This window comes from Crinia signifera, chromosome 6 (assembly GCF_055691185.1).
Source record: "Crinia signifera chromosome 6, ASM5569118v1, whole genome shotgun sequence".
NCBI classification, from domain to species: Eukaryota; Metazoa; Chordata; class Amphibia; order Anura; family Myobatrachidae; genus Crinia; species Crinia signifera.
The window spans coordinates 39,565,267-39,686,386 of NC_139222.1; the positions used below are offsets into that span (position 1 = coordinate 39,565,267).

General features: G+C 46.9%; 4 protein-coding genes across 6 annotated transcripts; all 4 read right to left on the reverse strand.

The window, feature by feature from the left end:
• Positions 1-14,781: 14,781 nt before the first annotated feature.
• Positions 14,782-40,774, reverse strand: CNPY3 (canopy FGF signaling regulator 3). Its single transcript, XM_083146047.1, has 7 exons — positions 40,662-40,774; positions 36,439-36,538; positions 29,064-29,193; positions 26,854-26,950; positions 18,943-19,065; positions 18,629-18,746; positions 14,782-16,686 (listed from the first exon to the last, which is right to left on the reverse strand). The coding sequence occupies exons 2-7, from the start codon at positions 36,527-36,529 to the stop codon at positions 16,481-16,483; spliced, it is 765 nt and encodes a 254-aa protein (XP_083002173.1). The 5' UTR covers positions 36,530-36,538; positions 40,662-40,774; the 3' UTR covers positions 14,782-16,480.
• Positions 40,775-45,097: 4,323 nt separating this feature from the next.
• LOC146006927 (uncharacterized) lies at positions 45,098-56,561 on the reverse strand. Of its 3 annotated transcripts, none has more exons than XM_083145363.1 (4): positions 56,488-56,561; positions 49,369-50,049; positions 47,387-47,437; positions 45,098-45,308 (listed from the first exon to the last, which is right to left on the reverse strand). In XM_083145363.1, the coding sequence occupies exons 2-4, from the start codon at positions 50,012-50,014 to the stop codon at positions 45,160-45,162; spliced, it is 846 nt and encodes a 281-aa protein (XP_083001489.1). In that variant the 5' UTR covers positions 50,015-50,049; positions 56,488-56,561; the 3' UTR covers positions 45,098-45,159. The 3 variants fall into 3 exon arrangements, with proteins under 3 accessions (XP_083001489.1, XP_083001488.1, XP_083001490.1); XM_083145362.1 differs by lacking the exon at positions 56,488-56,561 and adding an exon at positions 54,074-54,275; XM_083145364.1 differs by lacking the exon at positions 56,488-56,561 and adding an exon at positions 54,074-54,275 and having other exon boundaries at positions 45,098-45,390.
• Positions 56,562-62,267: 5,706 nt separating this feature from the next.
• RPL7L1 (ribosomal protein L7 like 1) lies at positions 62,268-71,140 on the reverse strand. Its single transcript, XM_083146048.1, has 7 exons — positions 70,997-71,140; positions 69,400-69,505; positions 67,876-68,036; positions 66,969-67,106; positions 64,360-64,469; positions 64,072-64,282; positions 62,268-62,723 (listed from the first exon to the last, which is right to left on the reverse strand). The coding sequence occupies exons 1-6, from the start codon at positions 71,137-71,139 to the stop codon at positions 64,074-64,076; spliced, it is 867 nt and encodes a 288-aa protein (XP_083002174.1). The 5' UTR covers position 71,140; the 3' UTR covers positions 62,268-62,723; positions 64,072-64,073.
• A 32,434-nt stretch (positions 71,141-103,574) lies between these two features.
• Positions 103,575-110,337, reverse strand: LOC146007584 (uncharacterized). The gene is made up of 2 exons (XM_083146049.1): positions 106,047-110,337; positions 103,575-106,004 (listed from the first exon to the last, which is right to left on the reverse strand). The coding sequence occupies exon 1, from the start codon at positions 109,151-109,153 to the stop codon at positions 106,406-106,408; it is 2,748 nt and encodes a 915-aa protein (XP_083002175.1). The 5' UTR covers positions 109,154-110,337; the 3' UTR covers positions 103,575-106,004; positions 106,047-106,405.
• Between the last annotated feature and the right edge of the window lie 10,783 nt (positions 110,338-121,120).

Genomic DNA, 121,120 nt, shown 5'->3' on the forward strand with positions numbered 1-121,120 from the left:
CTAGCAATCTCCCTCATGTCACCTAGCTCACATTACATTTTTTGGCTAAAAAAAGAAATGAGAGATAGGTACATTTACATTGAATTGACAGAACCATTTCCCAGTACTTTAGCAAGTATAAGTAATTTTAAAAGATTCCTCTCAGATGTAGCAGTAAACACCCACGATTCTAGGTGCCATGTTTATAATCTCTTTTCCCGGTCTCTCCATATATGGAATTAGACACGCCCTTTGGGTGGAGCATGACATGCCCCCTCAGTGGGGCGCTGTGCAAAATTATATTACCAACTACAATCTCCGTGAAACTAGTTTTCAAAAGTAGCATACCCTCCAACTGTACCGATTTAGCCGGTACAGTACCGTTTTTTAACGGTCTGTACCGGCTAAAAATGGATGTACCGATTGTACCGGTTTTCTGCCGGAGGCAATGGAGTCGCAACTTCTCCATTGTCTCCGGAGTCCGGCTTCATGTGTTTGGGGTCAAAGGAGGAGCGGGGTAACAGAGTGTGCTGTTACACCGCTCTGCGGCTCTTACTATAGGTGCCGGTGCTGTAGTTTGTGGTCGTCACGGGCGTGATGTGTCATATGTCCGCGACCACAGAGGGGCTGGGTGGCAGTGACGCTACCTAACCTGTGTGAGTGTGAGGTCTCTAGTTTCTGGTCGCGGACGTGACATGTTATCCGTCCGCGACCACAGAGGGGCCGGCTGGCTTCCGTGGTGGGAGCCTTCTTCCAGAAGGAGCCCATATTCGGGGAATGGGACCTGGTCACGGGTCTTCAGTGCCAAAGCACTTTCCTCCTCAGACATCCACTGGTAATAAGCAGTGGAGGCGGGTGGGGAGTGCCGAGAGGCATCTTGCAAAAAAAAGTACACATAATTGGAAAGGGGGTGTGACCACGCCCACTTCATGTGGCCACACCCACGACCACTCCCCCGTCCCCGAATATGTACCGATTTATGCCCAATAAATGTTGGAGGGTATGAAGTAGGCAAATATGGTATAACTATATGTGTACCCAGCGATAGGGCAGGTGGTACTATAGCCTCAGGCTTTGTCCTACAAATAGGCCCATCTTCATGTCAGCACCCAACTGGCCACATGGTTGTCCTTACATAATAAGTATTAATAAAGTTTTGTTTCACTCATAAAATAATAATAACGTATCTACTTTTTTTTACATTTAGGGCCAGATGCACTAAGCTTCAAAAAGGGATAAAATGGAGAGTGATAACCAACCAATCAGCTCCGACCTGTCATTCTTCAAGCCCAGCCTGTAACATGGCAGTAAGGAGCTGATTGGCTGGCTGTTTGTCACCATTATCTCCATTTTGTAACTTGTTGAAGCTCGATACATCTGTCCCTCAGGGAGACATTGGGGCTGATGGTCTAGTGAGTGTAAACTCCTCCATGTCTTACAATGGGCTCTTGATAAATATTACACCAGGCCCATGTAACCCTTCATCCAGTCCTGGTAACCAAACAAAGGTTATGGGATTAGTCTGGTGACTGCTCCAATGTGGAGGAGATTTGGAAGTTCCACCTATGGTGCTGAGAAGCTTTACACCGGCCCTGCCTAGCAGTAACCTCATAATGGCTGCTCCTCCTGTAATTCCAGCAATGGGTATGACTAAAGGTGCCCATACACAGATCCGATTTGACCTGTGTTGCCATCCAATCCGATGCACGGCCCAGATGGAGCCGGAGATCATACGTGCTGCACTTAGCCCCCTCCCTGCAATGGGGGATTGTATGCAATACATCACATGCAGAAGGACCGCATGTGATCCTGCTGCCCGGGAAGGACATAGTCGGCTCGGAGGCCAATACAGGGCTCCGAGAAGACGGAGCAGTGTATGGCCACCTTAACTCTAACCCCTAACCCTAGTGCCTAACCCTAAATAGACTGTCTATGCAAAATGTTAACATTTCACATTGCAGACATACATGTCAACATTCTGCAGATGGCGACATATTAATGTCAACATTATGAGGGCTGTGCAATAGATTTCTGTATAAACAAAAAGTATTAAAGTGACAAAATGAACATTACAAGTATTTGCCACAGGAGTCTATATGCGGAGGAATCCCACACATCTTACGCTTGATCTGTGAGCCAGGTCTGCACTGTCCTGCGGAGGACCATGTTCCTGTATACATTCATAGTCCAGGAAATTCACCGCTTTGTCATGATAGAGAAGGTTCCAAAGACATCAGTTCTAGGGATATGTGGAATGACTGGGGAGGTGAGGGGATCTGGGAGCGTCACTGTGACGTCTCATATCTATAGCGCCTGTAAATGGCTTCCAGCATTGGCGGCAGGCATTGGTTAGTGTACCAGCCCCCCGTGCTGCACGAGTGGTACAGTAGCTACAATACCAGTCTTGGTGAAAAAAACCGCCACCATCTGCTTGGTCGCACCCTCGTATGATATCAACATCAAAATTACGACTACATCCTTTTCCAGATATTTTTTCTAGGGTACAGACGAAAGACAAGAGAACCCTTAATGCAGGCATGTCCAAACTATGGCTCTCCAGCTGTCCCATCATGCCTTGTCACAGTTTTGCCATTAGGGAATGCTAAAACTATGGCAAGACATGCTGGGATGTGTAGTTTCACAACAGCTGGAGGGCCCAGTGGCGTAACTATGAATTGGGCGCCCCCCCCCCCCCCCCCCCGCCATTAATGGGGGGCACCCCCCGCCGCACCTCCCGCCCGCAGCCTTACCTGTCTTGCTGGTCCCGTCCCGTCTCCCTTGCTGGCTTCATTCTTCTGCTAGTGAGACGGACCAACACAAAATGTCCGCCCCCATACAGCAGACAGTTTCAGAGAACTGTCTGCTTTATGGGGCGGACATTTTATTGTGGTCCGTCTCACTAGCAGAAGAATAAAGCCAGCAAGGGAGCCGGGACGGGACCAGTGAAGTCAGGTAAGGCTGCGGGCGGCGGATTGGCGGGCGGCAGATGGGCGGACGGGAGGGGGCTAACTATAGCACCACAGCCCCCCGGCGCCCACACATACACAGCGCCCCCCCCCCCCCCCCCCCCCGCGGGGGCTGCGGTGCTATAGTTACGCCTCTGGGAGGGCCACAGCTTGGACATGCCTGGCTTAATTAATAGTGCAGTGGTTCCCAAACTGTGTGCCTCAGGACACTTGCAGGGGTGCCTTGGGTTGGTGAACCAAGATCAATTCATATTATCTATGGTCAATGTACCAGGCAAAACCAGTGCTGGTGGCTGCCAATCATAATATATGTGGACAAACAGAAGCAAATCCTGTCCCTCACCAGATAACTGTGACATATAAACACAATGCACTTAATTTAATATTTTCTTCTGACTTTCTCGATAAGAAGCATTTGGCTTAGGGGGTGCCTTGAAAATATTTTGATGCTCTAGGGTGCCGTGATTCAAAAAAGTTTGGGAACCACTGCCATAGTGTATATCATGGAACAATTGAAAAAGGGGGTTATGCTACCCCCCTTAGCTTAATCGCTCATCGTCTGGTGGCATCGGCCAGTGTACTGGCACCCCCCTGGGTCCTCGTGGATGCCGATATCGCCATATTTGACGCAAAGGGAAGATCTATATATTTTTCTTAACCATTTTTTTTCTCGTCCACAAACAGCTGTAATAAAAGAGGTAAAATAAATAAGCAAAAAAATAGGTAAATCGTATCCGCACCATCCTAGCTCTCACCTATAATTCATGGTAAGATGCAGCTAGATGTGTTGAGCAAACGTCGGGAACACAGAATTTATGGCACTATTTTGGGAAGACAGATCACCGGGCCCTGCTTTTGTTGGGGAGGCCAAATAGTAAAGACGCATAAATTCTTCATTTCTCGATGACAAGAAAATAACAAAGCTGCCCAAGAATATTTTCTTTAATCCCTGGCATAGCCGGCAGGCGCAGCCAGGACGCTCCAGTCTTTGGCAGGCAGTGGAATATCTCTTTTCCTGCTTATTACGTGTTTACAGGTAAAACCAGTTGGCTGCACCCGCAGAGCTAGAGGTTATGAACTGGGACGGAAAAGTTCATTTCTGCACCCAACATTCCCTGGTTCTGGTTTACAGAGCTACAGTGGACACATCCAATAAATCTTCAGGGTCACAAGGCTGACAGGGTCAAACGTCGACATGAAAAAGGTAGTTTTTCATGATTTTTATATTGGCTTGTTCTTTGGAATGCGGTCGTTAGGTCAACAATAAAAAAGGTTGACAGTCAAAAGATCGACCAATATTGGTTGACAGGCCATAGGTGGACACATAAAAATGTCGACATACCTTATGTCGACATGGTCGAATTGTCGACACATGCAACAAGTCAACATGAAAATGGTTGAGATAAGGTTTGATTTTTTTTTTAAATCCCCCAAAAAGTGGTTTCCATACTTTACTATCCAAGTAGGCATACAGTGAGATTATAATAGTGCCCAAAGCATGGTGAGCGAAGCGACGGTGTCCATGTCGGCATATGTAGACAAAAAAACGTGAAAAACTCATGTTGACATTTTTGCATTTCCACCTTTTCCATGTCGACATATTGCTTTTGTTGACCTTTCGACCCTGTCGACCAACAGTGGTTGACCTATTGACTGTCACCATTCCTACTGTCGACCCTATAACCCTATAACCCATACCCCTTACTTCGGCATAGAGAGGAATAGTGTGGCAATTGCAGCGAGGTACCGAGCCCGAAGCGCGCGACGGTAGACGTTACACTCATTGGGAGTCCATGACGACAGGTGCCGACATCAACACCAATTGTTTTAAACTCATGTCGACCTTTTAATGTGTCTACCTTTTTCATGTTGACCTTTGTCAACCTTTTGGGGTCCATCTAGACACTGTCTATATAATAACCCACACATTAAATGGGTATGGATAATGGGGAAGACAACAATTAGGTTAACCCCAAAAGGTCGACATGCACAAGGTTGACACTGGAAAAGGTCAACAGTTTTTCAATTTATTTGGCTGTAATTTTCGACACCTGAGCAATGCGGCTGGACTGACTGACAGGAATCCGGCGTTGGCGGGTGGTAACCGGCCATTTCCTAGTAGTGTCATGAAAAACTCATTTGTGCCCAGGCATTTTCGGTGAGAGTCGGTGACATCAGCGCCGGCCTTGATCCCCCTGATTCTGTCTCAAAGTTGTGGATATGCCAGCATTACACACACTTCTACAGACTGGGAAATCATTGGATGGTGAGTGGCGTATGAATATGCAGATATTAGCCAATAGCGATCCATTCACAAGCCACTGGCAGATTTGGGCGGGGTTTATTTCTGTCTGGGCGGCGGCTGTCTGCTCACAGCCATCTGTAACTATGCAAGTCGGCGATCAGATCTAAACCAGGCCTCCAATCCCTGTCCATGTCTATGGTAAAATATGAAATAATACAAGAGAATAATAAAAGCCGCAGGTTGAACAAAGCCATGTCGACATTTTGTTTCTGTCAATGCTTTTTCTATGTCGACCATATGGTGTTGACATTTTGACTGTTGACCTTTCATCTGGATCTCCTCCTAAATGCCCCCCAAAATGTCATACTTTACATTGTTGTCCAACTGGAGAGACGGGGTTCAAGCAGCAAACAACCGTGTCTGGTGGCTTCGCAAGTTACAGTAAATGGAGGATAAGTCGTGGACAGTTTGAACCCAATAATGGGAAAGTAGAATTTCCATGTGACGTATGGGTGCTGGGTGCCCAGTCAGTGTGCAATAGGTATGGCTGCCATAGATCAGGGGTGGCCAAACCGGTCCTCGAGATCTACCAACGGTCCACGTTTTCCAGGTTACCTAGCTGGTGCACAGCTGTAGTCATTACTAACTGTCACATTTTCAAACCTGCTGCATTCATTCCTACTATAGATCCACAGGTTGCCTGGAAAACATGCACCGTTGGTAGATTTTGAGGACAGGTTTGGCCACCCCTGCCATAGATGGATATTTTTAGCAACAACCATCAATGGTTATACAGCATTCTACCATCGATACTTCCGGCTATCGAATAGCCATGCATGCGCAGAAGAACCTTTGAGGGATAAAGGCAATGTGTTTCCACTAGGATAGTTTATCTCACTTTGAAAAACAGACTATCCTAGTCGAAACTGGGAGCAGCAATGTGGGAATGTCCTTCATTTTACCTGTGACCCATTGCTAAGCCATTTGGTAGGACTTTCCGGGTTTTAATTTTTTCCCATTGTTTTTGGTGATGTCGGATGTGGACATTTTAAACCCATTTCAGTATTAGGATCCAGTCCATATTTTATGCTGTTCGGATGACCTATTATATATATAGATGTTTAGGGCCTCTGACAGGGGTGTGCTGTGGGTACAGCTGCCCCGGGCCCCAGCCTCTGGAGGGGCCCATGCAGCTGCCCACAGCGACAGCAGCACGGTGATACCCCCCCGCACCCCCGCGGCCTCACACCGCCTCCCGCACCCAGCAGCCCCCCAGCCAGGCATGCACAATACACAGTGCAACCTGCAGAGCGCCGAGCCTAGGACACAGAGGGGCTCGGCACCCTGCAGGCTGCACTGTGCAGTGTGCGCTCCCGAGGAGAGGCATGCAGGAACAAGGGCGATGCTGCGCCGCCGCAGCTGGGTAAATAATGGTATTCGGGGAGGGGGGGGGGCGAGGGGGGTCCTGTGGATCTTATACATCTGTGAACTTTGGTCCTAAGGACTGACTTTATTAAAAATACTACTCACTTCGTACTCATACAAATTCTAATTGCCAACCTGTTGGTGATTTTGGGTCTGGTTCAGAGGCAGACGCAGTTGGCTATGCAGTAGATCCCGTTGCCATGGGAATTCGTGTAGAGGCGCCCACTGACAGCATGCCTGATCTACCATTTGCATTCAAAGGTGCACCATCGGTCACACCACAGGACTTCTGGGCAATCCTATGGTTACTTAGAATGTCTGACGCAAGTAATCCACCTTTACAACTGCGTAAAGTTACAGACTCTGGCATGTGCCTAAAATGGTTGCGATGACTGCGTGGCATGTTACAATCAAAAATAACCTACTCAATCCGGCAAATGTCGGCATTACGGACACAATTTGTTTCTCTGGATCACCTCTACTCTGCTTCCTCTGTAAGTTGGACTGCCCCAAGGTTATTCCTCCGGTGCCTCCCACACCCATTATGTGGACCTGGAGACTTGGGCTGGATACTCTGTATTTCACCTACAGCCGTTTCCCAAATAAACTCTTTTTCATAAGGAATGTATGAAGGCTTCGCTTCTGCTACATTTTAAATGAAGGATTTTCATTGGCATCGCCTCATGCAGGGGGTGGATTTAAGATTGCAAAAATATTAGCATTACCAATTAGTTTGTGCATTCACTGATTATATACAGTTACATCGTTACATAGTCAGTAAAGCCACAGGTCAACTGGGTTTATCATTTCATAACTTCTAAAGGTGTTGGCATAGCGGATGGCAAAATAAACACCCCAAAGTAACCGCGGCCAATTTGGTCTTCCCACCTCATAAACAGCAATGTGATCAATTCCCTGAATACATCACATCTATAACGTTTTTCTGATAATTACTGCTAGCTAAGGGGCACATTTATCAATGAGTTTTTGCTATTTATAACTCATTGCGTATGATAAATGGTTCTCAGCCAATCAGCTCCTGTCAAGTGTTTGAAAAATGATAACTGAGAGCTGATTGGCTAGTGTACTATTTATCATACACAATGAGTTTTAAAGTAGCTACAGCTCGTTGATACAGTAAATGGCCCCCTTTAATATGCAATTTTATCAAATAAAGGCATCCAGTACACTATACAATACTGTCTACCACCGGTTAATGACTTTTACAGAAAGAACCCTTCCTGGATAACCAGTATTCAGTCCATTTAAACCATTTTATCAGGGGGTTTGAGGCTGATGAAGACTAGGAGATCCCTGCTATCTCAAACTCGCCATGCAGCTGCACATTCGATTCAACCACATCCAAAGTTGGTACATACGAGGTGCGCCAATGTCGTGCCAAGAGGAGTTTTGTGGCCACCAAAATGTGGCACATCATGTAGCGATCATTGGCGGGCATTATACCATGATAGACATGGAGTATAGCTAATAATGGGTTTGGGGTAATTGGGGATTCCGCTATTTTAGATATGGTATTGAATACAGCCGGCCACAAGTTCGACAGAGCAGAGCAGGACCAATATATAGGATCAATATATATGAAGGAGTGTTCCCGTATGGCCGCAATTGTGCCAGCATAGATTAGAGGTAGAGGCTAATGATATGTAGCAGTACCGGGGTTAAATATAGTCGCTGGAGAAGTTTCTAGAAGTGTTCTGAGTGGTACATGCACCTGGACAAGCTAAAACATGACGAAAGACCATGTTCCACTCAGGTGTGGTATAGGGGTCCGACAGTCGGGATCCCGACAGTCATTATCCCAACTGTCCGGATCCAGACAGCATGCTGAGCACAACTAAGCCCCTTGCGGTTGCGCCCCCCCTCCCCCCAGGTAACGGTTATCCTATGTTACTTCGTCATTTTGGGGGTACAGGCTTATTTACCTATTTCCACCTGCGCTTTTTACTAGTTAACACATCGGAGGTTACCCGTGTTTACCATTTTCTAATAACATAGGTCGACAACTGGCAACGTGCATACCCACTTTAACATTTTTTTTTTTCAGTCAGTAACTTTACCCATGATTGTGGATAAACAGCGAGCCAATCGGCTCCTACATGCCACGCTGGGTTTGAATAATGACAGGTGGGAGCTGATTGGCTGGTTGCTTAAGTTATCACTCTCCATTAATACCCCTTTCACATCACAGCTGTAAGCCGGTATATTGTCGTTTTTTTAAGCATTTTAAAATGGTACCGGCTGCAGTGTGCCCAGTTAATTTACTGGTAAGAGAATACCGGTATTACGAAACATTTCAAAAGCAGGATCCAACACGGTTCTGAGCCGTTTTTCCTGCAGTCTGAACGGCCCAGAACCGGTTTGAACGACACATGATAATCTGCACAAGGGTCATTGGTTGTCTCCCTGCATGTGGTCACCACCCACAAGCAAGAATTGCACAATGGAGTTTTATTGCAAAGAAGCAGTTTTTTTATGGGTGAAACGGGTTGAATGTGAAAGGTACAAAAACAGTATTGAAACAGTAATATACTGGTTACAACATGCAATGTGAAAGGGGTTTAACTGGCTTTTGAAAAGTTGACAAAAACGTGTTGAAAGCAGGGTTGCAATGTGAAAGCAGCAGAAAAATCAATAATAATCTGACAGAAGTACTTTGTAAATATGTGAATTTGGTCCTATAAGGATAGCTACATCAACCACCCCCAGCCACTTCTGATTTCCCAATTAGTTCCTCACTTCCCGTTTACTACTGTTACTACACTTTAACATTACAGATTTGTCCTGTCCCGTACTATTGGGAAAATGGTAGCAAAGGTGAAATGGGCGATACTGGGAAAACATCTCTATAGAGTTATGAATTGTGCAGGAAGGACACAGCGACGATAATGGGCTTAATGAGCTTTACATTGTAGGATACTGAAAGTCATGGCGATAGCAATGCATGAGGCGGGATCCCACAGGTCATGGAATTCCAAGCTGAAAGCTCATATATTTCTATTTTACAGCAGGAGGGAGGCGATTCCCATAATCTCCACAACATCCTTCCCACACATGTCACTGCAGTAGTAGGGGGTACATTATTCCTGAGCATTACCATAGTGACAGCCATGAATGAAGGAGAGAGTTATGATGACCTGTTCCAAGGGCAGAACAGCAGTTTCCTATAGGCTGGGTGATGTGCGATTGTTCGGGCAGTTATACAAGAACATAATATGGTTTTCCCTCACCACTAACAGCAGGTATCAGGGACGGAGGGCAGGGAAGTGCAGATGTCATATCCTTATATACAGACATCTGACATCAGTGTGCACCATGTTTGCTGATTGTATTTCACATTATAGCCTCACTGCTATAGGGGAATGTGCATGTGAATTTCTAATACACACATGCTCACCATGTCTCACATATAGGTGTAAAACAAAGTGCATGTTGGGTTACTTTACATATACCCTTGCACTGATCTATGAAAACACCAAGAGCCAGATGTACTAAGCTTGAAAAATGATAACATGGAGAGTGATAAACCACCAGCCAATCAGCTCCTACCTGCCATGTCACAGACTGGGTTTGAAAAATGAAAGGTAGGAGATGATTGGTTGCTGGTTTATCACTCTCCATTGTATCACTTTTGAAGGCTTAGTACATCTCACCCTAAGGGGGATGTTAACCAAAGCCTGAAGAGATAAGGGGGAAGATTTATTAAGCTTGGTGAAGTGATAAAGGGGAATTTACTAAAGGAAATTTGTAAAAAATAGGTGTATTTGTATCCAGAAATACACTTATCTTTTACATTTACTATCCCGAAAATACGGCAATTCGTATTCGTATTGATAGCACATCAATACGACTACGAATTGCCGTATTTTCGGGATAGTAAATGTCAAAAATAAGTGTATTTCTGGATACAAATACACCTATTTTTTTACAAATTTCCTTTAGTAAATTTCCCCCAAAGTGTCTGTTTTTTATCACCGACCAATCAGCTCCTACCTGTCATTTTTTCAATCCAAGCCTGTAACTTCACAGTTAGGAGCTGATTGGCCAGTGATAAAAACCAGACACTTTATCACTTCTCCGAGCTTAATAAATCTGCCCCAAAGTACCAACAACCAAATCAGCTCCAAACTTCCTTGTTGCAGGCTGGGTTGAAAAAATGACGGAAGCGGATTGGTTGGTACTTAGGAGCAGATGTATCAAGCTTCAAAAAGTGATCAAATAAAGAGTGATAAACAAGCAGCCAATCAGCTCCTACCTGTCATGTTACAGACTGGGTTTGAAAATGACAGGTAGGAGCTGATTGGCTGGTTGTTTATCACTCTCCATTTTATCACTGTGATGCTTGATACATCCGGCCTTTAATCGCTCTCCAATTCATATTACCTACTTTTTATTCCTCTACTTCGGGAGAAGTCTGGAAAGGAGACAATTCATATCGCAGCGTGGGGCAGGACAGGATGGTCATGTCCACAGGCCCCAGCCCTCAAGATGAGAAAATGGCCGCAATTCACAGGCCTGTGGACAATTGCATTGCTTTTTACCTCATCCTGCCTGCTTCACTTACTCAACACTGACCTCCCAACATTGAGAAGAAAGGTATATACCGTAGGTGTTCATTTTGTGTATGCTTTATTAGATAGACAGTGCCTAGCTACACTCTGTATTCCAATTCCTTTGAAAGGCTTTGTCCGCTGAGTCACATCCAGTGTGACAGAGCGCCACCTAGTGGACAAATCAGGGCAATGGCGAAACTGTTGCAGAATTCCTGCTCATTACTGTGTAGCAAGAAATAAGACATTGTTATCAGTGTCATCCCAGCATAATGATATGTTTATCTTCTTACTGTTTTTATTATGCATTTGAGGAGGTTAAACTGGTTTGTAAACTGCAGATAGCAACTTCCTGTCAGCCTTTAGAAATGGCTAGTAATTAGTGGGAGTAGTGGCAAGGGTGAACGCGCAGACTGGAGGTTAGCACTGGGGTCCTGGTTCTCAGCTTCAAGAGAGAGATTGTACAGTACATCACTGTGCAGCAGTTGTATCTTGGCAGATTGACTTGTGAAAGTAATGTGTATTATGTCATATAGGACATTCTTCTTTTGAACCGTAAAGGCTAACGTGCCAGTGCGTGATATTTTTAGCTCTTCCCATGATGATTAAAGGTTTACAAATAAAAGGGGAGAGGAAACATCAATCACTCACTAGTGCGGTCTACAGAATAATAAATATAGAGTATGGCCAGAGACAACCTGTTAAGCAGCTTAAAAATCCCCCTCATACATTATTATTATTTTACCTACACGCTCGTTGCCAGGGGTTTTATGCTTGTAGGCGCACAAGCGTTCCCAGAATCTGGCACTTCTGGGTAACGCCGCGCTCACATTAACAGATGCTAGAGGTCCAGTAGTACCTCTAGCATCTGTCTCCTACAAAGCAGCGGACATTTTGGAAGGGCCGTTTCCAGTAGATAGAATCTCCTGGATTGTTTCTGAGGTGGGCAGGATGGCTGGGATTGCATGCAAAAGGACAGTACATTTATTTTATTTATTAACAGTTTCTTATGTAGCGCACACATATTCTAACACTTCAACGTATTTAACTGTTAATATATTGGCTTATCTTTGGCATAATTATATGCTGTAGTGCAGCCCAATCATGTTCCCAGCATAGGGGATGCGACACACAAGTGATAAGTAAAATGATACATTAGACAGTTTACACTGTTACAGACTGCAACAGTTATTTCTTATTTATATACACAGGATTGTCTATCTTTGTATATGCAGTGCAAAGAGAGCAGCATAAATCCAATTTCACGTATTTCAGTGACACTGTGTGTAATGTACACACTGCATAATGGCCCTTAATCAGACCTGATCGCCGTACAAATTTGTTCTCAAAATGGGCAAAAAAATGCTGGACTGCAGGTGGGGCAGATGTAACTTGTGCAGAGAGAGTTAAGGTGGCCATACATCTACAGATTTATTGTCCAATCTGTCTGGTTGGAACAAAATCCTGGTAAAAGAAGAGAGCAAATGACAGTTGACCATTTGCTTTGAAATGCTGAAAAACTGTCATTCAGATATTACCAGGTGTTTGTTCCAACCGGCCCAATCTGACAATCGATCTGTAGATGTATGGCCACCTTTAGATTTGTGTGAGTTATTTTGTTTCTGTGCAAGGTAAATACCGGCTGCATTATTTTTACACTGCAATTTAGATTTCAGTTTCAACACACCCCACCCAAATTTAACTCTCTCAGCACGTTACATCTGCCCCGCCTGCAATGCAGCATTTTTTTCGGCCATTTTGTGAACAAATTTGTACTGGGATCAGGTCTGATTAAGGGCCATTATGCAGTGTTATATTTCACACAGTGTCACTGAAATTCCATTTAGAGTATTTGTGCTTCTTCTATTATAAACACATTCAGGAGAAAACACACAATATGCACAATTGAAACCATGAAAATGGGTCATTTATCAGGGATTTTTTCTCCAGCCAAAGTCAGTCACTTTGCACTAGGACAAGCTCGTACTCTCTTTTACTAAGCTAAAGTATATTAATGAACCACTCTAAGACATCCTGACATAATTATAACTAGATCGGAGCTCCCTCATAGGTTTCATTATTTTCACCTAAAAAGTGAAACTTCAGGCCTCTTGCCGGAACAGAAGAAGCTGACTCAGATCAAAAAGCTTTTGCACGTTTCTTCTTGAGGTCAAGTCACAACTTTCCTACACTAGCCGATTTTGAATTTCTCAATTTCAGTTTTTTCACTCCGCCCTAATATATATATATATATATATATATATATATATATATATATATATATATATATATATATATATATATATATATATATATTTCTCTGTTCATATACAATGATGAAGGTGCCGCTCTCCAGACTTGACAAAAAAGAGCAGAAAATGACACAGCAAAGTCGCCAGCAACATTTCAATCTATAAATACCACATGAAAGTGTTTAATGATTGAAATGTTGCTGCGTTGTCATTGTATGACCGCTTTACTGTGGGGACTGCGGACGCAGTACTTCCTTTATTTCAGAGTGCCAGACTAGTCGCAATATAAATATCAGATGTTGTCTCTTAATACCTGGACTAAACAGTGCATTCAGGACAGAGTTAGGCATATACCAACTGGTATCTGGACTATTTGTCTACAACAAGTAGATAGACAGCCATTAGGTCGACACCATTAGTTCGACAACTCAATAGGTCGACATGCTTTTAGGTCGACATACCATTAGGTCGACATACCATTAGGTCGACATGCCATTAGGTCGACATGCCATTAGGTCGACATGCCATTAGGTCGACAGTGTCTAGGTCAACAGTCAAAAGGTCGACATGGTTTTTTTCACTGTTTTTTGAGCCGACATGTGCCGACAGGCGGTATTTCATGCCCTACCATCCACTAGGGCGTGGAGTTAGATTATAATAGTGTGCCGAGCGCAGCGAGGCACCGCGCCCGAAGCATGGCTGTGTCCATGTCGACTGTGTCGACATTTGGGTAAAAAAACAGTGCAAAAACCATGTCGACCTTTTGACTGTCGACCTAGACACTGTCGACCTAATGGCATGTCGACCTAATGGTATGTCGACCTAATGGCTGTCTATCGTCTTGTTGTAGACAAATGGTCCCGCATCCATACCAACTTGTACTATGGAGGCATTAAGATGGGCAAGTCCCTTATTACAGACATAAATACTGCTGGGGGGGGGGGGGGGCCACACCGCTGCCTAAATTTAGATTTACCATATGTATGTGTTCATGTATGTATGTATCAATGTGGTCTTAGTGTTCAAAGCATTAACCTGCATCTTGGTCCTCTGTCCAACAATCTTCAGCCTTCTTCCCCCCAAGGGACATGGATGTTTGTGAAGGGTCTGCCCGAACCGTAACCCTTTCAGGTACAACCTCTAGCACTAGTAGCACATCCAATGGGGAGCCACTTTAAAATAAGAACATTAACAACGTTCAACATTTAAAAAAAAAAAATACAATTAATTTAATCCAGACTGTTTGAATTGCAAAAAAAAAAAAAATTTGGACTGCAAAAGGTTAATAATGGTCATGCAGTGTTGTAAAAAGGTGGATACGGAAGACGCTACACAGGTGCCACACCTTAAGTGTAAAACATATTTATTTCCATGTTCTTTACAATACCGGCATAATCACATGTAGGTAGTAGTAGCACAGGCTCACAGATACACCAGGGTCCCTCCACATGCATTTCTGTTTCCTTCAAACATATTCTGGGGCAGATGTATTAATCTTGGAGAAGTGATATAGGTGATAATGCAGCAGCCAATCAGCTTCTAACTGTCAAAGTTACAGGGTGGGTTTAAAAAAAATGACAGGAGCTGATTGGATGCTGGGTTATCACCTCCCCAGGATTAATACAGCTGCCCCTCTGTGCTCTAAGCCTCACTGCTCAGGGCTTTATATCAACACAGCTCTATTGTGGATGCGTTTTGGTTTCTCAGGCTAGAAACGTAACTCCCAGAGTCAGAATTGTTTCTAATCTGTTTACTGTATTTCATCAAAAAAAAAAAAAAAAAAAAAAAGAATATATCTAATATATCTATATCCGTGGCAGTTGTCTTAATTATCTCCAAATCCATCAATTTAGTCACATTAAAGGGTAATGAATATGATCGCTATTGTGTTTGTGTATTGTTACCCAAAATGATACAATAATTAAAACGCTAGTAAAAATAGAGATATAATACCTCAATGTTTGACAAACCAAATAATATTCGCAACAATAAATCGGGTAATAAAAGGACTAAGGACGTCAAAAATAAAACCTCCCTGATGAAGTACTGAGAGGGTATGAAACGCGTTGGGTAGAGCTACAAGGAGTGATGATCCCCACAGTGTGCACAGCCACCAGTGCATTCAGCGCACCAGCCACCAACATCTTCCGGCCACGGTGCTGCCTAGTATACATAAGCCCACATTAGTAACAGTCCACAAGTTAGGAAACAACAGCTATAAACTGCGGTGATTGGAGCAGCCTAAGGAGCAAGCCGGCGCACAGCCGCCAGCATCTCCCGGTCCCAGCCCTTGGACTGAGAAACCGTTGGTGCAGTGATCGAAACCGTAACGAGCGCTCACAGCTGCCATCATCACCTGGTTCCAGAGCTGCCTAGGACTGAGAAGCCGGCACTAGCAGCAGGGAGTAACGCTCTACAACAGAGATATGCTGCAGATACCAGAGAGACAAAGACTAACGCTACGCAAATTCCCAACAAGGACGTAAACAATAAAATAGTATTTTTATTAAACTATGGTCGAGTGCCATTTTAGTTGACAAAGAATACCCAAACACAACAGCGAGCGCCTGAATTTTTCCCTTTTGAAGTATCCAGAACAGAGACCGGCAGAAATGGGATCTGGAAGGTGAAACATGAGCAATGCAATTTGTCACAGAGAAAAAACCAAGACAGTAATACTGGCAGGGACCAGGCAGATGGTAATGACAGACACAACGTGAATTAAACAGGCACACCATTGGCTTTACCATGATCAGCTTGGTCCATCTCACACAGACGGGACATCAGAAACGAAATATAAAAATGAAACATTCAGACCGACAAATGTATTCTTGGTTCCATCCTCATGTCCCAGGACAAGAGAAGCCCATTGCCAATATAATGTTTTCCCCTTATCCGTCCTGAAAATCACTGGAGTTGTAGAGTAAGGATAGAGCGTGAATGTATCAGTTAAATCGAACATATAGGGAATAGGATCCAGAAGTATCACATCTGGGGTGAAAACAGAAACTCAGCCAGTCCAAGTGTGTATGAGAGGAGTCCGTGTCAGAGCTCGTCACTGGGTCTATTTTGGGGAATCTCTGTCTCAGGCACTTCCAGCTTCCCTGGGGCCGGTCTGTCAGCTCCCTTATCATTTGGGTCTTTTGTTACCTTCTTGCCTTTCTTTTTATCTCCTTTCTTGGAGGTTTTCTTTTTCCCAGTGGACGGTGCGTTGTCTCCTTTCTTACTGCTCCAATTCTCTGCCAGGCAGCCTGCATACAGGTAATATTACAGCCAATCAGAACAAAGCAACAAGGGTCAAAGCTGCAGAGCCACAAGAAAAATCAGGAAGAGGATCTCACTCTGTGGTCTCCATCTCCTAGTGCCGATGGCTAGACCCGTAGTTTCACAGCAGCTGGAGAGCCACAGGTTGGCCAGGCTTGGTCTAGGGGTAATAATGAATGGGCTGCCACTAGGGAAACCACTCCTAGGCTGTTTTTTTTAACCCGTAACTGGCGGTAATTTTACAAATAGGGTGAGGGAGTGGACAGCCAGGCGACTCTAGATGACCTGGTCCTGGTGATTTCCCTTCTCTGTTCCCCGTTCACCTTGTGGTGTAGGGCATTGGGTGAGATGAGGAGATGGCAGTTCCAGTGGGAGTAATGAGTCCCTCTTGTCAGAGGCTTGGTGATATAGCAGCAGCCCCAGAATGGGTAAAGAGACAGCCAATGCCACATACAATGAGGTAGGGTCCCGTTTTGCAAATACGCACCTTAATCCGAAGCGCTGTACTATGTACAAATACACTGCATCCGGAAAGTATTCACAGCGCTTTACTTTTTCCACATTTTGGTATGTTACAGCCTCATTACAAAATAGAATACATTTATTTTTCCCTTAAAATTCTACACACAATACCCAATAATGACAACATGAAAAGAAAAAGTTTTTTAGAGATTTTTTGCCAATTTCTTAAAAATAAGCATTTACTCAATAATATGGTGATGCACCTTTGGCAGCAATTACAGCCTCAAGTCTTTTTGAATATGATGCCGCAAGCTTGTCACACCTATCTTTGGCCAGTTTCACCCATTCCCCTTTGCAGCACCTCTCAAGCTCCACCAGGTTGCATGGGAAGCACCCGTGCACTCTAGGAAGAGTCCTGGTGCTTCCTAACTCCTTCCATTTATGGATGATGGAGGCCACTGTGCTCACTCGGAAACAAAATTCTCTGGTCTGATGAGACAGAGATTGTACTCTTTGGCATGAATGCCAGGCGACATCTTTGAAAGGAAACCAGGCACCGCTCACCAGTCCAATACCAACGCATGATGCTGGCAGCATCATGCTGTGGGGATGTTTTTAAGCGGCAGGAACTAGGAGACTAGTCAGGATACAGGGAAAGATCAATGCAGCAATGCACAAAGATATTCTGGATGAAAACCTGCTCCAGAGCGCTCTTGATCTCAAACTGGGCCACAGTTTATCTTTCAGCAGGATGATGACCCTAAGAACACAGACAAGGTACCAAAAGAGTGGCTTCAGGACAACTCTGTCAATGTCGTTGAGTGGCCCAGCCACAGCCCAGACTTGAATCCGATTGAACATCTCTGGAGATGAAAATGGCTGCGCACCGATGCGTCCCATGCAACCTGATGGCGCTTGTTGCTGCAAACAGGAGTTGGCGCAACTGCCCAAAGATAGGTGTGACAAGCTTGTGGCATCATATAAAAAGACTTGAGGCTGTAATTGCTGCCAAAGGTGCCTCAACAAAGTATTGAGCAAAGGCTGTGAATACTTATGTACATGTGATTTCTTATTATTATTTTTTTTATTTAAGAAATTAGCAAAAATCTCCTCAAAAACTTTTTTTCACATTGTCATTATAAGGTATTGTGTGTAGAATTTGGAGGGGAGAAATTAATCCATTTTTAAATAAGGCTGTATCGTAAAAAAAATGTGTAAAAAGTGAAGCGCTGTGAATACTTTGCACTGTGTAACTTATTGAATAGTATCAGCAGAAATAAAGTGTGAAGAAAAATACTGGGATCCCTCGCCCAGCTTATGGCGTGCTACATATGATACTGTATATCCAGCCGACTAGTGTCACCAGTGGTTATGTCTGTAGGGTAAGTGTAAGGATAGGGGAGCACACTCATGGAATGTTTGTGATATAGAGACTGCACATACACCTTACTGAACGGGAACACTCACTTTGGTCCTGCCCCTTCAGAACTTGTTTCACACACAGGAAATCGGTAAGGTCTTCTTGTTGGTGGTTCCGATACCAATCTTCAATGACATCTTCGTACTCCTCCATCAGGACATCACACTAGGACAAGTGGGGTAGAGGAAGCATTTGGAACCAGAGCAGTGATGTCACACACAGAGGAAATACAAGGAGAGCGCAGACATGATATTCTCTCATAACAACAGTAATAAAGGTATTGATGGCTTACCCATAATGCCATACTGTAATAGGTGTAATAATATTGTCCTATTACAGAACCCGCATCCCTGCAAATTACCTGCTTCTTCATATCAGCAACCTCAGCGGATGTTTCGTTCCAGAGCTCGTATGGGATATCCATCACAACCTTCACCCCTTTGTGGACAAGGTGATGCAAAGTCTGGAACGTTTCAGACATCCCCTGAGTGATGCAAAGTCACAGATTAAACATAACACACCTTCACCTATTGCAAAGCCCAACACTGAACACAGGGGTGAATGTAGGAAGCTTGGAGAGGTGGCATCTATCCCCATAAAGACCGATATGTGCAAGGTGATAATGCTCCAGCCAATAAGCTCCAGTATGTAAATTGGCAGTCAGGAGCTGATTGGCTGGAGCATCATCACAGACTATAATCTTCTTTATGGGGATAGATACCACTTCTCCAAGCTTCAGACATTTACCCCTCAATTAGGTAACGAAGCCAGAATACAGGATTTCCTGAAGCAGTGTAAGTGGAGTCCGTGACAGAAGAGACACAGGTCATAAGGATGCTGGATGGGACAAAATGCAAGCCCAGGCAGGCAGGGAGCTGGAATGGAGAAGCCCCCCAGGCAGGCAGAGAGCTGGAATGGAGAAGCCCCCCAGGCAGGCAGAGAGCTGGAATGGAGAAGCCCAGGCAGGCAGAGAGCTGGAGGGGAGAAGCCCAGGCAGGCAGAGAGCTGGAATGGAGAAGCCCAGGCAGGCAGAGAGCTGGAGGGGAGAAGCCCGGGCAGGCAGAGAGCTGGAGGGGAGAAGCTCGGGCAGGCAGAGAGCTGGAGGGGAGAAGCCCGGGCAGGCAGAGAGCTGGAGGGGAGAAGCCCGGGCAGGCAGAGAGCTGGAGGGGAGAAGCCCGGGCAGGCAGAGAGCTGGAGGGGAGAAGCCCGGGCAGGCAGAGAGCTGGAGGGGAGAAGCCCGGGCAGGCAGAGAGCTGTAGGGGAGAAGCCCAGGCAGGCAGAGAGCTGGAGGGGAGAAGCCCAGGCAGGCAGAGAGCTGGAGGGGAGAAGCCCAGGCAGGCAGAGAGCTGGAGGGGAGAAGCCCAGGCAGAGAGCTGGAGGGGAGAAGCCCAGGCAGGCAGAGAGCTGGAGGGGAGAAGCCCAGGCAGGCAGAGAGCTGGAAGGGAGAAGCCGAGGCAGGCAGAGAGCTGGAGGGGAGAAGCCCAGGCAGGCAGAGAAGCCCAGGCAGGCAGAGAGCTGGAGGGGAGAAGCCCAGGCAGGCAGAGAAGCCCAGGCAGGCAGAGAGCTGGAGGGGAGAAGCCCAGGCAGGCAGAGAAGCCCAGGCAGGCAGAGAATTGGAAGGGAGAAGCCCAGGCAGGCAGAGAGCTGGAGGGGAGAAGCCCAGGCAGGCAGAGAGCTGGAGGGGAGAAGCCCAGGCAGGCAGAGAGCTTGAGGGGAGAAGCCCAGGCAGAGAGCTGGAGGGGAGAAGCCCAGGCAGGCAGAGAGCTGGAGGGGAGAAGCCCAGGCAGGCAGAGAGCTGGAGGGGAGAAGCCCAGGCAGGCAGAGAGCTGGAGGGGAGAAGCCCAGGCAGGCAGATAACTGGAAGGGAGAAGCCCAGGCAGGCAGAGAGCTGGAGGGGAGAAGCCCAGGCAGGCAGAGCTGGAAGGGAGAAGCCCAGGCAGGCAGAGAGCTAGAGGGGAGAAGCCCAGGCAGGCAGAGAGCTGGAGGGGAGAAGCCCAGGCAGGCAGAGAGCTGGAAGGGAGAAGCCCAGGCAGGCAGAGAGCTGGAGGGGAGAAGCCCAGGCAGGCAGAGAAGCCCAGGCAGGCAGAGAGCTGGAGGGGAGAAGCCCAGGCAGGCAGAGAATTGGAAGGGAGAAGCCCAGGCAGGCAGAGAGCTGGAGGGGAGAAGCCCAGGCAGGCAGAGAACTGGAGGGGAGAAGCCCAGGCAGAGAGCTGGAGGGGAGAAGCCCAGGCAGGCAGAGAGCTGGAGGGGAGAAGCCCAGGCAGGCAGAGAGCTGGAGGGGAGAAGCCCAGGCAGGCAGATAACTGGAGGGGAGAAGCCCAGGCAGGCAGATAACTGGAAGGGAGAAGCCCAGGCAGGCAGAGAGCTGGAGGGGAGAAGCCCAGGCAGGCAGAGAGCTGGAAGGGAGAAGCCCAGGCAGGCAGAGAGCTGGAAGGGAGAAGCCCAGGCAGGCAGAGAGCTGGAAGGGAGAAGCCCAGGCAGGCAGAGAGCTGGAGGGGAGAAGCCCAGGCAGGCAGAGAGCTGGAGGGGAGAAGCCCATGCAGGCAGAGAGCTGGAGGGAAGAAGCCCAGGCAGGCAGAGAGCTGGAGGGGAGAAGCCCAGGCAGGCAGAGAGCTGGAGGGGAGAAGCCCAGGCAGGCAGAGAGCTGGAGGGGAGAAGCCCAGGCAGGCAGAGAGCTGGAGGGGAGAAGCCCAGGCAGGCAGAGAGCTGGAGGGGAGAAGCCCAGGCAGGCAGAGAGCTGGAGGGGAGAAGCCCAGGCAGGCAGAGAGCTGGAGGGGAGAAGCCCAGGCAGGCAGAGAGCTGGAGGGGAGAAGCCCAGGCAGGCAGAGAGCTGGAGGGGAGAAGCCCAGGCAGGCAGAGAGCTGGAGGGGAGAAGCCCAGGCAGGCAGAGAGCTGGAGGGGAGAAGCCCAGGCAGGCAGAGAGCTGGAGGGGAGAAGCCCAGGCAGGCAGAGAGCTGGAGGGGAGAAGCCCAGGCAGGCAGAGAGCTGGAGGGGAGAAGCCCGGGCAGGCAGAGAGCTGGAGGGGAGAAGCCCAGGCAGGCAGAGAGCTGGAGGGGAGAAGCCCAGGCAGGCAGAGAGCTGGAGGGGAGAAGCCCAGGCAGGCAGAGAGCTGGAGGGGAGAAGCCCAGGCAGAGAGCTGGAGGGGAGAAGCCCAGGCAGGCAGAGAGCTGGAGGGGAGAAGCCCAGGCAGGCAGAGAGCTGGAAGGGAGAAGCCGAGGCAGGCAGAGAGCTGGAGGGGAGAAGCCCAGGCAGGCAGAGAAGCCCAGGCAGGCAGAGAGCTGGAGGGGAGAAGCCCAGGCAGGCAGAGAAGCCCAGGCAGGCAGAGAATTGGAAGGGAGAAGCCCAGGCAGGCAGAGAGCTGGAGGGGAGAAGCCCAGGCAGGCAGAGAGCTGGAGGGGAGAAGCCCAGGCAGGCAGAGAGCTGGAGGGGAGAAGCCCAGGCAGAGAGCTGGAGGGGAGAAGCCCAGGCAGGCAGAGAGCTGGAGGGGAGAAGCCCAGGCAGGCAGAGAGCTGGAGGGGAGAAGCCCAGGCAGGCAGATAACTGGAAGGGAGAAGCCCAGGCAGGCAGAGAGCTGGAGGGGAGAAGCCCAGGCAGGCAGAGCTGGAAGGGAGAAGCCCAGGCAGGCAGAGAGCTGGAGGGGAGAAGCCCAGGCAGGCAGAGAGCTGGAGGGGAGAAGCCCAGGCAGGCAGAGAGCTGGAAGGGAGAAGCCCAGGCAGGCAGAGAGCTGGAGGGGAGAAGCCCAGGCAGGCAGAGAAGCCCAGGCAGGCAGAGAGCTGGAGGGGAGAAGCCCAGGCAGGCAGAGAATTGGAAGGGAGAAGCCCAGGCAGGCAGAGAGCTGGAGGGGAGAAGCCCAGGCAGGCAGAGAACTGGAGGGGAGAAGCCCAGGCAGAGAGCTGGAGGGGAGAAGCCCAGGCAGGCAGAGAGCTGGAGGGGAGAAGCCCAGGCAGGCAGAGAGCTGGAGGGGAGAAGCCCAGGCAGGCAGATAACTGGAGGGGAGAAGCCCAGGCAGGCAGATAACTGGAAGGGAGAAGCCCAGGCAGGCAGAGAGCTGGAGGGGAGAAGCCCAGACAGGCAGAGAGCTGGAAGGGAGAAGCCCAGGCAGGCAGAGAGCTGGAAGGGAGAAGCCCAGGCAGGCAGAGAGCTGGAAGGGAGAAGCCCAGGCAGGCAGAGAGCTGGAGGGGAGAAGCCCAGGCAGGCAGAGAGCTGGAGGGGAGAAGCCCATGCAGGCAGAGAGCTGGAGGGAAGAAGCCCAGGCAGGCAGAGAGCTGGAGGGGAGAAGCCCAGGCAGGCAGAGAGCTGGAGGGGAGAAGCCCAGGCAGGCAGAGAGCTGGAGGGGAGAAGCCCAGGCAGGCAGAGAGCTGGAGGGGAGAAGCCCAGGCAGGCAGAGAGCTGGAGGGGAGAAGCCCAGGCAGGCAGAGAGCTGGAGGGGAGAAGCCCAGGCAGGCAGAGAGCTGGAGGGGAGAAGCCCAGGCAGGCAGAGAGCTGGAGGGGAGAAGCCCAGGCAGGCAGAGAGCTGGAGGGGAGAAGCCCAGGCAGGCAGAGAGCTGGAGGGGAGAAGCCCAGGCAGGCAGAGAGCTGGAGGGGAGAAGCCCAGGCAGGCAGAGAGCTGGAGGGGAGAAGCCCAGGCAGGCAGAGAGCTGGAGGGGAGAAGCCCAGGCAGGCAGAGAGCTGGAGGGGAGAAGCCCAGGCAGGCAGTGAGCTGGAGGGGAGAAGCCCAGGCAGGCAGAGAGCTGGAGGGGAGAAGCCCAGGCAGGCAGAGAGCTGGAGGGGAGAAGCCCAGGCAGGCAGAGAGCTGGAGGGGAGAAGCCCAGGCAGGCAGAGAGCTGGAGGGGAGAAGCCCAGGCAGGCAGAGAGCTGGAGGGGAGAAGCCTAGGCAGGCAGAGAGCTGGAGGGGAGAAGCCTAGGCAGGCCGAGAGCTGGAGGGGAGAAGCCCAGGCAGGCCGAGAGCTGGAGGGGAGAAGCCCAGGCAGGCCGAGAGCTGGAAGGGAGAAGGCCCAGACAGGGCAGAGAGTTGGAGGGTAAAAGCCCAGGCAGGCAGAGAGCTGGAGGGGAGAAGCCCAGGCAGGCAGAGAGCTGGAAGGTAGAAGCCCAGGCAGGCAGAGAGTTGGAAGGGAGAAGGCCCAGGCAGGCAGAGAGTTGGAAGGGAGAAGGCCCAGGCAGGCAGAGAGTTGGAAGGGAGAAGGCCCAGGCAGGCAAAGAGTTGGAAGGGAGAAGGCCCAGGCAGGCAGAGAGTTGGAAGGGAGAAGACCCAGACAGGCAGAGAGCTGGAAGGGAGAAGCCCATGCAGAGATTTGAAGAGAAGAACCCCAGACAGGCAGAGAGTTCAATGAGTGAAGCTATGGGCAAGCAAGAAAAACATTAGTCCATAAGTGGGATTAGAACCTCACAGTCTGTAACCAGAGAAGTGAATATTTGACATGAATAATGATAGTTTTGTTTAGTGTACAGTGACCTTACAAACCCTCAATGCAAATCTCAACTGGTCAACCGATTTTGCCTTGACCCTTATACTTAAACCTATATGGTGGCACAATGGTTGGCATTGCTGCCTCACAGCACTGTATTCATGTGGTTTATTCTGAATTGGGCCATTGAATGTACTGCCCCTGTATATGTGGGTTTCCTTCAGGTGCGCTGGAGTCCCAGCCACAGTTCAAAAACACTGTTTATTTATTTGGCTATTGGCAAAAATGGATGTGTGTGTACAAAAAGATTGGAAACACTCTATTCTAACATTAAAGTGGTCTTCAGAGACATTGGTCAGATCCTTTCACTTCTGAGCATATGTACAGTCCTTTACATCTGGGTAAACGTAGTCCTTTATAGCTGGGCACATGCACAGTCCTTTATATCTGGGTATGCAGTAGGTACAGTCCTTTATATCTGGGTATGCAGTACTTACAGTCCTTTATATCTGGGTATGCAGTACGTACAGTCCTTTATATCTGGGTATGCAGTACGCACAGTCCTTTATAACTGGGCACACGCACAGTCCTTTATATCTGGATAAACGTACAGTCCTTTATAGCTGGGTAAACGTACAGTCCTTTATAGATGGGCACACGCACAGTCCTTTATAGCTGGGCACACGTACAGTCCTTTATAGCTGGGTAAACGTACAGTCCTTTATAGATGGGCACACGCACAGTCCTTTATAGCTGGGCACACGCACAGTCCTTTATATCTGGGTATGCAGTACGTACAGTCCTTTATATCTTACATATGCAGTATGTACAGTCCTTTATATCTGGGTATGCAGTACGTACAGTCCTTTATATCTGGGTAGGCAGTATGTACAGTCCTTTATATCTGGGTAGGCAGTACCATCCTTTATATCAGAGTATACGTACAGTCCTTTATATCAGAGTATACATACAGTCCTTTATATCTGGGTATGCAGTACGTACAGTCCTTTATATCTGGGTATGCAGTACGTACAGTCCTTTATATCTGGGAATGCAGTATGTACAGTCCTTTATATCTGGGTAGGCAGTACGTACAGTCCTTTATATCTGGGTAGGCAGTATGTACAGTCCTTTATATCTGGGTAGGCAGTACCATCCTTTATATCAGAGTATACGTACAGTCCTTTATATCAGAGTATACATACAGTCCTTTATATCTGGGTATGCAGTACGTACAGTCCTTTATATCTGGGTATGCAGTACGCACAGTCCTTTATAACTGGGCACACGCACAGTCCTTTATATCTGGATAAACGTACAGTCCTTTATAGCTGGGTAAACGTACAGTCCTTTATAGATGGGCACACGCACAGTCCTTTATAGCTGGGCACACGTACAGTCCTTTATAGCTGGGTAAACGTACAGTCCTTTATAGATGGGCACACGCACAGTCCTTTATAGCTGGGCACACGTACAGTCCTTTATAGCTGGGTAAACGTACAGTCCTTTATAGATGGGCACACGCACAGTCCTTTATAGCTGGGCACACGTACAGTCCTTTATAGCTGGGTAAACGTACAGTCCTTTATAGATGGGCACACGCACAGTCCTTTATAGCTGGGCACACGTACAGTCCTTTATAGCTGGGTAAACGTACAGTCCTTTATAGATGGGCACACGCACAGTCCTTTATAGCTGGGCACACGTACAGTCCTTTATAGCTGGGTAAACGTACAGTCCTTTATAGATGGGCACACGCACAGTCCTTTATATCTGGGTATGCAGTACGTACAGTCCTTTATATCTTACATATGCAGTATGTACAGTCCTTTATATCTGGGTATGCAGTACGTACAGTCCTTTATATCTGGGTATGCAGTACGTACAGTCCTTTATATCTGGGAATGCAGTATGTACAGTCCTTTATATCTGGGTAGGCAGTACGTACAGTCCTTTATATCTGGGTAGGCAGTATGTACAGTCCTTTATATCTGGGTAGGCAGTACCATCCTTTATATCAGAGTATACGTACAGTCCTTTATATCAGAGTATACATACAGTCCTTTATATCTGGGTATGCAGTACAGTCCTTTATATCTGGGTATGCAGTACAGTCCTTTATATCTGGGTGGGTATACGTACAGTCCTTTATATCTGGTCATATGTACAGTCCATTATATCTGGGCATACGTACAGTCCATTATATCTGGGCATACGTACAGTCCTTTATATCTGGGCATACGTACAGTCCTTTATATCTGGGCATACGTACAGTCCTTTATATCTGGGCATACGTACAGTCCTTTATATCTGGGCATACGTACAGTCCTTTATATCTGGGCATACGTACAGTCCTTTATATCTGGGCATACGTACAGTCCTTTATATCTGGGCATACGTACAGTCCTTTATATCTGGGCATACGTACAGTCCTTTATATCTGGGCATACGTACAGTCCTTTATATCTGGGCATACGTACAGTCCTTTATATCTGGGCATACGTACAGTCCTTTATATCTGGGCATACGTACAGTCCTTTATATGTGGGTCTCTAGAACAGTCCTTTATAGATGGGCATACTTACCACCCTTTATATCTGGGCATACGTACAGTCCTTTATATCTGGGCATACGTACAGTCCATTATATCTGGGCATACGTACAGTCCATTATATCTGGGCATACGTACAGTCCTTTATATGTGGGTCTCTAGAACAGTCCTTTATAGATGGGCATACTTACCACCCTTTATATCTGGGTATATGTACAGTCCTTTATATCAGAGTATACCTATAGTCCTTTATATCCAACCATATGTACAGTACTTATACTCTATACGAGTACAGGCCTTTTTATATGGACAATACCTTAGCAAAGCGATTGCTTCCAGTGCGTTCCTTATGAAGGTTGTAGTCCAACAGTCTCTGACAGAGGCCTTCCGTGACATCAATCAGGCGGATATCCCTGGGGGATAATGACAGGCGGCTGATGAATCATGCAAGTGCAGGGAAACCTACTATACAAGCTGCTGCCTCAGCTTTGTAGATGTAAAACTTATCTTGCGGGAAGATTTGTGACTATGCAGAGTCGGCTGCCTGTCTGAGAATACAACGGTTTGCTAGAACAGGCTAATTAGTCTGTAATTAGTACAGTTATGTAATACAATAATAATCACAGCTTTATTTGAAGACTAGAATGCTGGTTTAGGACTTAGATGAAATGAAATACAAAGGGGATCTGGTCAGCATACTGGCATAATGGCTGTCAGCAGTCAGGAAACAGATGCCGGAATCCCGATACTGGAGTGAAGACCGTCAACACAACTCTGACACAGATCACAATGCATGTCGCCATGTAAGCATGCAGGGGCTGGTTAAGGTAGGCTGTGGGGGTAGTAGGGGGGTACCCTTTACTTAGAAGGGCGCCCACGATTTTGATCGTGGGCATCGTTAGTAAAAAATCTCGGGCATCTCGGGCATTGAATGCACTAAAAAATCGGGTGCGATCAACCGACGAGATGCCCGAGATTTCCCATAGGGAACAATGTTAAATGTCTCAATTGACCCAATTTTCCTGTTCAATGCCTCAATTGACCCGATTTTTCCATAGGAAACAATGTTAAATGGGCCACAGAGGCCAAATAGGCACCCTGAAGTGTATAATGGCCACCCGAATTGTTAACGCCACCCCGCGATCAACGTCAACCCGAAGCGTGGCGAGCGCAGCGAGCCCGCGAGGGGCGGCGGTACGCGTCCTACGACCTTTTCATACCCCCACTATCCACGTCGGCGTGGAGTAGAGAATAGAAAGTGTGGCGAGCGCAGCGAGCCACCGAGCCCGAAGCGTGGCGAGCGCACGCGGACAGCTGTGAAGCCCGCGAGGGGACGCGGATACCTGTGAAGGTATCCGCGTCCGCTCGCCACGCTTCGGGCTCGGTGGCTCGCTGCGCTCGCCACACTTTCTATTCTCAACTCCACGCCGACGTGGATAGTGGGGGTATGAAAAGGTCGTAGGACGCGTACCGCTGCGCTCGCCACGCTTCGGGTTGACGTTGATCGTGGGGTGGCGTTAACAATTGTGGGGGCCATTTCACACTTCAGGGTGCCTATTTGGCCTCTGTGGCCCATTTAACATTGTTTCCTATGGAAAAATTGGGTCAATTGAGGCATTGAACAGGAAAATCGGGTCAATTGAGACATTTAACATTGTTCCCTATGGGAAATCTCGGGCATCTCGTCTGTCGCATCGCACCTGATTTTTTAGTGCATTCAATGCCCGAGATGGCCGAGATGGGCGCCCTTCTAAGCAAAGAGTACCAGTAGGGGAAATAGGTTTAGGTAGAATAGAATTGAATGGGTTAGGCACTAAGTGGGTATGGTTAGGGATAGGCTGCATGGGGGAGGGGGTGCTAAGGATTAAACACTAGAGGAGGGTCTGGAATACATACCACCTGGTCATAGGGATTCTGGCCATTAAGGATGTCAGTCTTCTGACTTCCAGCATTGCAAGTGCAGGCGTACCGATACCATCCCGCCAGACAGTGAACAACACTCACTCTATACAAACTGGGTAAGGAGTACAATACTGATATAAATGACCAACAGAGTCTAAAGGAGGAGGTGGGGAGAATGATATATTTCTTCCTCTCCTCCCATCTAAGTTCCCAAGGCTGTACCCCCAAACCCAGTTGCCCCTGGGAATTACTGTGATGTAAATTTGGCTCATATCACACGATTAAGAAGTAGTGAGTACTAAGGTGGCTTCCTCAGACAAGAAAACAGCGTAAAAAGACGAGGATGCTGCGTAAGAGAGTAATATCACATGACAAAGGAGCAGAACACTCAGCAGCAGCAGACCGCAGAAGCCAGTAGGGGGCGCCCATGTACAACAGACGCCTCCTGCAGCATTAGCTGAGTACAACTCTGAATCTGCACCATAGGGTATTATTGGCAGGCCTGTGCTACAAGACCAAGGTGGGGTGACTGTTAGACAGGTACATTATACAGAGGATGTGCAAGCTCTACATTTGTATTATTTGGAAAGAATACAGGGGGAAATGTAGGTGCTGCTAACTCACGAATTTGTATACTTGAGCTTTTGTTTTTTCTTATTATCATCCAGAAAGCCATAGCGAGTATCTATGACTTCATGTGTCCGAGAGGTCTCGTCGAAGGAAGATTTCAGCTCCACAGCAACGTACTTACAGACTGCAAAAGAGACAATCCAGCAATGACTTCTAAAGATATGACATATTACTCTGTACATTAAGAGGATCATGATAGACATAGATAAGAGTGACCTGAAGCAAGAGGTAAAGATGAACAATCCTGGGTACTCTTTACCTAGCACGGCGCCCATCGCGACCATCTAATGCACTAAAAAACGGGTGCGATGCGATGCCCGCGATTTCCCATAGGGACCAATGTTAAAAGTCAGATTGGTCGCGATTTTAGTGTTAAATGCCTCAATGCCCGCGATTTTTACATAGGAAACAATGTTAAATGGGCCACAGAGCCCTAATAGTCCCCCTGAAGTGTGAAATGGCCCCCACAATTTTTAACGCCACCCCACGATCAACGTGAACCCGAAGCGTGGCGAGCGCAGCGAGCCCGCGAGGGGCGGCGGTACGCGTCCTCCGACCTTTTCATACCCCCACTATCCACGTCGGCGTGGAGTTGAGAATAGAATAGTGTGGCGAGCGCAGCGAGCCACCGAGCCCGAAGCGTGGCGAGCGCAGCGAGCCCCGCGAGGGGACGCGGATACCTTCACAGGTAAACGCGTCCCCTCGCGGGCTTCACAGGTGTCCGCGTCGCCACGGACACCTGTGAAGCCCGCGAGGGGACGCGTATAACTGTGAAGGTATCCGCGTCCGCTCGCCACACTTCGGGCTCGGTGGCTCGCTGCGCTCGCCACACTATTCCATTCTCAACTCCACGCCGACGTGGATAGTGGGGGTATGAAAAGTTCGGAGGACGCGTACCGCTGCGCTCGCCACGCTTCGGGTTCACGTTGATCGTGGGGTGGCGTTAAAAATTGTGGGGGCCATTTAAGACTTCAGGGGGACTATTAGGACTCTGTGGCCCATTTAACATTGTTTCCTATGTAAAAATCGCGGGCATTGAGGCATTTAACGCAAAAATCGCGACCAATCTGACTTTTAACATTGATCCCTATGGGAAAATCGCGGGCATCGCGTCGCACCCGTTTTTTATGTACCCGCGATGCCCGCGATTTTTTACCCCCGACGCCCGCGATTGTAATCGCGGGCGCCGTTCTAGGTAAAGAGTACCCAATCCTGTACAGCAGAGATGTTTAGAGCCAATCAGAGGCTGCAGGTGGCAGAGAGCAGTCTGCCAAGAGCCAATCACAATGCAGATCTAAAAGCCCATGGAATCTCACACAATTACTGTGGCGGCCTTTATCAACAGCCCGCAGAGATTGGCAAATCACTGCACTTTCTTATCGGGAAACACAAAAGGTCTGTATTCATTACTGGTCTGTATTCATACAGCTTGGTTCTGACCTGGCAGCACCAACACGAGATCTGGTATAGAGACTCAGGAAGGGTCTGCAACACAATTACAGGCTTCCTGTCAAACTGCTATTCAGTTGTGAATTCCGTATGCAAGTGCAAACGCGGCACAAGCGCAGTCATTTAAATAATCGCCCGATTTGCAAATTCTCTACTTAGCGACCTATGTTGAATTAGGCCCAATGTATGGAATATTTGGTTTATAATTTTCTGGAAACATGTGGGGTACTTGCATGAAAGTGGCAGAACCTGTATAAAGCTGGTATAATAGTACAATAATATAATATTGAAAATATAATGTGGGGGACACAGTTAGCATAATACCTTGGAGCCTCTACATCAGGGATGGGGAACCTTTGGCCCTCCAGCAGTTGTTGAACTACAGATCCAAGCATGCCCTGCTACAGTTTTGATATGTGTCCATGCTAAAACGGTTTTGCAGGGCATGCTGGGATGTGTAGTTCAACAACAGCTGGAGGGCCAAAGGTTCCCCATCCCTGCTCTACATGTATACGATGCCTGGAGCACTGCTGGTCACACTATAATGGTATAGTAATGTATTTGTGCTGTCATTTAATGCACAGAAACAAAATAACTCACCTAATCTAACGCTCTCTGCACAAGTTACATCTGCCCCCCTGCAGTGCACATGGTTTTGTCCATTTGAGAAGGAATTTACCTTTGCAAGTGAACCAGAATAATGGCCACTGTACCTAACCAAAACAGGCAGTGGTGTGAGCACTGCCCAGACAGTACAACTACATGGCCGAATCAGGCCCACCTTAGGAGTGCAGTGCTGCACTGTTAGTCCTCAGAGCAGCTCGCTGGATTATACCACCAATACTATAGCTCCGCAGCCCCCGCGGTGGCGGGGAGGCGCAGAGCAAGTTTGGGCGCCGGGGGTCTGCGGGGCTATAGTTACCCGCTGCTGTCTGCGGTACCTGCCTGCCGTGCCGTGACTGCCGTCACAGTCCCGTCTCTCCTAGCGCTGGCTCCTGCTTCTATACTGAAAACAGACACTTAGAAAATGGCTGCCCCCATACTGCAGACAGTTTTCTGTCTGCAGTATGGGGGCAGCCATTTTCTAAGAGTCACGTTTCATTATTAGCAGCAGGAGCCGGCGCTACGGGACCGTGACGGCACGGCAGGCAGGTACCACAGACGGCAGCGGGTGGGCAGGTATGGGCATGGGGGGGAGGGGGAGCGAATTTTTTTTAGCAGCGGGGGGGGGGGGGGGAGGGGGCGCATAATAAGTAGCTACGCCACTGCACCAATAGAAAGACAACTGTGTACTTTGTATTTAACTGAACTACACCCAAAACCGAAAGTGAAGTATTGAGCGGAACTATGCTTTAATGCACATTTCAGCTGTACAGCATCCTGCGCCTGTACACCGCTACATGCACAGTAGGAGCTATAGTTACTTTGCAGCTACAATAGATTAAAAAAAAAACACAGAATTTTTACCAAAAAAAAACTAAAACTATTCCAACAAATATGTAGCAAACACTGGCGTCTAATCAGCTTCCACTGATCTAGCATGTATTAGACCAGTTTCCCAAACTCTGCTATTGGAAACCAGTTTTAAAGCTATCCATGATTGAGCACAGGTGACTTTCTTGAGTAATTTGATTTAATCAAGGGTGCACAGCCTTAAAACTTGGATAATAAGGTTAATTAATGCACAGATTTAACAATTTATATCAAGAGATCTCTTACCTATGTTATTAATATATTATATTTATATGGCGTCAAAGGGGTTCTGCAGCACCGAACATAGAATAGATCATACAACCAAGTTACACAACATAGTGTTCAGCCTTGCACCCTGCCACTTTGAGAACTTTGCAGTTCCTCTACCCTGCCTGGGGTGTCGCTCTCTGCCAGGTGTGCCTTTGTTGCCAGCCATGTGCCCCCTATGGATATCTGCATATAGATGCAGGATACAGTAGTGCAGGCTGCTTGTGGCAGTGGGACAGGAGAGGCAGGGCGGCTTGATGACTCCTCAGATCTCTAAGCCAGTGATGGGAGGAATCTGAAGTAACAGGCAATTCAATGGATTTTTCACACTGCCCGGGTCATTGGCTGAGAGATAAGAGGAGACATCAGGAGACGGTCACCAACATGGAGTCCTGACACCAGGCTGAGATGCTTAAGTCCAAAGATGGCTGCAGCACTGACCAAGTAGTGCAAGGAAGAATCACACAGCACATATATATATAATGGAGTAAACCCCAAATATTTGCATGTTATATACGATCTGGATCGATGCCAACGCTGCCAGAGAGTAAGCATAAACTATGGAAGTGTTAAGCCGCCAATAGGAGTCTGGGGGCGGGCTTAACACTACAATGGTTTATGCTGATTCCTACTACCACATTTCTGGATCAATGAACATGAGTTAGAAGCCATGTCACTGTGACTAGAAACCCAATTCCCACCACAAGCTGGACCAGGGTTATTGCAGGGGCTTCTCTTCTACTGGCGCTATGAGGTGACATCTCCAAGTGTCGGTGAGCCAGATCTCCATAAGGTCTTAATAGAGTCTGGGTCATCTGACTCAGTTTACTCATTTACATTGTCAAATAACCCGGATCCTTCCCGTATCCAACCCTGCAAGCTACCTACAGTAATGCCCCTTTCAGACCGCACTTTTAAAACGGTAAATTGCCGTTTTTTTACCGTTTTAAAGCGGTAATGTGTGCGGTCTGAAAGGTCCAGTCCCACTTAACCGGTTAGAAAATGCCGTTTTTTCTAACCGGTTAAAATGCAGGGTCCTACCCGTTTCTGAACCGGTATTTTAGCGCAAAAATCGGCTCAGAAACGGTATTTAGGACCCAGCCAATGAGCTGGGTCCTAAATTCAGCACAGTGAATACTTAATGAGCGCTCATTAAGTATTCACAGCACTGGAGCCCCCCCCGCGCGTGTCGACACCCCCCGCGCGCGTGTCGACGCCCCCCCGCGCGTGTCGACGGCCCCCCCGCGTGTCGACCCCCCCGCGCGTGTCGGCGCCCCCCCCCCCCCCCCCCCGTGTCGACTTACCCCGTGCCGGTATCTCCGTTGTGGTTCCCGGCACTGCAGCTCAGTATGCTCGGAAAGCACTTATGAAAAAAGTGTCTTTCAGAAAATGGCTGCCCCCCATACGGAAGACAGTTTTTTTAAACAGGGTTTCCTATGGGGCAGCCATTTTCTGGAAGACACTTTTTTCATAAGTGCTTTCCGAGCATACTGAGCTGCAGTCCACAACGGAGGTACCGGCACGGGGTAAGTCGACAGGGGGGGGGCGCCGACACGCGGGGTGGGGTGGGGGGGGGTCGACACGCGCGGGGGGCGTCGACACGCGCGGGGGGCGTCGACATGCGCGGGGGGCGTCGACATGCTCTCGGTCGACACGCGAGGGGGGGGGGGAGCTGCACGGAGGGGAGGGCTGAAGGCTGCACTGGCTTTGACCCTGTATTTGGAAAGTTTCCAAAAACGGGTCTGCCAGTGTCAAAAAATCGGCACTTAAACGGTAATATACCGTTTAAGTGCTGCGGTGTGAAAGGGGTTTTATCTGGCAGACCCGTTTTTGGAAACGTTTCCAAATACAGGGTCAAAGCCAGTTATGCGGTCTGAAAGCAGCATTAGTTGCCTTCCCGGGTCACTGGACCCTGGTTATTTTTCGTGGGACACTTTCACACCAAACACTGATGCGAATTAAGCCAGCAATAACCAGAGAGTTGGACGAGTGAAAAGGTTATGATCTACAGATAGATCTATTATGTCATACATAAACACTGAGAGCCATATGTAGCAAGTTGCAAAAAGTGATAAAATGGAGTGATAAACAGCCAGCCAATCAGCTGCTAGCTGTTTTGTTACAGGTTGGGTTTGAAAAATGACAGGTAGGATCAGATTGGCTGGTTGTTTATCACTCAGAACTTTAGCAGTTCTGAGGAAGCTTGAATGTGAAACACGTGTGAACTACTGACCTCTGTTACTATGTATCTAACTAATGTGAATTTACAAAAGAATCAATGTTAAATGCTGTATAGTGTGTGATACCAGGGCACAAACGGAGGGGATTGCAGGAGCCAGCTCAGTTATAGTGAGACTTAGCCTGCACTAATGAATGAGTGCAGAGGCTAGATATAATCCACCCAAGTATTGAAGCCTAACCACCAATTATAACAGGGCAACACAACCCTATTATAATCATTAGTTAAAGTGAGACCAATTTTGCATGGATCAATAAATGCAAATATTGGGAAAACCACTTAAACACTGCAAATAGATCACTAACCCTAAAAACTGCACTAAATCCCCTCACTGGAACCGATATCCATTAAAGGATTGGATAGGACAATAAACAATATAAAATATAAAAAATAAAAAATACACAAAAAAATATATATAAAAATACAAAACCCCTCCAAAACAAAGGAGAAAGTTATTGATGTATGGTGACCTTGAATAAAGATATATGTAGAGAGAGTGGTGGAATATAGCTAAAATTAAAGCAGGATACAACCTGCAATTTATGCATTTATGCTATTAATTGCTCACAGGGTAACACAACCCAGGAGAGTCACACTCATAAGAACCAGAGTGACCAGCTGTATATAACATGATGTAATAATGACCTATACAAGAAAATTATTCAAAGGAATTTCCTGACCACCAGATGGCAGAGGATTTTTGAAAAAAAGTCACCAACACGTTATATCACCAAATATAACTGTATCCGACCACCCGCCCTCTACACAAGGCCATACATAAGAGAAAGGTGTCGAAGTGCATACTGCACCAATAAAGGGTATAATTAAGATACCAAGTGACACCATCGAGACATAAGTGTGAAAAAGAGAGACAAGCTAGAGTGTAAAACTAAACATAGGTATATCAGATGCCAACACTCTAACAACAACAACTAACTGTCCTATACCCCAATTCCAGTACCCGATAGACAAGAGCATAACAACTGCCAATCAATAATAGAAGGTATCACCCCTACAGCAACCATTAGAACATAGTAACAAGTCTAGCGAACACTTTTAATCTTTAACCACACACTATTTCATTTCAATAGTGCGCAAGCACTTCACCCTATATGTATGTGTGACTTGTATGTCCAATTTTAACTTCTAACCAATTTCGCATATAAGCGGAGTGGACCCCGACCCGCAGTTCCGTATATAAGAACACGGATATCTGGCCTCCCTCTAAACATTTTTTAGAATACCCAAAAATAAAGGTTAAGTTTTAAATGATTTCATAAATCATCTCTTTTGGTGTGCATCCACCGCGCAATTATCATTTCTCTTTCTTTCAAACCAGTGGGTTTGAAAAATGACAGGTAGGAGCTGATTGGCTGGTTGTTTATCACGTTTTGAAGCTTGATGCATCTGGCGCTGAATGACCTAGGCGCCTACTAACTGTACCTGGCTTTTTACAATATGTCCCAGAGGAGATACAACCTGATTTTATACATCTTTTCTTGCACAAATTGATTCTCGTTATTGCTAAACTTTTCCACAGTATGGTTATACCGCTAATTTTACCAGCTACCATCAGTCTCCTATATTGAAGAGCCACCACAAAATGAGACCATATCATAGTGTTCATTCTAGCACCCACCATCTTTGAAAACCCATGCAGTTCCTCTTCCCTGCCTGGGGTGTCGCTGTCTGCTGTGGTGTTTCTAGCACAGGTCTGGTTTGCAGATCAGTGCTGATATACAGACCACACTGTGCTAGAAGCACTCCAGCAGACAGCGACACCCCAGGCAGGGAAGAGGAACCGCATGGGTTTTCAAAGATGCTAGAATGAACACTAATATCATACTCCAATATCTGGGCTGCTAAATATAACTCGACAGCTACACATGCAGCGGCGCGTCCTGCAAACAGTCCAGATGTCAGTATGCGCGTTGGTCTTACCTTCACATTTATTGGGAAGATGGACCCACTCGCTTTCCACGGTTCTGGCCAGTCTGACATTGAGCGGAATGAGAAGCAGCAGGAACCACATGATCGATCACTGTAGGAACACATCACAGTGCTCAGCAGCAGCCCTCATATGTTCATCCAGTAACTGATACAATCATTTCTGTGTGCTTTATAGGTGTCACACATGATGAAAACAAATAAATACAGCTTTATATCTAGAGAGCAGTGATGTCACTTGTGTCACATGACTCCTTTTGTTTCCATGCATGATTGTCAGTGAAGGGAACACACACAACTGAGTTTAGGATCACCTCTTGCTCTGTTATATAATGAAAACTTATATATTATAAGGAATAATTTTCATCATTACTGTAAAAAAAAAAGCATATTAGTAGTCACTTTTTGCAGCTATTTATTTTTAGCCTACAAGCAGATCCTAGAGATGGCTGCTGATTACACTTGCGGACACGGAGACATTAATTCTGTTATAAAGGGATGTTGTGATGTCATCATCTACCATATGTGTGTGTTCTGCAAGCTACAGACAGATAGGATGCGGTAATTTGGTCTACAGCATGTAGACATGGGTCTAGATAAACATGGTTCCAGGTCGAAAGGTCATTATTTCGACAGTGTCTAGGTCGACAGTGAAAAGGTCGACATGGGGTTTTCACTGTTTTTAAACCGACATGTGCCGACAGGCGGTACTTCATGCCCTACCATCCACTACAGCATGGTTGGTGAATAAAATAGTGTGCCCGATGCATAGCGAGCGATGCGAGGGGATGCGTTGCACTTTAAACTGTGTCCATGTCGACTGTGTTGACATTCAGGTAAAAAAATAGTGAAAAACCTCATGTCGACTTTTTGACTGTCGACCTAGACATTGTCGAACTAATGACCTGTCGAACTAATGAGCTTTCTACCTAGAACCATGTCGACCTTTTCCAATATCGACCTAGACCCATGTCGACCTAATGCCTGTCGACCATCATGCTGTAGACCAAATGACCCCAACCCAGACAGATGTCACCGGCAGGTGACTGAAATGCTGGCTGCTCTGGAATGTAAAGGACATTAGCTGTGGCTGAAAACAGGAGAGTACTGGAAACAGACCTGTTCTACAATTGGGGGAAATGTACTGAGATGGGAGTACTATTTTACATGGGCTGTTGCTATGGGCAACCAATCAGCTACTATCTATTATCTTCTAGAAGGTGCTAAATAAATAAGTAGATTCTGATTGGTTGCCCATAGCATAGAACTCCCATTTAGTACATTTCCCCCACTGAGAGAAGAACACTCAGATCCGGCCAATGCAAGAAATCTCTGCACAAATATCGCTCAACATACGGACCTGAAAGATGACAGCTTTCGTTCTAGCACCCTGCATCTTCCAAAACCTGCGCAGTGCCTCTTCCCTTCCTGGCGTGTCACCCCTAGCACAGTGCGGTCTGTATTTCAGCACTGATATGCAGATCAGACCTGAGCTGAAATCACCACAGCAGAGAACTCCTCCCCAGAAAAGGGAAGAGGAACTGCACAGGTTTTGCAGAATGTAGGGAACGAGAATGATCACTAGATTACTGTTCAAAATTAAAAACAGCAGGATAGCGGTCAGGGATCTCTAGATTTGTTCATCAAACCTGTTGGATCAACCCGATTGTCATATGATTCCATGCAGCGAACTGTGCATCGTGTCCACGGATCATTCAGTGTATAGCGGCACGGTTATTATCGGACCATCGCTCAGCCCCTATGAGGTTTGATCAGTTGAGCCTGAAAATGTTGTAGCCAACCAGGCAACGTAAGCTCGGTACTTGTTTAGTTTCGCGGCGGCAGCGCGAGACGCTCTAGCTTGAATATTGGCAGCTTGCCAGCTGCTTAGTTGTTTCGTTTCAGGGCGGCAGCGCGAGTCCTGTGAAGCCTAGTGAGCGCCTCTCACACAGCGCTTGTGCCCGCATGATATCCTCTCTCCTGTGGAGAGGGGATCATGAGGGCGCCGGCGGAGAGGCGCTCCATCTTTGTGATACGTAGCTGCAGCAGCAATGCAATGATACACTGTCATCTGTGTGCTGACAGGTCATTGTCGCACCACAATGACCTGTCAACGTAGTGACTCGCCGGTACCTTAGTGCTGACAGTGCGTCTCAATTTTGCGTCTGCTGTTTAGACGCTATTGCGTCTAAGTAGAACATGCAAAATTGGCTACTGCTTGGACGCTGGGACTAGGACTAGGACTATTTAGTTGGGACTAGGGGTACATCTAAATTTAGACGCTAAAGCATCTAAATTTAGTTGGGTCTAGGGGTACACTACCAAAACCTGTCCACAGTGGCACTAGTCGACGCAACAGCTGTCGACCTTGTAAATCCCACTATCCACCCGCGAGCCCCGCGAGGGGCGGCGGTACGCGTCCTACGACCTTTTCATACCCCCACTATCCACGTCGGCGTGGAGTTGAGAATAAAAAGTTTGGAAAGCGCAGCGAGCCCGAAGTGCGGCGAGCGTAGCGAGCCCCGCGAGGGGACGCGGATACCTGTGAAGGTATCCGCGTCCGCTCGCCACGCTTCGGGCTCGGTGGCTCGCTGCGCTCGCCACACTTTCTATTCTCAACTCCGCCCGACGTGGATAGTGGGGGTATGAAAAGGTCGTAGGACGCGTACCGCCGCCGCTCGCCACGCTTCGGGTTGGCGTGGATAGTGGGGGTGTTTCAGGAACACATTCACACCTGCAAAATCATACACCTGAGACAGTAATGACAACATGTGTAAATTGTTAACTGTTGGTGCCGGCGAATCACAACGCTGACAGGTCATTGTGGCGCGACAATGACCTGTCAGCGCACAGATGAGAGTGTATCATTGCATTGCTGCTGCAGTGTCTGAGACGCTCCTACGTATCACAAAGATGGAGCGCCTCCACAGGAGAGAGGAGATCATGCGGGCACAAGCGCTGTGTGAGAGGCGCTCACTAGGCTTCACAGGACTCGCGCTGCCGCCCTGAAACGAAACAACTAAGCAGCTGGCAAGATGCCAGAATTCAAACAGTCGCTACGCTGATAGCGCAGCTGAAGGCAGTTTGGCAAGCTGCCAATATTCAAGCTAGAGCGTCTCGCGCTGCCGCCGCGAAACTAAACAAGTACCGTAAGCTCAAATACTAAACCGATCCTTAGAGAAAAGTAAATAAGTCATGAGATGAAATAAACGACTGTTTCCAACCAGCGTATGAAATACAAAACAACAATACCATAATAGGGATACACATTATTATCAGTTACAATCAGGGCCGGTGCACGGCACCGGAGCGCCCCAGGCGAGTCGGGGTGGGGGCGCCCCGGTGCCGGGGGGGTGGGGTGGTACCTGTGTAAAAAACTTGCGTCCCCGGCGTCCCTGCTGAGTGCTGGTGCATGCAGGGGTGTCCGTGCCGCCGGGGGAACCTGCGGCGCTGTTATTGTGTATAAGCTGGCCGCGGCCGGCAGGGTCCCTACAGTGAATAGAAAATAACTAGCGCTTCCCGCGCCGCCGCGCGCATAGAGCTAGTTATTTTCTATTCACTGTAGGTACCCCACCGGCCGCGGCCAGCTTATACACAATAACAGCGCCGCAGGTTCCCCCGGCGGCACGGACACCCCTGCACGCACCAGCACTGCAGGGACGCAAGTTTTTTACACAGGTACCACAGTTCGCTAACCCTCCATGCTGGGGGTGAGGGGCGAACTGCCGCCCTCCAGGTGCCGGCGCCCTAGGCAAATGCCTAGAGCTGCCTAGTGGTGGCGCCAGCCCTGGTTACAATAAAAATAATAAATAAAAACGTATACATATATATTTATTTATAGAGCACCAAAATATTGTTCAGTGCAATAGAACTTACCATACCACCCATCTGTGCCCCTGTTAGGTCCCAAATGTCAGTCCTTCTACCCCTTTGGTGTGTGTGGTGGCAGGGACCTGTATAGATAAACTCTCCTCCCCCCATCAGTGTGACAATGAATGTATAGTAAGTGGATATGGCTTTATACTACATGGTAACGAGCCCCTTCAGCACCTTCCTATGATGATGGTGGGTATAACATCACGCACGGACTAGCTACACCTCATATACATACGCAAGGAGCCTATGGATAATACAATGCAATACAAGTGAGTGTCACATAACACGACAGGATACATAGTAACAGTATAATAATACAGATGACACGTCCATCCTCTCACCCTGCTGCCTTCCCTGCTCCTCTCTCCGGTAACAACTTCTGCTTTTGGCATCACGTGGCCCTGCAGCCAATCACAATGCAGGTTCCTCACTCATTTACTAGAGCTGTACACTTGAATGAAACCGATACATGTAAACGTGTCTCCGGCTTCACAGCTCCAGGAATAGCACGGCGGCCATTTTGTCGTAGATTCAGAGAGCTCTGACATGTGAGAGCAGCAGGGTGCGAGCAGAGCTGCGAGGTGTATAATATGTGAATTACGCTATAATATACTTCCTCAGATTGTAACCAAGCATATTAAAAAAAATAGGCTTCCAGAAATAAATAATTGGACATGTTTATTTTTGTATTTTTACCTGCAGTGTATATATATATATATATATATATTTTTTTTTTTTTTACAGGAAGACCCGGATCCCCCCTCTCACCTTATATATACTAGCAATAAATAACACTGCGCTACTTCGAGAAGGAATAAATCTGATTACCACCATGGGATAATAAACATATGATTTAATCGCAAAACTCAATTAAAATACAAAACAAGGTACTTGTGTTGATAGAAAAAATATATATGAAAACATTAAAAAAATAATTAAAAATAGCAGCATGTGTGGATGCTTTCTTTCCCTGGAAGTTTTTTCTGGAAGTAGGTGATCTAGTAACAATCCAAGTCCCATTCCTATATTGACCTCCAATTGCTATAATGACCTCCAATTGCTAAGGATGGATCCCAAGGCTGACTTATTACACTCACTATTGTAGATCCTCACTCGCTGAGCATATAAATTGGCAAGGAGTATCCTGGAGTAGAATGGCATCACAGCACAGGGAAAAGCTTTTGGCCCATAATTTGAGGTTTTGACGTCCTGAATCAATTGTACCGGTCTGGTTCGGGATTGGAGTACCGCTGCAGATAGATCCAATTGGAATTTTGTCCAAGGGAGGCTGGTTGGTAGCAAATGCTGGTAGAATCTCTGATGCGTTTCGCCAGTTTAACTGGCTTTATCAAAGGTGATCTCACCTTATATATACTGTATATATAACCTTGTGAAATAAAGCGGCACTCAGAGACCTGATAAGATTATCTTCCTGACAACGGGGCCACCGAGCCCCGAAACATTGAACTACCAGCACATGGATTAAAATGAATCCCACTATTTCCATGCTTATCCGGGCTCCGATTGCCACTTTATTTCACATGGTTGTACATTGGAGGCATCACACCCTCAGCACTGAGGGCTCCGGAGCAAGCTAGATTTTCACAAGGTGTAAGTCTGAATTCAGTTATGACGGAAGGAGGTTGTGGAATGCAAAAAGTCCAACTTTAAAACCATTCATTGGTATAACCAACAATGTTTTTACCATGTGTCGGCCTAATCTTCGGTGGTCGACGCAGTGCATGTTGACCTAATATGGGGCGACCCATGCCTGTGCCGCCAGCATTCGGGGAGGGAAGAGACCAGGATCTCTGTTGGAGGACAGAGATTTTCTGGCCTCTGTGTTGCACATGTGCAAGCCCATGGGTCAGGCCGATGGTGTCTGAGGTGATCCGATACTGTATCCAAGGACACAGGTCAGACACAGTATTGCTTGCCGAAGGTGTGACATTACATTACCATTTTAGAGCCATGCGATAACAACTCAATCACACCTGAATGAAGGCCAATATGTTTCCGATGTTCATCCCCACATATAGCGGCGCATACAGCGTAATAAAATGGTACTCTCCCATAATTATCCTCTCTGGAGGGAAATGTAATAGGATCTGGGTTTCAGTATGGACTCCTTGCAAGTATGATATGAGTTTGGGCCTGATTGGGACCTGTTCCCTAGGCTGCGTATACTCGCGGCCTAGCACACAGGTCAGCGCTGCCCGCTACCCCGCGATAACACATGCCCTCGCATAAAGCCGAAGGGGAGAGAATTCATTCGATGGTAGCCGACCATCAAATTACTTTGGTAATAAAAGTCAGTCAGAACTATCTTTACAGTGAGATTCATTACAAGATGCAAGGTTGACAGAAGCCTGCAGAGCAGTGAGAGCCATGCAGGCTTCTGTGTTATTAGTTAATGAAATGTAACCTCCAGAAAAAAAAAAACACATAACCAGCCTGGTTGTAAAAAAAAAAGGGGGGGGGCATAAAGAGTAGGGGTCCCACCCGTATTATCCAGGCACTTTATCTCCATTTCATCACTCTCCAAGGCTTAGAACGCCTTCCCTCACATTTTTTATGTGTGGCGAGCGCAGCTGATTACTTTACATGTATTCCGCGTGGGCTCGCCACGCTTCGGGCTCGGTGGCTCGCTGCGCACGCCACACTCTGTAAAATCAACTCCACGCCGACATGGATAGTGGGGGTATGAAAAGGTCGGAGGACGCGTTCCGCCGCTGCTCACCACGCTTCGGGGTGGCGTGGATAGTGGGGGAGGGGGGGGGTGTCTAAAACCACTTTGTATGTCATACAATCATATTATTGTATACCTAATGTCATGGCATCACACACCCTATAAAATTTTGCGGGAGGTGCGATGCGATGAGATCCCCTGGGGCATACAGAGCAGTGAATAAATGACATTAAAAAATCGCGTCGCACGGCACCAAAATTGCCCATGCAATGCCATTTTCCTATGCAGAATAGCCCACTAAGCAATTTGCTTAGTGGGCGCCGTGCTAGGAAACAAGTACCCAAACTCAATATTTCCAAAACGGAATTACTTATATTCCCACCAACCAAGAATAGTTACCATCCTGATATCTCCATAACTGTTGACAACTCGACAATCTACAATGTGTTCACTCAACATCCAAATTTTCTAGCAAAGATCAACCCCTGTGTTAGAAGGTTGCAAATTTTCCCCTTTAGATATGTGTCACTGAGTAGAAAGACTTCTATAAAACTATGTAATGTGTGCTCCAAAAGGCCCCAATACACATCTGATTGGGGAAGTTGCATGCAATTCCCTTGTGAGCCGCTCGCCAGCTCCGCGTGAGGCTCACATGCTATTTTGGCACTTAATGTGCCATTTTTTGCATGCTATTAATCGCATGTGATTTATCACATGTACAGACTCCCAAGGAGCTGCAGCAGCGCTGGGGGGCAGGAGAATGTTTATAAAAACCTAAATGAATGGGCGGCTGCTGATTGGCTGAGAGAGCTCCTTCAGCCAATCAGCGGGCTCACATTCTTTTTGAGTGTTTTTTTTTATTCTTCTGCCTGTTGCCCGCTGCTCAGACCTGCGGCACCTTTGGACGGAATCAGATGCAATACATGGTGGGTGATAAAAAGCATCCGCGATGTGCCGCTGATGAAACCTGCTTAAGAGGACACATTGAGGCATTACCCATGTCAGCCAATCAGATTGTGGCTATACTCTAGTATAGTATATAACATTATAGCTAGAGTCTGGTTGCTGTTGGAAACACTTCCAACTTTTGCAAAAACTCCCAAATGAGCCATGTGCTCTGGGAGGAAACTTTGAAATAAGTAACAATGGGGCAGATGTATGAAGCCTTAAAAAAAGATCAACACAAGAGTGATAAAGAGTGATAAACATAAAGCCAATCAGCCCCAAACTGCCACATAACAGGTAATGTTTGGAAGATGACAGTTATGAGCTCATTGCCTTATCATTTATCACTCTTTCTTTATCCCCCTTGCATCTAGCTCTTTTAAGGGCTTAATACATCTGCATTTGGATATTACTTTTGTTGGATCTGTTGACCACTATGAAATTCCCACAGTGAAATGTGCCATTCTGGAAACCCAATCCATTGCCCAGGTCCTCCCCACCCATGGTGACCTGGAAGAGCCCCAGCACATTGACCTTTATAAATGTGTCGACCATTTCCCATTTGACCTTTTGTCTATGTCAACAATTTGGGGTCAACCTAGACCAGGCATAGCCAAACTATGGCCCTCCCGTTGTAGTAAAACTACACATCCCAGCATGCCTTGCCATAGTTGTAGAATTACCTAATAGCTAAACTGTGGCAAGCCATGATGGGACTTGTAGTTTTACAACAGCTGGAGAGCCATAGTTTGGCCATGCCTGACCTAGACCATAACTGCTCAGCAAAGCTCTAGAATATACATGGTGGTGTTATTCTAATGATCCTACATATGTCCTGTGATGGTTTGCTCCAGGGCACCAAACAGTCAATAGGCGGACATGTTATATACTCCCGAATTCTAGAATCTGTGCTGTGCCACCAGTCCGTCTTCATCTTTGGTTAGCAATGATTGGACAGGGCTGCAGATTCGTCCTTTCTATTTTATCTTATTATTCTGTACTGATCTATTGCAGGATTCCGGCATTCTTCGTGTTGATACATTTCTGTGGCCAATACTGGGTCCATGTAATCTAGGACTGGAGCAGTAGCAGCAAATCACCCCTAAAGGTCTTTAAACAGATTTTATTACCTATACCCAGTACATTATGGGTCCATGGTGTAGACACAGATGAGGAAATGCGCTATGGCTGGAGAATAACACTGTCTATTGGCCCAAGCATTTCGGTGCCTGGGTGACGTTCCGGCATGTTTGCCGAATGGCTGTGCCGGTCATCAGCAGGTCAAAGATTAGCAGCTTAAAGATGATTATCCTGATGGTGAAGAGATGCAGCAAGTCCTGTCTCATACGCAGAGCTAAGGGAGAGATATAATACAGGTTATATGCTGGCAGCTGCTGTACTTCCAGGAGGGCGATGGTCGCTACAGTAGGACGGCCCTACGAAGGTCGAAATACAAAGGTTAGGATCGTATAGTCCACCATAACTAGGTCGACAAGCATTGTGTCGACACCACTAGGTTGACATGCTGCAATGTCGACATGGGCTAAGGTCGACATGGGTCTAGGTCGACATGACATTAGGTCGCCACTAGCATTAGGTCGACATGGGCTAGGTCGACATGGGGTTTTTCCCCTTTTTTTACCCGAATGTCGACACAGTCGACATGGACACAGTTTAAAGTGCAACGCATCCCCTCGCTTCGCTCCTATGCTTAGGGCACAGTGCCTCGCTACTCTCGGCACACTATTTTATTCTTCCACCACGCCCTAGTGGATGGTGGGGCATGAAATACTGCGTGTCGGCACATGTCGGCTCAAAAAACAGTGAAAAACCCCATGTCGACCTTTTGACTGTTGACCCCATGTCGACCTAACGCTAGGGTCAACCTAATGTCATGTCGACCTAGACCCATGTCAACCTTAACCCATGTCGACCTTGCTGCATGTCGACCTAATGGTGTCGACCTAGTTACTGTAGACCTAATGACCATATCCCAAATACAATTAGGTTGACCACTGAAGGTTGATAGGGCTTTGGTCAACACCTAAAATAGGTCGACAGGGTCTGAAGGTCGACGCAAGCATTGTCGCCAATGGGAAGGTGGACAGTCAATAGGTCGACATTAGGTTTTTATTTTTATTTGCAGCATAGCAGGAGAATATAATATTGTGCTGAGTGCAGCAAGGCATCATGCCCAAAGCACGTGAGGGGATGCGGTACACTTAGACGGTGTCCATATTGACTATGCTGACATTCGGGACGCTGTCGACATTCCCGTCGACCTAATGCTTGTGTCGACCTCATTATAGATTCATTATATAGCCAAATATTTTAATAAAACCAAATGTCTGATGAAACGAAGAGCAACTTTACACAGAAGGAACCATCTTTGTGGAATACTGCGTGAGCTACACTATATCAGTGTTCATTCTAGCACCTGACACCTGTCACAACCCAGGCAGTTCTTCTTTTGCTGCCTGGGGTGCTGCTCTCTTTGCTTTGGTGATTCTAGCACACTCTGATGACTGAGATACAGACCAGGGTGTGCCTTCTAGCACATGCACAGAGCATACCTCCCAACTTTTGAAGTTAGGAGGTCAGGACGTTCGGCCTCGAGAAAAGGGGGCGTGGCCTCACTGGGTGACGCGAACTCCGGCCACGCCCCCGTTTTCGCCGCTCGTCGGCGCTGAATAGACGCTGTGCGCATGCGCAAAGCGTCTATTCTCGGCAAGCTGGGGGGGCTCCCAACTGTCCCCCCCACCGCGGGTCAAAGGCGGCACTGGGCGGGACGCGGGAACGTCCACGAATATCGGGACGTTCCCGCGGTAAGTGTGACAGTTGGGAGGTATGCACAGAGAGTGACACCCCAGGTGGGGAAAAAAGCACTCCCTGGCTTTTGGCCATTTTACCATTTAAGTCTAAAAATACACAATTTATTTTGAATAACTTCATAGACTAAGGGCCTAATTCAGGTTGGTTTGCAAAAAAAAAAACCTCCTTAAATGGACAAAACCATGTGCACTGCAGGTGGGGCAGATGTAACATGTGCAGAGAGAGTTAGATTTGGGTGGGGTGTGTTCAAACTGATGTCTATATTGCAGTGTAAAAATAAAGCAGCCAGTATTTACTCGGCACAGAAACAAAATAACTCTCACATGTTACATCTGCCTATTATATTAATAATAATAATATTGCATATGCTCCCTGATTGGACATCAGCTGGATTTTCAGTAAACCCCTCATAAATAGAGATGTGCAGGTTCGGATTTACCCGGATTTTCTTATTGGCTATTGACTGTCACATGTTTTGACTCCAAATCATGTGACAGCCGATAGCCAATAAGATCCCGTTTTGACTTCTGGGTAAATCCGAGTAAATCCGAACCTGCACATCTCTAATTATAAATACTTAGGGACAAAGGCATGTATTACCTAATTCCTCTGGAAACTGCTCTTTCTCGCAGATAAATCGTCCATCTTCACCTGCACGAAAGTCCAACAAAATAAATGAATAAAAGCATTAGTTTTGTGAAACTTAAAGAACACAATGCATAATACAGAGATGCACACAAACCTGATGGTTACTGTACAACTTCAATGGGGACCCATTTATTATTAAATATATGTGTCTAATTCCCCGGGGGTTTGTCACAAATATTTTTATTGATATAGCACTCCTTCTCCAATAGGACTCAAGGCGCTTAACAGACAGAATACAGTACAGGAACAATGAAGTACGCAAAGGCTTTTCAGAAACAATACTTGAGGGAATTTCATAAATGCTTCAGTAAACAGGAAAGTCTTGCCTATGTTTTTGAAGGATTTAAGAGTGGAGGTTTCTTGAACTGTGCGGGGAAGTGAGTTCCGTAGAGTCGGAGCCACATGGCTAAAAGTTGACCCCCCAGAGGAATTACAGGAGATTCTAGGTACTGCTAAAATCCTTCATCTACAGATCGCAGTAAGTGGGTGGGACAGTATGGAATCAAAAACTGCTTCAGGTGCCTTGGGCCTTAGTCATGTAGGGCTTTTTTTACTCAGCAAGTTAATCTTGAAAATTATTTGCCATCTTATAGGCAGCCAGTTAAGGGAGTAGAGAATGGGAGTTATGTGGCTAGAACGGGGCTGCATACCTCCCAACAGTCCCGATTTTATCGGGACAGTCCCGATTATCAGGGCCTGTCCTGCTGTCCCTCCCGCGGCCGGCAGTGTCCTGCGGTGAGGGGGGGCTGTTGGGAGTCCCCCCTGTCGGCTGCTAAGCAGCGGGGAATAAACACTGTGCGCATGCGCACAGCGTCTATTCCCGCAGCCAGGGGGCTGGGGGCATGGCTAGAGGCTCACAGAGCCTCTGAGTCATGCCCCCATAGCATCAAAATGGGGGCGTGGCCTCGCTGAAGAGCTGCGGTATAGGCCACGCCCCGAAATTATCTCCCCCTGAAAAATTTATATCGGCTGTGTCCCGCCTCCGGGAGCATCAAAGTTGGGAGGTATGGGGCTGGTTGGATAACAGCCTGGTAGCTATGTTTTGTACCAGCTCATATCGGTTCAAGACTATTACTGTGATCACCATGCTGTCCTGATGATGGGCCTATTTTTATGTGGAGCCCTGGAGCTGCATTGTTAATCTGGTCCTGAACACGCAGCCATTTGTGGCAGCGACATGCATCAGTACAGTAAATGTGGGTGGTGTCAGCCCGGTTTTCTAAGCGCGCTGAAGCCAGTAGCTGCGTCTTTGGACACAACGCCACTGCCTTCAGCAGCGTGGTTTTCCCTGGGCATCTTGATTAACCTGAGGGTAATTCAGATCGGCAGTGTTCATGCAGATGATCTGCTGCTGCGTTCTCGGGTGCAGCAGCAGATCAGAGAGTCTGTGTGGCTTTAGCATATTATCACAGAGCCAATGAGCCAGCAGCTGTGTGATAAGCGGACATCTCTATACCCAGTGTAGGACTCGGACGTGAAGGGCACACCGGGGGAATACAGCAGTAGGGACCCACGATCTCATGGGTGTGGCCAGTCTCCAAAGGTGGGTGTGGCTAACCTTTAGAGAGCGCATGGTCTGGACCCCTCGATAAATGATAGTAAATACTGCTATGCTGCATGCATGATAATGTACCAGATTAATACCAGCAATGTACTGTAGGGAATACACCACAGTCCTGTGCAGTACAATGTAACATTTCCATAATGTATAATTGAAATGCACTGTCTGAAACCTAATCCCTATAGGAAGAGGTGGGTCCCAAGCAGTGGGGACAATCTCCTGTACCACTTTGGGCCTGTCTGACCCTGTCTATACCACGGACAGCTCATGTGCATGGATTCAGCAACCATTTGTACAGTCACACACATTCACGCACACACTGACCCACAAACCCCCAGTGTGGCGCAGGATCACATGTGTCTGTATGGTTTACCTGGTAGGATAATCTCCTGGCTGTCCAAAACGTGATCACTTCCAGTGTCCGGTACAGAGCAGGCCACGGACTCAGAAGACCTAAAGTGGCCAATAGGCAGAGACAATACGGCAAAGGAACGGAGGTTCTCAGTTGCTACAAGGTGCCTGATTTGGTGGAGGAAATCTTGCTTAGATGGTGAATATTCATCTTTATGGAATACTGGAGGAATGAGGAGACTACCAAGGTCCACGTCCACACTCACCGGTGGTGAGTGAATAATGAGAGCACCGACATCCTCGCTAGGTGCTATGTGATAACGGACATACAAAGTAGGTATGGTGATAGCCGGGAGACTCTCACCAGATGGATTCAAGGAACGTTGTGTTTCTAAGCCCCGAGCGGAAAGAGGTGAACTGAGACCTTTCTCAGATAGAGGTACAAGGATGTGCGTTATGGTGCTTCCATACTGAAGGAGGAAAAGCCGGGTACCGGATGGCCTCAGTATGGCTGTAGAGATGCTATTAAATCTGTATTCGAGTGGAGATCCAACATTGGTTTCATTATCATTTGTACTCCACACAGTGATTCCAACATTAGACATGCCCTGCACCAAGCACAGGAGGCCGGCCTGGTCCTGGATGTTATCCTGCACAGTCCATGCCATGGTGGTGGAAGATGGGAGAGGGAAGGCGCAGCACCCTGTAAAGGCAAGTCAAAGTGATTAATGGTTGCTAAGCAACAGAGCCGCCACCACCATCATAAGCTGAGGCTTTCTTGGCGCTGCGATGGCTGTGGGGAGATGAGGACCGCTGATGACATGTGTCCCTCCACCTCCCAACGGACAGGAGCTGCCTGGGTACTTATGTAGTATCTGGGCGCCTGATTTTTTGATTGTATGCCTTAAGTTAAGGCATACAATCAGATGCGATGCGATGCGATATCGCATCGCATACGACCATATCGCATGCGATGCGATGACCCGATTTTTCCATAGGATTCAATGTTAAAATGGACTGAGTCCATTTTAACATGGAATTCAATGGGAAAAAGGGGTCCTTTTCCTTTCCCCACTATCCAAGTGGGCATGGAGTTGGATATAAACCTGTGGCGAGCGTAGCGAGCCACCGAGCCCGAAGCGTGGCGAGGGGACACAGAATACCGTCCCCTCGCGGGGCTCGCTACGCTCGCCACAGGTTTATATCCAACTCCATGCCCACTTGGATAGTAGGGGTATGAAAAGGACCCCTTTTTCCCATTGAATTCTATGTTAAAATGGACTCAGACCATTTTAACATTGAATCCTCTGGAAAAATCGGGTCCATCGCATCGCATCGCATCCGATTTGGTCGCGATGTGCCCGATCCGACCCGATTTCTAAATCGGGCGCCCAGATACTACATAAGTACCGCTGCCTGCTTTTTCTGAGGCACTCCCAGTTAACGCAGGTGTGCCACCCACAAATGGCCGCCGGCTGACCATCAGCCAGGGTACGACAAGGCTGTGATCACACCAAGAACTTGTGCTTGCAGATCTACAGATCCTGGAAAAAAAGGGGGGGGGGTTTGAGACCGCGCTCGCTAAGAAGCATGCAACAGGTGTAGTTAAAAAATGTATTATGAATAATACATATAAAAAAAGTATGATAAAATAAATTAAAGCTTATTGCGAAACGCGTTGGTGAAGGGGAGCAGGGACACCCCCACTCTACAGATGCCCCACGTTTTTATCACCCTGAAACCGGACTAGTCTCCAGAATTAATCCTCTCCCAGGAACCAAGCGGCACCACCGTCAAGCCCACCAGGTAGAGCACCTCGCTCCATCAGGAGCTCCCTGGTCAGGAGAGTTACATCTCTCCCACAAAGGAATCAAGTGGCAATAACATCAAGCCCACCAGGTAGAGCACCTCGCTCCATCAGGAGCTCCCGGGTTTGGAGACCTACATCTCTCCCAGTACAAACACCTTTGGCATCCCTACATAGGACGATTATCTGGAGACATTATAGGAACGGATAAAGGACACTACTACGGCTGGACTGTGGGTGAATATCCCTGCTCTCTGCATTTACTTGTGGTACCCCCAATCTTTTTAATTGATTTATTTTATCATACTTTTTTTTTATATGTATTATTCATAATAAATGTTTTAACTACACCTGTTGCATGCTTCTTAGCGAGCGCGGTCTCAAACCCCCCCCTTTTTTCCATTGTACCATTCCTTGGGTCAGACTTCCCAAGTCCCGAGACCGCAGCTCCAGCAAAACAACTCCGCTCAGGCGCCCCTCAGGCCACTCATTGTGACCTACCTTTTCTCTACAGATCTACAGATCCAGCTGCTGTGCAAATACATGCGAATGCAATAGGAGACCTCTTCATCAGCCTCCTGCCATCTTTTCTGACCCGCTGCTGCAACAAGGAAGCAACATCGGCCCATCGGTATGAACATCGGACAGCTCAGTAACCTCCGGGCTACTCAGGATCTCGGTGTAATCAAGCAGCAGAGGCCAAAGAAACTGTGTCAGAGAACACTGGCCTCAGAACATCTACAATACGGGGCAGAGGCCCGCCATCGCTGCCCGTCATACCCCAAACAGTCACAGCGTGGCAATCATACTGCAGATTATAGAGCACTGCTACATAGCAAGCATCCATAGATTTATCCATGAGCAGCGCTGATCCAGTGCAGATCAATAGCCATCGGAGATGTACATAAACCACTGGGTATACGCTCATCTCTGAATCAGGCCCAATGTTATTAGGTTTTGTCTTATCAGTACAGACATGACGGGGGAAATGTACTACGATGGGAGTTGGGGCGAGGCAGACGTCACTAAGCCCCGCCCCCATGACTGGCAGCTGCAACAATTTGCAGGTCCGTGGATGGTGGGAGGGGCTAAAATGACGTGAATTGTGTAATTTTAGCCCCCTCCCCGCGGACCCGCAAAATTCGGGGGTTTATACCGCGGGGAAGGGGGAGCTGGGGCGAAAATGTGGGAGACTTGCCCACCTTCCCAGGGGGCCGGGAGGGGGACCCGATTTGCGGGACCCTCCCAGCCATTCCGGGAGGGTAGGAAAGTATGTCTGTACATGCACAGACAACAGAGGGGGTCAGAACAAATCTCAGCTGACTATACAGTAGGTACAATTGCTGGGTGCGATGAGATGCGCGCTCCCGTCACACATCTCATCGCACAGCTCAAAAAGTATGTGCTGCACATACTTTTTGTACTAGATATCATCTCTCATCTCATCTCATTTCATTGCATTGCATTGCAAAACCTATGCAATGCAATGAGATGCGATATTGTATACAATAATTGTACTGTGTATGGGCACCTTATGGGCTAGATGCACTAAGCCTAAAAAGTGATAAAATGGAGAGTGATAAACAGCCAGCCAATCAGCTCCTACCTGCTATGTCACAGACCATGTTTGAAAAATGTCACGCAGGAGCTGATTGGCTGCATCTGGCCCTATGAGTGCCCATAACCATTGGCGCAGGGAGGTGTCACAGCAAAAAAAGAAAAAGAAAAAATGGTACTTGTGTATTATCACGGCGCCCCGATATTAAGTCGCACGACTTTTAATCGCATTGCATGCCATACACCCGATGCACACCGATGCGATTTTAAATTGTATAAGCACCTTGTTAAATGCACCCCCATGCCACCCCCAGTATGAACGCTAACCCGAAGCACGTCGGCGTGGAGTTGATTTTATATAGTGTGGCGAGCGCAGCAAGCCCGAAGCATGGCGAGCGCAGCGAGCCCCGTGAGGGGACGCGTATTACTTTACATATATTCCGCGTCCGCTCGCCATGCTTTGGGCTCGCTGCGCTCGCCACACTATATAGAATCAACTCCACCCCGACGTGGATAGTGGGGGTATGAAAAGGTCAGAGGACGTATACCGCCGCCGCTCGCCACGCTTCGGGTTCACGTTCATAGTGGGGGTGGCGTGGGGGTGCATTTAACATTGTAAGCCCCTATTAGGGTGCTTATACAATTTAAAATCGCATCGTATGCCATATATAATGCTATACAATTTTAACATTGTATGACTATGGGGGAAATCTCGTCGCATCGCATACCATCACATGCCTTATGGTCTGCGATGCGCTGGGCGCCGTGATAATACACAAGTACCGAAAAAATATGGGCCCCTAGTTACTGTGGGCCCCTAAGCTTCAGCCCAATTAATCATTTGGTCCTGAAACAACGGGCTGGCTGTAATGAAACCTGTTTACCATATAACAGGTCATATAGTAGAATATTACATCAGTCTATTACTACTACAAAAGTTAGAAAAATAGATACAAATAGTACTTATAATAATTAAAACATAACAGATGCCAAATAAATTCAGTACATATTTAATAGTACTGTGACAGCATATCGGTAGTACATAGGGATTTATTTACCAAGATGTGAGTCATATTTCAGATGGGATGTTGCTACTGGCAACCAATCAGATACTAGCTATTCTCTACAAGAAGGTGTTAAGACAATAATAAGTAGATTCTGATAGGTTGGCCGTAGCAACATTCCATCTTAAATAGAACTCATATTTACTGCGTTACAGCCAATGGTAACAGCCTAATTATATTCCCTCCTGCATGCACAGGGTGATTCACCAGTCATACCAAATTCTCACAGAACATTCCAGATGGATTCCCTGGACTAGAGACAGAAGACAAAACATGGATGAATAATATTCAGTACTTACCACCTACTAAGATAAGGACAGGATAGAAACAGGACATTATCTGTCCTACAGGACCTGCTGCATGTGATGTGAGGGGACGGCTGCCACTATGTCTTCCAAGCGTGTTTGCCGTTTACCCACACTAACATCTGGGGGGGACATCTGTCATGTAAACCACAGCTTCCATCAACAGTCTTCCTCAGCCTTCAGTTAAAACAGAGGGCCAGATGTACTAAGCTTCATAAAGTGATAAAGTAGGGAGTGAAAAAGTACCCGCTGATCCACAGCCCTGCTGTATTTTAAAGTGACAGTTAGGGGCCAATAGGCAGATAGTTTATCACTCTCCATTTTATCACTTTTTAAAGCTTGATACAACTGGCCCAGAGAGAGAGAAGTAGCAGTATACCGCGGCAAAGTCTTTAGGCCCATACACACTGGGCGATTTCGAGCTGAAAGCCGCTCAAAACCCCAAGCTCAAAGCCGCCCAGTGTGCACTGCTGCTGCTGCGCGCTCCAGCATCATCGCAGGGAAAGCCGCTCATCTGCTGGTATTAAAAGGGTTCTGAACTTGCTCAATAGGCACAAACAGGGCATGTAGGCAGAACTATGCAGCATTGTGGACATTACCAGGTCCGGTGACACCTAGGGCCTTATTCTGCTCCACGCGCAATGCTGCGAAATTCGCAAGTGTGGATGAAACCCCGCCCGGACAGCAGCCTACCTCCCCCCACCTCGCTGAGTTCCCCGCACGGCTGCGGATAGATGTTTCGCATAAACATCCATTCACAGGCTTGGGTGCAGGGGCCAAAATTTGGAAGGTGCACACAAAACTAAGACACGCTCTGGTACCTGTACGGGAAGAGGGCAGGCAGCTGCCATCCGGAGAGATCAGCTGCCTGCCCCGGCACGAGAAGAGGGGGGTTGCAGCCGATATCCATGACTTCAGCTGTCCGCCCCCAGCACCCGTGTCATGGCGCCATTTGCATGGAAACGCCCATGAAATGTGCGGCGGCAGCAAGTCGCCCCACACCCGCACTGGTAGGCAAACACCAGGTCTCCGTGCCCACTTGCACCCAGCGTCTGCACATGCATTGCTCCCCATGTGAATGTGTGGGGGGGGAGTGAATCAAAATAAGGCCCTAGTGCGCACTGCACTCCCCCCCCCCCTCCATAGAGGCTGTTCAAAAAGAGGGCGTCAGTTACGGCTTGTGGGAAATCCCTATTGTACCACACCAATGGTGTGCCCAGGATACTCTGAGATGATGGGCTGTCCCCAGAGACTTGTGGCTGCAATGTTGGTTTCTCTGTGAACAGGAGCGGAGTGCTAAAGAAGGTCACAGTACAAACACCCTGTTCCTGCACTGCAAAGGAGCCCACCATTTTGGAATCATCTCTGAGGGGTGGCAGTGCAGCCTACACCTCCATAGTAACACCACTGGGCAGAGGCAATTTAAGAGAGGAGAGGGCCTATGTGCAGGCTCTGATTTGGCCCTCTCCATCACTTTGCTGGTGCAGCAAACTCTGGCATTGTGCAAGCGTTTACTGCACATACATAGGTCTTCGGGAATATGGTGTATTACTGCAGACACCTCTACTGCGCAAGCCATGGCGGCAAATTTCCCAGTGTTTGTTGCAGTTGCTCACTAAGTATGTCTTGTGTTTACCAGACAATACGACTGATTATTGATTATACAGAAGAGATCCGTATATGATATCCTAGAAGTAGGGATGCCTACTGATCTCTCCCCCATCTGCCTCTCTGCACAAGGTTGGGATTATTGGGTCTACAGGAATTTGGTCAACAAGAGTTAGGTCAACATGGGGATAGGTCAACATGGTTCTAGGTCGACAGGGGTCAAGGTTGAAATGGGTTTAGGTAAACAGGTCAATAGGTCGACACAAGCAATAGGCCAACAGGGTCTAGGTCAACATGTTGTTTTTTTCAGTTCTTTGACCTGAATGTCGACACAGTCGACATGGACACAGTTTCCACTGCACCGTATCCACTCTCATCGTTCGCTTCACTCGCGCTATGCTTCAGGCACACTATTTATTCTCCTACCACGCCCTAGTGGATGATAGGGCTTGCACATGTTGGCTCAGAAAACAACCTTTTGGCTGTCAACCTAGACCCTGCCGACTTAATGCTTGTGTCGACCTATCCCCATGACAACCCAACAGGCTGAATACCCAATGCACATGGTTTTGCCCATTTGGAGAACAAATTTGTACTTCGATCAGATCTGAATAAGGGCCATTGCGTAGTGTGTATCCAGCATTAGACAAACCAAAAGGATTGGAGGCTTCTGTTTCACGCCCAATACAGGCAGGGGCGGATTGGGCCACCGGGATACCGGGAGAAATCCCGGTGGGCCGGCCCAATCCGCCCTCTGTCGGACCGGCTGGTCATGTCTGCCGGCCGGCCTGGTTACTCACAGGTCGATCCGGCAGTGCCGGATTGGCCGGCCGCTCCGAGTCCTCACTTCAATAGCTGCTGCACCGGAAGCCCATGTGCCCGGCTGGCAGCCCATGTGTCCAGCCACCAGCCCGTCAGCTACGACTGCCCCAGCCTTCCCCTGTCTGTCCTTCCCCTGCACACAGAGAGACAGACGCTAGAAGTCATAGTTCACCTCTAGCGTCTGACAGGAAGCACAGCTCTGCACTTCCTGGTAACGCTGCCGGGCTGTGCTCCCTGTCAGAGATGCTGGAAGTGAAAAATGACTTCTAGCGTCTGTCTCTCTGTGCGCAGGGGAAGGCAGGGGCAGCAGCAGATGATGGGCGGGTGGCCGGGCACATATTAACCCCTTGGCAACGAGCTAGAACCCCTGGCTACAGAAAAAAAAACCTTGGCAACGAGCATTAACCCCTGGTAAAAAATATTAACCCCTTGGCAACATCTCAACATCCAGTAACCCCTTGGCAACACATATTAACCCCTTGGCAATGAGCAAGAACCCCTGGCAATGGACATTAACCCCCCCTTGGCAACGAGCAAGAAACCCTGGCAACGGACATTAACCCCCCTTGGCAATGAGCATTAACCCCTGGGAACAAATATAAACTGGTTGGCAAAAAGCAATAACCCCTGGCAATGCATATTTACCCCTTGGCAACGAGTAAGAACCCCTGGCAAAGGACATTAACCCCCCCCCCTTGGCAACGAGCAAGAACCCCTGGCAACGGACATTAACCACCTTGGCAACGGACATTAACACCCTTGGCAACGGACATTAACCCCCTTGGCAACAAGCAGGTAATTTATAATTTATTAGAAGCCTCGGTACTTGTTTCCTAGCACGGCGCCCATCCATAACAGTTAATACGGTATACGATGCTATGCGATGCGACGCAATATTGTACAATAAAATATTGCATCATATGCCATACAATAGCATACGATGCAATGGTATACGATTTTTTATTGTACAAGCACCCTGATGGGTCCTTACAATGTTAAATGGCCTCCCATTGTTAACACCACCCCCAGGATCAATGGCAACCCGAAGCATGGCGAGCGGCGGCGGTACGCGTCCTCCGACCTTTTCATACCCCCACTATCCACGTCGGCGTGGAGTTCATGTTAGATAGTGTGGCGAGCACAGCGAGCCACTGAGCCCGAAGCGTGCCGGAATACATGTAAAGTAATACGCGTCCCCTCACGGGGCTCGCCACGCTTCTGGCTCGCCACACTATCTAACATCGACTCCATGCCGACGTGGATAGTGGGGGTATGAAAAGGTCACAGGACGCGTACTGCCGCCCCTCGTGGGCTCGGGGCGCTCGCCACGCTTCGGGTTTGCGTTGCTAGTGGGGGTTCATTTAACATTGTAAGCACCCATCAAATATGCAAATATGTACTGAACTGCCTCTCCATGCATGCAATATATGCCATCACATGCCCCTGCCACCTCCTCTATGTAGGCAAGACCACCTGCACTATGTGCGAAAGAATGGCCCAACACTGGTCGGCCATAAACGGCAAAGCCTCGGACCAACCCGTGGCGAGGCACTTCAGTGAAAAGGGACACAAACTTTCCGACCTCAGACACATGGTAATCGACCATGAACCCATCAACAAGCGGGGAGGTGACAGAGCTGGAGCTCTTTTGCGGAGAGAGACTAGATGGATATTTAATTTGGGGTGCAGCAAACCCCATGGTCTCAATGACAGACTCCCACTGAACCTGTTTATCTAGATCCCAGCATTTAGTTTGATTCATGGACGAGTGACGTTTTATGTCATATTAGTTTCCCCTCAGCAGTGCCCCCCCCAGATACAGCTTGTACACTGGACTGTCCCTCATCATCAGATAGCCCACTTACGACTAGATCATCCTCTTACGTGCATGAGCACTTCATGTAATCTGTAGTCACTACAGCACATAGCTATGTCCCTTATTTTCATCTTTATATCACCCATTGCACTGTGTTCACTTTATTTAGCTGTTACGTGCACAACACTGTATAATTATCACTTCTTTTTGTTTCCACAGCCTCGAGCCCGTGCACGGAACAGCTGAGCACTGACAAACATTGGCCAATCTCCTATGTAACTCTGAGCGTGTCCTCAGCCTATTCAACCTACAGCAGCGTCCTGTTCCCATGACAACCCGCCTCCTCGCACACCGCAGCGCTGGACATGACGTCAGATGCCCAGGCTGGCTCCCTGCACGGACGGATAGGCACATACATTCCTCCGGAATTTAAGGTAGGATCTTACTTTACTGCACTTTTTATACACCTTGAAGCAGGGGTTCCGTTTATGGCCCCGAAACGTCGGTTTTATTAAACACATTGTTGATTTGGGATCTGGCACTCCATACAGCTTTATTATACTCCTTTCGTCAGGAACCTGTAGTATAACAAAGCTCCAGAAACGTTGACTGAATGACCGCCTGAGGTCTTTTTCTTTTGCTGTATGGAGTGCCAGATCAGGGAGCCTAGGCTCTGCCACCCCACATCCTATGCCACTCTGCATCTCCCCTCTGTCACCCTACATCCTACGCCACCCTGCGTCCCTCCTCCCTGTATCCTCTGCCACCATGCAACCAACGCCACTCTGCGTCTCCCCTTCCAGCATCCTCCACCACTTTGCAACTCCGCTCCCTGCATCCTCTGTCACTCTGCGTTCCCCCCTCACAATCTGCGTCCTATGCCACCCTGCATACATCCTCCCTCCCTTCGTCCTCAGCCACCCTGCATCTCCCCTTCCAGCATTCTACGCCACCCTGCGTCCCCCCTCCCATGCGCCTATTCTGCATCCTGGGGGGCTGGGGACATAGCCAGCAGCTCAGAGAGCCACTAGCCATGCCTCCCACAGTGGCAAAAATAGGGAGTGGCCTTGTTGAAATAGGCCACACCCCATAAAGTTAGGCCACACCCCAAAAAGTTAGGTCCCCCCGCCCCTGCATTAGGGCTGCTTCAAGATATTTCCCGGGCTGGTTTTAATTCCCAATCCGCCCCTGAATACAGGACAGGCTGCATCGCAATGTTGCACGAGGGTAATTATGCTAATTATTCCCATGCACCCATCTCTGCTGCACGGTATAATCATTCCACATCCACCACAGCCTGAGGTCATTCGTCTTCAGTCACTCGGTAACACATTTATAGAATTTCCATTCGCTTATGAATATTTATATGCACATATCATCGAGCACATTTACACAGAAATGCTTACACGTTACTATAGCTTATCTAAAGAAAAAAAGCTTTTCGACTTGCTAATTTTTTTGAGTGTCAAAATGACATTGTACAAAGGTTGGAAAAAAAATAAAACTGCTTTTTTTTCCCGCTGTTTTTTATAGAATGATCATGGATTTGTAACCTTCAACAACCATGTTTTAGGCCGGTATCCGGTCCCTGGGTCAAACATGCCTAGGTTGACAAACCCTAGGTCGACCTTGACAGGTCAACATGTACAGTACATGGTTGGCACTCAAACGGTAGACACAAGTTTGTTTGTTTAGACAGACTTGGTTCATATCTTACTATCCATGCGGACACAGAGTGAGAACATAACAGGGTGCCTGCATGGCAAGCCACACGGTAAACTTAAACTGTGTCCATGTCGACATATGTCAACATGTGAATAGTAATACAAAACAGAAAACGCAAACACATCTGAGACACACAAGAACCCATATGCGAATAATAATAAAAAAAAGCTGTTAAGCATTAACACTTGGCATGCCATGGGCAGTACGGATGGTGTAATGGTTAGCATGACTGCCTCACAGCACTGATGTCATGGGCTTGATTCCCACCATGGTTCTAACTGTGCAGAATTTGTATATTCTCCCCGTACTTGCGTGGGTTTCCTCCCACAATCCCAAAATATACTGGTAGGCTAATTGGCTTCTACATTAACCCTAGAATGTCTGTGTGTGCGTGTACATGTGGTAGGGTATATAGATTGTAAGCTCCACTGGGGCAGGGACTGATGTGAATGTTCAAATATTCTCTGTACAGCGCTGCAGAATATGTGTGCGCTATATCCATAACTGGTAATAAATAATAAATTAACCTTTTTTTTTTTTTAAGAAGTCACCGTGCCATGCCAGTAGTCACAGCATAATAGTGTTATAAGTGGCCAACCTGCATTGTACAGATTAAAATGAATTCATTTTCAATCTTCTTTGGCAGCCACTACTCCAACTATTCTCCACGGAAACATCAACTTAACAAATGGACCCCACCTACTCTTAGATGTGTAAAGGACTTTTTTTTTTTCTCTTCAGTTTTGACTACACTGTATCAAGCTTAATGTTTTACCTTTTCACCTCAACATGCGAGACAAGCAGGAGCTCTGTATGCATGTGAGGCAGAGAGTCTGATAAGAACTGGCATCTTTAGCTCATTTTGAAGGATGAGAGTTAATTGTTCACTCATTGGGGGAATTGAATTCTCTTCCACGCCCCCTGCTGGGCACCTATAGTAATAGGCATCTATTAGAGCATTTCAAATGTTGCACTGATCAGACCTCTATAAGCATTTGACGACGCAGCTGAAAGCACCAGGCTTAGCCATGCAGATTGGCTAAACCCATCTAATTTTGCCGTGAAGGCATCTAAAGTCCAGGTTTGGGTACTATGGGCGCCCAAACCACGTACTTCACGCATATTTTTTCTCACATGTCTGGCGGTTGCAAGGAAAACCTGTGACTGCTGCCAGTAATGGGCATCTAGCGGATAAACCATTTGCATTGCTGTGATAGATGCCCGTTGGTTATGAGAATGAATGCTTGTTGTTTTATTCCACCTATAACCAATGTATAACATACATCCTCTGCAGTACAACCACAGTATGTCCAGAGTAGGCTTCTATGCACCTAACAAAGCTCAGTGTAACTATTATGGCTTCCCTGCACAATATAGTTTTATACATTAATGTCACAAAGCTACACACAATGATACAGTATATGACCTTACAACCAATATTGCCAGTGATTTCATGTGCTGTGGGAGATAAATTGCTAGAAGCGCGCTCCCGCTGTCAGCCCTTCATGGTCGCAGGAGCCTGCTCCTCCGATTATGGCTAGAAATTGCAGGTCGCTGGTGCACAATGCACTGTGCACCAGCAATTTCTAGTCAAAATGAGGTAGAGACAGAATAGCTTGCAATTTTCAGCCAGAGATGGTCGCTGATGAAAGGGAACCTCTGCCGTGGGAGCCGCAGAGGGAATCAGCTGTAGCAGAAGCAAGCGACCATAAGGGGGCTAAAAAAACAGGAGCGCGCATCCGGCGATTTATCAGCGGTGCACGCTCAGCGACCATATTGCCAGCGATTATAGCCCGTGTGTACGCACCTTTAGTCTGGATACACACTTTTCTACATATCGTTCGGTCAAACGGTGAACAATACATCAATAGTGTGCAGGTAGGTGTGAACACAACATAAATTGGCACAAGGGCAATGGTGAAATATCATGCAGATATATAGGTACAGCCGCCACTGAATTTGAGGTCACAAATGTGCAAACGTATTGAAATGGCTCTGCTGCCAGCGGATTGGTGTCTACGTACAAGATAATTTCAGTATACACCTAACCAATAAACCAATTGGCTGATCTGGTAGCTAAGCCAAGACTACCGCCTCCTGATCTGTTATCAGCATAGGCTGTACCTTACTCTTCTACACTAAGCTCTCATGTGGTAATCCGCACACTAGAAACCCGTGCAACCCTTTGTAATGGGAATTAAAACGTGCACCTGAATATTCATTTTAAAGAACATTTTTATTCCCATTAAAAAAACAACAAAAAAAAAAACAATATAGAATAGGGTTTTTTTCTTTTCTTTTTTACAAATATAAACTTTTAAGTATTACATTCCTCTCTCATTTAACTTTAAAGTATGAAAAACAGACACAAGCCAATCAAATGTTTTGGGTTACTCTCCAAACCTAACCTTTATAGAGCAACTTTATTTACACAAATTCCCTATCAGTGAGACGGGCTCCAGAAGTCTGTCCATGGGTTGGTTATGCCTCTTGGCACTTGGGTGTAAATGTTACACTGCAGCGTCCATTCCCTGTGACGTGGTGCCATGCACCAGCTCAAATAATGGTGCCCAAAGTTCCATCCAATCAGGGAACAGATCGAAGAAACATTATCCACCGGAAATCTTCCAGACAATAAAAATTGAGCGTCTCCTTCAGAGGAACCAATCACGCCTGGAATATAAAAAAAATAGTCTGTTACAGCTGCTTCATGAGTAAGGCTTGTCGAACCTGATTTCCTGGCAGCTCCCCGAGAGGGGGACCCACGATTAGGCACTTGATGTGCCAAGTTTTGCATATAATACATCGCATGCGATGTATTATATGCATCTCCCGGGGAGCTGCAAGGTAGGGGGAGCAGGGGGTGGCAGACATCGAGGTTGCGGGCGGGCGATACTGCAAGGCGGCTGATGGGGGACACTGCTACTAGGGCAAAGGCAGCGGACGCTGCGGGGGACAGTAACACAGAGGCAGCAGTAACGTAGAGCCGTGCAGGGGGAGCGGTCAGTACTGAAAAAAAAAAAGCCCATACAATGAATGGGCAGCCTGTGATTGGCTGAGCACACTCTCAGCCAATTACAGGCTTCCCATTTATTGTATGGGCTTTTTTTTCCAGCGGTGTCAGCTCCCGGCTCCCCCTGCCCGGCTCTCTGTGACTGCCACCTCTGTGTCCCCCGCCCTACTAGCAGCGTCCCCCGCCAGCCGCCTCGCAGCGCCCCCCTGCTTCCTCCACCTGTCCGGAGCACTGGCAGCTCCCTGCTCCGGCTCCCTCGCCGGCATCCGCCGCTTCTGTATCCCCCACCAGCCCCCTCACAGAGTCCCCTGCCTGGCTGCACATAAGATTTAGCAAATCTAAACATGCGATTTGGCCCGATTTCACTGCCAGATCCATCTGAATCGGGTGAAATCTGGACCAAATAACAGTGTAAGGGGGCCTTAAGCATCGATCAAGTGAAAACAATCATTCTATAGGGATGGCCATCGACTACATATGTTCCAAAAACATTGATGGTTAGAACATAGTGCTCGATATATTGGAAAAATCGATGGGGGAAGTTGGAATAGTTTCAGCCATCAATGGAAGGCATCCGATAATAAAAAAAACTCCTGCCTGTCCCCCCTGCCTATTACTGCATCTGTCAGTCTCTCTCTTCAGCCTAATTCATATATACCTCAAAAGGTTCTTCTACACATGCGCGGCTATGCAAGTGGGAACTATAGATGGCAGATGACCAAATGTTTTATAGCCACTTATAGTTCTTGCTTTAAAAGACATGTCGATGGGGATGTTGATGGCCATCCCTACCGTGATATACCCTTTATTAGTAATGGTGGCTTTACATCTTTCTGTCCCAGTGTGTGCTGAGCTATCTGAATGATCTAGCATTGCTCAGCAAATCTCCCTGTGTGTAGGCCCCATTCGTGTCTCACTTACTCATCTACCTTTTGAACCCCGGATAATCAACTGTTGCTGCTACTTAAACCTAGAAAACACGCTTCTGACAATGAACCTGTTCCTCACCTTTAATTGAGTTTTCGGATAAGCTGATTAATGCCGGTGCCTCTGTTTCCAGGATCTCCGACCTCGGTGAGATAGCCCTTCCTGTTAATACCGGCATGACGTGATATAGACAGCTGGAAGGGGCATAAGAACTTGTTGACGCGGGGAAAATGGCTTCCGGCTGAATACAACTCATGGATCACATCTTCCAGGCAGATAATCCCAAGCGGTCCTGAAGAGAGGAAGAGGAAAGTTGAGAGGCGGAACATGACAAAATGGCCGTGTTCTAGCAAAGTATTAGGAAATTACCTAGCTGCTCTTCTATCATGTTATTGTCTGTGAGGGGCACTATTTTGCCGTTCACCACTGTTTGCCCCCGCTTTAAGATCAACTCGCGCACAGACTTCAGGTTTGGAAAACTGTAAAAAAAAAAAAATGACACAGAATAAAAACATTAGTACTCCAGCCTCTAAAATACCACTGCAAACATGACAGGGCCGAATATACCAGAGACCTTCAACAATATTGAGCGTAGCTAGGACATGCACTCTTCAACCATCCAGCTTTTGGGTACCTCCATAAAAGCTGTAGCACATTCTGCCAACATAGTAATCAAGGTTGAAAACAAGTCCATCGGGTTCAACCTATCTGACTTGTAGCTACTGACTTAAGCAAAGGTGCCCATACAATTATCTGATTTGGGCCAATTTTGCCCAGTTCCGACGGATGAAGCTGAGAAATCGGGCCAAAATCACATTTGTTTGACATTTCCCTCCGATCCGATGCGCGGTCCCGTGCACATCGGATCGGAGTGGGGAGGTTGGATAGGCTGTACATTAAATTTATCGGATCCGACCCACCAGTGGTACACTGCGGATGCTTTTTAGAACCCGCGATGTGTTGGGTCTGATCCTAGGCGTGTGCCAGCAGTTAAGTACCGCTGGCACACACCTATGTGCAGCTGTGGATGGCTGGCAGCGGAGTCAGTATGGCAGCAGTATTTGCCAGGTGGGAAGCGGCTGCTGAATGTGCAAATTATTTTTGAAAATGCTGGCCGGGCACTGATTGGCTGAGAGATTTCTCTCAGCCAATCAACGACCGGCAAGTCTTGGCAAAATATTTTTTTGCACATTCAGCAGCCGCTTCCCACCCAGCAAATACCGCTACTAGTTTCCAGCCGTCGCACGGACCACCACTGCCCACTTCCCGGAGAATATTACATGCAATAAATCACATTCAATTTATTGCATGTAAAAATGGCCCATCAGGTGCCAAATCGTAAGAGAGCCTCCCGGGGAGCTGCTGGGGGGGGCTCTCAAGAGCAAACTGGTCCGACATCTCCCAGTTCCATATGATTCCCAATCCTGTATTTGAACATACTAATCATATCACCTCTCAACCTCCATTTCTCCAGTGAAAACATATTCAGCCTGGTGAACCTATCTTTGTATTCTAGTGATTCCAGACCTTTTACTATCTTAGTCGCCCTTCTCTGTACCTGTTCTAATTCCTCCATAAACCAAACAATAGACGGTCATTCTCAACACAATCTTTCATTATCAACACCCCTGGCCTGACAAATTTTGGGGTGCAACATGGTTTGTAAAAACATTGTTTAAACAGAGGGGCTGTGTACTCACTATTTGAACTAGCCATAATAAACAGTGGAGATGCAGTTCATGCATTGATTAATACATTTAAGCCTGCAGCCCCCTCCACTGGACCCCACTTTTCCGCAGGTTCCTACTGTATTACTCAATATCACATTAGTGTAATACTCCAGGCATGCGATCTGGTCTAAAGCTCACTGCAACTGATTTTAAAGGGTGAGGCAGTTACCGACACACCTGCTGTAATGCACCTAGAAGAACAGCTGACAAGCTATAAGGAATACCGGGTCATAAGATGTGGTCACAAAAATACTTAAAAAATTAATCTAAAACAAAAAGCACTAATCTACGGCACTCGGCATTGGAATATATACATATAAGTTATCGGAGAGTGCCCTTCTATTGATTGGCACCTACAGTCTTGGTGTGAAGGCCCGGCTGCATCGGCCAAGACAGAATAAGAGGACACATGCTCTCCTGGAATGCCTGCCTACCCCCCAATTCCACTTCCATTAGATCCAGCTCAGAGGTAGCCATTGGGATAAAGAAGGGCGGTATCATACCCCCTAAAAAAAATGTAAACTTAAGTTCTACAGAGTAATGACATAATATTACATATTATCTGCGCTTTAGCCAGAGAAAGGGAGATCAGTATTACGTAACCTGTGATAGAACGTACCATACACCGCAATACCTGGTGCACTGGTCATCATCATAGATAGACAGTGTACTGCGTGTGTGATCCCAGGCTGATATATTGTTTAATACCAATAATCGCACAGGGTTAGAAAACACACTGTAGTGAAGAGAAATGGACACACATACAACGCAGCATGTCAAAGAAATACGTACCAAAAGATGTGCTATACCCCTTTCACACGGCACAAATAACCCGGGTCGATCCTGGGTTGGCATGCAGTGTGAAAGGGCCATTTCGAATATGCCGAGTCTAGCAACTTGGCAATCCGACCTGGGATAAAAGAAATGTTATTCCCAGGTCGGACCAGAGTCCCTTTCACTTCTATGGAGGAGGCAGCAGCGTCACCTCAGTGCCGCCGCGCCCCCTAGAAGATGTCAGCGACTCGGCAGTAAGCCAGGTTGCTGTGAGCGCCTAAACACTGCCAATGCGGGTTGCTCCTGGGGGCGGACCTGTGCCCAAATCCCAGGTGCGAACCCGGCATTTGTGATACGAAAGGGGTATTACAGAGGCAATCGATGACCAACGCCTAAATCTGTACCACAGTAACAAACACCACATCACAGGCTTCAGACAGCCTCAATATAAAGCACAATGCTCTTGGTACTCACCCCCAAGCAACGTACGGTTCAACAACTTGCAACATCTTCACCGATTCTGGAGTCAACTTCACAAAGGTTCCAGAGAAAATGTCCTTTAGCCGCAGGGTCTTGAGCGCACGTAATACAGCTGGGCTGACCCCCTGAATACTGAGAGAGAAGCAAAAGCTGTAGGTGGAAATATAGAAAGGTGTATTTTTTTTTTTTTTTTTTTTAATGTAATACAAATTGTAGGGAATGCTAAAACTATGGCAAGGCATGCTGGGATGTGTAGTTCTACAACAGCTGACATTGTTATGACGTTATTTAAGTTATATTAGGCTATATTCAGTTTTTCATGCTGGTAGGAAAGCTCCACGTTATCCCATATTAGCTTAGCAACCAATTAAATAACTGGTAAAAAATGAACACTTTCATAACGTTTTCAGATGTTTCTCTGTTGGAACTTAAATGTTTCAGTGTGAAATCTGTTTGTGATACCATTTAGGCCCTTGACTGCTAACCTTGACACTCCAGCTGTTGTTTAACTACACATCCCAGCATGCTCTGCTTCAGAGCATGCTGGGATGTGTAGTTGAAAAACAGCTGGAGTGTCAAGGTTAGCCATCAAGGACCTAGGCCAATCAGTGTCTCTCCAGCTGTTTTAAAACTACACACCCCAGCCTGCACTGCCACAATTTCCTAATAGCAAAACTGTGCCAGGGCATGCTGGAAGTTGTAGTTTTAGAACATCTGGAGACCCACAGGTTGGGCGGCTCATCTAGTAAACTGTCATTTCAATGGAAAAAGTATTTTTTTTTTTTTAAATGATACTTCTTCCTGGAGTCACGCAGAGCTACAATATGTACCAACTTAATATCGGTATTGTGACCCTCTTATAACTGAACAAATATGGCAAATAGTAATTCCAATGACGTACTCCATAATTCTCACTACAAATGCTAGCTTCTGATTGGCCAGCTTGGGCACTCTGTTGTAAATTTCCATCCTCCGCAATCTGGAATCATCTCTCAATTTTCTCCGGGAGTTCCGGACGAGGGTCTCTAAACGCTTAAATTTGATTGGCTTCCCGGGCTGACCCTGTAGTGAGGAGCAAAATAAGTTTTAGATAAATACGACAAGTAAAGTTTCCCTCTTAAAAAACATCTGTAGCACTAACAAGTAGAATACAACCAAATGCATACAATAGAAGGTTGTATGCATAATGTGAGGATTCTCTTGAAAAAATAAAAACCAGCGCTGTAAAACGGTAAAAACACATGAGAAAGGTACCAACATTTTAATAATGAATACCCCTTTTCCACTGACAAGAAAATCTGGGGTTATTGTATCTGAACTTGGATTTCTGTCACTGAACATTGCTCAACTAGAAATCATCGATGGTTTATGGTCGATGTCAAATACTTTTGCCATTGATGTGGGAGAACCAGATGGTTTCCCTACATCGACGGCAAAGGAGAACCAATGTTTCCTTTTTTTTACCCCCTAAGGGGACGTGATACGGTGCATAGCTCCGCCCCCACAGTCCCATCCCCGACTTCTGATTGGCCCATGGGCTATTCAGTCAAATATAATGGATGACCATCAAATAGTTTACCACTGTTGATGGCTGGGTGCAGAATCACCATTGATGGCCATCCCTAGGCTCAACCAGGTTCAGTGTCCTGGGAAACCAACACAGCTGTAGAGCAGTGTTTTTCCCATGAAGGACTTGGGTAAGGCTCAAAATAAGCAGGTAATCCAGGGCCAGTTGAAAACTAATACCCCTTTCTGACAATTCAGCAAATTACCGGGATGACATTTTTAACCTGGTAATAAAAGCGGGTCAGGCTGCTCCTCCTGACCCCCTTTCAGACTGAACAGCAAATTACCAGGTTAAAAATGTCAACCTGGTAATTTGCTGAATAACAGGTATTTCTTCCATGTGAAAGAATCACCCCGGGTCATAAACCCCGAGTCCTCGCCCATGGTAAATTCCAGGGTCCGAGACCTGGGATTTAGGACCCGGGTTGATCCTTTCACAAAGAAAAAGGACCCACGTTGAACGACAAATTACCAGGTAGAACTGCTTCACCTAGTAATTTGGTTTCCTGTGTGAAAGGTGTAATAGAAGGAGCAGCCCTTGGAGATGATCTCATCTTCTCAACCGGGCTGCATCTGGATTGGAGCTGCCTGTAAGATCCAGAGTGTAACCTGGTATTTTAATCTGCAAGGGATAATGTACTGAACAGGTTTGGGATGTCTTTGTAACGCCATTGCTCATTAGTACCCACTAGTGATGAGAAGGGCAGAACGACAATTCAGATGAATAGATCTAAGGGACTATAGGACCATATATTAGCGGGAACATTTCCTGTAAGGAGTTATGTTACGTGGATGGTGCAACACAATAGGAATTATCTGCATACGTGGGATGGTACAATTCATATAAAGAGCCGCTCACCTTTCTTTTTTCTTCTAAGGCTCTCTTAGCTTCTGCCGCTTTTACCCCCTGGTATTTCCTCCGTTTCTTCAGGAGATTTTCTGGGACCCGTGGAAGCTTTCGTGGTCTGAAAGATAAGGATCTGGTAAGGGATCCAGTTTTATTGAACTTTACCTTCATACAGAATAAAAATAATTGCCTTGTCTAGTTTCATTTTCTCAGTAAATTATTAGCAACACGCACAGATTCCAATGTACTGATCTTTAACGGCTGGTGTTTTATACACAGACAGCCCAACACAGGCCAGATCCAATGCTGTATCAGCACAGGTGTAGTTCTCAGGACCAGCTTTCTCCAATGGGCAGCTTTGCAAAGCTTTCTCAGGAGTTAAGCTTGGTACACATCGGAAGATCTATCTGCAGATGAATCTGGCAGAGTGTTCTGCATACACACTGTCAGATCAGTTGAGATTGACGTCAAAACTAGGCATCCATTTATGTGCGACCGCCCAGTTGTATTGTCAATCACCGCCGGCTTGTGCTGCACGTGAACGGGAAGCGGATATCTCATACAGGGGCAGATTTATTAAGCTCGGTGAAGTGATAAACTGTCTGGTTTTTATCACCGGCCAATCAGCTCATACGTGTGAAGTTACAGGCTTGGTTTGAAAAATGACAGGTAAGAGCTGATTGGCCGGTGATAAAAAAAACAGACAGTTTATCACTTCACCAAGCTTAATAAATCTACCCCACAGTGTGTACGATTTGGTGCACAGTGGCAGACAGACCAATGACATATCAACTGTGCTATTAAATGCCAGATATATTGGACAGTGTGTACCCAGCATTAGTATGGTGTTAATCCCTGAATGAAAAACTGCAACTATTGCTTACAAAGACATTTTGTGATCAATGTATACAACATAAAATACACATTCCTGGATTGGCAATAAACTGTAATACTTGGGATAATAGTTGAGCAGGCTTCCCTAAGCCCAGTTCTTTTAGACGCGATAATTAACGGACACCCAAAACAATTGAATGCAGATGCTTATTGGTGAGCTAAAAATAATTACATTCCCCCCATAGTATGTCCCAAAATATATAGAATATATATTTTTGTTTGTTTGTTTTTTCATCCATTTATAGATATAAGATGCTTAATATTTATAGAGCAGCGTTATCAGCATTCCTAATATCATCATTCAGATCGCAGGTACGTTATTCCAAATCCCATAAACACAGCAGATTTACTAACATACCAGGAGCAAGGAGAGAGACTGTGCAGCGCAAACCCATCAGAGGAAGCAATGGGATGGAAGAATTTGTAACTGGAGTTTAAAAGACCAGGACGTATGACTCTAAAATAAATATATATATATATATATATATATATATATATATATATATATATATATATATTCCTGCATCTGAACTTTAACACACAACAATCACTCGCCATACATATGTCAGTGACTCCTTGATACGTCATCTCCCCACCACCCACCCCTGTGCCATCCGTCTGCCCTAGCCCATGGCTTTCGTAGACCATAGCTCTCTCCGTGCCAGCTTGGTCACCCAGTAACGATGCCAGCGGATTGCACTCCCCGTCCACTTACTCTGCTCCATCCATGATCTCTCTCTCGCTCTGCTCAGCAGCTGTACATACAGGAAGTGACAAACCTACACTTCCGCCCGTAACCACGTGGAAACCACCATTTTGAGTTTGGAACAGCCAGGGTTCCCAGGCGTCAAAGCGCATGCGCGCCGTGTGTCTTATTATTTTCTTATCCCATCGCTGTCTCGGAGAAATTAATGAATAGTCTACTACTGAATTATACACATCATGGCATGCAGCGCTGCAGCTGAAGCACACACAAGCTTATTAACGAGTGTAGACGTTGCCCGTAGCAACCGAACAGCTTCTAACCAGCAATTTTACCTATTCTATAAAATGATAGGTAGAAGCTGATTGGATGCTATGGGCAATTCCACCACAAGGCTTGATACACCCTCCCTCATAGGGCAACCATACTTTTAGTACAAATGTATTCCAGACAGGGATTTATGGGCTGTGGTGAACTATTGTAACTAAAATATTAGCAGTGAATTGTCAATACTTCAGTATTATAGCAAAGCAATATACAGTATATATATACTAGGTCAGAGGTTCCCAATCTTTTTTGATTCACGGCACCCTAGAGAATCAGAATTTTTTTCACGGCACCCCTAGGTCCAAAAAAATTTATCAGATTGGGTTTATATGCGATTCTTAGCGGCAGTTATGTGGTAAAGGGCAGGATTTGCTTCAGTTTGTACACATTCTATGATTGGCATCCACCAGCACTGGTTTTGCTCCTAAATAATTAACCATTAATAATTTGAGTTGGTCCTGGACCACCAAGCCGCGGCACCCCTGCATGTGTCCCGAGGCACCCCAGGGAGCCACGGCACACAGTTTGAGAACCACTGTACTAGGTGATTCATCGCGCCCTACGGGCGCTCTTCACACCGTCGTAAGGGGCTGCGCCCCCTTAATTTGTGAACGTTTGTATATGAGAAATATGGTTAGAATTGTATGAAAGATGCCCTGTATTGCAACTTAGGTGTCCGCGAATCGCGGGAGGGGGGGTTGCGGAGGGTGCAGCGAATTGCAGGAGGGGGGGTTGCGGGGGGTGCCGCGAATTGCAGGAGGGGGGGGTTGTGGGGGGGTGGATGCTGCGAATCGCGGGAGGGGAGGGATTGCAGAGAATCGCGGGAGGGGGGTCGCAGGGTGGGTTGCCGCAAATCGCGGGAGGGGGGTTACGGGGGCGGGGGTTGCGGCGAATCATGGTAGGGGGGGTCGCGGGGGGTGTGCCGTGAATCACGGGAGGGGGGGTCACGGGGTGGGGTGCCGAGAATCGCGGGGGGGTGTGTGTGTGCCGTGAATCGCGGGAGTGGGGGTTGCGGGGGGGGGGTGGGGGGGTGTGACGCGAATCGCCACAAGAAAAAATCAACACAGAAAGGTCAACACATGTAAATGTTGACATAAGTGTGGCACTTCATTGGTGTCCATGTCGACACATGAGAATGAATATGAAAACATTCAAAAAATGAAAAAAAAAAACTTCAAAAACTCATGTCAACCTTTTTCATTGTCGACCATAGCCATGTCAGTGTTTTCCATGTGCAATATAATTCTGGAGCTGCCGCGAATCGCGGGGGGGGGGTGCCGCGAATTGCGGGAGGGGGGGTCGCGGGGGTGGGTGCCGCGAATCGCGGGAGGGGGGGTTACGGGGCGGGGGTTGCGGCGAATCATGGGAGGGGGGGTCGCGGGGTGTGCCGTGAATCACGGGAGGGGGGGTCACGGGGTGGGGTGCCGAGAATCACGGGGGAGGTGTGTGTGTGTGTGCCGTGAATCGCGGGAGTGGGGGTTGTGGGGGGTGGGGGGGGTGTGACGCAAATCGCCACAAGAAAAAAATCAACACAGAAAGGTCAACACATGTAAATGTTGACATAAGTGTGGCACTTCATTGGTGTCCATGTCGACACATGAGAATGAATATGAAAATATTCAAAAAATGACAAAAAAACTTCAAAAACTCATGTCAACCTTTTTCATTGTCGACCATAGCCATGTCAGTGTTTTCCATGTGCAATTTAATTCTGGAGCTGCCGCGAATCACGGGGGGGTGCCGCGAATTGCGGGAGGGGGGGTCGCGGGGGTAGGTGCCGCGAATCGCGGGAGGGCGGGGTTCACAGGGGTTCCGGTGGGGGGTTGCCGCGAATTGCGGGAGGTGGGGGGTCACGGGGGGGTGCCGCGAATCGCGGGAGGGGGGGTTGCGGGGGGGTGTGATGCGAATCGCCACAAGAAAAAATCAACACAGAAAGGTCAACACATATAAATGTTGACGTAAGTGTGCCACTTCATTGGTGTCCATGTCGACACATGACAATGAATATGAAAAAATTAAAAAAATTAAAAATAAAACTTCAAAAACTCATGTCAACCTTTTTCATTGTCGACCATAGCCATGTCAGTGTTTTGCATGTGCCATTTAATCCTGGGGCTGCTGCAAATTGCGGGGGGGGGTGCCGCGAATCGCGGGAGGGGGGTCGCAGGGGGGGTGCCGCCAATCGTGCAAGGGGGGGTCGCAGGGGGTCCTTTTTGCCGCGAATCGCGGGAGGGAGGTCGCGGGGGGGGGGTGTTTTTTCCGCGAATCGGGGGGGGGGGTCAGGGGGGAGGGTTTACAGCGATTCGCGGGAGGGGGGGGGTCGCGGGGTGGTGGTTATGCCGCGAATTGCGGGAGGGGTCGTGGGGGGTTTCTTTTTGCAGCTAATCGCGGGAGGGGGGGTCGCGGGGGTGTTTTTGCTGCGAATCGCGGTAGGGGGGGTCGCGGGGGAGCGGGTATTTTTGCCGCAAATCGCGGGAGGGGGGGGGCGCGCGGGGGGGGGGGGGGGAGGTTTTGCCGCAAATCGCGGGAGGGGGGCGCTCACCTGGTGGCTGTGGAGTAGCAGTGCTGGGCAACATGGGAAGGCAGTGGGTGTCTGGCACTGTCTGTGGGCTCACTGGGCTGGTTCTCTGTCACATACCTCCCAACATGACCCTCTCCAGGAGGGACACAATGCTCTGTTTCTAGACTTCCCCTTAATGTATGATTGCCATCACCTGTTTTAAACAGGTTAATTTCTCAGAAAGGTGTTCAGCACAGATGAAGGCAATCACACATTAAGAGGAAAGTCCAGGAACAGAGCGTTATAGACACAGACACCCACTTTGAGTGACAGATGTAGCCAAATATATAGGAGATTTGGGGGGGCGGGTCATTTTTTGTTTTTTTTTATTAGGGAGGCCAATCCCGGGATTCCCGGGATTGAGCATTTTTCAATCCCGAGTCCCGGGATTGAAAAAATGCCCCGGGATTGGCCTCCCTAGTGCTAGGGATGGCCATCGTTGCCATTGCCATCGATGGTTGCCATCAATGGCAATTCGGCAACTGGCCATCGATAGTGCTTAACTATGCAATGGATGACCATCGATATTTTTACATATCGATGGTCATCCATTGTGTTTGATTGATATGCCTGTGGGCCAATCAAAACATGGGGGCGGGGCTTCGCGGGTGTCAGGGGGTTGGAGCTATGCTCCGTGTCCCAGCACTTTGGGAAAAACAAAACAAAAAAAAACATCGTTTTTATATTCCATCGATGGAGGGAAACCATCTTGTACTCCCCCATTGATGGCAAAAGTATTCGACATCGGCCATGAACCATCGATGATTTTGAATCATCGATGGTCGATGGCATCCCTACTCAGTGCCAGGGGTTACATGCTCAGTGCCAAGGGTTACATGTTTAGTGCCAGGGGTTTCTTGCTCAGTGCCAGGTAGTTTCATGATCAGTGCCAGGGGTTACATGCACAGTGCCAGGGGTTACATGCACAGTGCCAGGGGTTACATGATCGATGCCAGGGGTTTCATGCTCAGTGCCAGGCAGGGCCGGCGCTACCCACTCAGCAGCTCCTGCAAAGCAGGGAGGCGCCATGCTGAAAAGGCGCTGTCTCCATCCCTGCTCTGCTAAAGCTGCCTGAGCCCTCACTGTCACTGCCTCCTGCACGCCGCCCGCAGCGCCTATCTGACAGCGGGCCGGCTGCAGTATAAAGAGCTGCTCCCTGCACCGCGCACATACTGTCCTCCTCCTGCGACCTGCCCCCTCTTCCTCACGGACACTTGCGCTGACTCATGTAGCGCTGTCTGTGAATGCCTGGATGACATGTCATGTCCGGATCTTCCCCCTACCCATTGCTTCCTGCACCTGTCAGCTGTCAATCAAATGACGAAGAGGCAGCAGCGCCGCCTCTCCTTCCTTCCCTCTTCTCAGTGTGCTGTGCCAGTGCCGCTGCCAGTCCTTAACACTCCGCCCCCTCTATCTCCTCCTTCTCTCCCCTCCTTTCCCCCTCAGTCACGAGTGCTGCACATACTTTTTGTACTGCTTTCGGATCGCATCGCACACACATTGCATGCATGCCGTGTGATGCGATCTAGCCCATAACATATGCGATTCTCGCAGCGTGTATGGGCACCTTTAGTGCCTGCAACATTTTGCGGACACAGCACTGAGATTGTGTATGCATACAGATGGGGCTGGCTTCATCTTTGCAGGGCTGGCGTTTCTAACGTCAGCCCCACCATCACGCCAGCCCCGCCAGGGGGCGCACGCACACGAGACGCTTGCATGCCCCCTGGGCAACGGAGCCTGCCTCCGGTCCCCGCCGCCTACCCCCCTGTCGCCCTCTCCGCCCCGAGCACCCCCTAACCCTGCCCGTCTCCCTGAAGCGGAGATGGGCAGGGACACGCAGCGTCCCCGCCGAGAGACTGGGACGCGCGTGCATGTGAGACGCACGCGCGTACCAGTTCAGTGTAGCCCCTGCCGCCGGCGCTCGCCGGCAAGGATGGCAGGGGCTGCATCTGTACATGTACATGCACCAGAGATCCTCCATAGGATCGCATGTTGCATACACTCCCACAATCGGGCTGCAGCTTGTTGCAATGGCAATGTGAAAGGGCCCAAAATGTATGGTTTGCAGGAAGAAATTCTCCGTTGTTGAGTTCTCCTTATCCCTATGGGATAAATTAAATAAAGATTACAAATTAGCAGCTGTCCCTGCCACATTGATCCCATTGCGGGATAACTCCCAATTTCCTCTTAGTAATGAGAAAAACTTTTAAAAGATCTGGGTAAAAACAGATATTTTATTTATTAATGATCTAGAAGTAGCGGGCAAACTTCCACCTCTCGCTGATTTACTATTAAAATATGAGGCACCTGGATTGGGATTTTATCAATATTTGCAGTTTCAAAGCTATTACTCCCGCACTCAGCAAGGACAAAGAATACAGTCAAAAACAAAAATTGAAGGCCTATGTCAGAAGAGGGCAACCTCCAAAGGTCTGATTTCAATTATTTACCAACTTTTGCTATATCATGGGAAACAATGTCGAGAACCACATGAACTATCTTGGGAGTCCGGGCTGGGGAAACAATTAGACCCAGAGGTCTGGGGCAAAATAAAAAAAATTTGATATCCACCTCACAATCTATTAGATTTACTTTTAAAATCTACTCCCGGTGGTATTTAACTCCTAATAGACTAAAATGCATATACCCCGGGGCAACAGATTGCTGTTGGCGAGAATGCGGGTATAGGGGTAACTTAATACACATTTTCTGGGAATGCCCTCGAATCCGAAGACCTGGAAGTTTGCTTTGGACTTGATTTATTAGGTAGTTTGAATTAGACTTCCAAAGTCACCCCAGTTTGCGATATTTCCCTTAAATATCTCAGGGATAAGACATTCCGTACAAAAGTTTATCTGGTTTGTGTTAAGTGCGGTAAAAATAAAAATAGTGGTGAATTGGAAAATGGATAGAGCACCATCTAATATGGCCATAAAAGAAATGATATGGCATCTTTACCATATGGAATATCTTTCTAGTATCGTTGAGGAGAAATTAGATCTCTTCAAAGAAATCTGGTCCCCATGGTTAACATTCCATAACCTCCCGCTCGATTAAAATATACAAGTGTGAATATACCCCTGAGACAGAGTGATAACGAAGTAGTAAGGTGGCCCCTGATAATTGAGATGTGGTTTTTAAAGCCTTAAAAACACTCCTTTCTTTTTTACAAGCTTGTGTACGAACCCTAAAACACCCCCCACCCCTCTTCCCCTCCCTTCCTTAGTGTGGACATAGAATGGATATATACCAATTTTGTACTTACACATCGAATGTCTTTTTTCTTGTCTTTCTTTGTCTTGTTTTCTTTTTTCTTTTCTTTTCTTTGTATACTGGTATGTTATAAGGCAATCTTGATATCAATGATATCTCGAATTATTGTCTGTATTTTGAATATTATGCAATATAAATTAATTATATTAAAAAAAAAATCTATAGTGTTAATAAATATTAGTGATAAGAAGCCGAAGCTATATATAGCGAGATAGAGTAAAAAAAAAAGAGATGTAAATAAAATATTAAAGAAATAGGGGCCCATTTATCATGATCGCATTTACAATGCGATCTGGGCGGAATATTACCGCCCAGGATCGCATTGTAAAATGCGATCATATCGGGGCAATGTATCAATATTAAGGGCGCAGGGACAGGGCTCCGAAAGGAGCCCGTCCCTGCGAAGCCCTAACCCAGAAGCCGGGGAGTCAGCGCAATGCGCGGTTGTGCACTGACCCCCGCCGACCCCTCTTACCGCACTGCCCTGCTCGGGCAGTGCGAAGTGTAGCCATAGGCTACAATGGGCTATCGACACATTACAATGGCGATAGCCCAGGGGTGTGATGCCGGGCTGCCCGATGTTGATACATCGGGCAGCTTCGCATCCCCCATAGAAACCTATGGGGGATGCGGCCGGCGGCACTGCAGGGATGATCGCAGCAGGGACCGGAGATCCCTGCTGCGGTTCCCCTTTAATACATTTGGGGGATACTAAATATTTGAGGTGAACCCCCAAAAATGGATGTTTTCGGGGATTTAACCGCAAATATTGCTTGATAAATGGGCCCATAGTGTTAGTGAGGAAAATAAAAAAAGTGTTAATAGAATGTAAGGGTGTGCGGCACTAAAGCCACCCAGCCAAACCAGTCCAGGGGCACCGCACCCCACACCACCATTACCCTAAATTGGGTCTAGGATTAACCAGCAAGGAGCCACATGATAATGGCTCCTTACTTGATATATCCAAACTAAGAGCTACCTACCTTGGAGCAACCCCTGACTACTCCATGTGGCATATCAGGACCCACATCTCCTCCTAATGCAAGCTCCTCTCTGCCTCTAACAACATACATACAGATAGTGGTAGATGCTCAATTAGTTCAGTAATACCACTCAGGTGCATGCAAGGAAGGGGTTAATACTGAGTAAGTAAAAAAATACATTGTTTCCCCCAACTCACTGAATGTTATTAGTAACCAATCTTGAACACTACATGATAATAGAATTCAGAGATATTGGTTACATATACCTGCGCAGGTGTATGATATGCCCCCAAGCCACGTCAAGGCTTCTCTGTATATTGGGGGTCCCTAGCGCTATATCTAGGTGCAGGGTGCAGCACCCCAAGGGAGCCCAGTAAGATACTATAGTGTTAATAAATTTTAGTGATAAGAAGCCGAAGCTATGTATAGCGAGATAGAGAGAAAAAAATGAGATGTAATTAAAATATTAAAGAAATATTAATATTAAAGAAATAATATCCCGATTCCCGAACACTTGATTTTTAGTAATATTGACTACCTGGCACTAATACGAAGATAGACGGCTCTTGTTGACTACTTGATGATCTTATATAACAAGATAAGGTACTTGTGTAGCTTCACGGCTCCAGTATGCTGCGGGCTCGGTGGCTCGCTGCGCTCGCCACGCTATTTAAAATCAACTCCATGCCAACATGGATAGTGGGGGTATAAACTATCCATGTTGGCATGGAGTTAAGTTACTTTTTTAACATAGTTTGTAGCGAGCGTAGAACCCGGAAGTAGCATGGCGCCATGCTGGCACCGTGAAACTACACAAGTACCCAAGATAATTAGGGGGAAAGTTACTAAGATGTGTATTCTACTTCACATGTGATATTGCTATGGGCAACCAATCAGAATCTAATTCTTATTTATTGAGCACCCTCTAGAAGATAGTAGACAGGATCTGATTGGTTCCCATAGCAACATCACATGTGAAGTAGAATACACATCTTAGTAAATTTCCCCCTTAATCTCAAACTCCGTTTCAACCTTCCCCTAATTTCCTTACCTCATGTGTCTACCCCCACACCCCTTTTTTATTTTTCTTTCAATAATTACTCCAGTCTGACAATAAGTTGTAATAGATGAATAATCATATCAAATCAAACTGTTTTATATAATCAGATTTTGACGTGTCTTCAGTGGTGCAAGTAGGAAAAATGACTTAGTGGTACTGTGCCGCGCGCCGATGGGCGTGGTCAGGGGTGTGGTCAGGGGCATGGTCATATGACACTAGGGGGAGTGGCTGGAATATTGCACGCCGAAGGCATACGGCCAAAATTTACACAGTAATGCCTGTTACGCGTCACACACCCAATACATATGACCCATGCCATAATGCCCGTTACAAATTATGCCCCACACCATAATGCTCATTGCACCGCACAACTGATGCCCATTACTAATATGCCCCCACAGTGCCAGATATGCCCCCATTGCCAGATATCATATGCCCCCACAGTGCCACACATATGCCCCCAGTGCCTGATATCATATGCCGTCACAGTGCCACACATATGCCCCCAGTGCCACACATATGCGCCCACTGCCACACATATGCCCCCACAGTGCCACACATATGCCCATGGTGCCAGATATCATATGCCCCCACAGTGCCACACATATGCCCCCATTGCCAGATATCATATGCCCCACAGTGCCACACATGCCCCCAGTGCCAGATATCATATGCCCCCAGTGCCAGATATCATATGCCCCCCCAGTGCCACACATATGCCCCCAGTGCCACACATATGCCCCCAGTGCCACACATATGCCACAGTGCCCCACATATGCCCACAGTGCCACACATATGCCCCCAGTGCCAGATATGTGTATGCCCCCAGTGCCACACATAAACAGTTGAAGTACAGTGAGCAACTCACTGTGTCAGGTCCTGTGTCCTGTCCGGCCCGGTCCTCCTCTAGTCCTCCTGCCGCCGCTGCCTGCTTCTGGGGAGGGGAACGCATCTCACGTCTCTCCTGCCCCACGTCTATCTCACGGGCTGGCTTCTGATTGGCTGCCAGCCCGCGAGCTCTGATTGGCTGACAGCCGACTGTGTCACAGTGACACAGGGAGGGGAAGGAGAGACGCGCAATGCGCTCCCCTCCCATCCGAAGGCAATCAGCTGTGGCGGGGCAGCGGAGGCCATGCCCCCGGCCACTTCCATATGCGTTCATGCGCATTGCAGATATATTTGGGTATTTGTTATGGCGGTACGGGATACCGGCAATATATCTTTTACCGGTACGCCGTACCACCCCGTACCGCCATACATGCACCCCTGCGTGTCTTTCTATTTACATTGTGCTGAACCGCACTATATTTATACCGAAATTAACATGTCAACAAACTGTACACTGGAGTATTCTTGTATGTTACTTTCTGGAAAAATTGTAACTCTTTCAAAAATTTAATAAATAAAGAATTAAAAAAATAAAGAAAATATTTTAAAAATAGTGTTATTGAGGAAAATGAAAAAAATGTTAATAGAATGTAAGGGTGTGCTGCACTAGAGCCACCCAGCCCAACCAGTCCAGGGGCACCACACCCCACACCACCGTTACCCTAAATTTGGGTCTACGATTAACCAACAAGGAGCCACATGATAATGGATCCTTACTTGTTATATCCAAACTAAGAGCTACCTACCTTGGAGCAACCCCAGACTACGCCATGTGGCATTTAACCCCTTCCTGACAGAGCCAGTTTTTGCGTTCCTGACAGAGCCCTTTTTTTCAAATCTGACATGTCTCACTTAAGTGGGGATAACTTTTTTTTGCTTTTACTTATCCCAGTGATTTTGAGATTGTTTTTTCGTGACACATTGTACTTCAAATTAGTGGTAAATTTGGGTCAATACAGTCTGTGTTTTTTTGTGAAAAATACCAAAATGTCGTAAAAAAATGGAAAATTTAGCAATTTGCAAAATGTTAAATTTTCTGCTTGTGAGACAAATAATCATACCACTCAAAATAGTTAATAACTAACATAGACCATATGTCTACTTTATGTTGACATCATTATTTCAACTTCCTTTTAATTTTTTTGGACACTAGGAGGCTTACAATATGAATAGCAAATTCTCAAATTTTCAAGAAAATTTCAAACACTGATTTTTTTAGGGACCAGTTCAGTTCTGATGTGACTTTGAGGGACTTGTATGTGAGACACCCCCATAAATGATACCATTTCAAAAACTGCACCCCTCACAGTATTCAAAACAGCATTTTGGAAGTTTGTTAACCCTTTAGGTGTTTCACAGGAATTAAAACAAAGTGTAGGTGAAATTTCAAAATTTCATTTTTTTTGCAGATTTGCAATTTGAATAAATTTTTCTAAGGAACACAGTACATTTTACTAGAGAAATGTGACTAAAAATTGATTCCCCCAATTCTTTTGTTTTCATAAATATCCTATATGTGGCCCTAGTGTGCACGTTGACCAAACCACAGGCTTCATAATAGAAGGAGCACCTACTTGATTTTGGAGCCTCCTTTTTATGAGATTATTTTTTAGGCACCATGTAGGTTTCTAGGCACCATAAGATGCTAAAAGTTAGGAACCCCCCCACAAGTGACCCCATTTTGCAAACTACACCCCTCAGGGAATTCATCTAGGGGTATAGTGTACATTTCAAACCCCCAGGGGTTTCACCAATTTTGATACAAGTGGGCAGTGAAAATGAAAAATTACATTTTTTTACACAAAAATGCAGTTCTGGCTCAAAATTTTTCATTTTCAGAAGGTATGAAGGAGAAAAAGCACCCCAAAATATGTGCCCCAATTTCTCCCGAGTACGGCAATGCCTCACATGTGACCAAAAAATACCAGTTGGGTGCATGGCAGGACTCAGAAGGGAAGGAGTGATTTTTGGATTTTGCAGCTCAGATTCTGGTGGAATTTTGGTGGGTGCTATGTCGCATTAGCAAGACCCCCCAAGCACCAATACAGTGGAACCCCCCCACAAGTGACCCCATTTTGCAAACTACACCCCTCAGGGAATTCATCTAGGGGTATAGTGTACATTTCAAACCCCCAGGGGTTTCACCAATTTTGATACAACTGGGCAGTAAAAATGAAAAATTACATTTTTTTACACAAAAATGCAGTTCTGGCTCAAAATTTTTCATTTTCAGAAGGTATGAAGGAGAAAAAGCACCCCAAAATCTGTGCCCCAATTTCTCCCGAGTACGGCAATGCCTCACATGTGACCAAAAAATACCAGTTGGGTGCATGGCAGGACTCAGAAGGGAAGGAGTGATTTTTGGATTTTGCAGCACAGATTTTGGTGGAATGAATGGTGGGTGCTATGTTGCACCAATACAGTGGAACCCCCCCACAAGTCACCCCATTTTGCAAAGTACACCCCTCAGGGAATTCATCTAGGGGTATAGTGTACATTTCAAACCCCCAGGGGTTTCACCAATTTTGATACAAGTGGGCAGTGAAAATGAAAAATTACATTTTTTTACACAAAAATGCAGTTCTGGCTCAAAATTTTTCATTTTCAGAAGGTATGAAGGAGAAAAAGCACCCCAAAATATGTGCCCCAATTTCTCCTGAGTACGGCAATGCCTCACATGTGACCAAAAAATACCAGTTGGGTGCATGGCAGGACTCAGAAGGGAAGGAGTGATTTTTGGATTTTGCAGCTCAGATTCTGGTGGAATTTTGGTGGGTGCTATGTCGCATTAGCAAGACCCCCCAAGCACCAATACAGTGGAACCCCCCCACAAGTGACCCCATTTTGCAAACTACACCCCTCAGGGAATTCATCTAGGGGTATAGTGTACATTTCAAACCCCCAGGGGTTTCACCAATTTTGATACAAGTGGGCAGTGAAAATGAAAAATTACATTTTTTTACACAAAAATGCAGTTCTGGCTCAAAATTTTTCATTTTCAGAAGGTATGAAGGAGAAAAAGCACCCCAAAATATGTGCCCCAATTTCTCCCGAGTACGGCAATGCCTCACATGTGACCAAAAAATTCCAGTTGGGTGCATGGCAGGACTCAGAAGGGAAGGAGTGATTTTTGGATTTTGCAGCTCAGATTCTGGTGGAATTTTGGTGGGTGCTATGTCGCATTAGCAAGACCCCCCAAGCACCAATACAGTGGAACCCCCCCACAAGTGACCCCATTTTGCAAACTACACCCCTCAGGGAATTCATCTAGGGGTATAGTGTACATTTCAAACCCCCAGGGGTTTCACCAATTTTGATACAACTGGGCAGTGAAAATGAAAAATTACATTTTTTTACACAAAAATGCAGTTCTAGCTCAAAATTTTTCATTTTCAGAAGGTATGAAGGAGAAAAAGCACCCCAAAATCTGTGCCCCAATTTCTCCCGAGTACGGCAATGCCTCACATGTGACCAAAAAATACCAGTTGGGTGCATGGCAGGACTCAGAAGGGAAGGAGTGATTTTTGGATTTTGCAGCTCAGATTCTGGTGGAATTTTGGTGGGTGCTATGTCGCATTAGCAAGACCCCCCAAGCACCAATACAGTGGAACCCCCCCCACAAGTGACCCCATTTTGCAAACTACACCCCTCAGGGAATTCATCTAGGGGTATAGTGTACATTTCAAACCCCCAGGGGTTTCACCAATTTTGATACAACTGGGCAGTGAAAATGAAAAATTACATTTTTTTACACAAAAATGCAGTTCTAGCTCAAAATTTTTCATTTTCAGAAGGTATGAAGGAGAAAAAGCACCCCAAAATCTGTGCCCCAATTTCTCCCGAGTACGGCAATGCCTCACATGTGACCAAAAAATACCAGTTGGGTGCATGGCAGGACTCAGAAGGGAAGGAGTGATTTTTTGATTTTGCAGCTCAGATTCTGGTGGAATTTTGGTGGGTGCTATGTCGCATTAGCAAGACCCCCCAAGCACCAATACAGTGGAACCCCCCCACAAGTGACCCCATTTTGCAAACTACACCCCTCAGGGAATTCATCTAGGGGTATAGTGTACATTTCAAACCCCCAGGGGTTTCACCAATTTTGATACAAGTGGGCAGTGAAAATGAAAAATTAAATTTTTTACACAAAAATGCAGTTCTGGCTCAAAATTTTTCATTTTCAGAAGGTATGAAGGAGAAAAAGCACCCCAAAATCTGTGCCCCAATTTCTCCCGAGTACGGCAATGCCTCACATGTGACCAAAAAATACCAGTTGGGTGCATGGCAGGACTCAGAAGGGAAGGAGTGATTTTTGGATTTTGCAGCACAGATTTTGGTGGAATGAATGGTGGGTGCTATGTTGCACCAATACAGTGGAACCCCCCCACAAGTGACCCCATTTTGCAAACTACACCCCTCAGGGAATTCATCTAGGGGTATAGTGTACATTTCAAACCCCCAGGGGTTTCACCAATTTTGATACAAGTGGGCAGTGAAAATGAAAAATTACATTTTTTTACACAAAAATGCAGTTCTGGCTCAAAATTTTTCATTTTCAGAAGGTATGAAGGAGAAAAAGCACCCCAAAATCTGTGCCCCAATTTCTCCCGAGTACGGCAATGCCTCACATGTGACCAAAAAATACCAGTTGGGTGCATGGCAGGACTTAGAAGGGAAGGAGTGATTTTTGGATTTTGCAGCACAGATTTTGGTGGAATGAATGGTGGGTGCTATGTTGCACCAATACAGTGGAACCCCCCCACAAGTCACCCCATTTTGCAAACTACACCCCTCAGGGAATTGATCTAGGGGTATAGTGTACATTTCAAACCCCCAGGGGTTTCACCATTTTTGATACAAGTGGGCAGTGAAAATGAAAAATTACATTTTTTTACACAAAAATGCAGTTCTGGCTCAAAATTTTTCATTTTCAGAAGGAATGAAGGAGACAAAGCACCCCAAAATGTGCCCCAATTTCTCCCGAGTACGGCAATGCCTCATGTGTGACCAAAAAGTGGCAGGACTCAGAAGGGAAGGAGTGATATTTGGATTTTGCAGCACAAATTCTGGTGGAATGATGGTGGGTGCTATGTCGCATTAGCAAGACCCCCAAAGCACCAATACAGTGGAACCCCCCCACAAGTGACCCCATTTTGCAAACTACACCCCTCAGGGAATTCATCTAGGGGTATAGTGTACATTTCAAACCCCCAGGGGTTTCACCAATTTTGATACAAGTGGGCAGTGAAAATGAAAAATTACATTTTTTTACACAAAAATGCAGTTCTGGCTCAACATTTTTCATTTTCAGAAGGTATGAAGGAGAAAAAGCACCCCAAAATCTGTGCCCCAATTTCTCCCGAGTATGGCAATGCCTCATATGTGACCAAAAAATACCAGTTGGGTGCATGGCAGGACTCAGAAGGGAAGGAGTGATTTTTGGATTTTGCAGCTCAGATTCTGGTGGAATGTTGGTGGGTGCTATGTGGCATTAGCAAGACCCCCGAAGCACGGTGAAATGATGAACCTAATAATCCATAGATGTGTGGTATATTTTAAAACACTCCTTTATACATAGGCCGGGTTTGTCGGGGCAAGTTTCACAGTGGAAAATAGTTTCCTTTCTTATTCCCTTTTTATAGCAAACTTTGCACCTTTTTTGTGTCCTGCCCTTTCTTGCAGTGGAGGGGATTTCGTTCGGAAAATGCTGCCCTGGTACAATACGGGGGCCAGTACTAGAAGTACTGGGGCCCTCTGCCTGCTGGTTCCCAAATACTAGGCCCTTTATGACTTCCTCTTGAAAGTGCATAAATGTCCCCCTCTGGCCGGTAGAACGGAATAGCACGTAAGCGTTATACAGTGCCATCTGGATGATATACACGGCCAGCTTCTTGTACCAGATTTTTGTTTTCCGCAGGGCACTGTACGGCTTCAGTACCTGATCTGAAAGATCCACTCCGCCCATGTACCTATTGTAATCCAGGATACAATTAGGTTTTGAGGTGTGGGTACTGGTACCTCGTACAGGGACGGAGGTGGTACTGTCTCCGTGAATTGTTGTCAGTATAAGGACATCCCTCTTGTCCTTATATTTGACCAACAACATATTTTCGGTGCATATTCCCCTGCTTTCACCCCTTCTCATTACTTGGGCAATGTGCGTTTTTGGGAGGCCTCTTTGGTTCTTGCGCACAGTACCGCAAGCTGCTGTACCTCTTGAACCAAGGGCCTTAAACAGGGGGATGCTAGTGTAAAAGTTATCCACATAGAGGTGATAACCTTTATCCAGGAAGGGGTGCACTAAATCCCAGACAATTTTTCCACTAACACCTACGAGGGAGGGGGGGCATTCTGGCGGTTCAATTCTTGAATCCTTCCCTTCATATACCCTAAACCTGTGAGTGTACCCTGAGGTGCTTTCACACAGCTTATACATTTTTATGCCATACCTTGCCCTCTTACTGGGAAGGTACTGGCGGAATTTAACCCTTCCTTTAAAATGTATAAGGGACTCGTCTATGCAAACGAATTTATCTGGGATGTACATCTCTTCAAATTTGGCACTGAAATGATCAATGACCGGCCTGACTTTGAATAGCCGGTCAAAGGTGGGATCATCTCTGGGTGGGCACTGTGCATTATCGTTGTAATGCAAAAATTTAAGGATCGTCTCAAATCGAGCCCGGGGCATGGCCATACGGTAAAATGGGGTGCTGTACAGAACATCTGTACTCCAATATTGCCTAATTTCTGGCTTTTTTACTATGCCCATATGAAACACCAGACCCCAAAACGTCATCATCTCTACTGCATCTACAGGGGTCCACCTAGCAAATGATGACGTGGGGTTTTGAGCAATAAACTGCTGGGCATATAAATTAGTTTGGTCCACCATTAAATTTATAAAATCATCAGAGAAAAATAATTTGAAAAAGTCAATTTCTCTGAGACCTGTGGAATCAAATTGGATTCCTGGCATGGCCAAAAACTCAGGAACCTGGGGCTCAAAATTGTCTGGTGGTGGGGTCCATACGAGATCAATTATTGGGGGGGGGTCTCAGCTGCTCTACGGGGGCGTCTTTGAGGGGGTCCCTCATCACCAGAGGAGGAAGAGGAGCTTAAGGCGAATCCTTCAAATTCCCCGCTTGCATCACTGGCTGTGTCAGAGTCAGAAGCAAGCATGGCATATGCCTCCTCCACTGAATACATTCTTCTGGATGACTGGGATGACATTTGGGATGCCATTTTTATTTTTGTGTTACTGGTAGTGAAATGTTTCAACACGTGTATAGTGTAGGGGGGGGTACAAACTTTATTTCAACCAGGGGGGTATGTAGTGTGTAGTGTGTATGTAGTGCAGAAAAAAAAAAATACTTTATACAAAAAAAAAAAAAATGAAGGGGTTAAAAAAAAAAAAAGGTCCTGCGCCAAAAATTGAGCACAGATGTTGGTCAGTAACGTCCGTCACTGAACAGCGCTCAAAGGCAACAGGAATTTGATCAAAAAAAAAAAAAAATAGATCAACCCTGTGCCAAAAAAGATGATCAGTGATGTACGTCACTGATCAGCGCACAGCGGCCACAGGACACCCCCAAAATCACAGTGTGTGTAAAAAAATAATTAAAAAAAGACCCCACAGCACACACAAAAAAAAAAAAGGTGATCAGTGATGCGACACTGATTACCAGTGAGGGGCAGCAGGTGCACAACCTTTGGTGCAACTGACAGTGCAACTGGCAGGTATATATATAAAAAAAACAACCTCTGCACCCCTAAAAAGTTGCTGATCACCTCAGATATAGTGATCAGCACAAAAGGCGGGGGCAGCAGACACAAAATTTAGCACTCTCTATCACTCTCTGTCACTATCTCTCTCTATCTCTCTCTATCTCACTATCTATCACTCTATGACACTGCAGCAGCAGCACTGACAGTTATATATATGAAAAATAACCCCTGCACCCCCAAAAAGTTGCTGGGGGTGCACAAAAGGGGGGCAGCAGACAAAATATAGCAGTCTCTATCACTCTCTGTCACTATCTCTCTCTATCTCTCTATCTCTCACTATCTATCACTCTATGACACTGCAGCAGGTATATATATATAAAAAATACCCTGCGCCCCCAAAAAGTTGCTGATCAGTTAATTTATACTGATCAGCACAAAAGGGGGGGCAGCAGTCAGTTATATAAAAAAATATATAGCACGATCTGTCACTATCTCTCTATCTCTCTCTATCTCTCTCTCTCTCTATCTCTCTATCTATAACTCTATTACACTGCAGCAGCACAAAATATAGCACTCTCTGTCACTAGGCCTCTCTATCTCTCTCTCTCTCTATCTCTCTCTCTCTCTAACTCGATGACACTGCAGCAGCACAACACAGCACAACACAGCACAGGATGTCACAAGATGAAGCAAGATCCCAAGCAGTGATCAGGTAAGTATTGAGCAAGGTTCTGGTCAGTAAATGGCGACAGCTGGGCACGGTGACCGCACTGCACGCTATTCCAGAAAGGAATGGCGTCTGCAGTGTAGTCCCCGTTAGTTTAAACCCCCCTCCATGGCTGTGATTGGTCCGTCGGTCCGACGGACCAATCACGGCCTTTGGTGGCGGGCGGGGTGAGGTGGGGTGACACCAGTGTCACCCTTACACCCCGCGGTGATTGGTGCTGTACTTTACAGCACCAATCACCTCCGATCCCGTGTCACCGGCGAACGTTATTCGCCGGTGACACAGAAAACGCTGTAATTGGCTGTTCACACTGAACAGCCAATCACAGCGATCGCCGACGGGGGGCTGCATCGCAGCCCCCCCTGGGCATGCAGGGACATGTCTGCTGTCAGGGACAGCAGACATCGTCCCTCTGTCACTGCGTCTCTAGACGCAGTGACAGTTAGAAGCCATGACGTATATATACGTCATGTGTCGGGAAGTACTTCCCGGCCATGACGTATATATACGTCAAATGTCGGGAAGGGGTTAAGGACTTGCATCTCCTCCTAATACAGGCTCCTTTCTGCCTCTCACAACATACATATGGATAGTTGTAGATGCTCAATTAGTTCAGTAATACCACTCAGGTGCAGGCAAGGAAGGGGTTAATACTGAGTAAGTAAAAAAAGACATTGCTTCCCCCAGCACACTGAATGGTATTAGTAACCAATTGTCACGCTAGCAGTAGCACCAGCTAGAGTGTAACGGAGGCTAGGTGCCTTGATGTAAGGTTTTTGCATAGACGACAGAAGGGAGGGATGCAATTGGATAAAAGAAAACCAGTTTTAATAAAGATACTGCAATACAGAAGATGAACTATGGCACAAAGGTAATACTGAAGATATGAAATAACCAGAGTCAATGATATATAAAACTCATTGTAAAGTTCGTAGTGGATGGATAACGAGGTTGAAAAATGAAGATGACTTGAAGTGTAGATTTGAAGAATAAACGTAAACTTGAATAGTTGATTTGAAGGATTTACTTGAAGAGATGATTGAATTGAAGATTGAATGAAAGATTGGATGATTGAATGGTTGAACGATTGGATGATTGGACGGTTGGATGGTTGGATGGTTGGATGGATGGATGGTTGGATGATTGGAAGATTGGATGGTTGATAGGATGAATCCGGGAAGTATTGCAGCAGGCCTGAGTAGCTGTGACCAGGGAGAGTTGCAGTGGAAGTAACCGTCAGGTGAGGAAAGGGTGATCCCCTTTGGGGGGCTAACCTTGTCCGGACCGTAGAGGCGGCAGCAGGGTTCTGCAAGTGGATGGTCTTCACAGCAGGCGAGCAGGAGTGGATTCAGTCTGGAGATAGCTGACAGGCAGCAGCACTTTTAGCAGGAGTGGGAGTCAGATGCCTAGGGAAAGGACATCATTGTACTGACTGCTTGTTTGGCCCAGCTGGTCAGTATTTAAAAGGAGAGCTGCACTGTAATTGGCTGAAGGTAATTGGTAGTGCAGCCTGGTTGGAGAAACCAACAAGATGGCCACCGCCAGGGAAGGGGACAGGTTTCAGAACCAAGAAGTGTGTGCAGTACACTCCAGGCAGCGTGTCCAGCAAGGCCCAGGCAGAGTTCACAGCATCATGGCGCCTCAGTGTGAGAGGCATGGGTGGCAGACATGGTGGTCGTGACAGCACCTCCTCCTTTACGAGTGGCCCCAGGACACTCCTTAGGCTTAGCTGGACATTTCCTGTGAAAATCTTTGATTAGTTTGGGTGCGTGTACCTCTGTGGCATTGGTCCAAGATCTCTCTTCTGGGCCATATCCTTTCCAGTCGATCAGGTACTGGCAGGGGCAAACGCAGGATTTTCAGAAGGAGGTTTCCAGAGGGGCGGAGCAAAGTACGGAGATGGACACTTAGGTGACCCAGTATATGTTTTGATGTCCCGCGGGTGGTAAGGGGTATTATATAAACCGCTCAGCATGTAGGGCCTGGATCAGTAATTTCCACTAATTACCCCTTTACTGCACAGATGGTGGGAGAAGGGGGCATTGGGCTGAATGAAGGGGCCCTGATACATAACTTCCAGGGTGGTAGGGGATGTTTAATATTCAGAGGAGGGGTGTATAGTGGAGTGGGCTTATTATTCATAATTTTCTGGTGGGAGGACAGCTTGCTTGACTGCAGATATCTCCAGTTCCCATAAATAGATTTCTTAGATTTTAATGGAATCAGAGTTCAGGAGGCAGAGCAATCTGCCAAGGAGTATATAAAACTACATACCAGGTGTGTGGAGCTGGAGCAGTAACCAGCTGCTTGAAGGCTGATATCTCTGGTTCTGGGAACAGTAGAGACAAGCTTCTAGTGTCCATCAAAGGGGGAGAGTCACAGATTTTGGAATATATCCTCAGAAAAACTCTATGTCATGACAGAACCTGAAATATCTGACTGGGAACAGCAATTAACCCCTTCACGACATATGACGTATATATACGTCATATGTCGGTTGCGGGGAAATCAAGCCAGCTCACGGAGTGAGCTGGCTTGAAAGAGAGCAGGTAATGGCTGTATATTACAGCCAGGTCCATGCTCTCACGGCCACGAGCGGCGAGTTCGCCGATCGTGGCCGTTTAACCCTTTAAGCACCGCGGGCAAAGCGCCCGCAGTGCTTAAATAGCTGATCGGAGGGGGGGCGCCCCCCTCCGGCGCCGATCGGGGCCCCCCGCAGCGAGATCGGAGGGTGCCGATCGGTTGCCATGGTAGCCAGGGGTCTAATGTAGACCCCTGTGCTGGCCGTTTCAGCATTCCTATTACATCCTGCCTTAGGCAGGATGTAATAGGAAGTGCATAAAATCACTACGTTCAGCCATAGAGCTCTATGGCTGAACCTAGTACAGGCGACCGCGCCCCCTAGTGGTCAAGTACACTAGGGGGCTTTGTAGTAAAAGTAAAAAAAATAAAAAAAAAAAGTTTAAAAAAAAAAAAAAAAAAAAAAAATATTAAAAGTTCAAATCACCCCCCTTTCCCCATTTCCCAAAAAAAAAAAAAAAAAAAAATAAACATATTTGGTATCGCCGCGTTCCTAAAAGTCCGAGCTATTAAAATATAACATTAGTTATCCCGCACGGTTAAAGGCGTAAACGGAAAATAATCCCCAACGCCAAAACTACGTTTTTTGGTCGCATCGCCTACCCAAAAAAAAATAGCTAAAAGAGATCAGAAAGTCGCCCATATCCCATAATGGTATTAATTAAAAAGTACACTTCAGCCCGCAAAAAATGAGCCCTCACCCAGGTCCGTAGGTGGAAAAATAAAAAAGTTATAAGCCGCAGAACATGGCGACGCGACGCAAATTCGAAAAACCGTAACATTCTATTTTTTTTTTAGTCGTAAAACGTAACGAAAACTATATAAGTTTGGTATCACCGGAATCGTAACGACCCATAGAATAAAGATAACCCATCATTTTAAACGAACTATGAACTCCAAAAAAACCGTAACCAGCGCAAAATTGTGGAATTGCGTTTTTTTTTCTTTTTACCCCACATTGAATTATTTCCTGATTCCCCAGAATATTATACGGTATAGTAAATGGTACCATTAAAAAGTACAACTTGTCCCGCAAAAAAAAAGCCCTCATGTGTCTATATAGCCGGAAAATTAAAAAAGTTACGCTTATTTGAACGCAAGGAGGAAAAAAAAAAAAAATTACCTTAAAAGGCAATGTCGTGAAGGGGTTAACAGGCTTGGATGGGGACCACTGCTTTGAAGTCAGATATCTCCGGTTCCTAAGGTCCGATTTTAAAAATTATTGTACTCTTGGAAAGAGGGGACCCTCAGCTTTCAGACAATGGCCCTTAGACTCCTGGGGGGTTTATGGGTACTCGGAAACCCCCCCTGCGTGCGCTACTGACTGGAGTCTCTTGTACCTTATACGAGAGTCCAGGATGCGAGTCACTTCATATTCCACGCCCCTGTGAGTAAAGACTTTAGGAGATTTGGGGAGACTTGCATGATATTTGTTTAGAATCAATGGTTTGAGTAAGGAGACATGAAAAGAGTTGGGAACCCTTAAATAATGAGGTCATTTTAATTTGTAGGCAATCGGGTTGATGATCTGCATGATTGGAAAAGGACCGATGAACCGCGGTGCAAACTTCATCGAGGGGACCCGAAGGCGAAGATTCCGTGTGGACAGCCATACCTTATCACCTACTTTTAAATTTTGAACTGCTCTTCTTCTTCTATCGGCACATTTTTTTGTACCTTTGAGAGGCGCTGACCAAGGATTTCCTGACCTTTCTCCAATGGTGACGCAGTTGCTGGAGAGTCAAGGTTACCGCTGGCACAGATGTCGAAGGAAGCCGCTGGAAATCAGGAACCTTGGGATGGAAGCCATAGTTAATAAAGAGAAGAGTAGAAGAAGCAGACGAGTGATACTGATTATTATGGCCAAACTCGGCCCATGGTAATACCTCAACCCGGATTCAGTATTGAATCCCGGCGGTCGGGGTCCCGGCGTTCGGAATCCCGACGCCGGAATCCCGACAGCCGAAATGCCGACAAGGGGGGGACGTGGATCGCCCCCCCTTGCGGGCTCGCTGCGCTCGCCACGCAGCGGGCCCGGTGCCTCGCTAGGCACACTAATTTATTCTCCCTCCCGGGGTGTCGTGGACACCCCAGGAGGGAGAATGTGTCGGCATTTTGGCGGTCGGGATTCCGGCGTCGGGATTCTGAACGCCGGAATCCCGAACGCCGGGATTTTAGCTGCATCCCCACAATCCAATCATCTTGAGAAGAGGACACATGTAAACGTAAAAATGTTTCTACATCCTGATTGACTCTTTCCGTTTGGACATCAGATTGTGGATGATAGGCTGTACTAAAGTTGAGTTGAATCTTGAGGACTTTACACAATGCTCTCCAGAATTTGGCCACAAACTGAACCCCTCGATCAGACACAATCTCTTTGGGTAGTCCATGGACTCTGAAGATCTCTTTTATAAACAAATCAGCAAGCTTGGGAGCTGAAAGTAACCCCTTCAGAGGTATGAAATGCGCCATTTTCGAGAATCGATCGATAACCACCCATATGGTACTATAACCATTTGAGGATGGTAGATCTGTGATGAAGTCCATCGACAAATGAGTCCACGGTCCCCATGGGATCGAGAGTGGCCTCAATGGTCCTATTGGCGCTAGATTAGATGACTTATGTTGGGCACAATGAGGACAGGATGCAATATACTCTTGCACATCCTTTTTTAAAAGGCCACCAACGTAGAGGTGGCAGCAGGGTTCTGCAAGTGGATGGTCTTCACAGCAGGCGAGCAGGAGTGGATTCAGTCTGGAGATAGCTGACAGGCAGCAGCGCTTTCAGCAGGAGTGGGAGTCAGATGCCTAGTGTCACAACATTCAGTTATTGTATTGTTTCTTACCTGGTTTGTGGCTTCTCCTGTCTGTTCAGCCTGCTCCATGCTGCAAGGAAGTTCTGTGTGGCCTGAGCTTTGCTAATTACAGCACCTGGAGGAGTCCTTGCTGCTGACTAGCTCTGTATAGTTGAACTGTGCTGTGAGATCTGAGCTCAGCTAATTAGTTACACCTGGGTAACTCTCTCCTGCAGGAGAGTTCAGTGTAAACTGAGCATGCTCAGCCCATTGATTAGTTCACCTGTGGGTTCCCTGTGCTTCCTATAAAGGGCAGCCTCTGGGAGACAGAAGCTGCCAGAGTATAGGTTCACACCAGCTCCAACGTCCTTGTGCTTAGTATATTACCAGTTTCCGGATTACCATATTTGACCCCGGCTTGTTTCCTGACTATTCTCCTGCCTGATCCTTCGGTACCGTGTCCAGTGACTCTGTGTTTGACCCAGCTTGCCGTTTGACTATTCTTCAGCCTTATCCCAGTGTACCGCGAACTGTGCTTCCAGTGTATGACCCGGCCTGTCCTTGGATACTCCTTTGCCTTTCCCTTGTGTTCCTACTTGCCCGCACTGATACCAACTCGGCTAGATGACCACGCTTCCATATTTCACAAGCTACCGCCACTCATACGGGGAACCTGACCAGGGGGCCGCGACCGACGTGTCCGGTGCCGCAGAAGCCCATATCCCGCTTGGAGGGGTCACTGGCAGAAAACCCCCGGCACGGTTAGACTCCGCGCCCCTGTGTCAGGTCTAGCCAATCCCCGAGTGGTAGTGCACCCCAAGTTTGTGACACCTAGGGAAAGGACATCATTGTACTTACTGACTGTTTGGCCCAGCTGGTCAGTATTTAAAAGGAGAGCTGCACTGTAATTGGCTGAAGGTAATTAGTAGTGCAGCCTGGTTGGAGAAACCAACAAGATGGCCGCCGCCAGGGAAGGCAACAGGTTTCAGAACCAGGAAGTGTGTGCAGTACACTCCAGGCAGCGTGTCCAGCAAGGCCCAGGCAGAGTTCACAGCATCATGGCGCCTCAATGTGGTCGTGACACCAATCTTGAACACTACATGATAATAGAATTCAGAGATATTGGTTACATATACCTGTGCAGGTGTATGACATGCCCCCAAGCCATGTCAAGGCTTCTCTGTATATTGGGGTCACTAGCGCTATATCAAGGTGCAGGGAACAGCATCCCCCCCAAAAAAGCAGCCGCCAAGATGGGAGGCCACTGATTCAGCCAATCAAAGGCCGACCAGTCTTTGTCAGGTTTTCTTTTTAAATTCTACTAACCCCCGCCACTGTCTCTGCTGTGCTGCCTGCACTCTCGCTAAACAAAGCGCTGCAGAGTCCCGGAGGCTTCTTCACCTCCAGAAGATCAGAGCGCACGTACCACCGGCTGAACCTAGTACAGGCGACCGCGCCCCCTAGTGGTCAAGTACACTAGGGGGCTTTGTAGTAAAAGTAAAAAAAATAAAAAAAAAAAAGTTTAAAAATAAAAAAAAAATAAAAAAATATTAAAAGTTCAAATCACCCCCCTTTCCCCATTTCCCAAAAAAAAAAAAAAAAAAAATAAACATATTTGGTATCGCCGCGTTCCTAAAAGTCCGATCTATTAAAATATAACATTAGTTATCCCGCACGGTTAAAGGCGTAAACGGAAAATAATCCCCAACGCCAAAACTACGTTTTTTGGTCGCATCGCCTACCCAAAAAAAAATAGCTAAAAGAGATCAGAAAGTCGCCCATATCCCATAATGGTATTAATTAAAAAGTACACTTCAGCCCGCAAAAAATGAGCCCTCACCCAGGTCCGTAGGTGGAAAAATAAAAAAGTTATAAGCCGCAGAACATGGCGACGCGACGCAAATTCGAAAAACCGTAACATTCTATTTTTTTTTTAGTCGTAAAACGTAACGAAAACTATATAAGTTTGGTATCACCGGAATCGTAACGACCCATAGAATAAAGATAACCCATCATTTTAAACGAACTATGAACTCCAAAAAAACCGTAACCAGCGCAAAATTGTGGAATTGCGTTTTTTTTTCTTTTTACCCCACATTGAATTATTTCCTGATTCCCCAGAATATTATACGGTATAGTAAATGGTACCATTAAAAAGTACAACTTGTCCCGCAAAAAAAAAGCCCTCATGTGTCTATATAGCCGGAAAATTAAAAAAGTTACGCTTATTTGAACGCAAGGAGGAAAAAAAAAAAAAAATTACCTTAAAAGGCAATGTCGTGAAGGGGTTAACAGGCTTGGATGGGGACCACTGCTTTGAAGTCAGATATCTCCGGTTCCTAAGGTCCGATTTTAAAAATTATTGTACTCTTGGAAAGAGGGGACCCTCAGCTTTCAGACAATGGCCCTTAGACTCCTGGGGGGTTTATGGGTACTCGGAAACCCCCCCTGCGTGCGCTACTGACTGGAGTCTCTTGTACCTTATACGAGAGTCCAGGATGCGAGTCACTTCATATTCCACGCCCCTGTGAGTAAAGACTTTAGGAGATTTGGGGAGACTTGCATGATATTTGTTTAGAATCAATGGTTTGAGTAAGGAGACATGAAAAGAGTTGGGAACCCTTAAATAATGAGGTCATTTTAATTTGTAGGCAATCGGGTTGATGATCTGCATGATTGGAAAAGGACCGATGAACCGCGGTGCAAACTTCATCGAGGGGACCCGAAGGCGAAGATTCCGTGTGGACAGCCATACCTTATCACCTACTTTTAAATTTTGAACTGCTCTTCTTCTTCTATCGGCACATTTTTTTGTACCTTTGAGAGGCGCTGACCAAGGATTTCCTGACCTTTCTCCAATGGTGACGCAGTTGCTGGAGAGTCAAGGTTACCGCTGGCACAGATGTCGAAGGAAGCCGCTGGAAATCAGGAACCTTGGGATGGAAGCCATAGTTAATAAAGAGAAGAGTAGAAGAAGCAGACGAGTGATACTGATTATTATGGCCAAACTCGGCCCATGGTAATACCTCAACCCGGATTCAGTATTGAATCCCGGCGGTCGGGGTCCCGGCGTTCGGAATCCCGACGCCGGAATCCCGACAGCCGAAATGCCGACAAGGGGGGGACGTGGATCGCCCCCCCTTGCGGGCTCGCTGCGCTCGCCACGCAGCGGGCCCGGTGCCTCGCTAGGCACACTAATTTATTCTCCCTCCCGGGGTGTCGTGGACACCCCAGGAGGGAGAATGTGTCGGCATTTTGGCGGTCGGGATTCCGGCGTCGGGATTCTGAACGCCGGAATCCCGAACGCCGGGATTTTAACTGCATCCCCACAATCCAATCATCTTGAGAAGAGGACACATGTAAACGTAAAAATGTTTCTACATCCTGATTGACTCTTTCCGTTTGGACATCAGATTGTGGATGATAGGCTGTACTAAAGTTGAGTTGAATCTTGAGGACTTTACACAATGCTCTCCAGAATTTGGCCACAAACTGAACCCCTCGATCAGACACAATCTCTTTGGGTAGTCCATGGACTCTGAAGATCTCTTTTATAAACAAATCAGCAAGCTTGGGAGCTGAAAGTAACCCCTTCAGAGGTATGAAATGCGCCATTTTCGAGAATCGATCGATAACCACCCATATGGTACTATAACCATTTGAGGATGGTAGATCTGTGATGAAGTCCATCGACAAATGAGTCCACGGTCCCCATGGGATCGAGAGTGGCCTCAATGGTCCTATTGGCGCTAGATTAGATGACTTATGTTGGGCACAATGAGGACAGGATGCAATATACTCTTGCACATCCTTTTTTAAAAGGCCACCAACGTAGAGGTGGCAGCAGGGTTCTGCAAGTGGATGGTCTTCACAGCAGGCGAGCAGGAGTGGATTCAGTCTGGAGATAGCTGACAGGCAGCAGCGCTTTCAGCAGGAGTGGGAGTCAGATGCCTAGTGTCACAACATTCAGTTATTGTATTGTTTCTTACCTGGTTTGTGGCTTCTCCTGTCTGTTCAGCCTGCTCCATGCTGCAAGGAAGTTCTGTGTGGCCTGAGCTTTGCTAATTACAGCACCTGGAGGAGTCCTTGCTGCTGACTAGCTCTGTATAGTTGAACTGTGCTGTGAGATCTGAGCTCAGCTAATTAGTTACACCTGGGTAACTCTCTCCTGCAGGAGAGTTCAGTGTAAACTGAGCATGCTCAGCCCATTGATTAGTTCACCTGTGGGTTCCCTGTGCTTCCTATAAAGGGCAGCCTCTGGGAGACAGAAGCTGCCAGAGTATAGGTTCACACCAGCTCCAACGTCCTTGTGCTTAGTATATTACCAGTTTCCGGATTACCATATTTGACCCCGGCTTGTTTCCTGACTATTCTCCTGCCTGATCCTTCGGTACCGTGTCCAGTGACTCTGTGTTTGACCCAGCTTGCCGTTTGACTATTCTTCAGCCTTATCCCAGTGTACCGCGAACTGTGCTTCCAGTGTATGACCCGGCCTGTCCTTGGATACTCCTTTGCCTTTCCCTTGTGTTCCTACTTGCCCGCACTGATACCAACTCGGCTAGATGACCACGCTTCCATATTTCACAAGCTACCGCCACTCATACGGGGAACCTGACCAGGGGGCCGCGACCGACGTGTCCGGTGCCGCAGAAGCCCATATCCCGCTTGGAGGGGTCACTGGCAGAAAACCCCCGGCACGGTTAGACTCCGCGCCCCTGTGTCAGGTCTAGCCAATCCCCGAGTGGTAGTGCACCCCAAGTTTGTGACACCTAGGGAAAGGACATCATTGTACTTACTGACTGTTTGGCCCAGCTGGTCAGTATTTAAAAGGAGAGCTGCACTGTAATTGGCTGAAGGTAATTAGTAGTGCAGCCTGGTTGGAGAAACCAACAAGATGGCCGCCGCCAGGGAAGGCAACAGGTTTCAGAACCAGGAAGTGTGTGCAGTACACTCCAGGCAGCGTGTCCAGCAAGGCCCAGGCAGAGTTCACAGCATCATGGCGCCTCAATGTGGTCGTGACACCAATCTTGAACACTACATGATAATAGAATTCAGAGATATTGGTTACATATACCTGTGCAGGTGTATGACATGCCCCCAAGCCATGTCAAGGCTTCTCTGTATATTGGGGTCACTAGCGCTATATCAAGGTGCAGGGAACAGCATCCCCCCCAAAAAAGCAGCCGCCAAGATGGGAGGCCACTGATTCAGCCAATCAAAGGCCGACCAGTCTTTGTCAGGTTTTCTTTTTAAATTCTACTAACCCCCGCCACTGTCTCTGCTGTGCTGCCTGCACTCTCGCTAAACAAAGCGCTGCAGAGTCCCGGAGGCTTCTTCACCTCCAGAAGATCAGAGCGCACGTACCACCGGAAGCCACTCTGACTACATATAAAGGCATACTTCCCAACATTGTCATGTCTCTAGTTGGGACTCCTGGGCGGCACGCCATGTACAGGACCAAAAAAGAGCGTGGCTCCAACCAAAAGGGGTGTGGCTTCACCGGGAAGTGCCACTGTGGATGCATGGCAAGCACAGCATGAGCTGCTGGCCACACCCCAAGCCCCTCTGCCACCTGTTAATAGACTGCTCTGCTAGGCAGAGCAGCATGTGGCGGGGGGGATTCCCCATTTTCATCTGCTGGCATGCCCCCTGTGCCCTCTCCAGGTGAATAGAAGCTGTGCATAATGTTTATTCACCGCTGCTGTGATGCAGCCTGACAAAATATTGCAGCCCTACAAATACATTCACTCACCATTGAATAATTTGAACCCAGAACCACCGGCTGCGATAGAAACAGACTGATTAGGGCTGGAGCTGACATCACAGATCTTCTCTTCAAACGACTAGGTACGTCTGACACCATACCTCCCAACTGTCCCGCTGGGGGGAGGGCAGTTGGGAGTCCCTGCTGCCACCCGCAGGCAGAGGGGCAGCAGTGTGGCCTCGCTCGTGTGACGTGATTTGAAGGCCACATTCCCTCATCATGAGGCCACGCCCCCAAATTTCAGCCACGCATATGGCCAGCGATAGAAAAAAAGTAGCAGGATTCCATTGCGGGATGGCCTTGCACAAGGGTACTGTGATTCGTACGCACGCGCAGTCATTCGATTATCGCCCAGCCTGCGTATTCACAGCCGTGTGATCATGCCTGAATAACCTCCATAGTTTTATTTAGTACTGAACACATTGCAATAATGGAGCATGGGAACATCCAGCATTTCATGGGCGTCCCCATGAAAGCTGTGTGTCCACATGCAAATGCGGGCGGCACGAAGTGTGTCAGGGGTGGGTGGCTGAGGTGGTCCAAAAGTAGGTATTTAGGGGAATGGTGTCTAATACCTCTTGCCTGTGTTCAGGGCAGCTTTCAGAGAGAAGTAGGCCGGCATGCAGCCTCCTCCGCTCAGGCCCCCTGCTCTCTGCCGGCCGCAGAACCCGCCGCCTAGCTCGGACACTATTGGCGCAGTGGCCATTTTTATGGTGATTCAGGCAGCACTGCTGCCGTCTTCACAGGACTCTGGAGGGTAAGTATTAGTAAATGGGTGCAGTGTGTGTGCTAGACTCAGGGGCCCATGTGCACTACGCACATTGAGGGTTATTCTGATTCACTCGGAAAGGCACTCTCTAATGGACATGTGTGCTGCAGGTGGGGCTGATGAAATATGTGCAGAGAGAGTTTGATTTGGGTGTTTTATTGTTTCTGTGCAGGGTAAATACTGGCTGCTTTATTTTTACACTGCAATATAGATATCACTTTGAAGTACAAACCCCACCCAAATCTAACTCTCTCTGCACATGTTACATCTGCTCACCCTGCAGTGCACATGGTTTTGTCCATTAGAGAGTGACTGTGCCTTTCCGAGTGAATCAGAATAACCCCCATTGCACCTACTATATATACGCCACTGCCTCTGTTTTTCTCTCAGATGCCATCATTCCAATCCTGCAACAACAAAAACAAGAATAAAGAGATCATTACTATATACACACACACACGTAGCTCTGGGCCATATATCATTCTGGCAAAAAAAAGACTGAATGTATGGCTGTGTGTGGTGAGCAGTAGGGGACCGAGAGGAGGAGGGGTCATTGCTGGGGCTGCAGAAAATACTGTTGGTGAGGAGGAGACAGATTACCTTCCCAGCTGCTTTATATACCAGGGTTGCCGACCCTCCCGGAATTTCCGGGAGTCTCCCGAAAATCGGGTACCCTCCCGGATTCAGGGTGGGCAACCCTCCCGGATTCAGGGGGGACCCCCGCTGACCCCCGGATCGTGGCATTAAAATGCCGCAATCCTCGGGTCTCAGAGGAGGGGGCGGAGCTAAAACGGCACAATCGCGTCATTTTAGCCCCGCCCCCTCCATGGAGATCCCTGAATTTGCTGCTTTTACCAGTATGGGGCGGGGCTTAGTGATGTCACTAGTAAGCCCCGCCCCCTGAGTGGCTGCTGAAACTCTCCTCTCCGGGCTTCTCCCGGAGAGGAGAATGTTAAAGTCGGCAACCCTGTTATATACTGTATGCGGCAGAAGGGTGGGGTTCCTGTTCGGACCCCTCCGGCCAGCTGCTGGTGGCTATTGTTCTCTTCTACCTCTAGACTAGCCAGGAGCTGTGTGGGGACTGAAGAGCTTAAGGCTAATGCTACTCTTCACCTCTAGGGGTCAGCAGCATACCCCTACACAGAAACACACACCTACACACGCACACACCTACACACCCACACACCTACACACAGGATGCTGTCAAAATCCCAGCGGTTGGAATCCCGACCGCCGCAATGCCAGCACTTTGTCTCTCAATGGATGTCCACGACACCCATAGAGGGAAAATAAAATAGTGTGCCGAGCGTAACGAGGCTCCGGGCCCGCTGTGTATCGAGCGTAGTGTGCCCGCAAGGGGGGGGCGATCCACGGGATTCCGGCATCGGAATTTCGACCGTCTGGATTCTGACTGCCGGGGTTTCATACTGATCCCCTACACACCTACACACACGCACACACCCACACACTTACACACATACACACACCTATACACACACACGCACACACCTACACATGCACACACACCTTCACACACCTTCACACACACACGTACCTGCTCAGCATGACAAAGCCCCAGATCCCAGCAGGGGATACGGTCACTAGGTTGACATGCATGAAGTTCAACAGGGTCAATAGGGCGACACAAGCAGTAGGTCGACATGGGGAAGGAAGGTCGACACGGGCTTCTTCACTTTTTTGAGCCGTCAGGCAGTGTTTCATGCTATACCATCCACTAGGGCGCGGTGGAAGAATACAATAGTGTGCCGAGCGTAACGAGCCATGCAAGGGGATGTGGTGCACTTTTTTTAGATTCCATATTGACATTTGGGACAAAAAAAAGTTAAAAGCCACATGTCGACCTTTTGACTGTCGACCTTCCCAATGTCGTCCTAACGCTTGTGTCGACCTAATGACCCTTTCAACCTAACTCCATGACCTTCAATAATGTCCAGTGCCAGATTAAGGCCGAAATGGGCCTGGAGCGGAATATTTTAAGGGCCTATTATGTGCAATAATAGGGGTTGTGGCCAGCACCTAATAATGTGGGGGGCGTGACCAGTGTTCTGGTTGGGTGGTCTGCTCATGGGTGTGTCTGTATTTGTGTAAATACTTTCAACTAATTATATATAAAATGTGTGTGTGCAGTGGCGTAACTAATAATTGTGCGCCCCCCTGCCGAAAATGCAGGGGGGCCCCCCCCCCCCTAAAAAAACAAAAAAAAAACAAAAAACAAGCAGCGTGGAGCCGTGGAGCCGTGGCGCGCGCGGGGGGGGGGGGGGGAGGGGAGGGAGGGAGGGAAGGGGATTGAGGGGAGAGAGCGTGTGTGTGTATGTGTGTGTTTGTGTGCGTGTGTGTTTTACCTTGGGCCGCATCCGTCCGCGCCGGGTCCCGGCTCTCCCGGCTACTGCTGCTAACGAAAGTGACACTTGGAAAATGGCTGCCCCCATACAGCAGACGAAAAACTGTCTGCGGTATGGGGGCAGCCATTTTCCAAGTGTCACTTTTTGTATCAGTGAGAGAGCAGCGCTGCGGCAATAGCCGGGAGAGCTGGGACCCGGACGGTGCGCACACACACAGGCAGGCAGGCAGACAGTGACTGTCGTCCCGCAGCCCCCCGGCGCCCACATACCCTCAGCGCCTCCCCGCCACGGCGGGGGCTGCGGGACGGTAGTTATGCCAGTGTGTGTGTGTGCGAGTGTGTGTGCATGCTGGAAAAGGCAGGGGGCTGGCATAGGAAAAATGCAAAGAATTTAGTATAGGGTGGAAAATGGCAAAGAGGTTGGCATATGCAAGGGCCTGGCACAGAAAAGAGGGAAAATAGAATATACTTACCTTCCAGTGGCGGCTGCAGACTTTGGGCTTCAGTGCCGACCATGTATCGCGAACACTGAGAGCATCGGATGATAAATATGCACACTCCCTCCAGACAAAGAGTGCAAATATATATATATATATATATATATATATATATATATATATATACACGCTTGAAGGAGAATCGATCATGCGCCGATGTATCGATTTCCTCATATATTAATTACCTTATTTGACCTCAGTGTGAAAACCCCTTAGAGCTCCGTGAGAGTGTAACCTCATATGATATGACCAGTAACGAGGACCACAGACACAAGGTTAACTCTGATTTAATTATGACAAAACAACATATTTATACATACGGCGCCGGTTCAATTACATGATTGGTTAATATTTGGTGCAGAGGTAGGGGAATAACAGCATCTGTTAGCTTATACGTCGCCTTGTAGGGGAGTATGTAGCAAAGTTATGAGAAATCACAGAATGTACGGTTTCTGAGGAAAGTTACAGAGTACGGGATAGCAAGCGAGTACTGGAAACAAGCCAGAACATAACTTCTTGAGATAAGCAGGGACAGAAATTATAAGACAGAGAAACAAGATGGCTGATTAACCCTTCAATCCCCTCTTAGAATCAATGTCCTTTTTAGACAATTTGATTCTTGTAGATGGCATCTTGTTTGGTACGGTGAATTTTGACATATTCACCATAATCTTCTGGTGAGGGAGGGCTTTTGGCGAGATCAGTGTACATAGCAGGTGTTACATTATCCAGGTACTTGGAACCAATCTTCTTGCATATGGGAAAGACACAATATCCTACTATCATAAGTACGATAATTACAATGAGAATAAATATGCCTATTTGTGTTAGTGCGTGTTTCCAATCATTTAACCATCCAAACCAGCTACTCCAGGGGTCCGTGACACCTGAGTTCTTCTTGAGTTCGATGGATAAATCTTCTAGATGTTTAATAGCTAGGGTAGTTTTCCCATTAGGACCTGTGTTGTCTGGGATATAAGTACAGCATCCATCAACCTTACCTATGTACACACAGGTTCCTCCTTTCTCGGCAAGCATCATATCTAAAGCCATGCGATTCTGAAATGTCATTTGTGATGTAGCTTCCAACTGTTCAGCAATACCTTTCAAAGCGTCCCTAGTATCATTAACGAAGCGCTGTTGATTATAATATATGTAATTTATCCAGTTCACATTTTTATTGATGGTTACCTGGGGAAACAGGGACTCGAAGCCGGCAGCGACCTCATCACGAGCCTTAAATTCTTTAGGAACTCCCCGGGGAACACCAATAGTGTCTATGTATATGTGTGGATCGAAGCTTTCCTTTGGAGCTTCTCTTTTGTTTCTGGAGTTTGTGTTAGGTTTATCTGTGGGAGGAGGCTCAGGCAAATCGGCTGGGAGAATGTGTATGGGCATAATGATCTTTGCCAGGGCACACTCTCCTTTCCAAGGATTGTCCAGCTTTGTCCTGAGTCTCATGTCTCCACAAATAAAATAAATGTCTCCTAATGATTTTTTCATGGTGGGTACACTGATATGTCTTCGTTCAGCACAATACCCATCAGGAAACAATTTCAGATCTACAGTGTTTTGTGCAGTGCTGTTTGAGTAATAACATGTATAATTACCAGGATAAATGGTTATGGTACTACCAGGATTGGTATTCTTTACCATTATGGGATATTCTTTCTTCCATTGTTCACATTTAGTTTCTTCTACAATAGTATCAGTATACAGGCTAAAGAAACATTTATCTTGGTCTGAAGGTATGTGTATGGGCACCGTACCCAAGTGGGGTCTGGATTTTCCACACACATAACAATCAGTTTGATTAACTTTACGTGCATTATATTTCATCCATTCTAGCCAATAATTTACGTCAGATAATCCAGTTTCTATGGATATAGTGTCTTCGTAAGTGGGGTTGTTAATGGCTAACATTTCATTAAAAGTAGTGACATGTGGTTTAAAGAATGATGATGGTGTTTTAGGTTTTACAGTGGTTTTGAGGGCGGTGTATTCTGGGTTATCATACATGTCCTTTAAATGGAATCTTCCCCTTGGGCCCCCGCTTTCTCCTGATTGATGTTTACCCATGACATACAGTCCGGCATCGCCGGGGGCCGGGTTTTCTATGTTAATGATAAATTGGCTATTGCAAGTGCCCTTTTTTCGTAGGGACATACGGGTTAGTAAGGATCGACCATGGGACCATTTCTGGAGGCCAACATCGGGGCAATATCCCCAGTCTTGGCTGCTCTCAAAGACAGTAGTATCTGCTCTAGTGTTCCACCCAACAGCCCCCCATGAGTTGCAAGAATCTCCCCAGTAAGTACTAGTGACACAGATATATACGTGACTTACAGCGTGTGGTGTGTGGTGGATGTTACACAGCCAGGGCAGCGGTGGTTCTCCTCGATTCCCGCCTTGATTATTTGAACAAAGTACAATATCACAATAAGAAAATATAAAAGTAGCGACAGTCGTGCTAGAAGAATTATACCAGAAGGTAAAGCGTCCATCATTTTGGGTTATATCAACTTCAGCAAAACAATTATAAAGAACAAGCCCGAGTAAAATCACTAGGGCTAAGGTGGGGGGAGTCATATCCTGTAGCGTCGTCCTCGGCTTCAGAATGTTGTACCCCTGATTCCTCGTCACCTCCAGCCGGCAGGTCTTCTCCAGGTTGGAGGTCAGAGCCACTGGCCCCCGTTATTACCTCGTCCTGTTGGAGGTCAGGGCTGTCTGCCCTCGTTAGCACCTCTCTCGTCCCGTCTGTGTCAGTCTCGGGATCGGTGTCGACCTCTGTGTTGACGTGTGGTGGAGGTGGAATTTTCTTCACTCTGGATGCATGGATCCACGTTGGTCCTTCGTCGGTGAGGACAGCCGTCCTGGTAACCGCGACCACTTCTGTTTCTGGACCGTAGGTGAAGTCTCCTGGATGCTTATTTCTGGGTAGGATCTTTACAACGACCTTGTCTCCAACCCTAAATGGGTGAGTGGGTATCTGTGGATGAGAAGGATTCTTAAAGATAACATTTTGTTCAACTTCATTAAGTTTCTGTATTAGGGATCTGACGTACTCTTCTCTTATTATTTCTAAGTCTCCTTCTGTGGTAACTAAAGGTTTCCTTGCCCAGGGAGTGGGGAAAGGTCGACAATGACCAGGGCATATTCCTGTCTTCCTGCATTATTGATATGTGTAAAATCTATTTGAAGATGTGTGAATGGTGTGGTTGGGTATTCTAGATGTTGGTGTCTTGCTTTATTTGGGTTGTTTGGGTTGTTTCTAAGACACACTATACATCTACTGATGTACTGTTTTACAAGTTCTTTGGCATTAGTAATGTAGAAATCATTGGAGAGGAGTAAAGTAGTTGTTACTATACTATGGTGTCCTACTCCGTGGTAATGTGCTATGAACAATGATGCACTGGTTTGGGGTATACATGGTTTCCCCTCTTTGCAGATTAATCCAGTTCGTGGATTCTTCTGCAGTATTGGATATGTCCAATCGGATAGATCTGAATTAGAGGCAGCAGCCTGTAATTCTGTCAGTAGGTATGTATCATCTAACGAAGGAGGCGAGATGACAGCAAGAGTGAGGTTATATGTTGCTGTAGTGGCAGCACGTTTAGCAGCGGTATCAGCGAGAGCGTTGCCTTTGCTGATGTCATCCTTTCCTCCAGTGTGTGCTTTACAATGAAGGATGGCAATTTGAGATGGTAATGTAATTGCGTGTAAGAGATCTGTGATGAGTTGCGCATGTGATATGCCTTTCCCATCAGCGCCAGTGAAGCCTCGGCGTTGCCAGATCATACCATGATCATGAACAACTCCGTAAGCGTATTTGGAGTCTGTGTAAATTGTGACAGGTTTGTCTTTGTAAATGTGACAAGCTCGAGTGAGTGCAATGAGTTCTGCAGCCTGTGCTGACTGTAAGGGGAATGTCTTTGCTTCAAGGGTGGTGTTTGGAAGTTTAACCACTGCATATCCTGCCTGGTACGTGTTGTCATTGGGACGGCTGCAGGAGCCGTCAACAAATATTATGTCGGCATCGGGGATAGGCACAGTCGACATGTCTTGTCTGGGTGAAGTTTCTGAGTCAATTGTCAGAGTACAGTCATGTTGAGGCGGCGCCTCGTCGTCAGGTCCTTTAAGAACTAAAAGTGCGTTTAGTACAGGGACAGGTCCTTCTGAGTTTGTTGCGTATTTTACAGTGAGAGAAGGGTTCCCTAGTAGGAGTACTTCATAGCCGCTGAGTCTTTGGGCAGACATGTGTTGTGTGTGTAGACCTTTGAGGATGGAGAGGACATTATGTGTGGTATGTAACACAGTGGGATGTCCTAATGTAAGTGATGTGGACATCTCAACAACCATTGCACAGGCAGCCAGTGCTCGAAGACAAGCTGGCATTCCCTGCACAGTGACAGGCATTACCTTTGAGAAGAATGCGACTGGGCGCATTTTGCCTCCATGAAGTTGGGTTAGTACGCCCGCCATAGTTGTACATGTGTCCCTTGCAAACAAGTGAAATGATAACATATAGTCCGGGAGACCAAGCGCGGGACTCTGTACTAACATTTCTTTCAACTTTTCAAATGCAGAATACATTTCATCTGACCATTGTATAACCTTGGGTTTGTCTTTGAGTGTGCATTGTCTCAAGATATTATCATAGTAGGAACAATCAGAAATCCACTGTCTGCAGTAATTTACCATACCCAAGAAAGACAACATATCCTTCTGGGTAGTTGGGGTGACCAGGCCCAATACAGACTGTATGCGTTGTGGACTGATTTTCCTTTCCCCCTCAGAGAGTACAAAACCCAGGTAATTGACATGCGTTTTACACCATTGCAATTTTGCTCTTGACACCTTGTGTCCACATTCTGCTAACCAGTTTAACAATGAAATTCCATCTAACCGGCTGGCCTCCTCGGTGACACTACAGAGAAGCAGATCATCTGCATACTGTAGCAGGACAGAACTATGGGGGGGGTGCCATGGAGCCAATGTGGCTTGGAGGACTATGCTATAGACCACGGGAGAGTCAATATAGCCTTGGGGTAAACGACACCACGTTAATTGTTTACCTTCAAATGAAAAAGCAAATAGTAATTGGGTCTCTGTGTCTATAGGAATGCTAAAAAACGCATTTTTCAAGTCTATGACACTAAAGTGGGTTGCGTTTGCAGGGATTGCTGAGATGAGTGAGTTTACATCTGGTACTATAGGTGCAATAGGGACAATGAGGTCATTTACTTTTCTCAAGTCCTGTATGAATCTGACAGCACCATCAGCCTTGAAAACGGGGTTGATGGGTGTCGAGTAAGGTGAGATGACGTATCGCAGTATGCCTTGTTCAAGAAATTCTTGTATCATGGGTCTAAGACCTTCTATTTTCTCAGATGAGAGTGGGTATTGTCTAGAGAACACTGGCTGTGTGTCTGGTTTGAGTTTGGCTTTGTAGGGTGTGCATGGTACGAAACCAGTGTCATAAGGGCCAGTGGCCCAAATTCTATCATCAATTTGATCAAGTGAGTTGTCCAGAGTATTTTGTAGTGACACAAAGTGTGGGGAGGTGACTTGGAGCTCACTCCCTTGTGGAGAGGGTGAGATGGAGATGTGGAATTTACTAAACAAGTCACGGCCTAGTAAGTTAACAGGACATTCTGGGATGATCCTGAATTGGTGTATCCCTAAGTGTTTTCCCTTGTCAGAACGTATGATAACTGGGTCAGTCAGGTAAGTGTCTGTGGGTATCCCGTTGATTCCCATTGAAGGAGTAGTCTTTTGCAGTTCACCATCATAGTTAAGAGAACACAAAACACTGGTGGTGGCCCCGCTGTCCACTAGAAAAGACATTTTTTTTTTTTTTTTTTTATCATCTACATACAATGTGATGAGGGGTGAATCTTCCCAATGAGTAGTGAACTGTGCAAAAGATGGGACACCCTCCTCCGGGCCCCGTCAATGGGTAGGGTCAGACCAGTCCATTCTGAATCGCACATGGTCTTGAACTGGTGTAGAACCTGATCGGGACAGTCCTTGTTGGGGCCTTTGTGTGTAAAGTTGTTGTGGTTTCTGGGAAGGGAATGGACAGTTCCTAGCCCAGTGTGTGTTTTGGCCACAGTTAAAACAAGTTGTCTGTTTAGGGACTGTGCCAGTGTTATTATAATCCCTGTTATATGGAGGGGCCCGATGATGTTGGTGTGGTGGGCCTTGTGATGGTCTGAAGGGTTTCCTTTGACCATATTGGGGTGCCCTACTCTGTCTATTTGGTGGGCCCCTGTTGTCTTGTTGATAACTGTGTGTTGTGACAATTGTCTTTTTCATGTCAAAACATCCAGCTGCCTCCTTTTCATACAAATGGGTCTCAAATTCCTGGAGGGTGTCTGAAGTCCGGGAAGAGACACTTTGTTTAACTGGCGTGGAAATGGAGGGGTGTAGGTTATTGATAAAGGTGGAAATGAGTAAAGGGAATATTTCAAGAAATAGTCCCGCTTCCTCAGTCCAGCATCTTTTAAATCTCTTCCAAAATTCAGTGACTGTAGGTTTCTATTTACATGAAACTGCAATAGGCAGCGATGTTCAGTGCTAGGGAGAGAGAGACCAATACTGCAGCTTCCCCCTCAAACCCCCCCTCTTCCAGCAAAGACACAGAAGCCTAGCAGGAATCCGCCGTACACCCTGAGAGCTCAACAGAAAATAGATCTTTCAAAGCTGAACTGGTGTACGGTGATTTCATTCCACATGTCAGTTATCTCCTGTGCTTTGTTAAGGGGATAATCTGCAGCTGTTTACTATATTGCAGGGATCGGGGTATTAATACTGGGGACTTGATTCCAGTCCCATCTATTATATTGTCCACCTCATGGATTAACAAGGTAATAATTTGTGGGCAACATATTCCTTACATATTTCACTAGATAATGGGGGTGGATAGACTGTTTTATTCTTACTATTATTTCCACCCATGTCGGGGTATGATTGTGTATCAATATTTCTGACTATGAATGGGAGCGTGGAAAGTTCTTAATACCCAGACCAGGGGCACCGTCTCAGTCAGGCAGGTCGGGACCTGTGGCAGCAGACTGTGAGGGTTGGTCTTTATCTGAATATTATATGAACTATATTTCCTCTAGATACATCCCATTAAATATAAAAGTACAAAATGTTAGTGAAACAACAGACCGTCTACGTGACGGTGGACAGAGTCTTGTTGTTATGTGAATACTGTATATGAAGCCTCACGTTGCGTTACCCTTAAGAGTGAGGGAGCATAAAGTCCGCAAGTCTGTTGGCATACAGTAATCAATGAGACTATTGAAAGGGGTTATTGTGCGTCAACTTACCAGCCGCACGGTTTACAAAGAAATACAGATATCACAAGTGTGTATACTTACCAATCACACAAGGATATTGAAACAAGAAAAACTTATACTTTAAACTAAACATAGTAAGAAAATTTGGCCAATGAAATAGTGGGTGTTCAAAATAAGGTTCTATTTGGATAAAGACCCCTGGTCTCTTCGTACTCCAAGTACGGTATCTGATCCTAGATCAGTGTGTACACAAAACAAAGATAGAAGATTTTAACTTCTATGAACTGACATCCGATATCCCCCGGGGATAGAGTCATAGGTTCAGGATCGAGTTTGTCCGTAACCTCACAGCGGTCTCAGAGTAGACTTTTGGAGTCTGCTGACGACCGTGTAGGAATGAACTTCGAATCCCGGACGAGCCCCCAGCTTGAAGGAGAATCGATCATGCGCCGATGTATCGATTTCCTCATATATTAATTACCTTATTTGACCTCAGTGTGAAAACCCCTTAGAGCTCCGTGAGAGTGTAACCTCATATGATATGACCAGTAACGAGGACCACAGACACAAGGTTAACTCTGATTTAATTATGACAAAACAACATATTTATACATACGGCGCCGGTTCAATTACATGATTGGTTAATATTTGGTGCAGAGGTAGGGGAATAACAGCATCTGTTAGCTTATACGTCGCCTTGTAGGGGAGTATGTAGCAAAGTTATGAGAAATCACAGAATGTACGGTTTCTGAGGAAAGTTACAGAGTACGGGATAGCAAGCGAGTACTGGAAACAAGCCAGAACATAACTTCTTGAGATAAGCAGGGACAGAAATTATAAGACAGAGAAACAAGATGGCTGATTAACCCTTCAATCACACACACTCACACACACACAAACATACACATATATACATACACACGCACACACAATATCTTCCCTGGCACTCCGTTGTCCCAAATCTGGGTTACCTCCTTAGGGGTGAGTCCATTCTATACGGTTGCAGGAAAGTAGGCAGCACACATAAGGCTCCAAAATGATTAAGAAAAGTGCTGGTACAGTTTATGCATATATACAAATTCCGACACTCACAGGATGCAGGGAGATAGATTGCCGGGTGCCCTCCGAAGGAGCACCCGCAGGACACCGATGTCCTGAGATACTTACGGGGTGATGCGGCACTCCAGTCACAAAAAAAATTACTGAAAGCCAAAACTTGGTTGGCAACATTTCAGCACCTTTTATGTGGTCACCTAAGATACCTCACCATATACCCCTTATAGAAATCATGCAACACAATAGTAACCCCCTTATACTGGGGGTCACTATGGCACACGGATTGAGACAAAAATACACACTATACCAAATGGATTGAGACAAAATTTTATATATGCTTCACAAACAGGGACATTGCGTGTCAAAGGAGCGCATTAAAAATTTACATTATATTGCCCATTACATGTTAAGCCACACACCATAATGCCCATTACATGTTAAACCACACACCATACTGTCCATTATGTATTATGCCAAACACCATAATGCCTATTAAATATTATGCTACATAAGTGCTGCTTACCTACGTGCTCATTGCCAGGGGTTTAAACATAGAAACATAGAATTTGACGGCAGATAAGAACCATTTGGCCCATCTAGTCTTCCACTTTTTTATCCTTCAGGTAATATCAACCCTTTTGTTCCTTATTTCTTTGTAAGGATATTTATATGCCTATCCCAAGCATGTTTAATTGTTCTACTGTCTTAAGGTGCCCATACACTGCCTGCGACGTCTTGCAGCAGTGTACGAACACCCGACAGAGTGACCTCCCCGGCGGCAGGGACACATGGGATCCGTTGTGATGGATTGCATGCGTCCCTGCTTCCCGCCCGCCCCAGAACGGGTGGTCGGACGACCAGCCGGTCCGACCACCTAGTCGGGTCCGATGCGCACAGGGCCGCGCATTGGACCCGACTGCATGTCAGGGAGAGGCGATTTGGTCGCAATCGGCCGAAATCGGACCAAATCGCCTCTATGTATGGGGGCCTTTAGCCTCTACCCCTTCTGATGGGAGGCTATTCCACTTATCCACTACCCTTTCTGTAAAGTAATTCTTTCTAACATTTCCCCTGAACCTACCTACCTCCAGTTTCAGTGCATGTCCTCGTGTTCTATTACTTATTTTCCTTTGAAGAAAATTTCCCTCCTGTACTATGGTACATGCTCATTGCCAGGGGTTACATGCTCATTACCAAGTGGGATTACATGCTCATTGCCGAGGGGGAATTTACAAAGATGGGAGTTCTATATCACATGGGATGTTGCTAAGGGCAACCAGACTCCACTTCTTATTTATTTAGCACCCTCTTGAAGATAATAGTGTGCCGAACGCAGCGATGCACCATGCCTGAAGCATGGGGACTGCAGCAAGCCATGCAGAAGGAGGCGGTACACTTATAAAGTGTCCATGTTGACATATGTCGACATAGACACCAAAAAGAGAGAAAAACTCATGTTGACTTTTTGAGTGTCCATGTGGACCTTAAGCTTGTGTCAACCTTCTGCCAATGTCAACCTATGATATGTCGACCATTTAACCTAGTCACTGTCAACCATTAATGGTCGACCTAGACCTTGTCAACCCCATAGAACATAACCATATAACCACAGTCCAAGGTACAGGTAAAGAACTATTAGCAGTACCTAGACACCCCCCACTTAATTTGGGGATGGAGCTTTTAGCTTTACGACTCCAACTATAACATCCTCACAGTGCTGTCTGTCTACTCAGAACCATATCTGCCTGCCCTGACGGAACGACCATGAGGCTCCAGGAAAGGTGGGCCAAGGCTCCCGCATTCTCCCCAAACCACTGCATCCTCCTCCGCTCCTCCGACAAACACCAGCAATCGTGGAGCTAAAATAACACAAATCCCAAATCACATAATTTTAACCCCGTCCTCCTTCGTAGACCCACGAATCGCGGCATTTGACTGGAACAGAGGTGAGGCTTGATGATGTCGGAGATTGCACATCAGCATCTCCACTCTGGGCTTCTCCTGGAGATATAAAAAGTAGATAAATATGTTCCTAACATCGGGTAAGAGTATATGCTTACTCTACCAACCCCCTGACCACCGAGGATGAACTGAGGCAGCCATGGCATTCAGGTGTGTGCATGCAACAAGGGTGGCATAACCATGTGCCACCAGTCAGTTGGCTTTATTCTAAGGGCAAACCCCTTCTATTTGTAAGGAAGACACTAACTGGGAGAGAAAGGGCTAAAAGAGCAACTAAAGAGCCAGAGTTTGAAGAAACTCATTGAGCCCGAGGTGTGCTCCCACCACCAGTGCTATGCCTAAACACGTGCATAGGGGCCGTGCGATCGATGGACCCTCTCCCAAAGGAGAAGGGCCCCGTTTTTCCCCTAACCCCTCTCAGCCATAAGGCCGAAGAGGGGGAAAAAGGGATCGGTGGGCCCTCTTCGCCGAAGCTTAGAGAGACCCGCTTTCCTCAACCCCCGGAAGGGTTAGGACAGTGGGTCCTCCGCACCCAAAGGTTTGGAGAGACCCGCATGAGGCTTCCCTCCGCCTTGCGGCTCGGGGTCACCCTCGAGGGGACCGAAGCTCTCCCCAAAAAGATGAGAGCTTCGGTACATTGGGGAAATGGAAGGCCCATAAGGGTCAACCACACAACCCAAAAAAACGTGACACACTACAGAAAACGTGAAAAGTGACGAACGTGAAGAAGGAAAATAAATAAATAATAAAGAGGACCCCAGCCAGAAGGCCGGGGTGGGGGTGTGAAAAATTGTCCTACCCCATCCAAAAGGACAAGGTAAGGACGTGCAGCCTAAGCTAGAGAGGAAGTTCGCAGTGCAAGTGCTTACTTGTGCAAGGTGATTTTTGGGATCACCCGTGCAGGTTCGGCACCCCCGAGTTTCCCCGGGGACACAATGCAGCCTCAGACTCCAGGCAGCCGGCCAGTCAGCGTCCAACCAAGTGTTTCTCTGCTCCACAAAGCAGGCCCTTTCCGGACCCCGGCATGGGAATGGATACTCCACCGGGCTTTTCGATGAGTCTCCCCTGCAGTGGCCAGTAGGCCAACTGAAGAAGAAGAAAACACCTACTCAGTCCGAGTGTTTCACATCTTCCAGGGATTGAGAACTAGGCTGGGCTTTTCGCTGTCTCTCTGACTGAGGGTACCAGGCCCACAGACCAGAGAGCAATCTAGTCGATCCCAGCTTTTCCCGTCTTCCTGGGAGTGGATACTAGACCGGGCTTTTCGAGTGACTCTCCCTCAGAGGCCAAAGACCCCCGAACAAGAACCCCATCTACTAAGCCCGATGCTTCTCCCTTCCCTACCAGTGGAAAGAATGGTATTCCCTCCCCCAACAGGGCATCGATACTCAGCCAGACCTTGCATCCACCCAGAACATGAGGCTCCACAGCTCAGTAGCAAGATGCTTGGTCCAACCTTTCTCTATTCTCTGCCAGGGTCCGGACCAGACCCACTGATGAGAACAGATACTACACTTGATCTTAGCAGGGCCGGTGCAAGCCCCCCGCCCGCCCCAGGCAAAGCCCCCTGCGCCGCCCTCCCGGAGGGGGGGCGGTGGTCGACACTTACTACGTCACGGGGGGGGGGGGGGTGCGCGGGCGATACTGCGGCGGGTGCCCGCACCCCCCGGAGCGCTGTACCTGCTGTACTGATATGCAGCTTCCGGGTGCTGCGAGTCCCAATCGTCCTCTCCATCCTCACTGAATCCCCCCAGCAGCGCGGGGGGCAGCGTCTCCATCCTTGCTGAAATCCCTCCAGCAGGGAGTTGACAACATCTGGAGAGCCGCAGGTTGACCAGGCCTGTTGTAGAGCATGCAGCCCAGACGACACACCGGAGCGCACATCATTAATGATATTGAGCATATACACTAAGCTATATTATAATCGATATCGCTCACAAGGGCCAATATGAACAATATCTTTTAAGATAACGGGCAGTATGTACACTCAATTACATTTAGGATTCCCCTCCTTGTCTGACTAGGATCTGTGTTCAGTAGGTCCCGGTGACATCACTGAATGTTACATTTTACCGCTATCATTCAGTGTGTATGCTCAGTTACCTGCTGCCAATATCGTTAATGATATCGCCCTCAGGACCCCAAACAATGCATGTTTTGTGTGTCTCCTGAGTCCTCCCAGAGCCAACTGAAATAATTAGCTCCACCTGTGGATCTTTTAAAATGTGTGTAAGGATAAATGTGTAGCCCCTCGACCTGGTGGCCCCTTAGGTACCAGTGAGAATGTATCTTAAAACTACACACCAAACACACGGTGGCGAGTTAAGAAAACACTCTGTTTAATATCACAAAGGCAGCTAGTTAAAAGCATAATACATGGGAGTATACAATATGTATGTGTTACATTCTGATTGGTCTGTTGGTCTGCAGGGCAAATTCAACAGGGGGGAAGGGAAGGAGGGCATACAAAATATCATACACAAAGAAAATGAGTAACAAGGGGGGTTTTCGATTATAGAGGAGTTTAAGCATGAACACACTGCATAGCAATTCCAAAGGGGGGGTTAAAAGTAGAAGCTCAGTGAGGAAGTGATAAGACACACAGACTTATTATTCTGTAACCTTGAAATGTAGCTATAGAGAAACAGTCTACTGAAAATGAGAGCATTCTACGTGCAAATTCTTATATGCTACATGGGTTCAAATTTAACCCTTCAATCCCCTCTTAGAATCATGAATTTAGATGATATGATTCTTCTTACCAAATTCCTTATTTCTGTGCTTAGCGAGATATTGTTTGTAACCTTCAGGGGAATTTGCGTGTGCAGGGGCAATGGATTCATACATAATACCTTTGGTAGCAAGTTTTCTACAACATAGTATAATACAAAAAACAACAATACAGATAATTGTAAGAATAATCAATATATAGATTGCTAATTGAACAAGGGCCTGTTCTATACCATTTTTCAAACCATCCAAACCATTGGCTCCATGGGTTATCGATGCCTGAGTTCTTCTTCAATTCTATTAATAAATCCTCCAGTTTTTTTTTAATAGCTAGAGTAACTTTACCATTGGGGCCTGTATTGTCAGGGATATATGTACAACATCCTTCAACTTTCCCTATATAAACACAAGCTCCTCCTTTCTCTGCTAATATCATATCTAGAGCCATACGATATTGAAATGTCATTTGTGATGTGGCTTCTAATTGTTCTGCAATGCCTTTTAAAGCGTCTTTTGTATCATTTACAAATCTCTGCTGGTTGTAGTAAATGTAATTAATCCAAGCAACATTCTTGTTTGCGGTGATTATGGGTATGATGGATTCAAAGCCAGCCGCAACTTGATCTCTGGCCCTGAATTCATCTGGGACCCCTCTTGGGACCCCTATTGCATCAATATATCAGTATAAGTGTTAGATGAGTTATACCATAGGGTTAGTAGTTCACCATCTTGGGTTATATCTACTTCAGTCTTATACATAGGGATATAGGGAGTAATGACGAACAAAATCATCAGGGTCCAGGCCAGAAAGTGGCTCAGGGCTTGTGGCATCAGAAGATGGATCCTCTTCTCCATCATGTAGGAGGTTAGGGCTGTCTGCCCCCATTAGTACCTCGCCTTGATCTGTTCTCTATCCGGGACTTTACTCGGGATTCTCTTTACCCTGGATGCGTGTATCCACACTGGACTCTCTTCTGTAAGGACAGCCGTCCTGGTTACTGCTACGATCTCTGTCTCTGGACCGTGGGTGAAATCTCCTGGACCTTTGTTCCTAGGGAGTACCTTCACAACGACCTTGTCTCCGACCTGGAAAGGATGTGTTGATTCCTGTGGATTAGAAAGATTTTTACAAATAACACCATGTTCAATTTCACTAAGTCTGGTGATGAGGGGGAAAGGTCTTCCTATTAAAATTTCAAAGGGTGAATAACCCAGAGTTTGTTGGGGGGGTCATTCTAATTTCTGCTAGGACTATGGGGAGGGTTTGTTTCCATTTATTAATGTTCCTCCTGTTGCTTTCCTAAGTTTGTCCTTTAAAGTCCTATTCCTTTTCTCCACTATCCCTGAACTTTGAGAATGATAGGGAATGTGAAATTTCCTCTCTATTTGAAATGCTTTCACTAAAGCTTGTGTGATTTTTTTGTAAAGGCAGTGCCTTTGTCGCTATCTATTTGGAGCGGGCATCCCCATCTAGGGATGATTTCTTGTGTTAGTATGCGTGCAACTGTTTTTGCATCTGTGATATAAAAGTCTTTGCTCAAAAGTATGGCTGTGGTGATTTTGCTATAATGTCCTACCCCATGGTAGTGAGCAATGAACAATGGGGCGCTTGATTGTAGTATGCATGGTCTCCCCTCTTTGCAGATCAATCCTGTTATAGGATTTTTCTGCAATATTGGAAATAACCAGTCATCCAAGTCTTTTTGTGATGCTGATCTTTGTAGTTCAGTGATCAGGTTTATCTTTCTACATTTGGCAAGCTCTTGTGAGCGCTATGAGTTCTGCAGCTTGTGCTGATTGATATGGAATGGGTCTCGCTTCTAAAATGTCATTTGGGAGGCGTACCACTGCGTAGCCTGCCTGATATGTCGAGTCATTGGGTCTACTACAAGAACCATTCACAAATACATGGTCAGAACCTGGTATTGGTACAGGGGAAATGTCAAGTCTAGGGGAGGTCTCTGACTCTATTGATGCAGAACAGTCATGATCGTCAGGAATGTCATCCTGGGAGCCCTTTAGTCCTAAAAGTGCATTTAGAATGGGTGCGGGGCCTGAGGATGCGTTTGCATACTTAATGGTGAGTGAGGGGCTTCCTAGCAACAGAACCTCATCTCCACTAAGACGCTGGGCTGACATGTTGTGTGTGTAGCCCTTTAAGTAATGCTACAACATTATGTGTGGTATGGAGAACAGTGGGTGAGCCTAGGGTGAGTGTGGTTGCCATCTCAGCTACCATTGCACAGGCCGCCAGTGCCTGAAGACAGGCAGGCATACCTTGGACCGACACCGGCATCACTTTGGAAAAGAATGCCACGGGGCGCAGCTTACCTCCATATTTTTTTGTCAGCACACCCGCCATGGTTTTACATTTTGTCCCTTGCATATAAATGAAATGGTTGAACATAGTTTGGGAGGGTCAATGCCGGACTTTTCATCAACATACATTTTTAAGGCTTTCATATGCATTTAACATTTCTTGTGACCATTGTATCTGTTTAGGTTTGTCATTGAGTGTGGCTTGTCTCAAAATGTTATCATAGTAGGAACAGTCAGAAATCCACTGTCTGCAATAATAGTGTTTGGGCGGACCAGACCCAGTACAGACTGAATGCGTTGTGGGCTGACTTTCCTTTCCCCTTTTGTCAAGACAAAACCTAAATAATCAACATTCTTTTTGCACCATTGCATTTTTGCTTTTTGACACTTTGTGCCCACATTCACAGAGCCAGTTTAACAGTGATATACCATCCTCTCGGCATGCCTCCTTTGTTGAACTACAGATAAGCAGATCATCTGCATACTGTAGCAGGACTGAACCATAGGGGGGGTGCCAGGGGGTTAATGTGGCTTGGAGCACGATGCTGTACACAACAGGGGAGTCAATATACTCCTGTGGCAGCCTGCATCATGTTAACTGCTGGCCTCAAAAGAAAATGCAAATAACAGTTGTGTCTGGGTGTCCACAGGTATGCTAAAAAATATATTTTTCAAATCGGTTACTGAGAAGTAGGCGGCATCTACAGGGATGGCTGAGATGAGTGAGTTTATATCAGGTACAGTGGGTGCAATGGGAACAATTAATTGGTTTATTGCTCTGAGGTCCTGTTGACCATATCTGAGGATTTACAGTGTCTAATTCTGTGTTTGGGTCAGAACTGTCAGTCATGAGCAAGTGTGGTGATGAAACATCGATTCCCTTTCCTGCTTCTGGTGGACTGATTGTGATTTCCAGCACAGAGAGAAGATCTCTGCCTAGCAAATTGATTAGGCAGTCAAATATTACAGTAAATTCATGTTTTCCTATGTCATGGCCCTTTAAGGTCAGTCCCTGCCAGTCAATCTGAAATCTGGGGTTGTCTCTAGGTCTGGGTTGGCTGGGCTGCATGGGGTTACTGACCTGTCGGGGTTTGTTTGAAGGGAACGGACAGTCTCTAGCCCAATGGCTATCCCTTTCACAGTTATAGCAGCTTGTCTGCCTGTTGGGTGGGGGTCCCGCAGGAGCCCTCTGAGGTAGCCTGTCTCTAGGAGAACGGAATGATTTATTCTGTCTCCTAGGATTGTTTTGATTTTGGAAGCGTGTGAACGGGGTATGTGGTGGTGTGACAGTGTTTCTTTTAACTTCAAAACAATCTGCTGCTTCCTTTTTATACAAATGTTTTTTTTCAAAATCCTTCACTGTATCAGAGGTTTAAGTTGAAACATTCTGCTTCACAGCGAGGCTATACATCGGCAGCAGATTATTAATGAAAGTGGAAACAAGTAAATTATCATTATGCAGAAGCGGCAGACCTGCTTCCTCGGTCCCGCACTTCTTGAATCTTTTCCAGAAATTTGTACTGTTTCTGTTTACAACTTACAGCTATGGGGAGAGATGAGCGTGCTTTAAACACTTCATTCATATGTGCACATAGCATCTATGCCTTCTTGTGTATTAAGTGGGTAACCTACAGTTGTTTGTGTGACTGAGGGTACACTGATAAGTGGAACTTTTTCCCAGTCTCATTTATTGTAATGGTCAATTATATCATTAACAATGAGTCTCATATCTCCTTGGGTAAAGCTGCGTCCTTTGCATGCTTTCTTTAAATATATTATACATCCTATTGGTGTTATTATTGTTTTGGGACAATTTTTAATTATCCTATCTATCCCGCTAAATTGTCTACTCAAGGGTTAATAAAATAGTAATTTGTGGGGGAGACACGGGCAACATATTCTTTACATGTCTCTCCTGGTAAAAGCGGGGAATATTCTGTTTCTTTACTCTAATATAATCCCATAATATAACAGTATGTCAGTCAATATAGTCACAATAATATCTGTCACAAGTCAAGTCGCAATTGTACTTAAAATTACTTTAAACAAAATGACATTCAGTAGCCAAATCACTTTGCAAATCTACTTAGAATCACTTTAAACAGCAATAACATTCAGTAGCAAAATCAATTTGCAAATCTACTTAGAATCACTTTAAACAAAAATAACACTCAGTGGCGTACACTTACCACCCGTTCACTGAGTATTCTTAATACAAAACATACAGTAAGGCAGACAGAACACTTCAGCGTACGTACACTTACCACCCGTGTACTGAGTGTTTTAAACAAATACACAGTTGCAACATTAACAGACAAACATGTACATACATAAATTTAGGCGACCAGATCGAGGAGGCTTTCTCTGTGAACCCCTGGTTCAATTGCGGTATCCCGGATACCTGTTTCGTAATCTCAAGTCCCGGACTTGAATTACCTTT

What these genes read in the sequence shown, in the direction of transcription:
- CNPY3 (XM_083146047.1), bottom strand. Translation starts at nt 36,529, where the DNA reads ATGTGGTTCCTGCTGCTTCTCATTCCGCTCAATGTCAGACTGGCCAGA. An exon ending in AAGCTCAAGTATACAAATTC is followed by an intron (nt 26,951 to 29,063) that starts GTGAGTTAGCAG and finishes ATTATCCCCCAG; the next exon opens with GGATATCCGCCTGATTGATG. An exon ending in GAAGCAATCGCTTTGCTAAG is followed by an intron (nt 19,066 to 26,853) that starts GTATTGTCCATA and finishes TGCATCACTCAG; the next exon opens with GGGATGTCTGAAACGTTCCA.
- LOC146006927 (XM_083145362.1), bottom strand. Translation starts at nt 54,110, where the DNA reads ATGTCCTGTTTCTATCCTGTCCTTATCTTAGTAGGTG. An exon ending in TGTCCTTATCTTAGTAGGTG is followed by an intron (nt 50,050 to 54,073) that starts GTAAGTACTGAA and finishes TTGCCTTTACAG; the next exon opens with GGTGCTGCGCCTTCCCTCTC. An exon ending in GCAGTTTCCAGAGGAATTAG is followed by an intron (nt 45,309 to 47,386) that starts GTAATACATGCC and finishes TCTCTCCCTTAG; the next exon opens with CTCTGCGTATGAGACAGGAC.
- RPL7L1 (XM_083146048.1), bottom strand. Translation starts at nt 71,139, where the DNA reads ATGCGCTTTGACGCCTGGGAACCCTGGCTGTTCCAAACTCAAAATGGT. An exon ending in GAGATCATGGATGGAGCAGA is followed by an intron (nt 69,506 to 70,996) that starts GTAAGTGGACGG and finishes CTTATCTTTCAG; the next exon opens with ACCACGAAAGCTTCCACGGG. An exon ending in GAACCGTACGTTGCTTGGGG is followed by an intron (nt 64,470 to 66,968) that starts GTGAGTACCAAG and finishes TTTTTTTTACAG; the next exon opens with TTTTCCAAACCTGAAGTCTG.
- LOC146007584 (XM_083146049.1), bottom strand. Translation starts at nt 109,153, where the DNA reads ATGTCTTTTCTAGTGGACAGCGGGGCCACCACCAGTGTTTTGTGTTCT.